General features: G+C 36.2%; 4 protein-coding genes and 1 long non-coding RNA gene across 7 annotated transcripts; 3 read left to right on the plus strand and 2 right to left on the minus strand.

Annotated features, from left to right (window-relative positions):
• Window positions 1-1,341: 1,341 nt before the first annotated feature.
• lims1 (LIM and senescent cell antigen-like domains 1) lies at window positions 1,342-11,048 on the minus strand. Of its 2 annotated transcripts, none has more exons than XM_051912419.1 (10): window positions 10,857-11,048; window positions 8,200-8,359; window positions 7,595-7,661; window positions 7,389-7,509; window positions 6,938-7,087; window positions 6,707-6,857; window positions 4,469-4,561; window positions 4,287-4,335; window positions 4,051-4,126; window positions 1,342-2,691 (listed from the first exon to the last, which is right to left on the minus strand). In XM_051912419.1, the coding sequence occupies exons 1-10, from the start codon at window positions 10,883-10,885 to the stop codon at window positions 2,577-2,579; spliced, it is 1,011 nt and encodes a 336-aa protein (XP_051768379.1). In that variant the 5' UTR covers window positions 10,886-11,048; the 3' UTR covers window positions 1,342-2,576. The 2 variants fall into 2 exon arrangements, with proteins under 2 accessions (XP_051768379.1, XP_051768380.1); XM_051912420.1 differs by lacking the exon at window positions 1,342-2,691 and adding an exon at window positions 3,564-3,705.
• A 6,962-nt stretch (window positions 11,049-18,010) lies between these two features.
• Window positions 18,011-74,162, plus strand: LOC127522439 (thrombospondin type-1 domain-containing protein 7B-like). Its single transcript, XM_051912417.1, has 16 exons — window positions 18,011-18,285; window positions 36,617-36,769; window positions 52,828-53,668; window positions 58,502-58,750; window positions 59,122-59,282; window positions 59,968-60,123; window positions 60,541-60,741; window positions 65,686-65,877; window positions 67,704-67,944; window positions 68,024-68,139; window positions 68,255-68,387; window positions 69,012-69,115; window positions 71,127-71,318; window positions 71,408-71,716; window positions 71,893-72,071; window positions 73,606-74,162. Exons 2-16 carry the CDS (start codon window positions 36,643-36,645, stop codon window positions 73,639-73,641), a joined length of 3,237 nt encoding a protein of 1,078 aa, XP_051768377.1. The 5' UTR covers window positions 18,011-18,285; window positions 36,617-36,642; the 3' UTR covers window positions 73,642-74,162.
• Window positions 74,163-74,339: 177 nt separating this feature from the next.
• Window positions 74,340-87,423, plus strand: LOC127522440 (thrombospondin type-1 domain-containing protein 7B-like). The gene is made up of 14 exons (XM_051912418.1): window positions 74,340-74,587; window positions 74,784-74,938; window positions 75,462-75,615; window positions 76,471-76,609; window positions 76,717-76,832; window positions 76,920-77,034; window positions 78,685-78,830; window positions 81,172-81,346; window positions 82,085-82,258; window positions 82,610-82,705; window positions 82,863-82,945; window positions 84,535-84,727; window positions 85,881-85,968; window positions 86,311-87,423. The coding sequence occupies exons 2-14, from the start codon at window positions 74,850-74,852 to the stop codon at window positions 86,387-86,389; spliced, it is 1,647 nt and encodes a 548-aa protein (XP_051768378.1). The 5' UTR covers window positions 74,340-74,587; window positions 74,784-74,849; the 3' UTR covers window positions 86,390-87,423.
• On the minus strand, window positions 82,151-101,659 carry LOC127522442 (uncharacterized). Of its 2 annotated transcripts, XR_007932594.1 has the most exons (6): window positions 101,070-101,659; window positions 100,650-100,784; window positions 99,969-100,091; window positions 99,068-99,234; window positions 98,868-98,955; window positions 82,151-82,270 (listed from the first exon to the last, which is right to left on the minus strand). It is a non-coding gene; the product is annotated as an uncharacterized LOC127522442 (long non-coding RNA). The 2 variants fall into 2 exon arrangements; XR_007932595.1 differs by lacking the exon at window positions 99,969-100,091.
• A 7,575-nt stretch (window positions 101,660-109,234) lies between these two features.
• spoplb (speckle type BTB/POZ protein like b) lies at window positions 109,235-119,083 on the plus strand. Its single transcript, XM_051913015.1, has 13 exons — window positions 109,235-109,428; window positions 110,943-111,058; window positions 111,834-111,963; window positions 113,096-113,220; window positions 113,311-113,432; window positions 114,376-114,527; window positions 114,627-114,754; window positions 114,840-115,017; window positions 115,210-115,265; window positions 115,947-116,069; window positions 116,177-116,319; window positions 116,863-116,916; window positions 118,064-119,083. The coding sequence occupies exons 4-13, from the start codon at window positions 113,143-113,145 to the stop codon at window positions 118,206-118,208; spliced, it is 1,179 nt and encodes a 392-aa protein (XP_051768975.1). The 5' UTR covers window positions 109,235-109,428; window positions 110,943-111,058; window positions 111,834-111,963; window positions 113,096-113,142; the 3' UTR covers window positions 118,209-119,083.
• The last annotated feature ends 1,581 nt before the right edge of the window (window positions 119,084-120,664 follow it).

Below are 120,664 nucleotides of genomic sequence, written 5' to 3' on the forward strand. Positions count from 1 at the left end.
AAGTCAAAATTTACTGGTATCCAATATTACATTTTGTCCCCATAACGTAGGGAACACCAGGCACACATACACACACACACACACACACACACACACAAAATCAACTATTATAAACTCCAATAATCTGAATACTGCAGATGACAATGTCCACGGAGGTTACAGCCGTGCCCGTGACGTCACCCATTGTTGAAGATTATCTCTGAGGAAACTAACTAGTCAAATCCACCCTCTTCAATTGCTCTCTTTGAGAACTTTCTGAATGTCTCTTATTGTTCTTTGTCATTTCCTTCTCTCGTTTCATTTGAAAAGATTCCACAGAGGAGGAGATGCTCGCAGGGAAATGACGAATTACTGCAGCCCTCGAGAGCACAGAAATTAGCGCCTCTGAATGTAAATTACTGCCATTGTAAATGATGACAGAGCCGAGGCGACACCCAGATAATATTTTTCTACTGTTCTCATTTCTGCTATTGAGCCACAGTAATAGAATCAGAGGTATTGTTTCATTTGTGCTTAGAAGCAGAGCTTTAGAGGGTAAGACGGCGAGTCTGTTCAACGGTTCAGTGATACTGAAAAGTTGTTTATTCAATCCACCCAATCCACCCAGCTGCAGGACGCTTATGTGTTGATTCTCTTTTCGACAAATCTTTTTAACAATTGATCCACTGTACCTCAACTTTAATTCTAAAGGGAAACTAGAAAAGGAATAGACAGTATTTAAGATATTTCATTAGGATTAAAGGTTCTTTTTCAAACGAAATGTAACTTTTATTAAAGACTTTCATCTATAAGTTTCAGGTCTTGTGTAACAGCGCCACCTGGTGACAGATTCCTAAAGAACGCTGTATATTACAAGCATCACCTTGTAGGAATAATTCTCCTAAATTGGACAAATCAGTCATTATCAGTGTTTGGTAAGTTACTCTAAAAAGTAATGAATTACTAGCTACTAAGTAATTACATCTTCAACAGTGTATTTAGATTACTGTACTTATTACTTACTTAATTACAGTAATTTATTACATAGTAATGGATTACAATCCCATATGACTTTCTCTGTAATTCTGTATTGAATAATGTTGGTCCCTCTTTCCATTCAGTTCAGATAACTCAGATTGCATGCGAGTCGTATATGGACTATTATTATGGTACTTTTATGGTGGTTTTGCCCCCTTACAACTTTACTATTGTTTTTGCATCTTATTGGACAGCGTTGACTGTAAGATACCAATATTTTATAAATCGTTGATTGTAAATGCATCTAAGCTGATTAAAAGCATATATCTGTTTTGCAAACTTTTATAACAGACACACATTAAAAACTCCATCACAAAGACAATATGATGATATCAGAAATAGTGCATACTTTATTAATATATTTTTAAATTTCATACAGAACATAGTGAGATTTATTTAAATGCTGCCAACAAGCATATTAATACATATTTTGCCAAAATGCATCATTCTGTGAATGCAGGCCGTGATGAATTCATAAAGTAGTTTTCCTCTTGATCTAAATACTGCTGTAAATTAAAATGAAATGTCTGACTGTAATAAAAGGGAATTCCTTTAAAAAAAAAAAAAAAGAAAAAAAAAAGGGGGAAAATGCATAATCAAACACAAAATATAATAATGTATATTGAGTAGAAATGTAGTGAGGTTAAAATTTTCATACTTAAAAATAGATGATGAAATCAACCGTTACAAGCACAGTCAAATCATGTTTAGGTTCAGTCAATTGTTACATAAATCACAAGTAATTGCGGTCAATGTAAATAACAAAACACAAGGCACGAGTTCATTACATTTGGAGAGTATAAAAGGCGTTTTTCCTCCAGAAAAATAAGGCAGGCATGTCATAAAACTAAACTCATAAGAGGAAATGAAAAAGACAAGAATGTTATGATGCAAGACAGTCAACAGTTCATAAACCTCTCCGAAGAAATATAAGTGGTGTAATTTATTGCATATTTCGAGAACACAGCAAAGGCTTTAATAAAGCAAGATAATTTAAGCTGAGAAGGAGATTACACAGCCTGAGCGCTTTGTTCAGTCGAGCGAAGAGTTTGGTTTAGAGGTTGTCGTGTTCCTCCAGGCTCATTACATCATGCATTAACTTTTGATCCCCTGTCTGACAGAAATATGTGAGGCTTGAGCATACATTAAATATCAAATACAACTCTTATATCAATACATCAAAGCCAGACACAGGGTCAGACACAGGAAGGGTTACAGCCTTGAGAAAAACCTCTGTGGCATTGCATATGAAGCAACAAATGTCAAAAACGTGCTCTGAACACTGTGACTACAACTAGCATTATCTTCACAAACATGCAAGTACATATATATATATCAATAAACAATATAAAAGTATTTGGTTTTGGTTGCAATGTGTTAAGACACAAGAACACCTGTTGGAACGAGACCAAAGAAAATCTGCCGGCTATTTTCTCTCATGGAAAAACAAATTGAAAGTTTAAGAACAATAAAGTAAGACAACTAATCCAAAATGAAATACAGCCCAGATTTTGTTTGGTCTCCATTCATTCTTCAAGCACCAAAGATGGCGAGATCATCTACTTGCGGCCCAAGGTCTCTGCAAGCTTCTTGAGTCTCTTCTTCAGCTCCAGAGGAAACTTCTCGTAACATTTCTTACACACTGGCTTCATGTCAAACTCCACAAACTTGTTCCTAAAAACACAAATCTTCCTTTTAGGAATGTGCTTTCTAACACGTTTAGGCAAGAAACATATGCTATGCAAGTCTACAACCCATTCTGTTTACTTAAAGTGTGATTTTTATGTGTTTATTGTTAACTAACTCTATTAAAAATCATAATTCAAACTATTAAACCATATAATAGAATATAAACAATAATACAATAACACTGTTATATATATATATATATATATATACACATGCTATACTGTTTCAGCAGTTAAATACATTCATTTGTATTATATGTGCTTATTTTTTAGGGCAGTGTAATGCATTGGGTTTATGAATGACCAAAAACCAAAAAATAAAAAAAATAAATTAAAAAAATGGTGAAAAAACATCAATATGACATCGAGAATATGATAATAATGAACCGACAAATGAACAGTGGAAAACAGGGATGCACCAATATTAAAATTCTGGCTGACAATGACAATTATTCTGATGTTATAGCTGATATTAATAATTATAATAATATAATAAAAATAATAATACTATAATATATAATATAATAAAAATAAATTAAAACGCTAAAAACAAAAACCATTGCTACAATTGAAGTTAAGCATCATATTATAATGTACAGTATGAAAAATGCATATTAATTTTGAAGTTTGCTAAAGATTACATTCCAGTGTTATTAAATTATTAGTATTTTTAAAGTTTAAGTGAGCATTATATGACAGTAAAGGTACATTTTCTGTCTAAATTAGGGTGAAAACAGGAAAACATTTTCGAAAAGAATACATAAAAGACAAAAATAAATGGTGAGGTTGAAAACACTAACCAATGATAAAGAACGAGTGAAGCAGATGAGCATGAAGAAGGAAGAAGAGAGAAAAGGGTTACAGACAGACAGCGATGGCTTTCTTTCGGCGTTCACGCGAGTCGCGTTCACGTTTCGCCAAGCGCCGTTTCAGCTCTTCCGGCAGACGTTCGTAACAGTGTTTACACACTGGCTTCAGGTCCACCTCCACAAATCTGTCCCTGCAGGACCACCGTCAGGGACAATGAGGGAGGAAAGAGTAGCGAAAAGGAGGGGAAATTGGATGGAAAATTAGGTTTGAAGTGGGAGAGAGGAAGAGAAATGGGATGTGGGAGCATTTTGAGAGCAAAGGAGAGAATTGAAGGGGACAGAAGTAGAGAATACAAGAGTTAGCTGGACAGAAAGGTTAGTTATGATCCAAAGAAGAACATCGCAGCAGCCGGGAGAGCCAATTTAAAGACACTTCTACTCAAATTTAAACACAGCTAGCGAAAAGTCACTAACAGAAAAAGGAAAGGGGAGTAGATTGTGATATAGGATGAGTATGTGTGTGTAACATCACTTACTTGAGAGTGAGCTTGGTGTTACAGGTTGAGCACGAGAAGCAATTCACACACCAAGCCTTATTCAGAGCAGACACCACTGAGAGAAAACACAAAAACATCTTAACTCACAACAGTAGTACCGGCAGACATAACAACTGCACTTCAGAGCATTATTATTTTTTGTTATTATATACATACTAAAGCTTTAAAGGTTGAGAATTAAATGTCAATATCATGTTCAAGTAAACAGCAATTACCGTCTCCTTCGATCACACGGTTGCAATGGTAACAAACATCACCAAAGAGCTGCACAACAGACATAACAGACACTCGCATTAAAAGCTAAAAGTTTCATCATCCACAATGTTTATAAATAACAGATTTTTTGGAGGGATCAAAAGAGAAAGAGAAGTGAGAAGAGAATTGAGGCCTGTGTTACCTGGTTGTAGTGAGTCTCGCAGTAAGCAAGACCTTTTCTCTCGTAATGACGGTGTCCCAGGAAAGGCTTCTCACACTTGGCACAGACAAAATGCTGAAAACACACACAAACGCACAAGCTGTCAGTGTGTAGTTCAAATATACACTACCATTCAAGAGTTTGGGGTAATATTTCTTTTAAATGTTTTTGAAAGAAGTCTTATGCTCTCCAAGGCTGCATTTATTTGATAAAAAAAAATACAGTAAAAACAGTAATATTGTAAAATATTTTTGCAATTTAAAATAACTTTTTTTAAATATATGTGACCCGTGCTGTCAAAATGAGTCGGATGCGCATGGGCTAATTTTGAGCTACAGGCAAAACAAGTGATCGAATTTGAGGTTTTCACAAAAATTCGTTCATTAAGCCCTCGTCTAGTGATCCCAATGCTCCAAATAGCAATTAAACATCTAAAAGTATCTTTATTTGTTCGTTTTCTGAGAGGAGTACCTTTCTTTGTATATGAAAAATGCAGTTTTTCTCTGCTTGCTTCTGGGCGACTGGCGCTTCCTCTAAGCTCAAGTTTGGTATCGTTTTAAAGCGCAGCATTCCAACTTCATGAATATTCATAGCGAATTCTCAATGGCATGAGTCTGATCCAGTGAAATATGATTTTCAAACTCATGCTGATGTAAACAAAACAATCTTACTCGTGCTGACTGTCAGATCCAAAGCGCGCACAGAGACGCGGCGATTGCGATATACACATTTTCACAGAATTACAGTATTTTAAAAAATTCTGTCTTGGCGAGTATTCGTGCAAACATTATCGTTATATGTATTAAGTGAAAGTTTGGTTAACTGTTGGGGAAAAAACATCTGATTTGTAACATATTAGATCCGTGTGATACAGTAGGTCTTAATATATAGGATGTCGGTTTCATTAATGTTAATCAAACAATTGTGGAATAATGGAAAAAAAAAGTTGAATCTATATTTCTTACAATAGATATTGATTTTTACTTGGTTTGTGCCAAATTTGGTGGTATTTACCAGGGTTTTTAAGTTATGGTTACTAGGTGATTTTGTTTCAGAAAACTTTAGATTTTTCTCAAAATTGACTTTGCTGACTCTATCGACTTCAAACACGTGTAGCTTAGTCATTTTTTTTGTCGGATTCCAACAAATCATACATTATTTTGAAGGTTTTTTTTAATAGTGAATGTGAAAATAACAATAACTTATTTATGATAATTTGCTCATTGCGACTCATTTTGCCAGCACGGGTCACATATTTTAAAATGTAATTTATTCCTGTGATGTTACTGACCCCAAACTGTTGAACAGTAGTGTGTGATAAAAGGAAGAGATCTAAAGTGAAAAGATCATAGCAAGATCATCCAATCAAATCACACAGTGGACATCTCATGTACACAAACACGCAAAAAAAAAGAAAAAGAAAAAGATTGGTATAATATTGTCTTAATTGGTAAAAATTCAGTATAGGGCTGTCACGATATCATCATTTCAGGAGCCAAAACCATTTCAGTAGCACAGCAAAAAATAATCTGCTATTCGTTTTTAAACACACTCCTTTGAATAAACAATTAAAAATTAATGAAAATATTAAATTAAATATGACAACAGCACGAAGCCTACATTTTTCTCTATTTTTTTCAAGCAATTATTCAAGTAAACAGTCAGTAATAAAACAAAGAACAAAGTACACGCAACAAATAAAAACAGAACAAACAAAAAGAAATAGAACAAATTAAAAAATAGGTGCTTGAAGTATTCATGTAAACATCTAGAAACTGATATCACTAAAAAATGACTTATTTTTTTTACTGCATGATTATTATATAAAAAACTTTAATGTTGATCTGATTGCAGTTTGACTGCAGAGAGCAGTGAGTGGTTCTCCTTTTCTACTATATCACTGTTTGATTTATATTACAAATAAAATAAGTGTCAGGTCTATTAGACTGCATATAGACAGCAAGGCCTCATGGACAGAACCGATATCCCATGCCCAGATCCACTTATGTACACTTAAGGCATAACTTCTGGTGTTTACATTGATACCTTGCCAAGGATGGCATTTTGACCAGAAATATAGTTTTTTTTTGTTTCAATTTGTTTATTAACTAACATCACTTATTAAATATATATTCAGCTATATTATGTTGCACACTACATAAATTGCACTAAAAATGTGTCACTATGTTGAACAAAACAAAACAGAGAAAACACACAAACCTCGACGTGCCACTGTTTGCCCATGGCATTGACCACACGGCCCTCAATTGGACGCCTGCACGCTCCGCAAATCGGCACGCCCATCTTATCATGGCAGGGGAGGCAGTAGAGTTCACCTTTCAGCTCGCGAGCATCGGCAGTCAGCTCCTTACTGTAAAACACACAACCTATAATTCACATCACTTTCAGCAAATGGACACAGCAGATGAAATCACTTGGTGCCGTACTGACCTGCAGTTGCTGCAGTTGAAGTGGTCAGGATGGTAGGGGTCATTTTTGAAAATGAGGGGCTGTTCCTCAATGATGGCGTGACACTTCTGACAGATGTACTTCCCGAGGCCCCGAGCTTTCTCGCGGTTATGACATGGACGGCAGAGATGGCTGGAAAACACAGATGTGCAAATCAGCCAATCAGAATGCACGGATGACAACTTTATTTGTATTTACATGTATTAATTTGGCCCCATACACAATCAGATGAGCTAAAGAACATCTCAAAGTGAGGATTATGGTGGTAGGACTAAAAAAAACATGTATTTAAAAATCAGAACTGCTCATGAGAATAACGATAATTCATTAATGAAATCAGTGGGCTGATCCTAGACCAGTTTCACATCAAAATGAATGTATGCAGCCTGTCAATCACATGCTCACGGTCACCCCTCACTGGCTATAAACTTACCGGCCAGCGTTCTTGACGAATCCAACATCGGCGAGCACGGCTTGGCAGATATCACAGCAGAAACAGTCAGGGTGCCAGCTGTTATTCATGGCCTTAATCACACGCCCAATTATAAACTCTCCTGTGGGAATATGAGGGACACAATTCACAATTAACACAGTCAATAACATCACCTGTTCGCATGTTTATGCATGTGTGTCTCTTACCACATTGGTGACAACAGGGAGCAAACAACATCTGGAAATCATGCTCACAGTATTTCCTTCCCTCAAACTATGGACAGAAGAGAGAAAAAATTAATTATAACATGAACTCCGATGGGAATACGTCTCAAAGTCAATCAGTTGAAGATTTTTTACACAATTTGTAGACAAAACATATTGTAACTTCAAGATCTCAACACTTCAGCCAGTCCAAAAAGACTGATAATCGAAATGAAGCTGCAAAATATATATATAATTCATATTAAATATAAAATATAGGATAAATATATATATACAAATTATCCTATAACTATATAATATTTAATATAAATTATATATTTAAAACATTTTTTGGTTTTATATATATATATATATATATATATATATATATATATATATATATATATAAAATATTTCAAAAAATTATTTATAACAAATATTTATATTTAATACTATATTTTATATTTAATATGTTTGTTCCACAAAAACACACAACAAATCTAACATTACAATTGGACCTCAATTTAATAAAAAAAACAAATGTAGGATATTACCCCTTTAACAACGTATCAAGATTAAATGCTACATGACTGGTTTAATGCAAGTACCTCATAAAAGAGCCCTTCAGGAAACTGCTGGAAACACTGGGCGCAGACGAAGCACTGTTCGTGATACAGCTCACCATTGCTGTTGACTATTTTTTCTGCCGGGGCAAAGCCGCTTTTACACCGTTCGCACGAGGCGTTTGCCAGGGCATTGGCCATGTTGCTGTTAGAAACAGATCAATGTTAGGAGAAACAAACAGCAATGACTATGAACAGTTTTTATCTGTGGTACAAAACAAATGTATATGCAAGGATCACACTACTACCAAAAGTTTGGGGTCAGTTAGATCCTTTTTTTAAGAAATGTATACTTTTATTCAGCAAGAACGCATTGAATTGATCAAAGTGACAGTATAGACGTTTATAATGTTACAAAATACTTTAATTCCAAATCCTGAAAATAAAAATCAGTATCAAGTTTCAAAAAAAAAAAACAAAAAAAAAAAAAACAACAACTTTTTTTTGACATAATAAATGTTTCATGAGCACCGAATCAGCATATTATAATGATTTCTGAAGGTTCATGTGACACTGAAGACTGCAAAGATGCTGAAAATTCAGTTTTGCCATCACAGGAATAAATTACATTTTAAGATATATTCAAATAGAATAGTGTTATTTTAAATTGTAAAAATATTTCACAATATTACTGTTTTTGATCAAATAAATGCAGCCTTGGTGAGCACAAGACACTTCTTCCAAAAACATTTTTAAAAATCTTACAGACCCCAAATGTTTAAATGGAATCATATATTACTTCATTCACTGATATACTGGCCAGGTCAATTAGCTGATAAACGCTGGCATTTAATTTCCTCAATTTTGCATGCGTCTTTAATATTATTAAATTGTGTCGATATCAGTATCATATCGTCATCCTGCTCTTGAGAGTGATTCAAGATGATGTTTCTCTACACAAAATCCCATGTAGCCTATCTGGCACTTTGCAAGATATTAAGTTACACCATTTAGGAGCGACCAGGCAAGACTGCAACCAATGTTTATATAACACAAACAGAATTAGCCTGTCGTGGCCTGTGGTAACACTGCCAGACGAGATCCCAAATGACTCAGAGATTCCTTGCACAGACATTTCTCCTCTGACATCACAGGTGATGTGGCTATTAGAGGATGGATCGTCTTTACAACTTCCCCTCACTCCCTTCACAGCGTTAAAGCAGACTGACTACTCTAAGGCAGCGTTCCCTAATATGGTGATTTGAAAATAAAACATCTGCTTGTGGACCAACACACTGTAGATCTATAAATAGATCATTTGTGTGTTTAAGAGATGGAGACTGTTGTATGTCAGAGGTCTTATCATGTGCAAGAGCTCAAAGAACAACAGTGGAGGTCTCACACTACTGTGTGAAGCTGGAGTTGTGCCATCTGTGTGTGTGTGTGTGTGTGTGTGTGTGTGTGTGTGTGTGCTCTGGAAGTATGATGACACATTCCCAGCTTATCCAACATGTATATAGAAAGAAAATACAGTGTGGCATAAAGGTTTCAAAAAGAGAATTGCTGATGCTTTTTTAAAATAAAAAAAGTTGTATTTGTATTTATTTATTGTATTAAAATGCTTAAAAATATATATTCTTCATTGTTAGTTAATGTTAGACAATTCATTTACTCTTGTTTACAAATGAAACCTTATTGTAAAGTGTTCCCATTTTTATTCCAATTTCTCACTCCAACTGTAATTGCAATTTTTTGTTAGTTAAAAGTTATTATAAAAATGCTGTGTTCTTAGACTTTTGGGCCCCATTATACTACAAGTAAATACTTATCAAAATACTTTTACACAGAATCTGAAATATATACTAAAATTTAAAAAAGTAACAGTAATATTGTGAAATATTACAATTTATAATAACTTGATCTAGTCTTCAGTGTCACATGATCCTTAAAATACATTCTAATATGCTGATTTGTTGCTCAAGAAACATTTCTTATTATTATCCATGTTGAAATATTTTGTAACATTATAAATGTCTTTTTAGAGTAAACCAAAAATAGTTTCATCCCTTAACAGTTTAGACATGGTAACGTTAATTGTCAGTTTCAAAGAGCTTAACATCTCAGGAAGCAGATTATATCCATGTTTTCCCAGAAGATCTGACAGTTTGTGGGAGCATCCAGTTCATGAATGCTTGGGAATTTGGTCTCCGGAAAAGCGAAAAGTTTCATCACTACACAAAACATCTGAGAAGGCATTTGAAGGATAAGGAGCACATAGCAGCTTTCCAGAAATACTGTTAAATTAAATATTATATTATATAATTAAATAATAAATAAAATTCATGTTATTTGTTTACTTACAGTTAACTGCAATATGACAGGTCTTATCTAAACATTTGTGGTGTGTTGAATGTCTTTCCTTTCCAACTGTGTGTGTGTGTGTGTGCACTCAACTAGGGAGGCTAATTAGCTTAGCATCCGCCCTTATCTAGCAACCAATGACTTTTTATTTTTTCCCTCTATATAAAACGCAGATTCAACACTTACAGTTTAATAGTAATCAAAGAGATAGGGTGGAAGAAAAAAGAAAGAAGAAAACTAATAAAGTAAACAATAAAACTGTAGATATCTGCTGCATCTCTGGCTAGAGAGGAACATTTATTCATAACACATTTAATAAAAATCTATTTCAAACATCGTACCTGCCCGTCATCTCTGACACCCCCAGCATCCCCTACAGCACGGCTTATCCTGAGAGACGATTCAGATTTTATTCGACAACGTAAAACGCCCCTCGGATCTGTTGCTTTTCCACTTTTTTCCCTTCACTCTAAGATAAAGACGTTTTCCTGAAAAACAGACGATCCACCCCGCTCTATTTTCCGGGTTAGATCACGTGCTGCTAAGCTAAACTTCTGATTGGTTACATGAATCAGCTCCACTACTATGCAGAATATGTAATACAATATAATAATATAATATAATAAAATTCATTAGTCATTCTTCAAATAATCAATATCAGAAATATTCAGTATTCAATAATCAACTGTGCTAAGTATGATAAATACGTTATATTTTACATAATGGACATTCAGAAATAGTTCTTTTGTAAAGTTGCTACACAAAAATAAATTTAAATCCTATATAAAATGCACATATATTTAATATATATTAATTTAAAATTATATTTTATTTATATTTATTTATAAATTTAGTATATATTTATACTGACCCTAACCCTAAAAAATCGAATAAATATTTGACAATGCTAAGGTTAGAGCTAAGGTGAGAGCTAAGCATTGAGGGTTTTCAGTTTTTCGCCCTCTTGTGGTGGTTATGCGCTATTACACTAAAAAAGTAGTGAAGGCGCTGGAAAAGAGTGGACAGGCTAGAGTACAGCATAGAAATGAGCTACAGACTTCTCTGACGTCAACACTGTTTAGCGCTTTCTATCAAACAGAGACTTATATGGCAATTGATGCGGGAATCCATGAAATCCACTAATTTAAAGTAAGAATCCTCAGCCTACGGGTCAGTAAACTACTCCAGTCTAACTTGAATAGGAAAGACAGTTCTATTTGTGCAAATACACAGAGATTTACATCCTCAACATCAATTGAAAAAGTTACATTTTGAATATATTATGTTGCATATCCACCGCGCGAGGGCGCTGCTGCAAAATTGAAGGACAAAAATAACTTGGACACAGTTAATGTGAGGAAATTACTCTGCAAGGACACCTGTGTGAACTATAGGTGAGCTGAAACAGTCATCTAAATCATTAAGATGTCATAAAGGATTTATCTTGTTTGAAAGTAATCAGAAATTATGATATTTATTGACGTCCAAATATCTATCTATCTATCTATGTATATATATGTGTATATATGTATGTATAATATATATTAGGGCCTAATAATAATGTTTTGGTATTTTTTAATACTTTTGCTTATTTGGTACCCTAAAATTTTCACACAGTATTTTGAACAAAGCCTTAATCGTGATTTTTGAAGGTGAGATGTTCATTATAAGCAGTCCACAACAAGATCGCCATCATTTGCATCTTCAGCAACAGTCAGTCAAGGTGATAAACTGAAACAGTAGTTGATTAGCTGCTTCAGAGAGAGAGAGAGAGAGCATCAGTGTTTATTAATGTGCTGGATAAAGAGCAGGCGTATCAAATCTTCCTGTGATGCTTTCTAAGCTATAATCTTGTAGACAGAAAAGCTCATTTATACATTATAATTTGTTTGGCCTCTGGGTTCTGCCCTTTAGTCTGAATTCATCACCTCCCAGGTGTTGTTGTCATGGATACCCGTGGATGCACAAAGGTCCATCTGAAGTTCTGGGTAAGAGAAATGCACGATTCCCTGATTATCATTCAGAGTTATATAAAGACGGGATAATAACCAGCGGGCCTGTGGCTGATCAAACATGAAGCTATGATGTGAGATAAGCAGATTCATAACACTGTTTATCTCCAGGTCATCACTGCTTTAGAAGAGTGTTGAGAGAGACAATCATTCATCTAGTGGAATTATAGAGCAAAGTTAAGTGATAACATTTGTCTTGTCAGTGATGGGTGAGCACAAACGCATAAGTGCCAGCACACAACTCTCTTTTATGATTTCTTTGTCGAGTTTGTCTTTCGCCTTCTGAGATTTTAATGAAATAAGCAACTGTATTCTGGCATGTGAACCATAAGCTCCCGCAGATGAGTTTTACACATCACATGACACTGAAAAGAATGCCTGTGGTACAGAATATAGATAGATATATAAGGCAAGATCTCTTCATGAGTGTTTTTGAAGTTTTTTGAAGAACTCTAAGGGTGTAAAATATATTGACCTGACTGAAACTTCAATGCAATGATTACAGAATTTAAAAATCAGTTATAATTGTAAGAATACCCAATGTATTACATATTCATTTCATATTCAAAATATGAATAGTAACAATAGAAAACACAAATAAGAATAATGATTGGGCCTTTGAATGTCAAATCTGGTGTATTGTTTTTGTTAATGTTCCATTATAGTGTAATTTGTCCCTCCATTTTTTTTATTTTTTTTTATTTGTGTTTTTAACATATTTTTGGAAACAATTATGAATCATGTCAAAGTATTCAAATAAAATTGAACCAAATGAACTGAGCATGATTCATCACATAATTTCATAAAGAATCACAATCAAAGTGAGTCATCGTCAGAGCAGATATTTACATCTTGTCGCCAAGAACAGTGTATGAGTAGATAGATAGATAGACAAACTGTTTGATGGATGGATGGATGGATGGATGGATGGGCAGACGGATAGATGGATGGATGGACAGACAAACTGTTTGACTGATGGATGGATGGATGGATGGATGGATGGATGGATGGATGGATGGGGTGGGTTTTTGGATGGATGGATGGATGGATGGGGGTGGGTTTATGAATGGATAGATGGATGGATGGACAGACAAACTGTTTGACTGCTGGCTGGATGGATGGATGGATGGGGGTGGGTTTTTGGATGGATGGGGATGTGTTTATGGATGGATGGACAAACTGTTGGATGGATGGATGGATGGATGGATGGATGGACAGACAAACTGTTTGATGGATGGATGGAGGATGGATGGATGGATAGATAGACAGAAAAACTGACTGCTGGCTGGATGGATGGATGGATGGATGGATGGACAAACTGTTTGATGGATGGATGGACAGACAAACTGATTGATGGATGGATGGATGGATGGATGGATGATGGACAAACTTTGACGGATGGATGGATGGATGGATGATGGATGGATGGATGGACAGACAAACTGTTTGATGGATGGATGGATGGATGGATGGATGGATAGACAAACTGATGGATGGACAGACAAACTGTCTGATGGATGGATAGATAGATGGATGGATGGATAGACAAATTGTTTGATGGATGGATGGATGGATGGATGGATGGATAGACAAACTGTTTGACGGATGGATGGATGGATGGATGGGTGGATGGATGGGTGGATGGATGGATGGATAGACAGACAAACTGGTTGATGGATGGATGGATAGACAAACTGTTCGATGGATGGATGGATGGATGGATGGATGGATAGACAAATTGTTTGATGGATGGATGGATGAATGGATGGATGGATAGACAAACTGTTTGATGGATGGATGGATAGATGGATAGACGGACAAACTGTTTGATGGATGGATGGATGGATGGATGAATGGGTGGGTGGGTTGATAGATAGATAGATCTTGTTCTCCCCTCCCGTTGCCATGTTAACAGCACAGCTCAAACATGTGACAAGAACCATGAAAACATTGTGTGTGGTGTATCCACATGTGGCATCTGGGCATCTGTGTGTCTGTGAGTGAGTGAGTGAGTGAGTGAGTGTGTTATTGGAAGTGCAAATGAAGGACAAGCTATTCACAGAGGTTTCAACATCTCTTGTATGTATGAATGTAGAGTCATTGAGACCTGAGCCATTCACAGTACACTGATCTCCTATCCTGCTCAAACCCTCACAGCTCTTTATGAGTGGTGTATTACACACTTCTATTCACGTCTTTAGAGTTGTATTTTTACACCTCTCATGGGTAATGTGAAATGTCAAAAGTATGGAAATCTCTTTCAGATATTCACAGCATTCTGTGTGGAAACATTTGCCCTTTTTATAAAAAGATAAATGAGAGATTAAGAACTAGATTTGAAATTTTTCTGAAGAAACTTTGGAGTTTGTGTGTGCAAAACTTCCTACTACTGTATGATACTAGAGTGTTATCTTAGTTCATGGTAATCTCAACATTTATTGCTACATTTCTCAGATCGAATGTTGTATCTTTTAACATTAGTTAATGCACTGTGAGCTAACATGAACATGAACTAACATTAACAAAGGTAATCAATGAGCAATAATATATTGCTCATTGTTAACAAGTGAAAGTGTTACCAAACGATAAAACTGATCCAAGATAAGATAAAAACCAAATAGACAACCATATAGTAGAATATTACAATTATTAAAGCCAAAAATATGTTTCAGTGCAACTTTCATGAAGTAAAATCATTAAAAGGCTTCCTTCCGCTGGAAAAAATAGTCCATGACCGTGAACAGCAACAGAAGTTATATTATTACGCCATTAGATGGCGGCAAAGATTGTCTTTATGAGCGAGGCACTCAGTCACAAAGACTTTTATATTGAAACTTGTTGTGAACACGGAACAAGACGAAAATGACAAATACTTTGACTAGCGCTGTCAGTGTCAGCAGGGCACGGGAAAACCCGTTAAATGTTAAAAAGACAAGATTGCAGCGGACATTTAAACAGATTTTTTATTATGAACATAGACCTGACCTGAAGGAAAATGCTAAATCTGAAAGCAGGTAATACACTCAGTTACTTGATATCTCTCTCACAATACTCTTCTACATAATGCAGTAAGATTCAATGAACAAAATCAATAGAGAACAAACATGTTTACATTGCTAAGAGTGGTTTCTAGCAACATACACATTCAGTAGTGCAGCGATACTTATGTAATGCGGTCAGCTGTATGTTTTCAGGAATTTTACAACGGCTTCGAACGTGGCTCAACCAATCAGAATCAAGGGCCGGAACTATCAGTAACCACTCTGAACCACTGGTACAAAGCAAAAGTTGTGCAAAGATTTTGAACGCGGCCACTAGTAGTAGTAGTTGTTAAGTGATCAGAAAGTCTCTATGATATTCTGGTCACTAGAAGATCCTCCAATGCATTCCTTTCAACATTATTAAAGTGATTCAAGATCTGGTAAAAAAAAAAAAAAAAGAAAAATATCTAACGTTCGTTTGTTCGTTAGTTATATCTATTACCTTTTTTATTTTTTTATAGGGGTTATGCACAATCTAGCTTCCGTATTCTGTAAAACAGATCAGATCGCTTCCGGTTTAGGTCTTTTGTATGTGCTTCATGAAAAAACTAGCTGTTTTATTCAAGATAACTTAAAAGGAGCGAGCAAAGATGAGCATAACTGATGTCCCCCGCATATGCAGATTGATATTTAAAGCTTTTTTTCATTTTTCTTCTTCACACTAACGTTTAGATATTTAATAGAATAAAACACCTATAACAATGTGAACTAGATTACCTTAAAAGTCCATAGATATGCCGTTAGTTCATACTGCTGTTAACACTTTCTCTGAGAAGCGGATGCAATGAGACCAGTTTTCCAGTGTGGTCATGTAACATTCGACATATACCCTATAGAGTATCTCAGGGATGATGTGTTTTTGTAGGCCAACCCGGAAGTTAGCGGCGCACGGGTTCCCTCAATCGAAAGCCTATGCATTTTTCCCATAGACTTTTGGAAAATCGCAAAAAATAAGCTCTGTGTTTAACAAAGGGTTATGACACTTACACGTTTTGTCTATCAAGATAATCTTTACAAGTTAACACAACATTTATAAATTTTGAAGCCTAAATAAAGTCGTCAGATATAAAAAGCTAACAGTAGGCTATAAACAGACTACAGCACACCATGGTCGTGGATCAAAGCCACCACCACCAAGCTTCCTCAAACTTTATTTAAAAAATCAACTTTATTTAAAAACATGCTCGCTGATTATGATCTGCGCTGTGTATGAATACTTATCCACTTTTTCATGAGCAATGCTGTCCAAATGTCCTGTTTGTCATGATGACATCTAAAGTCCCCGCCAAAGGAAGTAGTCCCTTTTAGCAAATTGTTAGCAACCGCCGTTTTTAGACACAATAAAGGTTTAAAAAATCACAAGGTTATAACTGGTGTGTTTTATGTCATAGATCAAAACGTGAAAATATTTAGAGGCTTTGTTAACCACAGACCTTATTTCAGGCGATTTAGCAAAAACCCATTCAAAAAACCCGTAGACTTTAGGGCGATGGAACTGAAAGTCCTAAAACGCTAACTCGCTTCCGGGTTTTGCCTACTAAAACATGTAATCTCTGAGGTACTCTATTCAGTGCATGGTGGAAATAAGCTTCCATAGATCGCCTCTGTAGTGGTGAACCACTGAAATTTTTAAAGTTTTGAAATTAGCTACTGGTTGTTAGGTGGCAGTGTTGCCAAGTCTGCGTTTTTTCAGCGGAATTGGGCTACTTTAACACTGTTGCCATGTGTTGTTTTTCATGTCCACGGGCTGAAGTGACCCCAAATAACATGATATTTAGCCTCTGGAATGCGAATTTTTACCAGTGGAACCCCGCCAAAAATGCGGATTTTACCCCCCGGTTTTTACCGGGGGACCCCCCCTGAAATACGATTGGGCTAGTTTTGAGTAGCAATTGGGCGGGTTTTGTTGTGAAAACCTGGCAACCCTGTTAGGTGGTTAGAAAGTCTCTATGATATTCTGGTGTCTAGAAGATCCTCCAGTGCAATTCTGTGGATTTTTTTTTTTAGCTTTAGCGAAAATCATAAGTATGATAGCCACAAGATTTGAGGTATCATTCATTTTTGTGGCGTAAACATTTCAGGATGAGTGATACTTATGGTTAAACACCCTGAATCCCAAACTATGAGCAATAGTAAAGCTTGACTTATAAAGCACAAATCTCAAAATTTTGATTATTAAGGCAAAGGAGATTAGAATGTTTTCTGTACAAATTCTAACAAGAAATGTTTGTGATCTGATAAAATGTATGAGATTATCACCGGGTTAAACTCTTTAGAACCCGGTCTGATTTGCTTTGAATGGAGATTCATTATTTGACAGTGAGATAGAGAAAGGGGTGGTGGGGGAGTTGAGTGTTGGCAGAGTGACGGAGGGAGAGAGTGAGCGAGCGAGAGAGGGAGGGAGAGAGAGAGAGGGAGATAGTGCTGCCAGTGTCCGTACACCACACACAATCCCACCTCTCTGTCTCTCTCCTCTCTGCCACTTTATCTTCAGCAAGGGCTGCCCACTGGGATAATATTCTGTATCTGTCTTTCACGCACATTAATCAGTCATTCTCTCTCTCTCTCTTTTCTCTTCCTCATTATTTGACACTTTTTCTCCATCCTCCTTTCTGTCATCTTCCTTCTACACCTCTCTGTCCTCCTCCTTTATCACTTCCATTCTGCTGCTCACATCATCTCAGCGGCTGGAGAACTCACAGGACGCTGGAGGACAGGTAAGGCTCTGTGTGTGTCTGAGAAGATTTTGATGATAAATGTTGATTTTTGATTGCAGACGTTGGTATGTTGGCAAATCAGAGCCGTTTGTGAAATTGTTGAGATCTCTTCTGAAACTCTAGATGAGACATATGTGACATTAATGTGGTCTCACAGTAAACACATTAAAAGGTGATACATGTCATTTTTTCTTAATGTTAAAATTGTTTTATCTAAAATAAGATGTTAAAATATTGTTTCTTGTTCCAGATTAATGTAAAGAAGAACCTGAAGTAGGTTGCTTTCTAGTAAACTTGTAAACACTGATTCTCTGGTGCTTTTCTAAACAGTTTTTTTTAGTGTCAGAGTCGCCTGACACCGCAAAATTGAGTCAACCAATAGTGTACGTTTGGAGGTGGGGCTATCTGTTTGAATGACCTATGGCAGATGGGGGAGTGTTCATGGAACGTTGTTTGAAAACAGTCATTATTTTGGTAATATCACGTAAGGTCCCTTTAGTTAACATGAGTTAGTGCATTAACTAATATACCTAATAATAAGCAATAGATTTGTAACAGTTTTTATTAATCTTTGTTAATAAAAATACAACTGTTCATTGTTAGTTCATGTTAGCTCAGATCCATTAATATATTAAGAGGTACAACTTTTGATTTTAGTAATGGATTAGTAAAAGTTTAAATTAACATTAACTAAGATTATTAAATGTTTTTTATTGTTAGCTTGTGTTAACTAATGTAGTTAATTAATGTTAACAAATGGAAACTTGTTACCATTATTTTGATGCCTGTGGTAAAGAAATTATATACTTCAGCTCTTATGAAAGTCCTATATGCTCTCAATGATGGTTAGGAGAAATAATTGAGGATTGAAGAGATCACCTTTGTGCTTTTTACATGACTATATGAACTAGTCGCAGGTTGTTTTAGGCAGTCATGAAGTTTCTCTCAAGCTCATCTGGCAGTCAATAGACTAATTTAGTGAGCCGATAAAGCCTCCCTCCTTTGAGACCGAAGAAGAAAGTGACAAAAACAGCGGGCAGAGATAAACAGATGTTTCTATACACGTCTGAAGACATTAATGGGAATCTATGTGGGCAATGTGACCTTGATGGCAATCCGCCCACGTCTCTTTGTGTTGTTTAAATGTTAAACAAAAGTGAAAAGCAGGTGTTTTGGTTACAAGAGTTGGTGCAGGCTACCCAGGACTTCATCCTGAATTGTAAAGAGAACTCATCTGAGCATGAGACATATGGCTGCTGTCTTTTCCTGCCCCACTTTTAATTGAATTTTCCACTAAGGTTGAGGCAGGCAAAGGCTTACCTGTGGTCTTCACAGATGGGCTGCTAATGGCTCTAATTTTCAGTGTCACCTCTCTCAAACTAATTTCTTATCTGCTTTTGTCCCTCTCTCTTTCCAACTATCTGTCTATCTATCTACCTATCTATCGAACTGTTTATCCATCTGCCTAACACTTTAACATTTTATATGTCTTTCTAGTACTGATCCGTCAATCAATCAGTCAGTCAATCTATCTGTCTGTCTATCGAACTGTTTATATATCTGCCTAATAATTTAACTACTTAAAGGCAAAATATGTAAATTTTCACCGCTAGAGATCGCCTTTCAAAACAAAGGCGTAGCTTGATGATGCCTTGATTTTGTGGAATAATGGGAGGTGTTGTCTTCACTTCTATAGCTGATGGGAAAGAATCGGGCAGAAATCATCTACACGGATGAGATTACTGACATTACTGTAGTATGAAGCAGAGCAGAAACGAGGCCGCTGGAGCGATTGCTAATGAGAGACGAGCACGACACACGCCTCGAGAGCAGCGGAACTTTTATTATGCCGCAGTCGCCGCTTCCGCTTCTTCCGGTCAAGCGTATGCAGGGTAAAACAGTGCTGTTTTATGATATTAGATACATTTGTGTGTTGAAAGTTGTTATAATGCTACTCTGTGCGTTCGCTCGGCGGCTCCTGAGACACTTGTTGCACACTGCAGTAAGCTAGATCAATATTAGGCATGGTAAAACATGGTACTCGCTGTAAATCAAGAAAATTAGATTTTTAACAATAAGACTTACTGTGTTGAGCTATATAACATGATTAGTTTTCTGTTGATGAATGTATCCATCCATATAATTGCTCACCTGTCTAATAAAACATAATATACTGTCTTTGGTGTTTCCATGGTTTCTATAAAATAAAAAACCGAGGGTAACGCGGGTATGATGTCATTGATAGGCCATGCACGGAGACGGTCCGTGTCTTGGTTAAAATTGCTTATTTCTCTGGATTGAAACATTCTTGGGAACATCTGGGATAATGTAAGTTCACAAGTCAACAAAATATATAACATTGTTCTAATGGATTTTGTATATTTTAATCCAAAAATCTTACATATTGTGCCTTTAACTACTTCTCTATCTATCTATCTATCTATCTATCTATCAAGTCTGTCTGTCTGTCTGTTCTTCTATCACCCTTTCAACTCTTCAATTTTTTACATATTGTTCTCATTGTTTAATTTTTGTCCTATGTCCTTCCTTTTTTCTCCATTTCTCCCTTTGTGCTCCATTCTGCCTTTGTCACTTCCCTTTCTTTTCACACCGGCTGGAATCTTGCTGTCACTTTGACAGATCTATGTTGTGATGGATTTGCGTGTGTATCCATCTATACAGCCATAAAATATTTGTGTGCCCATTTTTATGGCTCCGAGGGTCATGAATTTGGAATGGGCCCATTGGTGCTTTGTTCAGCTCCATTGTGAGAGAAAAATGCAGTGTACATTTGTGACGTGAACATGTGATTCCTGTGTTACAAGTGCACATTAGTGACAGAAGATTGAATGAGTGTGCTGTGGACTGAACTGTGATGTGAATGTTTAAAGCCCATTACATGATTCATAATTAATGCTATTGTTTCCATAATTTATATGAATGGGTACACTTGGGGGGACTTAGTAATCAAGGTTTTGCTGGGGAAATTATGTTAATTGCATTTATAAAGGGGCAGGCACTCCACCTAACATGTGCACACTGGTCTTTTGAAAGTTTAAAAGTGCATTTGAATGTAGTTGGAGTTTATTTTTGATCTCAGAGGAAGCATTTATGCTGTTATTGTCCAGAAATGATTTCAATTGTGCTGTTGTATTAAATGTGTTGCCATGTTGTGAACACCTCTGGCTCCTCGCTTGGGTTGTTCCATTCAATAATTAAGGGATATAATTATAATTAAGGTTATATTTCAGAGACTTTTCCAAACAACAGTTCTCCACTGAGAAAAGCATTGATTTAGTCTGGCAAGGAGAGTCAGGTGAAGTTTTGTAAATTCCTATTTGAAATGGTTGTATGAAAGAGACTAAAGTGTCTGTGTATGCATGTTTCTGAGAGCGAGCACGACTGTGTGTTGTTTCCTCTCCGCGGAAATCAATCCAAACATGGAGTGCCGGAGCACTCATTGCTATTCACATGCGCGTCTGTCTGTATCATATCTTTAAATCTGCTAATTAACCTCATTACGACGCTCAGCCTGCAGGGGATCCAGTGTATACCAAAGCATACGCTCATACACACACATAGATTCGACATAAAATCTCCAAAAACTCAATGCAGACTGCTTCTCCAGTTTAATTATGAAAAACCCATGATTGAATAATTAATACTGTTGGGTCGCCCTTAGCATCTCACTAAGTAGAGGCCAAGTGGTCACTGTGGTGCAGATAGACATGCTCTAAATAATCCAAGCAGACACAGACCTCTGTAAACTGTCGCCTGCCAAAAACATGACCCATGCAACTAAGATTATACCCTTCACCACACAAAGCACACAAAGCCTTCTGTAGGTTTACTCAGACCCCGAATGTGGAACATCAGAATTCAAGCTCTAAAATCACAAAATCTGGTCTAGAAAACCTGTTTTGCAGGGCACAGTGATGGAGGTCTTCCAGCTTAGGTGGCTGTGTACGCAATTAATAACTGAAAATTGCTTTTATTCGAAAGCAGGCTTGACTGATACTATGGATCAGAACTTTTCAACAAAAGGCAGTTAGACTATCAAAGTCAGTCTGCAGATAAAATTTCACATATATGGATAAAGACTCTAAGGGTGTTCACACTTAGCAGGTTTGGTTTGATTAAAATGCACTCTGGTGCCATTGCTCTGTTAGTGCAGCTCATGTGAAATGTGAATGCTTCCAAATGAACTCTGGTGAGGTTCGACAGAAATATGAGCGCAACACGGACCAAAGACATCTAAACGAACCAAAAACAGGATGTGATGTCACCAGATGCGACCCTACAAAGGACAGAATGCTGAAGCATACCTGTTTTTTTCTCGTCATAGGAGCTACGTTGCCCATTACAGTTCCGTACAGGTGTCAGAAACACGTCTCCTTGCAGCAGATCTTTGTTTGTGTGCAACGGAGTAATTCCTGCCGCTGTTTTGACTCCTTTAACTCTTTGCGAGTTCTCAGCTGGTCAAAATTTCATCATATGTACGGACATATAATAAGCGCTTTTAGCCCAGTGCACATTATTGTTTTAGATGTTCAGTAATTTCCGTCACAAAATATGTTTTAGGTCTTTAGGTTCGGTCTTTAAAATGACAGTGTGAATGCTAAGCAAATAAGGGCTAAATTTATTATTATTATTTCCTTTTTTTAATTATTTCCTTTTATTGTTTCCTCGATTCCTTGGTCCGTACCAGAGTTCAATTGCTCCCCCCTCCTGTCTCTGTTCACATTATATTATTTCACTTTTGTTGATCTTTTTTTTTAACCTTTGGTTTTGTTTCAAGTGTGTCACACGAGTCCTGAAAAGTGAAGCCAGAGCATCTCGATCGCCCCCAGGTAGCTAGATGCGGTATAGATCATAAACCCCACCCTCTCAATATAATGTAATGGGACGTGAAATAAACGAAACAATCAAATTACACGTCAAATTTTTTTTCCCAACAATGGTTTCTGTCATTTTAGGCAGTTTTTATCACGCTGATATTAGTTGTATTCGTTCTTAAAATAAGTTTGGTTTTAGTTGGTTATTTGATGCTATAAAAACATGGGTTTTGACGTCGTAATTGATAGCTGAGATTGACAGCTTCTCTGAGCGAAGTAGTCACTAAAGCAGCAACAGACTTTTTTTCTGGATCTTTGGGAGTACATTGGAGCTTTGACTTTAATTTCTACATTTCCAAAACTTTTTTCACACAGTTGTTCTGCAGTAAACTGTATTAACCGATTCTGTGGCGGCTTCACTTACTACAATGGAAGAGAGTGAAGGTGCGTCGTCCATCTTTTTTTACAGTCTATGTTTTGTTTCCAAAGCGTCAGCATCTAACTGCCGCAAATGCACTGCAAATTCTCTGAAGAATGCAGGAGTCCATTTCTGCTGAAGGCAAGCAGAAATGAGATATACATTCTGCATCCAGTGCATCAGTCACGCCTGTCAGGAAAGTGAGTGAGAACACACACAAACTCACAGTTTTCAAATCATATGTTATCAATAGCGGTTCACTTCCATGATTTAGTACGATTGCGTTTATATCAGCAGCGAACCGAATGGGAGTTCACATGAATGAACCTCCCCAGACCACCCTTTTTAGGTGGATTTGGGTACGGTTCGCTGGTGCACACCTGAGTTCAAAAGCCAGCATCAACATCATCCACACGAACCGAACTCAGTCTACCCCAGGTGCACACCAAATGCACTAGTGTGAAAGCACCCTAAATGAGCATTTTGAAGAAAAGTGGTGATAGTTGCAAGCTTACTAGGTATAACTTTTTTCCTCATTACTGTGGTTACAAACACATTTTTGAAGAACTTAAAGTAGCAGTGAAAAAGGTAATATTCTTGTAGCGTTTTGCTAGCAGTGGTTGTGGTTTTGATTCTCAGGGAACCCAGATACTGATAAAAGAATATCTTGAATGTGCTACCACTTTCATTACAGGTACAAGGTTCAAGTGAGAAACTATGACAGATGTGTTAAAAAATAAATCCATGTTTGCTGTAAAGACAAGTTATACAAAGTGCAGTCAGGGGACTGAAGCTCATGGATGAGCATTATGGTAGTTTGTGCTTCTCCAGTCTCTTGGTTTATTTGATCACTGATTTGATTTGCTGCACACTTGAAGGTTCCTGGTATCAGGCATCGTATGAGAGTGTCTCAGCATCTGCTGTGCAAAAATAAATTGTTGGTGAGTGAGAATGATTTACAGTAGACATATCTAAAGCAGCGTAGTGTATTTGACATTTCTGGTAGCTTCAGTTGATTCCTCACTGTAAAAAAATATTGTTAAATTTGCAGTAAAAAACAAGAAGCTGTGGTTGCCATAAATTCACCGTAAAAATACAGTGACAATGCTTCAGGTATTGCAGAATAGCATAATGGTGCCTATATATTTTACAGCTTATAACAACATATTTCATTAAGTGATATAATTTTAATATACCAATCTGCTTGAACTGATAAATCAGTTCAACAGATTCCTTCTGGGAATGTCCTTTTACTGCTTTTCACTGTAAATTATTATTTCAATGTTTATACTTGCAAAAAACATGAATTTGACAGTATTTTTCAGTAAAATTACATACAATGTGATTGTAAACATCTACTGTTAATGTAACTTAACTGTTCACCTATTAACAGGTTTTTATTGTAGCATTTTTATAGTTTTTTACAGTGTAGGATGCACTGGTAGTGGACTGTGATGCACTGGTAAATCTATCCGCTTTTAAGGGAATTTTTAAGAAAAATTCTTCTTTATTGAAAGGCATAGATGCAGGGTTGTGACTATAATACAACAATTAGATAATTACTTTTTGGAAGCTGTGAAAGTAATGTGTTTCTTTTTTATTACACCATAATGTGTAGAAATTGTACTTTTCAGCTGCATATTAGCACCTTAAGGTGTTTTTTAATATTAGAAGTCTTCTTTTTTTAAACTTTTTGTTTGTTTGTTTTGCTACTTGCAATAATAGAGAGTTTACTTAATTATAATGGAAGCAATTTTGTTGCATCCATGCAGACAGGTACCATATGCACCTTTTAGGGGTAGATAAGGTACAGAGGGGTACCTTTCAGGGTAAAATTTTTGCACAATATTTTGTTCTTTTATTTGAGAAATGCTATTCAAAAGTTGTCTTTTTTATCATTCTAATTGAATGTTACAAACCAGACACCAGGATCCAGCTGTTTGATCTCAAAGCTGTGGAACTTCCAGTGGAGAGGTCCAGAACTTTGTGAAACTTGTGAAGTTTTGCTAGAGTCTGAGAACTTCAGAGATGATCCTGCAGTGATGCTACAGAGACATCAAAGGACTGACAGCAGCTGGTCATGTCTGGCCCTTCAAAGTGTCTAAAGCATCTGAAGTTTGGCAGAGATAGAGTGTCCGGCACTGAGGATTTTTAGAAGCAACCTAGTGACTTCAGACAACCCAATGTATGTCAGTGGGATTAATCGGACAACACATGAGCTATTAAAGGGTTAGTTCACCCAAAAATAAAAAAATTATATCATTTATTACTCACCCTCATTTCTTTCTGCACCCGTAAGACCTTCGTTCATCTTCAGAACACAAATTAAGATATTTTTGATGAAATCCGATGGCTCAGTGAGGCCTCTATTGCCAGCAATGTCACCGAACTTCTCAAGATCCAGAAAGGTACTCAAAATATATTTAAAACAGTTCATGTGAGTACAGTGGTTCAACCTCAATATTATAAAGTGACGAGAATACTTTTTGTGTGCCAAAAAAACGAAATAATGACTTTTCAACAATATTTAGTGATGGCCGATTTCAAAACACTGCTTCATGAAGCTTCGAAGCTTTACGAATCTTTGGTTTCGAATCAGTTGTTCGGAGCACCAAAGTCACTTGATTTCAGCAGTTTGGCAGTTTGACACGTGACCTGAATCACTGATTCGAAACAAAAGATTCGTAAAGCTTCGAGATTTTATCAAAAAAGAGTCAGATTTCATCAAAAATATCTTAATTTGTGTTCCAAAGATGAACGAATGTCTTACGGGTGTAGAACGACATGAAGGTGAGTAATAAATGACATTATTTTCATTTTTGGGTGAACTAACCCTTTAATATTCTGATTGGCCTGTAACCATATTTTATTTTATTTTATTTTATTCCACAAGCATGTAGATACATCCTTGTATTCCTGTACTTGTCACTACGATCAGAAGGACCTCTTCCAAATTTATCGGTGCTAACACAATGTCTAATCTTTCACAAACCCGCGGCATTCACAGATAAAACAAGAAAGCTTTATAAAAACAGGGTTGAAGTGTCGACATTTGTCTGAGAGTTTCTCTCTGTTGTTTCAAATGAGAGTTGAGACAGTGACTCCAGCTCTCAAAGATCCTGAGCCCAGTTTTCAGGCCTGGCGGCTAGGAATCACAATGGGACTATGAAGAACAGATGAAAGAAAAGACAATCAAAGACAACTCAAAAACATGTTGAGTTTGCTTTAAGTGAATCACTTTGAAACTCACTTCCCGGTCTGTTTTTTATGCAGAATCTCTCATTAGTGTGGCACACATGAAAACAACAGTATTTCAATCTGTGTGAAAATTAGCTCAAAGACTAATAGACTCTCTCTCTCTCTCTCTCTCTCTCTCTCTCTCGCTTTTCCTCTGTCTCTTCAGTTCTCCAGCAGTAAGTCTTTGCTGTTTGTCCAATGTTGTGTTACTGAATGACTGATGCTGTCACATGACAGTTTGCTTTCATCTCCGCTATAGGAGAAGGCATAGTTTCTGATGCATTTGAACAAGGTCCAATATTAGATTTTTGCTGCACTGGCCAATGGTGGGTAAATTTACTGCCCATAAATCTTCCTTACTGGCCACAAAATTGTCTTTTACATTGTTTTTAATATTAAAGCTATATTTTCTTCCCTTAGGCAATGCAATTTTTCTACTGTTTTCTCCAGTGAATGTTACCATGTGACTCGCAGCATCATATACGAGATCTCTGAAACTACATCTGATACATGATTGTTTTGCTCATATTTTCATGTTGGTAGTTTAATCACTTGTTTGGGCTTTAAGCAGCCAGGTACCCTATTTTATTAGGGCCCGAGCACCGATGGAGTGAGGACCCTATTGTAATTGCTCGGCCAATTATTCTTCTTCTCTGAAATGAATCGCATTTTTGAGAGCCTAAACATGCTCGAAAACTCATGAAACTTTGCACACGCGTCAGAAGTGGTGAAAATTTACGTCTGATATAAGTTTCAGAATTAGGTGTGGCAAAATGGCTCGATAGCGCCACCTACAAAATTTCAATTAAGCGCCCTTTACGCTACGTTTCACGTACAAGTGTGAAATGCGATAGACAGATGTAACATCCCAATACCTACAAAAAAAGTCCCTGGGTGCCGAATCTGAAAACCCAACAGGAAGTGAGATATTTTGAATTTTCTCTGCGAAATTTTGGCAGTTTTTGCCATTTCCAGGCGTTGTACTTTAACAAACTCCTCCTAAAGCTTTAATCAGATCAACATCATATTTGGCCAGTCTAATCTAAAGGCCTTTGCGACGCTAAATTGCGAAGATCTTGAGTTTTCGCTGAAGGGCGTGTCAGTGGCGGCCTGACAAATTCGATGTTTCGCCATGAAACAGGAAGTTGTTATGACTCGGGCATACATTGTGCGATCTGCCCCAAACATCACATGTTTTATTAGGGTCCTGGCCTGAACACATTTACATGGCAATATTCAGTTATAGTCATAGCGCCACTTGCAGGCAACAGGAAATGACATGTTTTACACTGTGATTAACTCCTCATAGACATTTAAACAGAACAACATCATATTTAATCTTGAGGCCTTAGTGATGTTAAATTAGGGCTGGGCGATAAAACGATAACGATATGTATCGCGATAGACACGTGATCGATATCAATAAAAAATGTGTTCGATAAAACGTTCGATTTTTTTTTTTATTCTTCGTCGGAAGAAAACAGAGGTTGCGAAGCAAGTTTGGTTGCATTAACAAAGGCACTCGCTCTCTGGTAACCTAGCAACGTAGGGAGTGACACGCTAACAGCCAATCATGTAACAGTATCAAGTTTGGTTGCGCCATATTGTTGTCTCGTGCTGGTCTGCTGGATTCCTCTTCAGTAACCGGCAACTGATAAGCAGAAAATGAGTGCCGCAGCGAGTGAGGAAATTGTAAATAAAAGAGGAAAAGTCAGCTCGCCAGTATGGCAGTTTTTTGGATATTATAAGTCTGACCGTAGTCAGACCAATGTCGTCTGCAAATTATGCAAGACTAATATGCATTACCATGGTAATACCACGAACTTCATGTACCACCTAAGCCGCGCTCACCTTTTGGAGCACAGCCGTATTCAACCAACAACATCTGTAGCTGCAACACCGCACAACATTTTAATTATTTGAGTTTTCCATGGTTGTTGACATTTCTGTCTTAATAACTGAGGAGATTATGATCAGAGGAAGGTTAAGTTTAAAATAAAAATGTTTAAATGTAATATATTTTTCTCCTGGTCCTTATTTTAAATGGGTCAGAAAAAATTATCAATAATTATCGATATCGACCGATATGAAACACTGATATCGTGATACAGTTTTCAGCCATATCGCCCAGCCCTATGTTAAATTGCAAAGATCTTGAGTTTTCGCTGAAGGGCGTGTCCGTGGCAGCCTGACAAAATCTGATGTTTCGCCATGAAAGAGGAAGCTGTTGTAAACTCAGGCATACAGTGTCCGATCTGCCCCAAACTTCACATGTGTGATAAGAGTCCTGGTCTAAAGACATCTATATGCCAATATTCAGTTAGTCATAGCGCCACCTGCTGGCAACAGGAAATGGCATGCTTTACACTGTAATTCACTCCCAGAAACACATTTCAATATGCCACAAAGTGCCAAACATACTAGAAACATAAATCATGCAACACTCTGCTAACTGCTAATGTGCTAATGTATGCGATTAACGCCACGAAACAGGAAGTTGTTGTAACTCGGGCATACAATGTCTGATCTGCCCCAAACTTAACATTTGATAATAGTCCTGGCTTGAAGACATCTACATGCCAATATTCAGTTACAGTCAAAGCGCCGCCTGTTGGCAGCAGGAAGTGTGGCACTTTGAAATGCCATATTTCCCTTGTATTTACTCGCTTACATGCATGTAGCCCACTGTTCACTGTTTTCCTAAGGCCAATGGGTGGTGGTGAGCCCGGGTGCGAGGGCCCTTTCATCGCTGCTTGCAGCTTTAATTTTTATTTTGTATTTTATTTTATTACTAATTATTTATTAGAATTAATAATATTGTGCAATATTACATTACTACATATAAAATTACTGTTAATAAACCAATAATAATAGTTCAAACCAATAAAATAAATTATTTGAATTTAATTTATTAATTAAATTATTTAATTTATTGTTATTATTATTATTATTGGTTCAAAATATTACATTACTAAATATTAAATTACCATTAAAATAATAATAATAATAAATTATTATAGTTAAATGTTGTTAGAAGACTCACAATTCCTGGCATGTTTTCTTTCGTATGTTTTTTATATATACATATAATATATATATATATATATATATATATATATATATATATATATATATATATATATATATATATATTTGTTTCAAATGATAGTCTGACACTGATAAAGGACAAAAAATTGTTTGTCCTTTATCAGTGTCAGACTATCATTTGAAACAATTTTAATTAAACCATGTATTATTTGCAGATTCTATTAAAGTGACCAGTTGATTGAAGAACAACTTATAGTTATAGAAATAGTCGCCAAAGCTAATTTAACTTGCATTTGGTGCTTGACGAATGGACCATGAACTTTCTTATAGTGGACTGTATTGAAGCCCGAAAGCCAATCTCGAAGCCCTTGCATGTGTCTGTAATTGCAGTCACTCCATTTTTCATACACTTTACCAATTAAAGGTCTACACCTCATCCTATTTAAGTCCTAGCTGTCTCCAGCCACCAAGGAAATCACAAGAACAGATGTTCAGTCCAGTAGCTGCACACAGCTCTCATTTGAACCCTATATAAAGTATGTTTTATTGATTCTTTCATTTCCACTTTGCTTCATAAGTGTATTTGCAACCGTTTCCAGCTGAGCTGGAGCGGCCATATATAGCTGCCATATGCTTCCTGCTGCAGAGCTTGGTCCACAGCAGGGTCTGTGTCCTAATTGAACTGTAATTGACTCAGCAGCAGGGAAGGTCAGTTTGTCACAGAGCACTGCATACAGTGTGCCATCAAGCCTGTTACCTGATCCGTCCAGTAATGACTCATGCCACAGTATCTGAGAGACTCTTTTTACAAGATAAAACAGGAAATTGATGCACATATTTATGAACGCACACACCGAAGCACCATATTTGATGAGCTAGAGAAAACGTACACACTCTGTAACATGTGGATTAACACTGACACTAAAGCAATTACCTAATGTAGTTGACGCCATTGACTCTTGGGTGTCTGTTTTCCAATGTGAACATACTTTTCGGTGACAGCAGGGATTTACTCTCCTCACTATCCTGTTCTATTACACATATGTTATGTGTGTGTGTGTTGGAGGGGGGGGTTTGGTGCGGGTGGGGGGATGGGTGACGGTGGGGGATGATAGATTTGGAAGCAGTCATTCTGATCATAGTGACAGGTACAGGAATACCAGGATCTTAGATCTACATGCTCAGGAAAAATAAAATAAAATAAAATTTTAAAATGTACTTTTTAAATTATTTTAAAAATATGTTTATTATTATTTAATTTGTCATTTACACGACAATTCAAAAGGTCAGTTTAAAAAATGTAATAATACATATTCATAAAGGATGCATTAAACTTTTATAATGTTATAAAACATTTCTATTTCAAGTAAATTCTGTTCTTTTGAACTTGCTTTTCATCAAAGAATCCTGGGAAAAAAATGTATCAAGGCTTCTTTAAAAAAATTTAAGCAGAACAACTGTTTTCAACACTGATAATAATAAGAAATAATAAAAAAAAACTGGAGTAACTGCTGCTGAAAATTCAGCTTTTCCATGACAGGAATAAATTATATTTTAAAATATATTAAAATAGGAAACGGTTATTTTAAATAGTAATAATATTTCACAATATTTCTGTTCTTTTGAACAGTACACTGTAAAAAAAATTCATGATTTGTTATCACATCATTTTTTCTTTTGTCAAATCATCTTCAATAATTAATGTGGTTCAGATAACATAGAGTTTCTGTTAATTAAACCAATCGCCTTTGAAATTTTTAATTTCAATGAACTCAAAATTTTATAAAATATTATGAACATTTTTTGGTCCAAACTAAAACCTGTTATCATTAACCATGTACTACAAAATCTTTCTTTTAACAGTGCAATTCAATAGTCAATGTGTTTCCATTGTGTGAAAGAGCATTGTTAAATGCCAACCGATCGTCACTTGAAAGTTCTTTTTGCTCTCTTCATTAATGTAACCTATGCGTTTACACATTAATTATCCTGATAGAGAAAATAAGATCTCCAAATCATAAAGAGAAAACATCTGCGAGGGCAGCCGCTGCGATAACGCAACATTAGCTCAGTTGTCCTCCAGGTTAATTACTACAATACTCCTGAAGTAAAGGTTAAACAAAGGTGAGTCATGTTGGCATTTAACTTGGATATCTGAGTTCCTCCACACCTGAAGCGTGAAAATTTGAGTCAACTCTAAAGCTCAAGCGTGGGAGACTTTACGAAAGAAGGGTGAATTTTAACACCGGAGTTAAATGTTTTAAATGAGAAGGCATTTCAAAGCTGGCATTATGAAAATGTCATTGCACTTCTAGCGGGTGAAAATTTCAAGGGGTGAGACATCCTACAAGCCCAGCTGAAAATTGTCATGGAAATTAATGTGCTTGTTATTGCTATGATTAAAGCTGCAAAAAGACTTCTAAATGCATGCATATATATTAAAATGGCTGAAACAAACTGCCTAGAATAGACCTCTTATATTAGGAAGTGGGTGTTTGTGTGTTTCCCATGGGCTTAATGATGCCTGTATGTGGGAGATTAAGATAAATTTGTTCATTATTCTTTTCTTTACACCCTCTCGACCCTCAAAACAGAACTGAAGATTTCTAGGTTTAATGAAAAGGATGCACCCATTTAATCAGCCAAACAAACTATTTAATTAAACTTTTCAGTGAATACTTGAGCCCCGCAATTCCTCAAATCAGTTTGCCCTTCTTGAAAAATGAGTGTTTTAATCAGGCAGCCATTTGTAAATCTCTACTTCTACTTTGTGTGTGTGTATGTGCGGATGTATTGGAGTCTGCACATGTGTGAGAGTGAATGGAGCCCTGTCGAAACTGATTAGCTTTGTAATTACTCTCCGCTCTCCGGTCAGCGCTAACAGACATGTTTAATGCTATGCGTCAATCTACAGTCTCACGACGGGATGAGCAGGGAATTCTAAGATAACAGCACTTGGAGGAAAGGAGCACAGAACTGTGTCTCGAAGCTCACTTCAGTTGTGACAGGCCTTTCAAACTGTACGACAATGCCAATGCAGCTAACCAAACATTTGATGCAGATCCAGTCAGTGTTTTGCTGAATGAAATGTGATTTACATTTTTGGATGGGAATTGGAGTGATATGGGGATTATGGCAAAGGGAAGAGACAGATGTGGAGAAAGAAGAGGAATTATCTCTCAGAAACATCAGGGGAAATGCAGTGGAAGGTTATGGAGCTGAGTAGCTAATGAACATGAGGCTAGTAAAGAGGCTAGTTATTTCTGCTTCTTGGAAGCAGAAATAAAAACTGTTTGCAGACAATTGCAGCCAGTGAACCTTCAGTAAAATCACAATCAAGTGGTGTGTGTCTTTTTTTTTTTTTTTATGTGGGGTATATATATATATATATATATATATATATATATATTAGGCAGCACGTGAACATTTTGTCCTCCAAAGTTGATGTGTTAGAAGCAGGAAAAATGGGCAAGCGTAAGGATTTGAGCGAGTTTGACAAGGGCCAAATTGTGATGGCTAGATGACTGGGTCAGAGCATCTCCAAAACTGCAGCTCTTGTGGGGTGTTCCCGGTCTGCAGTGGTCAGTATCTATCAAAAGTGGTACAAGGAAGGAACAGTGGTGAACCGGCGACAGGGTCATTGGCAGCCAAGGCTCATTGATGCTCGTTGGGGAGTGAAGGCTGGCCCGTGTGGTCCGATCCAACAGACGAGTTACTGTGGCTCAAATTGCTCAAGAAGTTAATGCTGGTTCTGATAGAAAGGTGTCAGAATACACAGTGCATCACAGTTTGTTGCGTATGGAGCTGCATAGCCGCAGACCGGTCAGGGTGCCCATGCTGACCCCTGTCCACCACCGAAAGCGCCAACAATGAGCACGTGAGCATCAGAACTGGACCACGGAGCAATGGAAGAAGGTGGCCTGGTCCGCTGAATCACGTTTTCTTTTACATCATGTGGATGGCCGGGTGCGTGTGCATCGCTTACCTGTGGAACACATGGCACCAGGATGCACTCTGGGAAGCAGGCAAGCCGGTGGAGGCAGTGTGATGCTTTGGGCAATGTTCTGCTGGGAAACCTTGGGTCCTGCCATCCATTTGTATGTTACTTTGACACGTACCACCTACCTAAGCATTGTTGCAGACCATGTACACCCTTTCATGGAAACGGTATTCCCTGATGGCTGTGTCCTCTTTCAGCAGGATAATGCACCCTGCCACAAAGCAAAAATGGTTTAGGAAGGGTTTGAGGAGCATAACAACGAGTTTGAGGTGTTGACTTGGCCTCTAGATTCCCCAGATCTCAATCCAATCGAGCATCTGTGGGATGTGCTGAACAAACAAGTCCAATCCATGGATGCCCCACCTCGTAACTTACAGGACTAAAGCCCGGAACACACCAAGCCGATGCAGCGTCTGGGTGCAAAGTTGCCCTGACATACCAAACCGACACTCAACACCCGACAGCCAAGTAGCACGTCTGTTCTGTGCCTGCGTAAGAAGAAATGCCTTTCCGTACCAGCAGGTGGCAGTAGCTGAACAGCCAATCAGAATGATCAGATGGCCCGACTGATCGATGAGCTCCGACGCCGATTCATCAGCCGAAAAAATGCCAACGAGGACCAACTTCAGCCAATGGTGCGGAACACACTGAGAAAACTTAGTCGGCCGATGAACAAAAATTGCCCGACGGCCAACTGTCGGCTTGGTGTGTTTCGGGCTTTAAAGGATCTACTTCTAACATCTTGGTGCCAGATACCACAGCTCACCTTCTGGGGTCTAGTGGAGTCCATGCTTCGACGGGTCAGGGCTGTTTTGGCAGCAAAAGGAGGATCAACACAATATTAGGAAATATTATGTTATGCCTGATCGAATATTCTGCTTACATTTATATTACATTTATATTTGTTTATTTTTACCTATTTTTCTAGATCCTTTTTATTTATTTATTTTTATTTTATTTTATATATTTCGATTTTATTCCGCACTATATTGTACAGTACCATACCATATCATGGTATGACATACAATACTGTTCTATTCCAAATTATAGGGTTAATTGACTACTGTTTGCCTGAAACAGATGTTCCAGTGGAGATCCACAATTAGTAAGTGGCTCTTTGGAGTTAATTGTCTGTAATTTAGTCATTCAGCTAAAAAAAATTCTACTGATAAAAAAAATATCTCTATGCAGTAATTTGTCACTATCTCTCCTGCTCTTCATCACCTTCTGTCTGTTCTCTCTTTCCCTCCTCTTCTTTTCAACATTTCTTCTCTGTCCTAAGTAATGGATTTGACATGGTGGGAATGTGGCAGACGTAATTTAGCTGAGTGGAATCAGCCACGGCTCTTTGTGTCCAGTTCATCTCTTTAAATGTTCTCCTTGAGCAGAGCACACGCTTCATCCAGTCAGCTCTAACGAGCGCCAATGAATTCCCTTCAAGAGACTGCATGGATATTTTTCCCCCTCAGGAAGGTGTTTATATGTGCCTTAGAGACAGGAGAATAAAATGAGACAAAGAGTGAGAAAAACAGATACAGAGGAAGGATTTCACAGGTTTAGCTTTTGTGAAATATGTCCAGTGTCTCCAGGGAGGTATTCTTCTCTGGCAAATCCTAGATTTCTCACTTCCTCTGACTTATTGTGCTACAACTTGAGAAATATTTAAACCAACATATAGGTAATGAAACACATCTGGATCTGTGGCTGGAAGTTAATTAGTACTACTCAGTAAAATATAAGCTGAAGCACTTTGTTCTGTTCTGTTCTAGAAAAGGAAGGATTTTATAGAATGATTTTATATTTTAATATCTTATTGCTTAATTTTTGATTATTTAGGATTTCACCATTTTGACTAATTTCAATGGCAGGCCTTGTCTGGCCAGCTACATTATTTTCTTGATCATTTTAACCTTAAATTTCAATGTAAATTTGAATTTAAAAAAAACTTTGCAAACCATAAAAATCCTAACATAAGTCGATGGTCAGTTAATATACTCCCTGACAATAGGTTATAGTATATAAAATATTGGGGGGAAAATGCTTACAATAATGTTCAAAATGTTCACCAGATGAAAAAATAGTGATAACATAGTGTTGTGATAAACTATTTTTTAGTTGCAGCCTTGCAGGCGATTGTTCGACCAATAACATAGTTGATAGAACTTTTGCATGAGCAAAATGAGAGATGTTCTTAAAATAAATTTAAACTCAGTCTAAAAAAAACTATTTTTCTGAAGTACTTAGATGTAGAAATTCACTTTTTATATATATATATATATAATTCATTATTTTGAACTCAAGAAACACTTCAAAAACAGACAAAAAATTGTAATTTAAGAAACATCAAGGCAGCTTCACCTAACAAATATTTGTGCAAGATTATATGTTTTCCTTTAGTGGATAAAATATTATATTTCTGATGAAAATTGTTGAAAAACCTAAAATTATCATCAGTGGACATGAAATCGACCCTAAATTGTAGAATGACTCAGGTGTGGTGTTACTTTTCTATATGATCAGATGCTTGTTGGAGAAAATGGGCCAAAAGATCCCATAGACTTACATTGAAGCAGGGAGAAACCAAACTTTGTCCAGTAAGCAGCCACTTCACAACCACCCACAACACCCTAGAAATTGCATAGCAACGTGCAAAAAAATAAAAAATATGAATGTTGTGGTATTTTTGTCTACGCTGATGTGTTGTTTTTTTGTTTTTTTTTCATGAAACTGTACATAAGATGTCTTAACTTTCTAGAACTAATTAACTAGCTATTGTGTGTATTTCTGTTGCAGGTTAGATACCAACAGGCTGACAGAAGATGGCATTTCTGAGGCATGAGATTACCTTTTTCTTCTCCCTGTGGGCTTCTCTCCTTTATGTAGCACTAATGTCTCTTCCACTGGGGGCAGAAGCACCAAAAAAAAGCCAGTACATCTGGAAAACAGGTGGGTTGACAATATTTTTTTTCTTGGTACGACAGGATGAAATTCATTTACGCTGTATTTTTCTACCATGATTACTTGCCATCATTTACTGATTGTCATGTTGTTACAAAATGGTATGATTTTCTTTCTTCTGTAGAACACAAAAGGGGACTTTTTGAAAAAAAAATAAAAAAAATATGACCAAAAATCCAAATCAAAAGAACTATTCATTCAGATGAATGTGCCATAGGCTGCTAAGGTTTTCAAAGGTTTATCTAAATTTTGATCATTTTGTCAGACCAAAGCTATCATATCAAGACTTATATAGTATAAGTGCACAAGAATATAGTGCACAAGATACTTTTAAACGTGCTTTTTTTGGGTCATTTTTGGATCTTGACATCATCAGTCCTCATTTGCTTTGAGAATGACCAAGATATTCTTCAAAAAGCCTTTTCAAAAAAAAAAAAAAAAATCATACAGTATTACTAATGGCATGAGGGTGAGAAAATGTTGACATATTTTCCATTTTTGCATGAATTATTTCTTTAACAGAGCACAGGGTAAATCTTAGTCTGATATTTTCACAGACAAAAAATGCATCAATTATTTCAGGGTTTTCAGAAATGCTAAACACACAGTTTGTGTTTGTAAGATCCAATTACTGCCTGAGCCAGAGAATTCTGACACATTTTTTGTTGTTTCTCTGTGGTCAGATCCAATTGGAGAAGTCACATATTGGGATTGCATAATCAAATGTGTGAATGACAGTTTTTTGTATAGTGCAGTCAGTCGAGAAGCAAGGTAATGCACATTTCTATTCTGCATTTGATAGAGGGAAACAGAACTGGTGAATAGAAAAGAATAAGTGCTCAAGGTTGGATATTGATCTTTGTTGCCGCAGATCTTTGATCGGGAGGCATGTATGTACAGCAGTTCAGAAAACTGTGAGACCATCTGCCTGTGTTATCTGTGAAGTCTGATCAATCTTATATCCAGCTGGAGTTGCACTGAGAATTCCTCATGTCACCATGGCAACAATTGTTAAGCGTGAGATTGACAGCTCACAAAGAACAGAAGATTATTACTTGGCCTATTAATGCCGTCCGGCCCATCCAAGCTACTGTGAGCTTATTTCAAGATGCTGCAATTAAGCACTTGTCCAGAACTTGTAACAAAACATCCAACATTTGCCTATGAAGACCTCAGGCAGGGAGTTCATATCAGGCAACTGCCATTCTCAGTAAATAAACACGGAAATGAGCATCATTCAGTTTCCTTTACTGGATGCAGGGACCAAATTGTGGGTTTGTGATGTCTGACCACTCTTGTTTAAGGAATAGTCCACCCAAAAATAAAAATTCAGATTCATTTTTGCACAAGCAAAAGTGTCCAGTAATAGAGAGATTATAGGGGAAAAATTAGCAGTATTCGGATGGTCATGGGATCTGAACACGGAGGTCATCATAAAACGAACCACTCCATGTAAAATAAAACCGCTTTTAATAGGCTACTGATGCATGTTCATGTTTTTTTTTTATGTAAGTATCATCTTTTTTTGAGATTTATTTACTATTTATTTCTTTATGTGTAAAAACCTTTTAATGGGGAAAACATATTTAATATGCATTTTCACATATTGTTCGCAAGTTTGGGGTTAGTAAGATTTTGTTATTTTGTTTTGATTTTTGAAAGAAAGAAATACTTTTATTGAGCAAGGATGCATTAAATTGTCAAAAGTGACATTTTAAATTGTTACAATTGTCATCAAAAATGCTGAAAAAAAAAACTAGAAGCAGCACAACAATTTTTTTAATGGGATGGCAGACAGCAGTGTGAGTAAAATAATAAATGCCCCTGTCACGTTTAAGTCCAAAGTCTGGAAAACCTGCACTTAACATTTTCATGGCATTTTGTTTTCCTAGTTAGACAGATATCATGATGTATCATTATAGGATTGTCTAGCAATGTATTGATTATCGTAGAATTGCTTTATCATGATTTTATCGGTATCATGAGCCATGTATCGTGTATCGTATCGTGAGGTACCCTGTGATTCCTACACCTACTGAAGACGGGAGTAATTATGCTAATAATTAAGCTTTGAATCACAGGAATAAATAACATTTTAAAATATATTCAAATACAAAACAGTTATTTTAAATTGTAATTATAATTCGCAATATTTCTGATTTTTACTGTATTTTGATCAAATAAATGCAGTCTTGGTAAGTTAGGATCATTGTCGGACAAAACATTTTGCTTTAGGCTACTTTCATTTCTTTTTAAAATTTGTAATCGATTTACATATCATAAATATCACAGATTTGTTTAAAAAATTTACACTTCAATAACTAGAAGGCACCAAAAGATAGTTTTGGTTTGAAGTTTCTTTTAAAAAGTTGACTCCCCTCGAAAGCTATTGTAAAAGTCCCCCCGAACTGATTGATGGGACATATCAACAGGTCTAATGCTAATGAAGGCAACTGTGAAAATGTTTTATAGATGAAGTAAGGATGAAATGAGGACGTTGAAGTTTCTCTGTGAAGCAGTGGTCAGTTCTCAGAGGCCCCGAGCGAGTTTCTTCTCGTGCTGTGTGTGGATCGAACAGCAGCTCTGCAGGTCCACAGGGGTGATGATTCCTGGAATGTAAAATCAATACTGGTTTCATCCTGAAGGAGTGTGTCCAGTTTCGTTCTGTGTGTGAAGAAGTGCTCATTTGTGCACCTACCCACTTTCTTTTGTATTCAAGGTCTAATTTTCTTGAGCTTTTTTTGTGTCTGTCTGCGTTTAATCTTGTTCAGTTTTCCTGGAAATTAGAAAAACATTGAGACAGGAGAGCAGATTCTTGAGTTTGAATCTTAAAAGCACTCTGAAGGCTTGAAAACCTAATTTTGAACCAGTCTCCCTGGAGTTCTTCGGTCTGACGTCACGAACTGGACAGAAAATGACTCTGTCTCACAAAACAAGAAGGTGAAAATTAACCTTCAAGAGATGGATGAAGACAGGCAGTCTGACAAGAGCAGATTAGATGCTTTTAAGCAGTATTATGGAAAGAGACATTGTCATTTTATCTAACGTGGACAAAAATGTGTACATGCCACGGCAAACAAGATGAATCATAATTTTTGGTCTGTTTCTGAATGAGAACTACTACATTCTGTGCACATACTGTATGTCTGTTAATATAGTTTATTTTGTCAGCTTTTATGAGGACACTACACTGTAAACCCCAATAAGTTGGGCTAACTCAAAAAATTTGAGGTAATCAGTTACATCGAATTTTTGGAGTTATGATGTTCCCAATTTTAAGTAAGCAGAACTATCAAGTTTTTAGTTTGCAGTACTCGTGCATGTTAATTGCTCCTAACTTCAAGTACTGAGTGAGGTAACTCATACATTTTGATAGCAATTAACATAAAAGATTTAGTTAATTCACTTTTTTATTTTGAGTTCTTGCAAATCAAAGGAGTTATTTCAACCCGATCTCACGGCAATTCATACGTATTTTACAAGGTGGCTAATTCGTACAAATTCGTACGACCTCACTCGTACAAATTAGTTTGTTTTTTGCTAAATCGTACGTATTTTACGAATTGCCAAATTCGTATGAATTCATACGAATGACCTACCCCTAACCCCGCCGCTAAACCTACCCATCACTGGGGTTTAGGCAAATCGTATGAATTCGTACGAGTGAGGTCGTACGAATTAGCCACCTCGTAAAATACGTATGAATTGGTCATGAGATAGCGTCGGTTAATTACTTCACTATAAACCCTAATGCATTATATTACACTTAATTTTAGCATTTACTCTCCATTTCAAGTGCCATGGGCAAAGCATGCTGGGAAATAGAAATCCCAGCCCAGTTTCAGTTAAACTTAAGTTACTCTAAATTAAAATAAATTAGTTCATACAACTCAAAACAATGAAACAATTCAGTTTACTTAAAATATGTCAGTGCTGTGATCTCAGAAGAAAAGGAAAGTTCTAAATACTCATAACAGTTAATTTAACTGAACTAATTTGTTTATTTTAAGTTTGTCCTACTCAAACCAATTAAGTATTTTGAGCGTTAGGGTTTACAGTGTAGCATAAAGCTAAACAGACATGTTCTAAAATCCATAAAACCTCAACTTTGATTTCACCTTGATTTAGTTCTTTAACATTTCTCTTGACATTCTGAAGGTGATTTAATCCACTACATACTTTGCAGTTCAAGTTGTTGCATCAGCCACACTCAACTGTTTCAGCTACAGGAACACGTCTTCATACATAAAATGCAGCTCACATGTGCATTAAAATAAAATATACAACATGGCATAGAAGTATGCAGGTCATACAATGAAAGCCTTGGTATAGCATATCACAACGATGTTGAAAAATACACAAAACTAGGATTCAAAAGCTTTATACCTTTGCACCAATCAAATACACATTTGCTGTTTTTCTTTTCTAAAAATATATATATTCTGACCTGTGAAGTTTGAGCTGCATTTTATGTATGAAAGGTGCTTTTAAAAAATTATTTATTTATTCATACTACTACTACCACTACTACTACTATTTGTCACCAAGATGAAAAAGTGTCCGTATAGGATAGGGCCAAGTCTTCTCATGAATAATTCAGTGAAGGTACTCAGACATCACTGATGTAAATGTGCACAATGGTCTTCAGTATAATGCAATACATAGGAGATTCATTAAGGCAAAAGAGATAAATAGAACATTTTTATGATTTATTTTCCATGGAATGAACAGGACCAAGAATGAAGCTGTTTGACTGCCAATATGATAGGACAGTGATGATCTCTCACAGTACAATATGTGATGAGACATGAGTATACACATTCTTTCATTTTTCAAATACTCTTTTTTTTTTTTTTCTGTTTGTATGTATATGGAGAGCCCACAGAAAAGAAGTGAGCAATTCTTCAGCAGTGAATATTGACCATATATTATCCATTAGTCTTTTGTTTTCTGTTCAGTTCATTAGTTGTGCACTCATTTCTTTCTTTCTCTCTGTTTGATTGATTACCGTGGAGGGCACACAGAGCCTTTCACAAAATCATAGTTGGTGTTCATGAGATGATTCCTGTTAATATATCTCTATAATGTTAATATGTCTCTATATAGGAGTTCTAGTTCACAAAAGACTGTCAAAAGGTTGAAATTGACCGAGATGGATAATTGCATTATCTTTATGACCTCTACCTCCATGAAGAACTTTTAACATCCATGAAACCTTTTCATTGCACAAAAGGTTCTTTATAGTATATAAAGGTTCTTTAGATTTTTAAAACGTAAGTTCAGACTAAGGCCTCGTTTACACTAGTGCGTTTTAATTTTTTAAATGGCGAAAAAAGAAAACGATCCTTGTCTACACTGGCGTTTCCACGGAGTTTCAGAAACGATCTCCCTCTACACTACACTACCGAAAACGCATGTCACATGACTGTTCATGCACACTGGGCATGCGCGTACAAGTGTAAACAGTTGCCTCTTGCACATATAGGCAGCTGCAGTATTAAAATATGCAGAGTTTAACTGCACAACGGCTGCTAAAGATGACAACGTTTTCATAAGTCTCCATTTTGGTTTGTTTATACTGAAACACAACCCTACATTTTCAAACTAAAACGTGGTCTGCAGCGTTTTTGAAAGTCTCCGCTTTCGAGTTTCGAAAATGTCAGTGTAGTGTAAACGACAGGAGTAACCATAGCAAAACTTGTGCGTTTTAAAACGAAAACGCACTAGTGTAAACGGGGCCTAAGAAAAAATATGGTTGTTCACGGTAAGGTTCTTTGGGGAACCAAAAAAAGTTCTTGTATGACATCGCTGCAAAAGAACCCTTTTAGAACCTTTAATTTGAAGAGTTTACTTATATAGTAGCTCCAAAATATATTTGGACACATAAAAGGAAATGTATATATTTATACATGCACACATACAATTCTTTATTATGTGAAATTTTGAAAAAATTTGATTTTTTTTTTTTTTTTTTTTTAAGTCTTAAGTTTTAAAAATTAATGGGGTGTGGTACTTTGGACCTCCATTGACCTACAAAAACATCTAAAATAGTCTACAAAATATGTATGAATGTCATACAGGTCTGGAATAAGAGTGAGTACATGATTACCTTTTTAAATGGGCAAAAGAGGCTTGTTGGGATTGAAATGATAAAACTATAGCTACAGTGGGGATCGAAAGTTTGGGCACCCCAGGTAAAAATTTGTATTAATGTGCATAAAGAAGCCAAGAAAAGATGGAAAAATCTCCAAAAGTCATCAAATTACAGATTAGACATTCTTATAATATGTCAAAAAAGTTAGATTTTATTTCCATCATTTACACTTTCAAAATAACAGAAAACAAAAAAATGCCGTCTGCAAAAGTTTGGGCACCCTGCAGAGTTAATACCTTGTACTGCCCCCTTTGGCAAGTATCACAGCTTGTAAACGCTTTTTGTAGCCAGCCAATAGTCTTTCAACTCTTGTTTGAGGTATCTTCGCCCATTCTTCCTTACAAAAGTCTTCCAGTTCTTTGAGATTTCTGGGCTGTCTGTCACGCACTGCTCTTTTAAGGTCTATCCATAGATTTTCAATTATGTTGAGGTCAGGAGATTGTGAAGGCCATGGCAAAACCTTCAGTTTACGCCTCTTGATGTAATCCACTGTGGATTTTGAGGTGTGTTTAGGATCCTGTCCATTTGTAGAAGCCATCCTCTCTTTAACTTCAGCTTTTTCACAGATGGCATCAAGTTAGCGTCCAAAATTTGCTGAAATTTTTATTGAATCCATTTTTCCTTCTACTCGTGAAATGTTCCCTGTGCCACTGGCTGCAATACAACCCCAAAGCGTGATTGATCCACCCCCATGCTTAACAGTTGGACAGAGGTTCTTTTCATTAAATTCTGTGCCCTTTCTTCTCCAAATGTACCTTTGCTAAAAAAAAGTTATATTTTAACCTCATCGATCCACAGAACTTGTTTCCAAAATGCATCAGGCTTGTCTATATGTTCATTTGCAAACTTCAAACGCTGATTTTTGTGGTGAGGACATAGAAGAGGTTTTCTTCTGATGACTCTTCCATGAAGACCATATTTGTACAAGTATTTCTTTATAGTGGAATAGTGTACCACAACTCCAGTGTCTGCCAGATCTTTCTGGAGGGATCGTGCAGTCAAACGTGGGTTTTGACTTGCTTTTCTCACAATCCTGCGAGCTGTTCTGTCTGATATTTTTCTTGGTCTTCCAGATCTTGCTTTAACTTCCACTGTTCCTGATGACTGCCATTTCTTAATTACATTCCGATTAGAGGATATTGGCATCTGAAAACGCTTTGCTATCTTCTTATAGCCTTCTCCTGTTTTGTGAGCGTCAACTATTTTCAGTTACAGTTTTCTAGACAACTGCTTAGAAGAACCCATGGTGCTGATTGTTGGGGCACGGTCAGATGAGTCTGGGCATTTAAAACCTTTGAGATTGACATCACCTGGTCTTTCCAGACGATGATTGAGAACAATCCATGACACTGTCAGGTCTCAGCTTTCCAAAGGGGGCGGTGCATGCTATAAACTCTGCAGGGTGCCCAAACTTTTGCAGACGCCATTTTTTTGTTTTCTGTTATTTTGAAAGTGTAAATGATGGAAATAAAATCTAACTTTTTTTTGACATATTATAAGAATGTCTAATCTGTAATTTGATGCCTTTTGGAGATTTTTCCATCTTTTCTTGGCTTCTTTATGCACATTAATACAAATTTTTACCTGGGGTGCCCAAACTTTCGATCCCCACTGTACGTTGTTCAAAATTAAAGTATTTGGGTCTTTTGGTTGTCAAATATTAGTAAAACATGTTCATAGTTAATTTGAAGAACTACACCTGCAGTTACTCTGCCAGGACACCTATGTAAACTTGACAGAAATGCAACATCCCAAGCCTTTTGAATTTAAGATGTCAAATCCACCAATCCTCAGCCCAGACTCCAACTGAATCGTGACGGGCCAAAAACAGCTCCATTTCTTTTGTTAAAGTGTCTGTGATAGGCAGAAAAGCACTGTAATTGCATCTGTGACCATTAGCGAGTAATTAATCTGTCATGTGCCCTATTGTTTCACCCTGCTGCGTCCAAAAAGTGTGTGAGTGTCAGACAAGAACATTTCTTCACACTGTTGAGAGGGAGGATGCTGCCCGTCTCTAGAGACCTCTGGGTCAGGAAATGTTTTGTGCTTTTTAAAATGTGTAAACAACAATAATGGTCCTGACACTTTCAGACATCATAAATTCATAATTTGATTTATTTCGGCATAAACAAAAGTTGAGTTGTTGAGTCGTGCTGTGTAGCATATGTACCAGTGCACTTGTTCGTAGCATGATACTGTAGCCAATCTCCGATTATACTAACCTGAATGTGCGTACTCTTATTCATCTATTTTGAAAGTAACGTTACAAACTTTTTAGATAGTTGTGTGCTGCTTAGCATCTACATAGCATCTAAATTCCTGTACTCGCATTAGTTGTTGGTTTACACATATTACTAAGAGAATATTTTTTAATGCATAATACACTACCATTCTGAAGTTTGAATTTGAAGTTCTTTCTTCTGCTAAACACAAAAGAAGATATTTTGAAGAATATGGGTAACCAAACAGGCCCAGGGCCCCATTGACTTCACTCAAAAAAATGAATTGTTGGATTTACTTAAAAAAGCAGTGTCAAGTGGTTCCACACAACTATATTGAGTAATTTGTACAAATAACAATTTAATTGTATGAACAAAAGAAATTCAAGTAAAGCTGACAAAATTTCTTTGAGTAAATACAAATCATTTGAATTTGTCACTGTTACATAATATTTATATGTGCAGTTTACTTAATAATGTTTATTATGTAAGGTGAACACATTTATTGACTTAATTTACCTTATTAAATGAACTATTTGCTCTACAAAATGCACTCAAAAAAATAACTCATTGAACAAACTCAATTGAATTGAGAGCAGGAATTCCATCCTATAAACATATATGAGTACTCACAGCATAAACACTGGCGCCACTCTTCTGCATAATGGTAACCACAAAATTCAAAAACATTACAGAAACTACTCTAAATGTCCAACATAACTGAACATTAAACACTAACATAAACTAACAACATCCTTCCCTTTACCGAAAAACATAAAATAACACTTTAATCCCTAAATTTACTCTAATGCAGTCCCTTGCAGAGCATGCTGGGAACTATGGATCCACTGCCCAGTTAGATATGTCAACATTAATTTGTGCGTTTCACTCAGCAATGTTAAGTTGACTTAACAAACACTTAAGTAAAGCTGACAATACTCATTTTTAGTAGAAACAACTCAGTTAAATTAAGTTCATGTAGTTACATGAGTTTTTAAAGGGGACCTTTTTTCACTTTTGCACATGGTGTTTGGACATAAATGTGTGTTGGCAGTGTGTGTACACAACCACCCTATAATGTTAAAAATCCAACCACTTCTTTTTTTTTTTTTAATCCCCATAAATCATAAGCAGTGTCTCACCACAAGCCGTTTGCAGGTTCCTGGCAATGTGACATCACATTAGCCACAGGCCCTGGCCACGAATGTTGACAGACACTGCCGTTTTAACATAGAACCGCCCTGAGCGAGTTCACAGCGAGTTGTACACAGTCCGCCATTGCTGCACTGACGAGAATGTCTCCCAAGTGTTTTAGGTGTTCTGTAACTGGATGGATTAATCCACATAGCTCTCTCCATTTACTCCCGAAATCTGAGCTGCTGAAGACGAGGTGGATTAATTTTGTTTTTGAAGAAAATGCTCCCTCAACTCTACCAAAATTTGTTTATGTCTGAGCAAATCATTTCACACCGGACTGCTTTGTGAACGAATGTCAATACAAAGGGACAATACAAAACAGAGGTTGAGCTAAAAATTTGTTACTCAAGGATAGATCTGTACAAACTGTTTGTGATCCAGCTTACAGTCTCCAGAGTGATACTGGATACGGCAGTAGGTGAGAGCACTTTATTACAGTTCATCGGAGTTGATTTACAGATAAAAAGTTTACCGGTTTATTAAGCACCACCCGAACAGGCATAAGGTCTTTATATATTTGTTTAGTATTAGTTGTTTCTGTGTGCTTCGCTATGTATGTTGATGATAATGCAAGGGAGAGAGAGAGCATTTATGGATAATATTTTAATGCACACTTGCACTGTGTTTTATTAAGCTCTTACAGAGATTTTCTAGAGTGAAAAAGGACGCTTCTTATTTTGTGTGAAGTACAATAAACATTATAAAACTCATCGGTAAACTGGCTTGTACTAATATAGTGGATAAAAAAAAAGAAGACAATATAAGTTATAACCATAATTAAACTAAATTATACCTGTTCTATCTCCATGCAGCATATATTCGCAGTTTCTGACATTATAGTGCGTCCTGACTCAATCCTGACAGCAGAGAATCAGCTCTTGAAGCTCCGCCCTCTTAGGCTAAGCGCAGCAGCTCATTTGCATTTAAAGGGCACACACTGAAATGGCACGTTTTTGCTCACCCACAAAAAGCAATTTTAACATGCTATAAAAAATTATCTGGGGGGTATTTTGAGCTAAAACTTCACATACACACTCTGGGGACATCAGAGACTTATTTTACATCTTTAAGTAATGTGAACAAGGATGCTTTGAGTGAAACTAATAACAGTGAAAGTTTTTTTTTTTTTTTCTTCTTCTTCTTTCTTTTTTTTTTGAGTGTTCAATAGTATGGAAAAAAGTACTATGGAAGTCAATGGCTACCGTCAGCTGTTTGGTTACCGACATTCTTCAAAATATCTTCTTTTGTGTTGAACAGAAGAACGAAATTCATACAGGTTTGGAACAACTTGAGGGTGAGTAAATGATGACAGAATTTTCATTTTTGGGTGAACTATCCCTTTAAGATCTTGTTGATTATAATGAGGTCCAATTATATTTCTAAGAATGAGTGCGATCTAGTTTTGTTGCAGTGTATACATGGTAAAAAGTTGTACTGAAGCACTAAAAAACTTTCCACAGCTGCTAGTTTGAATTTTTTTAGGCTGGCAAAGACTTGCCAAGGTCACAGGTTTGATTGTCAGGGAATGCATGTGCTGATGAAAATTTATAACTTGCATTGTTTAAAGTTGTTTTGGACAAAAAATATCTGCCAAATGCATAAAATGTTTTAAAAATGAGCTCTGTTGTCAACGTGAGGTGATGAGGTGGTATAGCAAGCAGTATAGCACTCTTGTTTGCTTCATAATGGAAGTACAGCCACTGAGGAATCCCACCATAGAGGGAGGCTTGTGGGTTGTTGGTGATTAAAGCTTTTGAAAGTCTGAATAGCGGAAAATAACCTGTCTCAGGTGTGTTTGAACCAAAGCCTCTGATTGTTGCTAATAAAATATTTTCAGCTGTGGAGGCCGATGGGTTTTGCCTGAGGAAAAACCTGCGGGAATGAAAACCAATTTCAATTTTCACTCAAATTTGCATTTTGCAAGTAAATAGAAATTGATAATCTGGATTCTACTTGATACGATATCCTAGTTCAATCTGTACGTCTGCCTTAGTGCTGCCAAAATGGAGTAAAACCACTCACAATCTTACCGACAGTGACTTTGCTTCTAATGCCCTCGGAGTGACCTCATCCCATCTCACAGCTTTAAGTTGCTGTGACACCAAGGGACAGGGTCCTGCTCGTATCTCAGTTCTGTTTCTCGCCGCCTGCCTGCTATGTTTCAATGAAGGCCACATGAGAAATGGAGGGAGATAAAAGATCAACTCCCTGTGAGACATACAAGTCGGTTTGAAAGTTGGAAGGAACTTGTCACAGCTGTGAATGTGATTGTGAGTCTGTGTGTATGTGTGTGTGTTCTTGTATATATGGTTTATGAGGGCTCAAATGTGTATAATGTAGGGGTGTAACGGTACATGTATTCGTCCCGAACCGTCACGGTACACACGTCACAGTTCGGTTCATGCAGACGAATACAGTCAGTCACAGGCGATCCACACTCCAATCCAGAAGGGGGCATGCACAGTAATGCTTTTTAGCCTAACCACTTTTAACCTGCATCAACCACTAATAATCGCAATAAGCTCTGCGTTTTGTTACTTTCGATAAGAAACAAAGTGCCATCTTTCAGATTCTGTCCATTTTATCACGAAATTCAAACAATAAATGCCGTTTTGACGCTTTTTGATGTGGCGTGACAGATCGGCGCCTCAATTCAAACGGCAGCGCGGAGCACGAGTGAATGCGATCATCCCTTCCTCTTCACTACTACAGAATGAACATGAACACAGTAAAACCTCCAGTGTTAAATGAACATTGTTAGTGTTAAATTAACATTGCCAGTGTTTATATAATCCACACCGGATTATATAAACACCGGGTGACACTGGAAGTGTTAATTTAACACTGGATGTTTTGCTGTGAAGGTATGTTGAAAGATACAGTACAACTTACTGAAACGTATCATATCTCATTTAATTGTTTAATCGGTGTTTCAGCCGCGGAAAGATGTCAGTAAAACAGTTTGTAAATAATAGGTCACGTAGAATTACATTTACCTCAGAAAAGCCATTCAGCGTCAACAGCTTGTTAGTTCGCTAGAGAAATGAACTGTTTCGCTAAATATATGCACTATATTAACCTATATATTAATTATATTTTACTTTATTTTACTTTTAAATCCACCATGAAAACAAGTTATGATTATATTTCAACAACGAATTGGAGAAACGGAAGTTAATGCAAAAACTGCCTTATGTGTAATTTAAGTGTTGCAAATTGATATATTCATCTATTCATCAAAGAATCCTGAAAAAAAAAATATATCAGTTTCCACAAAAATATTAACTATTAAATATAAAGCAGGTTTCAAGATCGATAATAATAATAAATGTTTCATGAACACCAAATCAGCATATTAGAATGATTTCAGAAGGATTTATTTTGATCAATTTTGATAAAAAATACTGTAAAAACGTTATTATTCTGAAATATTATTGCAATATAAAATAACAGTTTTCTATTTTAATGTATTTAAAATAATAAATGCAGCCTTGGTTAGCATAAGAGACCTCTTTCAAATATTGGAATATCTTACCAACCTCAAAAACTGATGAATGCTAGTGTATGTACAAGTGACTGCAGCCAAATCGATAAATAATTTCATAAGGATATGAAGAATCAATGGTTATAGATCTGCATTTTTGGTTTCCACTAAATTCCTACAGAAAAGCTTGAGTAAATGTCCCACACTTGAGGGTTAAAAGCTTCACATTATCCTTGTCTTTCCATTTTCCTCCCCAAAAATGTCAGTTCAGACAGATAAAAGCACAACAACAGAAAATCTCTTTCCTGGTGGTTTTTCTCACATTGCTTCAGTTCAAAGTGATTATTCCCACATCTAGAGTCATTAATCAGCATGCCATCCATCAGAATCCTGATTAGCTAGGAGATCTCTGTAGGACAGGCCTCTGCGGTTAAAGTCTTACCTGAACCCCCTGCCTCTGAGTAAATTGATATTTGACTAAGGAGGATGAGCGCACGAGCAGTAATTATTAGCATGCTGTGAAGACCTAGTCTAATGATCAAATGTGTGTTCGGCTCTGACTGGAGGGTTTTGGCTGACCTCAGTGCTCATACAGTAATGATGTCACCCCATATGGCTCGCTTGCTCTGTCACATGGTTTTTGTCTGCGCCGTTGTGCATTAGATGGCATTTGCAGGATGGTAGGTCTATTTGGTGACCTCACTGGTGGGTTGATGAAGGGAACACGGCCTTTAACATCCCCTGAGGAATGATAGCAATGATGTCAGACTTCCACTGTCTGCTTGGAGCATCTGTCCCCCTCTGCCTTTTTGTCTTTCCTCTCTTTGTTCCTATCGCTTCTCTATTCATTCTGTCTCCTTATTTCTAATAGGGGATAATGGAAGCGATTTCAACAGATGGCAGCTTTTGCTGCTTTTAAATTTAAACAATTATGACTAAAAGATGTTGAATAAAGGTTAAAATGAATGATCTACATCCAGGATTTTATCATAGCTGTGAGGTCAGAAGTAACTGTATCACTTAGGAATATTGTATATTTAAAGCAAAAGTCTAAGTTGGACACACATTATAACAATGTTAGATGTATGCTTTAAATAGACAAAATTACTAACCGCTTATATAATTACTGCTAAACTAAGGTGAACAGTATTCTTTAGTGTTAAAACATTGATATTATTACTTTACAGTGCATTACAGGAATATAGTAACTCAAATTTATTTCAAAATTATATTACATTATATTATCATATTTTTTATTATTTTATTTTATGTTGGGGGCCAGACCAAGGCTTAATTGATTTGATGAAACACTAATTTTGTGGAAAATTATTAGTTTAAATAGAATTCAAAAGAAAATTTATTTGAAATAGAAATCTTTTGTAGCATTATAAATGTGTTTACTGTCACTTTTTATCAATTTAATGCATCCAAACTGAATAAAAGTATTAATTTCTTACTAACCTAAACTTTTGAATTGTTATTATTATATAATATTGATAATCTCTTACAGAAAGAACCAAATTTTATAGGAGATTTTAAGCTTAAAGTTCAGGGAAAGTTAATTGATGATGATTATGGTGTTGCTGCTACTTTTAACAGAATTAATAAAGAAACTATTAATGAATTGGGGACAAATTTGTAAAAAGGGACATAATTCTTACAATTGATGTTGTGGGTCAAGGTTTTAATCTAACTATGACTAATGAAACGCAAGTTTAAAAAGTTATTATCTCACTAAGAAATTTTAAATGTAGAGACGCTTATCAATTTGATACTATATTTAGATATTTAGCTCCTGTCATTACTTCATTACTAATTTGATTAATTTGTCATTTGAATATAGTGTTTTTCCCACTGCATGGAAACAAGCTATTGTTACTCCTATTTTTAAATCAGGAGATTATTATGAAGTTAGTAATTAAAGACCTATAAGCATACTACCAGTATTCTCAAAGGTTGCAGAGAAGAACAGCTGACATCCTATATTAATACAGTTAATGATGGTCTACGTTGTATGCAGTTTGGTTTTAGAGTAAATTATTCTACTGAAATATTCTACTAAATTATTCTATTTGAAATCAACCCAAACAAACCCACCCCTCTCTTCATTGCTCCGCCTCCAAAACTCACACTCCAATTCTAACCAACCTGCTCCAAGTCGGTCTCGAACCCCGGCCCAGCCGCTGCTGACATGCGAAGCGAATGCACTACCAATGACACTAAACATCGCATTCTTTAGTGGTCATCAGTGTGCAGTAGTTTAACGTAGTTTAGCATCCCTAGTTACTATATTTTAAGATCTGCGTAAAGTCTTTGATACAGTTAATCACAGTGTTCTTCTTTCTAAACTGTCTCTAAGTTTCCATTTACATTTAGAGCTTTAGCATGGATATCCTCAAAATGATCAAACAGAGAACAATGTGTAAAAATGAAAGGTGTTCAGTCCTGTAACCTACATTATACAATGGGTATACCGCAAGGATCAGTGTTAGGTCCCTTACTATGTAGCCTGTATATTAATGATCTCCCGCAACAGTGTGAAGGGATACAAGTGCAAATGTATGCTGATGATACTGTTATTTTTAAACATGTGAAAACAAACAGCAGAGTTAGCAGCTGTATATACATACTGTACTGTATGTTACTTATACCAAGAGATGGCGGGTGGATTTGCAATACCCTGTGAGAAAATGTAAAAAATGTTACAATTGCTCCCTACTTTCAGAATTTTGTCAGGTATGATCCAGAATTTGTCAGTGTTCCTTCTCTTTCTCTCCAGCTCATTTTTCTGACAGTGCTGTTCTAAAATGATTAAAGATTATTATCCATCTTGGCTGGCTGAATCCACATGTACCTGTACAGTATTTCTGAGTTAAAGTGAGATGAATAGAGGCTCAGCGCTGTGCCTGTTTTGGGCTTAAATAGACAGTGGTTACAATAGTAATACAATTCATTTCATATCCTGTGTGTGTGTCTCTCTTATTTCCTGTAGGTGTATGGGGTGTATGTGTGGCCAATGATTGCGGTTCTGTCGGGCTCCAGAGTCGCTTGGTGTGGTGTGTCCATTCAGAAGGCTGGAGCACACATCAGTCCAATTGCTTTCAATCTGATCGGCCACCGCACCAGCGTGTGTGTGTGAAGATGTGCGAATGGCAAAAGGATCTGTTTGAGTGGCGCTTGTCTCCTTGGGGTCCCTGCATCCCGAGTCCTCTCCTCCCAGCCAGTCGATGTGTGACCGCTCAGCGTGGAGTACAAAAGCGAGATGTGTTGTGTGTGAAGCGTACTAACAGCACCAAGGTGAGCCTGCATGTATGTGAAGCGTTTTCTTCACCTCCAGAACGAGAGCAGGCGTGTTTGTTACCCTGCCCAATCGACTGCGTCGTCTCCGCCTTCACCCACTGGTCTACCTGCAGCCGCACCTGCGGGTCGGCCCTCCAACAGCGCACCAGGCATGTGCTGGCAACACCCCTGTATGGAGGAGCAGACTGTCCCAGCCTCACCCAGACACGTCCCTGTAACCATGACAATGCCCACCCTGCCCTCTGTCCCTCTGACCAACAGGAATACAGCTACAGTTTGTGGGTGGGGCCCTGGAGCCCTTGCAGACTTAAAGGGACAGCGCCTCTTGGAAAGACAAAAGTTGACTTCAATTTTGACCTTGATGGGAAAAAAACAGTCAAGGCTTCATACATGATCAAACGCCACACTGAGAGCATTCACCATCAAAATCATTATGATGAAACTGGCCACAAAGTATCCTGGGAAATCATAATTGGCTATCAGACTCGGCAACTGCGCTGTACTAGGAGTGATGGGAAGAATGCCATGTTAAGGTGGGCATCCATTTTATGAAATAATGAGTGAATAAGTTTATAAATCCATCCATCTATTCACCCACCCATCTACCAATCAATCAAATCAGTCTGTTCATCCATTCTCACATCCCTCAATCCACAGATTGATCAGTCAGTGCACACATCCGTTTACAGCACCAACCATTTTATTTTTTAGTTTTGTTTTTAGTTTTGTTATTGTTTTATTGTACTGTATTGTATTTTGTTTTGTTTTGTTTATTTTGTTTTGTATTGCTTTGTTTTATTGTGTTATTTTGTTTTGTTTTGTTTTTTGTATTTTGTTTTGGTTTTTGGTTTTTTATTTTATGTTTTGTATTGTTTTGTTTTATTGTATGTTATTTTGTTTTGTTTTGTTTTTTTTGTTTTATTTTGTATTTTGTTTTGTTTTATTGTATTTTATGTTTTGTATTGTTTGTTTTTTTTGTATGTTGTTTTGTTTTGTTTTGTTTTGTGAAACTCAACCCCCACAGTGTAATCCAGAACCCACAGCTACTTACCGAAAAATGGCCCTAAAATATTGATTTCAGTTTAAATTATTTTATGTGAGAAAAAGAGATGGATGTTGGATGTAGGAAACTGACCAATTATAAAGTTTAGTTTTTTACAAAAATACTTAGATACCAGAATAAAGAGAGAGTTGTGTAATAAAAGCTTTTAAAGAACTATTGTAGATGTAGTCAGAATTGACTGCGGTCTAATAGAGGTGCAATGAATACTCATTACTGATCCGACCATGAATAAATGATACATGTCTATTAGCACACAGTTATGCAACAATGTTATGCAATAAATTTGCCTTTTTTTATTAAATGCTTCTCCACAGTGAGGATATTAGCGTCTGCTGTATTAAGCTCTGCTTTCCTCCTAGTGCAGATGGATTACCATTGTACCATATGATACTGTTTTCATCAGAGAACAGGCTTTTATTTATGCATTGCTGGTTACACTGTCAAATAACAGAATCTAAATTTTACTTTCTGTTGTGGGTGATGCAATAAAGTGAAGCCTTTTCACCTTTTCTTTTTACAAGAAGATCCCAAGCCTGCTGTTTTTTATTAATTTTTCATTCGATTTTAATGGAAATAGTACTTGTTGCTCCAGTAAACTAAAATAATAAGCTCCAGAGAGAGAGAGAGAGCGCAGGACTGCAGTGTGTTGCAGTGAATATGAAAAAGGAAAAAACAGTTCTGAAAATATCCACGTTATCAAACATGCTATAGAACAGCAGAAATCTAGTGAGACAAGTACGTTATGCTTTTTGATTTGCTCCAAATGTTCCAGTTCTATGTAGTTCTCATACCATCCATCCGAGAGCGCTCTGAATCCGAATCAATTGACAAAATGTGTATAGCTCAAGAGGAAAAAAAGAAAAGGTGGTCTGACTGAACCAATATTTTATGGGAAACGTTTTTTTAACACATCCAACACTTAAGATGAGCATATGAAGTTGTGCATATAAAAATGTGCATATAAATCTGAATTTAAATATCCCACCTGAGTTTGATGATTTCTGTTTTAATTCTCATTACCAAGTGAAATTTTAACAGTGTTTCACATTTGTGCATCAAACTCATCCCAGTGAAACATGGAAATATAATTGAATCTAATTCTTTTGTTGGCCCTTTATAACTAATACTTTTTTAATAGTTTACTGAAGATTAGCACATTTTTGTTGTATTTCATTGTGCATTTGTGGTCCCCTAATTCAATAATCTGCTAATATTTATTCAATGCCAATTCTATGGTCAAACATGCACGCTTTGCAATCAATACTTTGCAAGCAATGTTTTGTTGTCTATGCTATGCAGCAAGCATCAATATTGTTACAAACAATAAGATGCTAATGCCAGTCTTTATTTGAACCACTCGTTTACGCACTGCATAATAAATTAACATCATTTTATGTCTGCAGATTACAAGATTTCCCTTGCGGTTTGCAAACTTTTTTGCATTTGTATTAAGCCAGACTAAACTTTTGAATAAATTGAACACCCACGGACCACCCCATCTCTCTCTCTCTCCCAGGATTTCATAGTGTGCTTTAGCTTGTTTTGTATGCCAATATATTCAGTGAGAATCAGCAGCAACACTAAAGCCTTGGAGAGTTCGAGAGACAGCTTGAAAAATGTTCTGTTTATGTTACTACCTTTTTTTGCCATGGTAGCCAGAGGCTAAATGCATGCCAACAGCTTCAAAACAGGCAATGAAACAAACATGAAACACTTTGAAACTAACTAAACAGTGTAATGTTTGAAATTGTAATCTGTTGATTTATTTTATTATTTTTAATATTTTATACTTATTTTTAATCATATACAGTGTGTGTGTGTGTGTGTGTGTGTATATATATATATATATATATATAAGACGGTTAGTTCCTGTCCTTGATTCTGATTGGTCAATAGCTGTGTTTTATTCACGATAAAACACGGCTATGACCGCTTCACCCAACGGTTCTGTGTATCACTACACAACACCCTTAGCAACGTAAACTACATGTTCTCAATTGATATTGTTCATTGAAGCTTACTGCATTATGTAGAAGAGCATTGTGAGAAAAAGATCAAGTGAGCGAGTTTATTACCTGCATTCAGATTTAGCATTTTCCTTCAGGTCAGTCCTGTATTATCTTGTCCTTTTAACAGTTAAGGGGTTTTCCCGTGACTGACAGCGTTAGTCAAAGCATTTGTCAGTTGCATCTTGTTCCGTGTTCACAACAATTCAGTCTTTTCAATGTAAAAGTCTTCGCCACTGACTGACACACTCATAAAGATAGTCTTTGCTGCCATCTAATGGCGTAATAATGTAACTTCTGTTGCTGTTCACGGTCAAGGACTATTTTTTCTGGCAGAAGGAAAGCTTTTGGTCAAAGTTTAATTCATGAAAGTTGCATTGATACATATTTTTGGCTTTAATATTTGTATTGTATGGTAACTGTTTTATAAAAGCAATAAGGTACGAGAGGCTGTGCTGTATCGTGAATAAGTCTCGGCTTATCCACGATACAGCCGTGACTTATTCACAATACAGCACTAGTCTCGAGTACCTAATTGCTTACATATAACCTTATTGCTTACCATATTGCTTACACATAATATATGTTAGGGGTGTAACGGTACACAAACATGATTGTTCGGTTCGGAACGTACCTCTAAAGTCACAGTTCAGTATGGATATGGTAGATATATGAGATATTAGATATAATAATAAACACTCAAATAAAAAAAAATGTAAATTACAAATAAGGCAGGTTTTGCATTAACTTCTAAATCTAATTATAAAATCATTTTTCAATTATTTTTTGAAATATGATCATCTACACAGTTATTATCATAACTTGTTTTCATGTCAAATTTATTTAAACATATATTAAATAATTATGACATTATTAACAGGTAAAGTAGCTTAAATATAATGAATATATAAGTTAATATAGTGCATATATTTAGTGAAATGCTCCCCTCTAGAGTTCATTTCTCTAGTTAACTAACATGCTGTGGACACTAAATGACTTGCCTGAGGTAAATGTAATGCTATGTGAGATATTATTCTCAAGCTGTTTTATTGAAGTCTTTCTGCAGAGGAAAGTCTGGTTGAGAGATTACACGTAAACATTTTTTATGCCTAGATCGTCTGTTCTTCTTCTGCACTTTTTCCTGTTGTGGCGGTTAGCAAACAGCATTGCATTACCACACGCGCACCCTTCTGGATTGGAGTGAAGGGGGCGCGTGGAGTGGCAAGTGACTGACTGTATTTGTCGTCTGACTGCATGTATCGAACCGTGACGTCCGTACCGTGGCGGTTCGGGATGAATACATGTACTGTTACACACCTAATATATATATATAATTAAAAATAAATAAAATGATATTATATTCTATACAGAGCTGGTTAGATTACTTATGAATTGTAAACAGTTACTGATTACAAATTACATGACAAAATTTGTAATCAGTAATATAATCTCTTAGATTACACATTTTTGGTAATGTAATCTGACTACTTTTGGATTACATTTAGATTACTTTTGTGCTAACTCTTATTTGATGTCACATATATTGTAGGATAATCTACTATTTTGACAGATACAAAGAAAAAATATATTCCAAAAAGTATATTCTATTCACCAGCAAGAGCCTCAACAGATTCTTTTTAAAGTGCAATGTATGGACAGTCAATACTTTAAAATACTAACACTAATGTACCTTTTAGTGTTTGCTGATAGTAACACTGAATAAAACAAAATCACATCTTATGATTTTAAAACATATTTACTTAAAATTAAGTAAATTTAGAAAACAGCAACATTACAAAAACAAATATTGAAAAACATGAAATTCACAGCAATATCACTGCTACATCAAATATTTCATCTATATTTCATGTACTATTATTATTATATTATTATTATTATTATTCATATATATATATATATATATATATATATTTCGTATATATTCATCTATATTTTAGCTGTATTTCCCCCTCACTGCTGGAAAAACTCGAAGAATCACGGACGTATATAAGCGGCAGGTTTATTAGGGGAAAAAAATATAAATGTTAAAAAAATGAAAAATTAGGAGAATTAATGAATTGTGAACAACTTACTGCCATCGTGTAAATAATATGTAATCATGTAATCCATAAAAAAGTAACTGTAGTCTGATTATGAGTATTTTAAAAAGTAGTTTACTCTAATTACAAGTACTTGATTTTTGGAATCTGATTACGTAATCCAGATTACATGTAATCCAGCTCTGATTATATAATAATAGCAAATTATGACACTGTAAATTTCCTTCTCACTTCCAGCCTTTGCGACCATGACAACAGCCCGGTAAACTTTCGTTCATGTGTGATGCCCAGAGACTGTAAAGTGTCTGATTGGTCACATTGGAGTCCATGTTCAAAGACGTGTCGGACATCTGACCAATCACCTGGCTTCAGAAGCAGGAGCCGCAGCCTGAAGAGAGCAGCCATTGGTGGAGGAGAGCCATGCCCCGCCCTGGAAGAAAAAGCAAGCTGTAATATTCTGGAAGACACACTGCCACTGTGCCCAAGGTGAAGAAACTGCATTGCCAGAATTGCGCATCCAAATCTTTTCAAATGTCTTGATTTCCTCTAAATACATTAGTTCTTAAAGTCTGCAAGAAATGAAAATTCACCCCATCTATTTCTCATCAGTTTCATCCGCATAAACTCACCCCTTTCTTACAATCGACTGCAAGCTCGCATTCAGATGTGCCTCCATCTAATCAACAACTAATGGATTTTTTTTTCTTTTTCAATAATCTGTTTCACGTGGATGTACGTCACAATATGGAAGAAAAGATATTTTGATACTTCCGTTTCATTGCAGAAGACTGAAAAGACATGACTCTTTAATTTGACTTGAATTGTCTTATGTGTATTTTAATTGGCTGCAAATATAGGTATGAGTGGAGGGTGACCAATTGGAATCCATGCCAGGTGACCCCCCTTTTGAGTCAGCAGGACCATCGCCATAGCAATACCAGTGTCCTGTGCGGAGGTGGGATCCGGACCCGAGAGGCATATTGTGTCAGGATCCATGACAGCACAGTACTATCCCATAGTAAGAACACCGTTGTAGATAAAGTAAACTATGGATTATTATCATAGAATTATGATTGAATTATTTATTTCGGTTTTTTTTGTACCATGGTACTATCACTGAATTATTTGAATTATTATTTTATGTGAGTATGGTAATCATTCAGTAGTTTGGTATATCAAAAGACCATATTATTACCCAGGGGGTGGGTGTGGCAGCTCCTATTAACTAATTAATATTCATGAGCCAAGCTGACACTACAGTTCACAAGTTCACAATGAATGAAGAGCGATCCAAGTCATTTATGAGATTCCATTTCAGTAAAGATGTAGCCTTAAAAGACCTTTTGATTTGGGATCAGATTGCTGATAAAATGTCCATCTTAATGTACAATAAGCAAATGTGATTAACATGAATAAGAGCCTTTTTTAAGGCTCTAGATTGCTTTCATTTTATTTAATCCTTCATAGGCTGTTGAGACTCAGGGCAGAACACTAAGGGGGAGATTTAGTTTCCTCCGTGTTTCTATTTTTTGATTTAAATGGTAATCTGTGGCCACACAGTGAGAAGGACAGATTTGAATTACATTTATTTTTGTTCAAGCTTCTGTAAGATCTGCAAAAATGCATTTTAAACAGTTTGGAAAATATCTCCAATGGACTTTTATGGTAAATCTGAAACTGTCTCTCTGTTTTTTCATTGTTAGTCAATCGGCCTGTTGGCAGGAACTTGTGCGCTGGGCCTTTACCACCATTGGCTGAATCTTGCTTCATTCCCTGTCAGAAACATTGTCCCCTCACGCCTTGGTCACCCTGGGGACCCTGTCTCCATGACAACTGTTTCGAACCCCAGGGGAGAAGAGGTGAGAGACAAAAACATCCCATAAAACCAGATTGCACACATTAAATTCACACCCTCTGTCCTTGGTTTCTCCTCTCAGTAATGTAAAAAGTGTATGAATCTCAGAGTTGAGCATATTTCTGACCCTAAGCTGTGGTGCCGCCCACTCATCGAGGCGACAGTGACAGCTGTATTCCTTTATTTTTTTACACTTTCTTTAAAGCCTTATATATATATATATATATATATATATATATATTCCATTTTCTATTTCTTCTCTCCTCTTCCTTAATGCGCATATATTTGGCCAAGATATTTGGCTGTTAAGCTGCTTATTTTGCCAGAATGTGGGAACAGTAACTGCTAAAACGTTGGCATCGAGCGTGTTTCGGTTTGAGTCATTGCCTTGTTATTTTGCATGCCTACACCTCATTTTTAGGTTTCAGGATGAGAACTCGTTCTGTAATTACCGAGTCTTGGGTGGAGTCTGACAGTTGCCCTCACGTCAGTGAAGCGATGATCTGTGATGACCCCATCTGCTTCCAGTGGCACGTTACATCACAGGGACCCTGTGTTCCACGAAATGGATCGTGTGGCCCAGGATCCCAAGAACAGACTCTGGAGTGTTTCTCCACCACAGGTATGAAGTTCACTTACCTGATAGTTCACCTAAAATTGAAAAATGTTGTTCCAAACCGGTATGAATCACTTTCTTTTCTTTTCCATATAATTAAACTGAAAAAAATTACCATAAAAGTAGTATAAGCAGTCCATGTGACTTATTAAAATATTTCATTATATGTTGGCAGAACTTTTTGTAATCTATTGTAATGTTTAGTTTTAGTAATTTTTATACGAATAAGTAAAAAATGACATCACTGATGACATCTATTCTAGTGCAGTGCATCTTAAGATGCCATATTTGAATGTATGCAAATGCAAATGAGAGAATTTTCAGAAATTTTCAGATTTTGGAGCCTGACATCTCCTATACCTACTTTACACTACTGTTCAAAAGTATGAGGTCAGTAGGATTTTTTTTTTTTTTTTTTTTTTGAAAAATATTGTTACTTTGGCTTAGTAAGGGTGCATTAAATTGATCAAAAGTGACAATAAAGACATTTATAATATAGACATTTTCTGTTTCAAATAAATGCTGTTCTATTGAACTTTCTATTAATTAAAGAATCCGGAAAAAATGTATCATGGTTTTCACAAAAATATTTTCAACATTTATAATAATAAGAAATGATTCTTTAGCAGCATATTAGAATGATTTCTGAAGAATCATGTGACTGAAGACTGGAATAATGATGCTGAAATAAATTAATGCAGGAATAAATTAAACCTTAAAATATATTAAAATAGAAAACGCTTATTTTAAATTGTGATAATATTTCACAATACTACAAATAAATGCAGCCTTGGTGAGCATAAGAGACTTTTTCCCAAAAAAAAATTTACTGACCCCAAACTTTTGAACAGTAGTGTATTCATTTTCATTGTATGGAAAATAGCAGCCAAGACATTCCTCAAAATACCTCCTTCCATGGCATAAAATCATACTGAGAAATTTCATGAAGGTGATTAAATGAGTTTACATAACTATCCCTTTAATTATCTTTCTCAATCCCATCATTCTTCACCTTCATCCCTTTAATTACTTTCAACCTTCTGTTATCGCCATCCTCAAACTCTTCAGCGATTAGTTATTTTTACTCGCATAAGCAAATGATCAGCTATCTTTTAATCTCCTCTCATCTCTCCTCTCCTCCCAGTGGCTATGTGGCATATTTCTTATCTGTCTTCTGTGCTTCTCTTTGAAATGATCAGAACAGACAGACAGATCCACGTCACAGTGTTGCACTGCAGTTTTGACACACAAATGCACAGAGACACAAGTTTCTAAAAGCCTTAGGAGTCCTCTAAGGTCTTTCATTTTAATGTCACTCATCCATGTCAAGTGCCAGTGCATATGTTGTCCATCAGAAATATATGGGCGGTCTTAAGGGGTTTACCACTGTATGTGAAACATGTCCGTTTATGGCTCGGCAAATGTCAGGCATGAGTGGACATAGTGGAGCTGGAATTTTACATCTGACACACACATATGCATTAAAACAGACAGCACCGTCTTCCCAGCATGCACTTAGAATGTTCTATAAAATGCACAGTGAAGCCGAAATGCCAAAGCCATTAAAGCTGAAGTGCAGTTGACTTATAGTCATAATGTATTCTTGCTGGAGATTTGAGTTCTAATCACTTTACACTCGATTAAAGTCACCTTATCTAACTTTCTCATAACAGCATTACATTACATTCCAGCTGTTTAATGAGTTTATAAAATGTAAACTAGATTTTTCTATTTTAAGATACTTTAAAATATAATTTATTTCTGTGATGCAAAGCTGAATTTTCAGCATCATTACTCCAGTCTTCAGTGTCACATGATCCTTCAGAAATCATTCTAATATGCTGATTTATTATCAATGTTGGAAACAATTGTGCTGCTTAATATTATTTTATAACCTGCGATACTTTTTCAATATTCTTTGATGAATAAATGTTAAAAAAATATCAGCATTTATTTAAAACAGAAATCTTTTGTAACAATATACACTACCGTTCAAAAGTTTGGGGTCGGTCATTTTTTTCTTTTTTTTGAAAGAAATTAATACTTTTATTCAGCACGGATGTGTTAAATTGATAAAAAGTGATAGCAAAGATTTATATTGTTAGAAAAGATTTATATTTTGAATAAATGCTGTTCTTTTTAACCTTTTATTCATCAATGAATCCTAAAAAAAGTATCACAGGTTCCAAAAAAATATTAAGCAACACAACTGTTTTCAACATTGATAATAACTGAGTATCAAATCAGCATATTACAATGATTTCTGAAGGATCATGTGACACTGAAGACTGGAGTAATGATGCTGAAAATTCAGCTTTGCATCACAGAAATAAATTATATTTTAAAGTATATTAAAATAGAAAACCATAATTTTAAATTGTAATAATATTTCACAATATTATTGTTTTTTCTGTATTTATTATGAAATAAATGCAGCCTTAATGAGCATAAGAGACTTCGTTCAAAAACATTAAAAATAGTAATGTTTCCAAACTTTTGACTGGTGGTGTGTGTATATATATATATATATAAAATCACTCTAGTTTTAGTGATCTGACCGTAAATTTGATGTTTATAGAGTACTGATTTTAAAGCCCTAACAGTTTAAACTTCTGATATATACAAAGTTCTGTCATGAAACTCTAGATGGCGCAGGCTAATAGGTCCTTTAACTCAACCTGCTTGTAATCACATCGCTATCTATAGGGCACAGCTGATTGGTTCTAACCAATGAGCTTGCGTGCTCAACCTTCAAAATACTTTGGTAGCATTTGCCTTAGCAGTGCAGCGTGCTTCTGAAACCCTCCACTTTCCCCAGCTCCACCTGTATCCATCTGCTACAGGTTATTCATGTACACTATATTGTATAGCAGCAGCATGTCTTACTTGCTCACAGCAGCGTGTCGTGTATGTATTGGCAGTAAGTCCTATCTATTTGATTGCATGGGGGAATCCTGAAATCTCAAAAACTGCTTGGCGAACTCACAATTAAATAACATATTTCAAATCAGCAACAAAATCCGACATGCACTGTCCCATGTTTTTTTTTATGCTCAAATGGTGTTAAAAAAGCTTATTTTTCAGGCTAGATGAGCCAATGCACATGTGCAGTCCTAAGCTCGAGTCTCATGTTTCTATGGGAACCGGAGCTTCTAACGGCAGCTGCAGTGACGCAAAGACTTTGTCAATCAGCGATTGTCTCTTTTACTTAGAAGGCGGGATGTATTCCGCCATATTGCGTGTGGCACTCTCATTCATTACTAATAGGAATGAACCATCTTTCTACATCTATAGTCTTTGGTACAGCTCACTCAGGGGAGGAGCTAAGCTAATAGGTCAGATTCCATCAGGCAGTCATGGGCCTGTTCCAATGTGATGTCACATTTGAGTTCTTTCCTGAATGGCTCATTTCGAGATTTATGGGGAAAATAACAAACAGAGTGGATGGATTTTTACCTCAATAGGGTGGTTGTGTACACACGCTGCAGACACATAATTATGTTAAAAAACAATATAAAAGTGTATTTTGCATAATAGGTCCACTTTAATGCTCTAGGTAGATAATCACTCTGGGAAATTGCTTCTTCCAACACTTCAAGGTAAAAAAAAAAAAAAACTTGTCTGCCACCGTGAGAAGAAAATGAAACAAACCCTTATAACACAACAGAAAAGATGGTGATTACAGGGGTCATAAAAATACATTTTAAGAGCTGTGCATCTTCAAATGAGACAGGCTCTTTTAAAAAATGCTCTGTTTGTGCATTTTTATCTTAGGCAACGAATATGATTAAGAGAGATTGATTTTTAGGGCCTAACATCAATTGGAGAAATGTTGCCCTTCCTGCATCTGAGATGTAATGAAGAAATGAACTATTGTGCCACAATATCTGATTCTCAGAGGAGAGTCTGTCTAGGTTTATTACTCGCCTTTTATCTTTGTTCCTTTATCTCACAAACAACCTGAAAAGCATCTTCTACTAGTTGATTATGTGCTTGTGTATATGTGTCTATTGTTCATTCCAATCTCACAAATAAAAAGATCTTCTGCGAGATTGTTTTTGTATATGTGAGCTGATCTTTCCTCACTGAGGTGGAGCTTATAGAAGTATTGAGATTAGAAGTTTAAGTACGTTAAGCTTATTTTTCTTTCTGCCCCCCTTGTTTTAAGCATTAACTACACTAAATATTGTTAAAATTCTGATTAAAACAAGGAAACTTTGTACTGAAAATTTACTGAAACTTATTAAAACTTATTTATGAGACTCTATCTTATTAAGTTTATATTAATAACCCTTGCGCTTGAATTTTTTTTTTTGTTTTCAGCAGAAAACTAACAACATTTAGTGAGGTTAATGTTTAAAAAAAAGTGCCAATGAATCTTGTTTTAATGTTTTTTTCTGAAGCATTTAGGACACTCTTCAGAGTATTTTCCAAACTGAACTGAGTGAAGTTTAGCGTTGATATTTTACTTCAGCATTCATTAGCAGATAATTATTTTCAAGCTGTCTGTTAATTAAAAAAGTGCCTTAATGTTGCCCAATCATGGTCTTTGAGGAAAGAATAGAGCAATCAGCATGCTATTAAACATCTTATTTGCATATTATTCTACTTTAATTAAAGAAAAGTGGTTGTTAGGTGCAAGATAAGAGGAAACTGAGAGATTCCTGCGCTTAGAACAAACCATGATAATTATTTCAATGTTCTAATTTTGTTTCTTAGCAATGAATTTAATTGCATATTTTCTTTTGTTGTATTAGAGTAAGATGTTAATTAAATATGCTTGTTATTGAGAACGAATGTGTGTGATTCAAGAAGGAAAATGAGAAAAGATAAACATTATATGTTGATATAAATAAAGAAAATAAGAAAGAGAGAGAACAGGGACATGTTTTTTTTTTTTCTGATTAGATGCATTTAATTAAACTTCCTGCCTTTATCTGTGCATTATAGGTGAACCAGTTGCTAGTGATCAGTGCCCAGGAGATCCTCCTCCAGTCCTGCAGCCATGTGAGATGCCCTGTCCTGGAGACTGTGTGCTGGGACACTGGGGTTCCTGGACATCCTGCTCCCAATCCTGCTCCAGTAAACACCAAGAGGGGAAACAAAGTCGCTCACGTCTAGTTCTGGCTCTTCCTGGGGAGCGTGAGTTCAGTCAGATTAAACATTTGGAGTGTCTATTTATTACACACAGTGCAAGTTGCCATGCAATTTACAATAAATCCGTCCACCATTGTCCGATTGAGCAAGACAAAATTACAAAAGAAACCTCACTCCTATTGGTTGTCGCTCTCTAAAGTCGCTTTTCATTTGCATAAAGTTAAACATATCTCAAATTTGCCACGTAGCTGGACACGCTTACATCCTGCCGCCAACGCTCACTGTTGCTTGTGTTGCCTGAAATTGGCAGCTCTCTATTGAAATTAATGGGATCGTGTTGCTTTGTTGCTGTGTGTTGCTGGTAGTGTGAACTCAGCTTAAGTCGGATGCAGTTGCCTTTTAACAGGATCATGGACCGACTCGAGTTCGAATTTGCCTCCTTCTCCCTTTTCCCATTGCATATGATCTCGGAGAGGCATTTATTTTAAATAAAAATGAAGAAAATGGAAATAAAGTGCCTAACAGGTATTTAAAACTGAGAATAAATTGTTTTTGGGGTAGGGTTAGAAGTAGGTGTAGGGGAGCTTTAGGGACAGGGACAAGTAATGTCCCAATAAGTGAATGATTTTAATAAAAATGATCACATACACTGAATATATTATTATTATTGCATACTGTTTATAATGCACTAAGTATAAATCGCATCTTGCAATTATTTACGCTTTCTGCAAAGAAAATTTTTACTTAGTGTAATAGTGGCTATTGCTATTTGTGGGCTAATATACTTCATAAGAAGACACAAGTTCAAGTGATTAGCGCATGTTTTCATTATGATAAAGATGATGTTATGGTTATGTGTCTAGCAAAATAATATTGTGAGCACTCGACACACAATGCAAGAAATATATGAAAACATAACGTTTTGTAGGAATTGTTGCACAAAAACTTAGTACAGCAGCTCTTGTATACTTTGCTTTATTAAAGTCGTTTTTGAGATTCTTACAGTTTAATTATTCAAAATCCCTTTTCTTATAAAAAACTCTAGACTCTGATTTACTCTGAGTCTAAATCTCTTATCCCCATTTCAAAACGTTCTATTAGTCTTTGTCCTGTCATCCCCAGGCATGTTTCTTTTATGCTAGTCCCCATAAATCAGCTCTTTCCCATGAATTATACATTCTTACTTTATGAGACACCCATCAAGGACATACCCTCCATTTGACCCCTCAAACACATGGTCCTTTGTCCTTAAATATGTACATGCGTGCATATGTGTGTGTGTGTGGTTCAGGTATACCCTACGTTATGAAGACAAAATGCCTCCACAAAGTTGACAATATCCGAAATCCTTGTCCTTGTGGGGACAGTTTTTGGTCCCCATGAGAAAAACAGTTAATATATCATACAATTAATTTTTTTTTAATGTAAAGGTTTTGTGATTGATAGTGTTAGGGGATAGAATATACAGTTTGTATAAAACTTTAATTATAAAACTATAAGTTATTTTAATCTGTAATAATATTTTACAATATAACTGTTTTTACTGTAGGTTTGATTAAATAAATGCAGCCTTGGTGAGACTTCCAAAAACATAAAAAAAAATCTTACTGACCCCAAACTTATACCCCTATATATATTTATACCCCTCACACACCCACATATGTATATAATTTATGTCATATTTATATATCATATATGTCATTTATATATGATGTAAAATGTGTATTTATATGCTGAACAATATATGAATATTGTGAATATGCACAACTAATGACTGAGTTACATGCCATAATGCCATATTACAGTTGCATTTATAAATAAATAGGTTTAAGATATAAAAAAGAATCCTAAACTATTTTGTTTGGTTGTAGATGGAAAGCCATATCCTCCAGCTCCAGAGCTCCAGCAGTGGAGACCCTGCGGCACGCACCCATGCACAGTGTACTACTGGGATACTTCACCTTGGGATCCCTGTATGCCAAACACCATCACAGTCGAGAGTGACGGTAACAGCACAGCCCAGATGGAGAATGATGCCACCTGCGGTACAGGGGTACAGATGCGCCAAGTCACGTGCAGGAGAGCTGGGAATGGACACGTACTGCCAAAACGGTAAAGAAACACAAAATCTTTCATCCCAAATTCTGTGTTGAATTCTATGACGATTTCTTGTGTTTTGATTCAACCTCAGGTGTCCTGAATCCTCTCGTCCTGACTCAATACGGTCTTGTCCTTTACCTTGCAAAACTGACTGCATCATCACACCTTTCAGTGAATGGAGTGCCTGTCCCTCTTCCTGTTTATCAGGTAAGCACATATTCTGCTAAACCTAACTACATGTCCTAACCAGGCACAACTTGACAAGCTAAATGTTTTACCTTTATGTATTTTTCCTATACTGTGATCATTTTTGCTTCTTTAGTGAATGCTACAGCACCGAACCAGTCCCGTCACAGGATCATTATCCAGAAACCTGCAAATGGAGGTCAAGAGTGCCCAGACACTCTTTATGAGGAGAGAGAATGTGATCCACCTCCTCTGTGCCCAACTTACAGGTAAAGAGAGAAATGGTTTTATAATTTAAAGTTGGATAAGCCTTGGACTTACTAACCCAACAAGTTAGCTAGTGTACAGTAAATGTCTTTACTGTCACTTTTGATCAATTTAATGTGTCCTTTCAGAATAAAAGTATCAATTTCTTTCCAAAAAAAAAATCTTACTGACCCAAAACATTTGATCATTTCTGGTCTATAAAGCTACTTCATCATGATGTACAAATCTCTCACTTCTCAAGAACATCATAATTAACTTGATATCAACTTGAATACATAAATATCAACTGAACTCGAAATATATGTTTTTTTTTAGTTAGGAAAACTGTAAACTAGAATTTTCCTGATTTAAAAATTTCAGCATTCATAAAAATTAGAAAAAAAAAACAATTAATATAAAACTGAATAAATGTAAAGCTTTATAATGTACCCTTACAGATTAGTTTAAAGCATTTTTTAAAATGATCCTATAAGACAAATACCCAAATATAATAAAACCATGTGGTGTTACTCCATTAAAAAGTGGTCATGTGTATCCCTACTAAATGTGCCAACAAAATACAAAATATAATTGGATATAAGCCAGACACTGCAACATGTTTTCTGTGCATGGATGTTTCCTGGCAGATGGCAGACCCACCGCTGGCATCAGTGCGTTCTAGTACCTGATTCGGTGAGGCAGGCTGTGGGTGGGCCCGCAGAGGCATGCGGTATTGGCCTAGAGACAAGAGGTAAGTGACAGATTAGGATCTCTGTATGATTTAAAATTTTATTAGGAAAGTTCTGCAAAACCAGGGGTTACTGTAGGACGGTAACTTATCTTAGCAATTCAGAGGGACTTCAGCGCTGCCTAAAGGTTACTTTTCTGGCAATTTTCCCCATATTCCCATCTTATATAGTTGTCAAAATGTCAACGAGGACACACAGCGTGGTGTGACATCTGACATCTCTGTCTCCCAGCCGTTTTAAAATCCCCTTGCTGGTGCTTCATGTAAATTTAATGGCAAGTGCTAGCCTATCAAGACTCAGCTGGGTTCCTTTCAAAGAGCGGTTTGCAGTGTGCGGGACCAGATTCTGCCTGTCAGTTTTGGATAGTGAGACAGGGTATTTCTAAGAAAATCAATTACTCCCTCAAGATGCACACACTGGGCTTCAGGAAACACGAGCAGAACGATTATCTATGTAAATCATTTGTAAAACCATTCTTTCTAAATTTGTTGCATTTGATTCAGTGGGACAATTTACATAAGAATGTGTTTAGAATGTGCCCAATGTGTTACAGCGGGCCCCAAAACATAGTTGTACACTTTTAAGGGATTGGAAGTTTTGTCATTATTTACTCACCTTTATGTAATTCAAAACCTCTTCTTTCTTATATGGAGCACAAAAATGAGAGTTTGAAGAATATTTTTGACCGTACAATGTCTGTACAAAACAACACTGGACCCCTTTGACTTTCATTTCATGGACGAAAACCCTAAGAATTTTTTTAAAATACGAAGAAAGAAAAGGTGAGTAAATGATGACAAAATTTTCATTTCATCACATTAAATGGATATTTCATTATGTTTGACACAGGGTTATTATAGTTAACTGAAACTAAAACCATAATAAATAAAATAAAAGTTTAGAAATAAATATAAAAAACTTTAATAGTAATTGGAATGATAACGCTGGTTTGTATGAAAGCTTGTTTCCCCCATGAAATAAAAAATAAAAAAGGTTTTCATGTCACAATTCTGACTTTTTTCGCACAATTGCAAGTTCATATCTTTTTTTTTCTCTGAATTGCGAGATATAAACTCACAATTGCGAGTTATAAAGTCAGAATTGGGTGATATAAAGTCAGAATTGCGTGATATAAAGTCAGAATTGCGAGTTATAAAGTCACAATTGCGTGATATAAAGTCAGAATTGTGATATAAACTCGCAATTGCGTGATATAAAGTCAGAATTGTGATATAAACTCGCAATTACGTGTTATAATGTCCAATTGAGGGAAAAAAGACTGACGTTTTTTTTCAGAATTGTGAGTTTATATCTCAAAATTCTGACTTTATAACTCGCAATTACGAAGCGCAATATAAAGTCAGAATTGTGTGATATAAAGTCAGAGTTGCGAGTTATAAAGTCAGAATTGTGTGATATAAAGTCAGAATTGTGATATAAAGTCAGAATTGCATTATAAAGTCAGAATGGCGAGTTGTAAAGTCAGAATTGCGTTATAAAGTCAGAATCAAGTGATATAAAGTCAGAATTGTGATATAAAGTCAGAATTGTGTGATATAAAGTCAGAATTGTGATATAAAGTCAGAATGGCGAGTTGTAAAGTCAGAATTGCGTTATAAAGTCAGAATCAAGTGATATAAAGTCAGAATTGTGATATAAAGTCAGAATTGTGTAATATAAAGTCAGAATTGTGAGATATAAGCTCACACTTCTGACTTTATAACTCGCAATTTTATGTTATAAAGTCAGAATTGTGAGATATAAACTCACAATTCTGAAAAAAAAAGTCAAAACTTTATAAGACACAATTGCTAGTTTATATCATGCAATTCTGATTTTATATCTCGCAATTCTGACTTTATAACTCACAATTGCGAGTTTAAATCTCACAATTCTGAGAAAAAAAGTCAGAATTGTGAGAGAAAAAGTCACAATTACCTTTTTTATTTTTTATTTAGTGGCAGAAACTAGCTTCCACAGGTTTGACAGAGTCCCCCTTTGTCATGTTTGCAGAGGTGTCGTGTGTTGGTGCAGATGATTCTCCAGCAGATATGACAGACTGCGTGAGGTGGGCAGGAGTGATGCCCGTCTCGGTGAGGGAGTGCCGTGTGCCATGTAGAGATGAATGTAGCTTTACCTCCTGGAGCAGATTCAGCCAGTGTCAAGGCTGTGGAAGTTGGCGCACTCGTACCCGATCTCTGATAGGTAACATGTTCAACCATGAATTATTCTGATTATAAAAATGTTTTCTGAAAGCACACATACCATCCAAGCACTTCCATCCAAACTCTCAGGTCGAAGTAAAAAACGCTGGCGATGCCAACAGGAGGAGCTGTTTCCTCTCCTGGAGAAAGAAGCCTGTCCTTGTTCTGAATTTCACACCCAGCCTCAGGGTCCCTGGTCTCCTTGTTTGCTCTCACCAGCAAAGAACATTGCTGGCCATCCTTTCATCCAAGGAGTTTCCCACCAAGGCCAAAAGACAGTCCAGGACTGGCGAGCTCAGAGGAGGAACAGCGAGTGTGGGCACGGGAAGCGCTACAGAGCTCTTGCCTGTCTGGATCACCTGGGAAAGCTGGTGGAGCCAGATCTCTGTAGCAGCCCTGGTGATGTGCTCTTCAAAAAAAAAAAAAATAATATATATATATATATATATAAATTATTCCAATAATTATTCCAATTATTTCCAGTTTATCTAATTTTAATATTATCTTTTTTTTACTATTATTATTTATACTATATTAAATTTATCTCCAAGTAAGTGCCATGTATGCTGTTACAGGTTATGAAGAGGAAGTGTGTCATGTGCCCTGTTCTACGGACTGTAAGTTGAGTGAGTGGTCGAATTGGTCCGCCTGCAGCGCCTCCTGTGGTGGGGGTGTAAAAGTTCGCTCTCAGTGGCTACGAGAGAAGCCTTTCAATGGAGGTCGACCCTGCCCAAAACTCAATTACAAAAATCAGGTGAGAATTATTTTTCACTTAATTTTTTTTTTGTTATTGAGGGAGGCTAATTTTCTTTTACTTTATTGATCTTGTAAGAAATGAACAAACTAATTAGCCCAAATAAGACAACAGTTGTTCTGATAACTTAAAATATCCAGAGACATTTAGCATTAGATTTACAATTGAGATTGACAGTAGAGCTGTTCAGTCCATTTAAAGGGGACCTATTATGCAAAATTCACTTTTTTAAGGTGTGTGAACACAGATGTGTGTCCACAGTGTGTGTAAACAACCAGCCTATAATGTTAAAAATCCACTCATTCCTTTTTTATTATTCCCATAAATCAGAAGCAGTCTCAAACGAGCTGATTCAGATTCTCCCCTACAATGACGTCATTAAAAATGTTGTGTTTTGGGATGTACCAATGAACATAAGAGTCTCCATAGACTCCCGCCATCTGAGTCACTGAGGACATCGTGGTTAACATACCGAAGAAAGTAGGTAAAGTCGTGTATGTTTGCGCCAATCATTTTACGCCAATGAGGGTCTGTTCAACAGTGGATTTTCACAAAGGTTGATTCTGAAAGATGGGTCAATCGTGCTCAGACTTCATATCCAGAACTGATGCTGTCCTCATGTGCTATTGGAATTATAGTAAACAAGAGTTTCCTAGTTAAAAATTGCACATGAACGCTCTTTCTGACATTTTTGGTGCGTGAGATTGTCCTGTTTTGTTGTAACAGGTGTTCCGACAAATAATGCTACCTATCAGATTGTGCTACCAACATTATATTTGCATTGTTTTAATGGTAGGTTTTGGGTAGGGGTAGGTATGGTCATTAATAAAGCCTCGATCCACATGAATATGATGCTGGTAGCACAATCTGATAGATAGATGCATTTTTTTGCTATCGAATTGTGCTACCTACTGTTTTAATGGGAGGTAGCACAATCTGAGTGGGTAGCACAAATCAGTATGCCAAAACAGTTCTTGAGACCCCGCCCTCTTCTGGAAAGGGGGCCGGGAGCATTTGCATTTAAAGGGACACACTCAAAAACGAAGCGTTTTTGTTCACACCCAACAAGTGGCAATTTTAACATGCTATAATAAATAATCTGTGGGGTATTTTAAGCTAAAACTTAACATACACACTCTGGGGACACCAGATACTTATTTTACATCTTGTAAAAAGGGGCATAATAGGTCCCCTTTAAAGTAGCCTCAAATCACACACTACACACGCACACACCCATATTCTTAAATTATAAGTGGTCATATATTCATCAATATTGTATCTTCATCTGTGAGTGGGAGTCACAGAGAACAAGACAGTGTGTGTGTAAATCTACTGTATAATTTATTATTCATCTGGCCTGGCTTTGGGGGTCTTCCCCAGGCTGCCCACGTTCAGCTGTTTCCGCAATGTTTCTCAACCGCATTCTGTTCTAGTAAGACAAGCCTGGAGAGCCTCCAGGGACTGAACCTCTTATCCCCCTAGCTTTTTGCTCTTTTTCCTTTTATTTCACTCTCTTTATTTTATATTCCATCAGGGCAGGTCAAGCAACATTAAAGTTTCATGGATCTGAACTGGAGTCAGCAAGCATTTCCTTCAGCTCAGTTTCCCTCATATAAATGAACCACTAAATAACGAATCTACATGGGGGCAAACATGTTCCAATAGAAACTAACAGAAAATCTTTCCTTTCCCTTTCTTTCCCTTTTTCATTTTCCCTTTCCTTTCCCATTTTCCTATTCCTCCTTCCTTTCCCCGTTACTTTGCTCTTCCTCTTACTATCATTTATTTTTCTTTCTGCATTAATTCTATTTCCTCTCCCTTTCCCTAATATTTTAATTTTCTTTCTTTTTCCTTTCCTTTTTTCCTTTGCTTTATGTTCACTTTCCACTTTTTTCTGTTCCCCTTTCCTGTTCCTATTTCGTTTCTTTTCCAATTTCCTCTTACTTTCTTTTTCCTTTCCTTTCCTCTCCCCATGAATTACCTCTTCCTCTTTCTTTATATCCTTTTCTTTATGCATTTGTTCTATTTACTTTCCCCTTTCTTTCCATTTACTTTCCTTTTTGGTTTCTTTCCCCATTCATTTCATTAATGTTTTCCATTTCATTTTCATTTCCCTTTTCCTTTCCTTTTCCTCATTTTTTTTAATTTCCTTTGTTTTACTTTCCTTTTACCTACTTTCTTTCCTTTTTCATTTTCTTTTGCTTTGATTTACTTTACTATTTTGGTACTTTCACTTTATCTTTCCTCTTCCTTTCTCTTTTTTTTCCTCTTTCTTTTCCTTTCCTCTCTCCATTAATTTCCTCTTCCTTCCATATCCTTTGTTTCTTTTCATTTTCCAATTCCTTTTCCTTTCCTTCCCATTCCTCTTTCCTATTGCTATTTCCTTTGCCCTTTTATATCCTCTTCCTTTCTTTCCCCCCTCTTTTCCTCTTCCTTTTCCCAATTCATTCCTCTTTCTTTCTTGTGGTTTTGCCGCTGGTTATGTTCTGCTGATATGAATATCTACAAAGGCTCAGGTGAGTACCCTAGAGAATTGTGTGTGTATATAATAACAAAATATTTAAAAGTGTGTGTGTGTGTGTGTCCCTGCCTGTATAAATATTAGCATGTTATTTATTTCTGTTTATACTTTGAATACACAGAGATGCTCAAAACACACACTTGTGTGCATGCTGCCATAACTAAAATCATAGCTATCTTGTCTGTGATCAGGTGTCTGAGGTACTGCCCTGTTACTCAGACTGCAGTCAGTATGTGTGGGAAGTGAAGTCCCGCTCCATGTGCATCATAAAACCATCAAACAATCTCACGAACACTTGGCCGACCCAACCAACATGCGGAGAGGGTTTCCGGACCTGCAAAATCCAGTGAGCTTATCACAGTTAGTCTTTTCATGAGCAAATTATCTCTTTAGAAGTTTCATTAAAAATAAGTTGTGTCTCGTACTGAGAATGTCTTTTTAAAATGTCCCCATTCTGCCACAATACAGCAGCACAATATATTGTTTTACCTCTGTGGTATAATGATAAAATAGATCCTGTGTGCGTCACACAGCAAAATTGTCTCATAAGTCAGCGTTCAAAACCGAGGAGAGGTCACAACAGTGCCAAACAGATTCATGGGGTCATAACTCTGCTTCTTAAAGATAAGTGAGATCGTAACTCTGCCCTTCAGAATATAGTAAGGTCAGGGGGGATGATGGGATACTATGGGTGATGTTATAACTGAACAACAATGTTTTCTGGTTGTATTTATGCTCTCACCCTGACTAGGTAAAAAATTTCTTTGCATAAGCCGTGCCACAACCATCCTCAACATTGTCTGAATTTTGTCCTCTTTATAGTGTCATTTAAACTATAAAAATAACTTTTGTTTGTCTCTGACTGAAAGCTGCTTGAAAAAGGGAGGAGAAAACCAGGAAGAGGTTGTGGATGACTCACTGTGTGCCCAGGAGGAACAGCCAATCACAGCTGAGACCTGCCTACTGCCGTGCCCCGCCCACTGTGTGACATCAGAGTGGAGCCAGTGGACCAAATGTACCGTGGTCAGTTTGACTGATGGATGAATAGATGGAGGGGCTGATGAATGGATAATAAAATGTCAGGATGAAGGGAAGCTTGTCATGATGGGATGACTAAAATGAAGTGTTTATTACTTTAGTGAATATATTGCAGAGTGGATTTAACAAAATGATTGACAGTAGTGCTGAAACACAGTTTTATTATACTTGTGGAGTTGAACCTTTTAAAATTGTCTCCGGAAAATTAGCAAAACCTAACTGTTGGATGATGGACGGTTGAAAGCTCCCACAAGAAAAATGGGTTCATTAATGAGTAAATAACTCATATCAAAAAATGTCAAAAGGTGTATTGATTGGAATGTTCAAGTTTAGCACTAAATTTGTGAAATTATGTTGATTACCACTAAAAAGCAAACATTTTAATGGATGTCTCTAGGGTGCAAGTTACTGCACCTGAATAAACAATAAAATCCACACTGTTTTGAAGGTTTAGCCACATGACTTTAACATTACGCTTGTTGACATTACACACGTGGGGTAGAATCGCTTGCTAACCTGTGCAGTTATATTGAAAATATCCTAAAGCCTGTAATGTCAGCTTGATACTCAACTGTTACATAGAGAAAAATCCATTTAAATCAGATACAACCTTTTTGACTCCAAGGCCACTGTCCACAACAATATTAAAAGATTAAAATAAGTAACTACAATAATTGTAATTAAGATTAAAATACTTAAATTGTGGAGTTCCAGAAGTTTGGGGTTGAGTTTATATAGAGTTCTGTTGTACATGCGTTACTGTAAACACAATGAATGAGAAGTCCCCATTAGGATATGCAAGATTGTGTACTGGTGTGAGTGATGTCTGCATTCCTCCAGGATTGTAATGATGGTGATTTGAGATGGAGGAGTAGAACTGTTTTGAGGTGGCCAGAAGGAGACCATACCTGCCCTGATCTAAACCAGACTCAACCCTGTGTCAATATGACCTGTCTCAAATACTCCTACGTTTACTCAGGTACTGTAACAAATGTTCACACTTCACAATTTACAGATTGTCAAAAAAGTGTTCTGTCCACATTATGGAGTGCAGGGAGTGAATTTGTGTGTGTGTGTGTGTTGAAGACTGGAGTAGCTGTCAACTCAGTGAAAACGCAGTATGCGGCCGGGGGATTAAGACTCGACTCCTGAACTGTGTCCGCAGCGATGGAAAGCTTGTGGAACTGAGCATGTGCAAAGAGGTGACTGTTCTTTTCTTACTGGAATTCTTTCACAATAAAAGCTCTAATAGGAATCTGGCGATTTTATTGTTTTCTTCTCTTTTCTAGTTGGGTCCTTCACGTGGAAAGCTCTCTGCCCCCTGTGAGGTGGGCTGCCCTGTTAATTGCCTGATTACAGAGTGGTCCACCTGGTCAGAATGTTCACACACCTGTGGAAGCAAAAGTAAGATCTACAACTGATATGTAAGCAATAAGGTACGAGAGGCAGTGCTATATCATGATTAATGCTGCCTTTACGTGCTATTGGAAATCTGATAATTCCCCTTCTGAAGTCGTGATTACAAGCTCATCGCATTCAAGTTTTGAAATGGGAGGGCGTTCATGTGCAATTTTTACCTAGGTAACTCATATTTACGATAATTCCGAGGGCACGTGAAGGCAGCATTAGTCATGGCTGAAGGGCGTTGTTAGGCACGATGGAAAGATGTGCATCAATAAAAAATATGTATCAATGCAACTTTCATGAAGTTATGCTGCCTTCACCTGCTCTTGGTTACCTAGGTAAAAATTGCACATGAACGCCCTCCCATTTCTTGAATGCGATGAGCTTGTAATCATGACTTCAGAAGTGGGAATTATCAAATCTCCGATAGCACGTGAAGGCAGCATAAAATCACTAAAAGCCTTCCTTCCGCCGGAAAAAATAGTCCCTGACCGTGAACAGCAACAGAAGTTACATTATTATGCCATAAGATGGCAGCAAAGACTGTCTTTATGAGTGTGTCAGTCAGTAGCGAAGACTTTTACATTGAAAAGACTGAATTGTTTTGAACACGGAACAAAACGCAGCTGACAAATGCTTTGACTAACTGTTAAAAGGACAAGATAATACATCGGAAATTTAAACAGATTTTTTATTATGAACATAGGACTGACCTGAAGGAAAATGCTAAATCTGAATGCAGGTAATAAACTCGCTCACTTGATCTCTTTCTCACAATTCTCTTCTACATAATGCAATAAGCTTCAATGAACAATATCAATTGAGAACATATAGTTTACGTTGCTAAGAGTGGTTGCTAAGGGTGTTGTGTAGTGATACACAGAACCATTGGGTGAAGTGGTCATAGCCGTGTTTTATCGTGAATAAAACACAGCTGTTTACCAATCAGAATCAAGGACAGGAACTAACCGCTTTATAAATTATTATTATTATTATTATTATTTGAATAATAATTATTATAAAGGTTTAGATTTTTATAATGCTATAAACATTTTTATTATAACACCTTTTTTTCCTTTTTTGTGTGTGCTTTCCTTCTCAACACTGAACAATAAAAATAATAATAATTATTATTATATAATTAAATGATAATAATAATAATAATAATTCTTATTTATAATAGTAATTAATTATTTAATATTAATAAATACATATTTAGTATTGTTTAATTTTTTTATGAAAACATGAGGTACTTTCCTTTTCCAAACTAGCCAATAAAATCAACAACAATAATAATTATTGTTATTATTAAAATATATATATTTGATGAAAACATAAGTGCTGCTTTTAGTTTTAGCCTTGGCCAGTAAATATGAATCGAGAATCTTTGGAAAGATAGCACACACCTGTATGTTTACACCCTTGAGAGTTCAGTCATGCTTCCTTGAACTCGGCTATTGTTAGGGGCTTAATTAAAATCTATTATCAGTCTCATTTATCTCCATTCAAGGCTCTGCCAGTCCCGTGAGTAAACTCTTCCCAGAGCGCTTATTAAATTTCAGCACGCAAACTGTGCTCACACTGGACTTCAGGTCCTGATCCCACGTGTTTGTGTCTCACTTGTTGTGTGTATGTGTATGAATTTTCCAGGTCAAATGACACGGACCAGGGTCGTTCTGCAGCCTGCCAATGAGGGAGGTCGTCCCTGTCCATCTCAACTCTCCCAGACTCGCCCCTGTCCCATTAGGCCTTGCTACAGCTGGAGACTGGGGGACTGGAGACCATGCAGGGTTGAGGTAGTATTGATGCAGTGCACCTGATTGAGTTAAACCAAACAACAACTGCTGCTGCCTGCTGAGACATTGTCCTTTGCAAGCAAAAATGAACAGACCAAAGACATTCACATAGCTAAAGGCTACTGTTTCCATTAAACTGTCAAAGTGTGCACATCATAACAGGGATTCCCCTGAGCTCATATGAGATAAAGTTCTGTCTCATTCTTAGATCTTTATGTTAAAGGTGCAATATGTAAGAATTTTGCAGTAAAATATCCAAAAACCACTAGGCCAGTGTTATATATTTTGTTCACTTGAGTACTTACAATATCCCAAATGTTTGCAACTATTTGTAAATCATGAGAAAATTGCAATTTTAACCAAGGCTCTGGGACGTGTGAGGAGTCGCCTGTCAATTGTGTCATACCCGCGTTACCCTCGGTTTCCGGTTTTATTTTGTAGAAACCATGGAAACACCAAAGACGCTTTAATATTTACATGTTTTAATAGGCAAGGGAACAACTGTTTGGTTACATTTATAGACAGAAAACTAATTGTTGTTATATAGCTCAACACGTTTAGTCTTATTGTTTAAATCTAATTTTTTTTTTTTTTTTTTTTTGCAAGTACCATGCTTTACCATGCCTCAGAGAAAAACACTATTTTGTCAAGTAGCTAACATAGCATAATCAGATGCAGCTTTATTTTTAGTAACAGTAATACAGCATTTTCTCCATCATACAATACATTTTAAAATTATTTGCATGCCATTTATCAACACAAGCCATCCAGCATTTAATATGATATTCTAAAATCGATCTAGCTTACTGCAGTGTGCAACAAGTGTCTCACAGCAGCCGCCGAGCCAACGTACGGAGTAACGTTATAACATTTTCAACACACTCAAATGTATCTAATATAATAAACAGAGCTGCGTTACCTCATACTCATGACCGGAAAAGCGGAAGCGGCGCCGGCGACTGTGGCATAATAAAAGTTCCGCTGCTCGTGGCGTGTGTTGCGCAATCGCTCCAGCGGCCTCGTTCAGCTCCCACAACACTCGGTCCTGCTCTGCTTCATACTACAGTAACGTTAATAATCGCATCCATGAACATGATTTCTTCCTGAGTCCTATCCCAATTCTTTTCCACCGGCCGTTGAGGTGAAGACCACATGTCCCAAGATTCCGCGCTCAAACTTGGCTTCATCAAGCTACGCCTTTGTTTTGAATAGGCCTCTAGCGACCTCTAGTGGACAGAAAATATTACATATTGCACCTTTAAGCAGGTCAGCATAGGTGCGGCATTATAAAAGTAAACAATGCCGCTATAAAAAGTCCTATTTGCAGATGCATTTGTCACCTAATGATTCATTCAGCAGCTAAAAGTATACTTTTTTCAACATTGATAATAATAAGAAATGAGCACCAAATCAGCATATTAGAATGATTTCTAAAGGATCATGGAGTAATGGCTGTTGAAAATTCAGTTTTTTCACAATATTACTGTTTTTACTGTATTTTTGATCAATTAAATGCAGCCTTGATGAACATAAGAGACCGACCCCAAACTCTTGAACGGTAGTGTATGTCAAAAGTAAAATAACTTTTTAGGTTTAAAAATGTAAATATGTATAAAGTATAAATATAGTCATTTTTAGCTCTAAAAAGTATATAATTTTAGGTGTAAAAAATAAAATAAGTAAAAATAAACAGTAAAATGCATTTTTATCTGTAAATTATGTAGAAAGTATGTAAATATGTTAAAAAAAAAAAAAAAAAAGATGTAAATATGGGGAAAAAATAAATTAAAATTAATTTTAGGCGTAAAATATAGAACTCTAAAATATATAATTACAAATAAAAAATATCAAATTCATTTTAGGTGTAAATAAATACAAAAAAAAAATCCCTTGTCCCAAGTTTCTCTCTAGTAGAACAATTAAAGGTGGATTTTTATACCATGTCTCTACAAAATCACTGAAATAGGTGTCCTGAGCAATCAAACGTGTTTCTATGACAGACATAGGTTCTGTAAGCAGCAAAAAAAGAGTCAACATTCTTTTTCTGTTAATCAGAACACCGTCTGATCAGAAACACTCTCTGGCTGTGAATCATTTCGCGTGTTGGACACGAGCCCATGCGGAGGCCCCATCATGGTGTTATAATGAGCCAATTATATTATGGCTAAATCTAGAGTGGTTTCTTTCTACCCACACTTTCTAAATAACAGAACGATGGAAAAAATGGCCTGATCTATTTCAGCAGCACATAATACTTCTAAACAGCCCAATATAACATCATGAACATGACAGATGCAGTCAGCTCAGATCCTAATTCTTCTCTCTCTCTCTCTCTTTGCAGGGGGCCGACTGTGGCGAGGGAGTAAGTCGGAGGGAAATATCCTGTGTGGTGCACTGGGGTTCTCTCTCAGGTCCTCCTCAGCCCGTTCTGGTGGATGATAAGATGTGTGTAGGAAATTCACAGAGCAAAGTCAGTGAGATTGAGTTATTGCAGCCCTGCACAATCCCTTGTCCAGGTTTGCATCTCTTACACAAATACTAGCACAAGTACCACACTCAAAAGATTGGAATAAAGATTTTTTAATGTTTTTGAGAACAAGACTCTTATGCTCACCCAGGCTGAATTTATTTGATGAAAAATACAGTAAAAACAGTAATATTGCGAAATATTATTACAATTTAAAATAAGTTGTCTATTTGAATATATATATATATTTTTTAAAATATTCTATTGTAACATTATAAATGTCTTTACTGTCATTTTGATTGGTTTAATGCATCCTTGCTAAATAAAAGTATTAATTTTCTTTTCAAAAACTGTTTTCAACATTGATAATAATAAGAACTGTTTCTTGAGCACCAAATCAGCATATAAGAATGATTTCTGAAGGATCATGTGACACTGAAGACTTGAGTAATGATGCTGAAAATTCACAGGAATAAATTACATTTTAAAATATATTAAAATATTATATATATATATATATATATCACAATATTACTGTTTTTACTGTAGTTTTGATCAAATAAATGCAGCCTTGGTGACCATGAGAGACTTCTTTCAGAAACATTCAAAAAATCGTAATTATTCCAAACTGACCGGTAGTGTAGCTAAATAATTACCCTTCTTGATAATGATATTTATCTAAATGAAGGGTTAATTAGTAATGATTCAGCAGCTCTAATGAATCACATCTGTCTTGAAGGGCTCTTTGCAACCACTCACTGGCTGCAATTTCTCTCTCGTACATCAGGAGAATGTCACCTAACCAAGTGGTCCCCATGGAGTTCATGTCAGCTGCTGTGTTTGGATGGGCGGAGTTTTGAGACATGGGGACGACAGGCTCGTTCTAGAGCCGTTGTCGCGCAAGTCCCGGAGAACCAGGACTCCTGTCCCAGCCAGATGTATGAGACACGGCCATGCCAAGGTTTGTGGGAAGCTGTAGTGGAGTAAAACACCAAATTTTAGTTGAGTTTAACGCTTTTTTTTTTCATGAACATGCGCTACTTATTTTTAACATTTTGATTGACAGATATTGGTAAAGAAGCAATCTGCCACATTTAAAAGAACTCAATACTTGGACTTTTTTTGTTTTGAACAAATAAACTCCTTCCTTTGATTTGGCTTGGACAGTTCCAAGCTGTTGTTTTTCAGAGCTGTTATTTCCTCTCTGGCTCTTTGAGAAAACAGCTCAGAGGCTGAGAAGTGATAAACAGGAAGTGTTGTTCAGCCACTACACCAGAAAAGCACTCCAGTGTGTTTTCATCTGTTCTTCCAGGAGGAACGTGTCTTAGCTATGAATGGATGACCGGTGAGTGGAGGCATAACCGTAGGCTGGTGTGGTGTCAGCGCTCTGATGGAGTCAACGTCACAGGTGTGCGCTATTAATGTATTAAGTCTAAATGAGACTTATAAGAGAGCAAATGCATAGTCTTATTTCATAGCTTTTTTTAGTATTGGAAATGATGTGGAAAAAACACAACCATTAATTTTAATTTTAGCTTAATTTAATCAGTGTTCCTCTACATTAGGAGGCTGCGTCGCTCAGATTCAGCCATCTGCGGTACGACAGTGCCACCCTCCCTGCACCAAACCCTTCTCCTTCTGCACACAGGTAACACAGAACACACATGATCTGATTCACTACCTTCTGAATCTCACAAAGAACATGTCCTGGTCCTATTTCATCCCAAAACTAAAAGGAACAAAATAGCAACAGTAAAAAAAATTGTTCCTCTCCAGCCTCACACATGTTCCTCTCCGGCCTCCTCATTGTTATTGTCAACTAAAACTAAAACTATTAAAAATGTTTTTTTTTGTTTTGTTTTTTTGGTTAATTAAAGCTAAAAATAAAATAGTAACACTGTACAATAAGGTTCATTAGTTAAACATTAATGTATTAACTAACATGAACTAACCATGAGCAATGCATTTGTTACTCTATTTACTAATCTTCGTTAACATTAGTTAATGAAAATACAGTTGTTCATTGTTTGTTCATGTTAGTTCACAGTGCATTAACTAATGTTAACAAGATTTTAATACTGTATTAATAAATGTTGAAATTAACATTAACAAAGATGAATAAATGCTGTATAAGTGCAGTTAATTATTAGTTCATGTTAACTAATGTAGTAACTAATGTTAACTAATGAACCTTAGTTACCACCTAAGTGTTACCAATAAAATATTAAAAACTTAAATATTGAAAATGTTGTCTTAGCAACTAACTGAAGTAAAGTTTGAATTGAAATAATAAAATTACTAAAACTGAGGTCAAAAATATAGTTTATATAGGCCGATAGTTTAAAAACAGCCGATAGTCAGGGACGATAAATCAAAAGAGGGCAGGAAAATGCACTGCATTTGGGCTTTGTGTAAAGAAAATGCTGAGAAACCAGTTTGATGTTTAATATTAATATTAATTATATGAATAATATTCAGAAAGTTAAGAAATATTAATTTAATCTTCAGAATTTAGTTAATGTGTGTTAAATATTAATTTGAATAATGTGTTTGTTTATAACTGATACCTAGTTACTCTGAAACAAGTTGATGAAATGGAGAGAATAAAGTTTTTATTTGCATTTCTTTCAAAATATAGTAATTAAAAATATAATTATTAATTAGAATGAAATTATGATTAATTTAAAAGACGGTATAAAAGACAGAACCCCCAAACTATCGGTATCTTTATCGGTATCGGCAGATATCACTCTGAATATTCGGCTATCGGTATCGGTGGAGAACATATGGTTAACAATTTAATAGAAAAAATGTTATGGTGAAATATGATAGGGACATTGAGATTCACCCTATTGGTAATACAGCTGTTGTTACACAGTAGCTCTGGATCTTTGTTACAGCCTCAGTGCATGTATTACAATAATGTAACATGAATCGATATTCTATATAATTGATAATTTAGCAGTGATCGATATTCTTTTTTTTTTTTTTTTTATAAGGTAAGGAGCTTTGACAGTTGCTGAGTTTACTAAATGTGGTATCATTTGACTTACGACAGTGTCTCACTCTGTTATGATGAGATGTAAAACCCTTCATTATCACATATCACAACCTTATCTCACCCTCTAATGCCATGCAATTAACAGCTGTACGTCTCCATATGTAGAGCATAGCACATTTCAATATCCATCACGATGCCCCATCACTGATGTTTCTGTCTCTCTGTCTTTCTGTCAGAATGGAGTCTGTGGTTGTGAGAAGGGCTTCACAGAGGTCATGACCTCTCATGGGTTCCTTGACTACTGTACTAGAACCCCAGGGCTGGACCATAAGAAGGCAGATGTGAAAACCACTGCAGGCCGTCTTAGACCAGAGCACACTCGAAATAAGAACCACGTCAAGGACTGGGCGCTGCAGCCTCTTGGACCAGGTACTAACAACAACCATATGCTTTCCTATAGGGTACTGCAGTGATGATGTATTTCTGTAGACCAACCCAGAAGTTAGCATCACCCCGGTTCCCTTGACAAAAACCCAATAGGATTTTTCCATTGCTGCATAAAATAAGCTCTGTGACCAACAAAAAGTTTTTTTTTATTCTTACTCTTTTTGTTCTTAATGATCATCTCTTTATAATTTAACACACCTTTATGAATTTTGAAGCTTAAATACAATTGCCAGAAGTAAAAAGCTAAACGTAGGCTATAAACAAACTACACCACGGCACGGTCGCATGACTTCAACTCTTTAAGAAACATTTTCCCTGAAAGTTTGAAGTTGACTAGTGAGTAGATGTGTTCGGTGTGATGGCGTTTAATGTCTCAACTTCCTCAGTAGTCCCATTTAGACGCTTGTTAGCAACCCCCTTTTTTAAGACAAGTTAAACCTTTAAAAAACAAATGACTTGTGTATTTTACATATTATGATAAAACATGAAAATATCTTAAACTTGTGTTAACCACAGACCTTATTTCAGGCATTTAACCAATAACTCGTTCAAAAAACAATTGAACCGGAAGTGATAAAATGCTAAATGGTTTCTGGGTTTTAGCCTACAAATGTACGTCATCCCTGCAGCACTCTATTGGATGGATTGTTTGATTGACAGCTAAGGCTAGGACAAATAAATCGATGCATCGCAAATCGAGAAATGATTCTGGATCGAATGTAATGTGATTTGCTTGATTCTGAGCTTAGATTTTAACAGAAGATGGCACTGCATGCTTTAGAAACAGCCGTACTCTGCTTGCTTCCAAATCCTTACACACACCACTTTAACCTTCTATAAAATAATCATTCATAAAGTTCAAAAAGGTTGAAGCCATTTACAAAGGTGTTTGCAGTGGGCTGTTTACATTAACCTTGCGTCATAAAAGCATTCTGAGGTGCAAATACATTCTCGGACTTAGCCGAACGCACGAGCACTCTTCAGCGCTCTTCTTTGTGAGCATTTGAGTGTGCGGTTAAAAACTAGCCTAGAGCGCCATCTGCTGTTTAAAACTAGGCTCAGAATCAATTTTCTCAACCAGAATGCTTTGGTTACACCATGCTTTGTAAATGTTAATGTTTATTTTGTCTGACAGATGGCCGTGTCAAGTTGTGGGTATATGGGCTGATGGCGGCTGGGTTTGTTGTGATCCTTCTCCTAATCATGATGTCCTTCCTACTGTGGTGAGGCTGATTTTTACATGGCTGTGCTAGATTAATGTGCTTCATATCACTCTATGGTCTCTATCTTCTCACATAATAAAACAGCTGGGCTCCTAATCACCCTCCCGTCAGTTTAGTTTGCGATAATGACTGCCTGAATGAACATTACCCCATAAATAAACCACTGGCATATGTTTTTATCACAAATCATTTATGACTCCCTCGTTGGTAAATATCATAGATAAAACATGTATGTTCTGCACTCTAGTGGTGATAGTTTAAACTACAATAAATCATGATGCTAATTTTTTCTTAGGTGGTGGTTGTGAGTTTATAAATATTTAAACATGTTTTGCGTTTCAGTAAGAACCCAGAGGACAGTCCCAGCAGCAGTCCGCAGAAAGCACTGGCTCTGGCATATGATGGGGACATGGATATGTGAGTCCACCATGTGTATGCAATGCTAAAACATGCTCAAAACAGACATCTGGCATCCTTCAGGCCACATCATGAACTTTTACAGCAGCACACAAGCTGAGTATGACAAAGAGCCAGACCAGAGATGGTGTTGACTGGAGAACTGATCTTTAAACAGCACAAAAACTAAACAGGAGGCTATTGGGAGAACATGGAACTGCACTGAGGAAAATGTCATACAGCCGAAACAGGATGTGACATCATGTCTACAGTACCATAGCGTGATTGTCTGTTAGTTCATGAGGGTGCGAGGATCTGTGCGTGCAGGTGTGTATCTGTTAATCATAGAGTTTGTTTAATGCCCATTATGAGGAAATTGTTCTGTACATGTTAAAGGAATCGTTCACTCATAAAGGATTTTTTTTTTCACTCGCTCTCATGTCGTCCCAAACCCGTATTAATGTCTATCTTTTGTGAAACACAAAAAGAGGATTTCTAAAGAATATCTTGGTCACTCTTTAACATTATCAGTCGTTTGAAATTCTTTTATGATGCTTTTGCGTCTACTTTTTTCGATGCTTGGAGGTTTGTTCCCATTCAGTGCATGAAAAAGAGCTACCAGAACATTCTTAAAAACATTTAATTAAAATTCCTTTACGTTCCGCAGAAGAAAGTCAGTCAAGTGAGTTTGAAACTACATGAGACTGAGAAAATGATGACAGAAATTTCATTTTTGGGTGAACTATCCCATTAATGATCCCTAAAAAGGGATGTTTTCTGATGCACTACATTAGTGCCATCTTAAGTGCCATATTTATTCATTTATTTATGTTTTAAAACCTATATAGCCTTTAAAAATTGCCTCCCTATTTGAATCCTTTAGGTGTTAAACAACAGTCTTTTGATTTCACCCTGATCAGCTTTGAAGCATTTAAAATTCTTTGTTACCCCTGAAAAGGTTGTGACATGGTCTTTTGTAATGTGTTTACTGTGAATATTTTCTATCTGTGTCTTCTAGTGGTTTATAAATAAATCTGAATCTCAGAGAGGAGTCTTATATTTAAATAAGCACTGTTTCATGCTCTAGGACTTCATATTTCTGCTGCGTTTAACTATCTGGTTGCGCTCTTTTAGATTCCTCTCCATCTTTGCGGTTCTGGAACAGTGCTGCTGTCATTTCTGATCAGTATCAATACACTGAGCCAACTTCTATGGGTCAAGCCCAGATTGTCATATTCCTCTCATGAATTATAATTAGAATGTGAATTAGTTACAACAGATGAGATCAAATGAGGAAAACGCAGGTGCTGCACAGCTGCATGTATTTGCAAGGGCCTGTAGGTGGCAGTATGATACTATGATAGAAATCACAATTATTTGAGGTTTTTGGTTCTTGTATGCTGATATAAAGCTCTATAAGCATACAATACAATATCAAGGACATCACAAGACAGCATCTGAGTTTTAAGCATTAGTAGCCATATATATATATATATATATATATATATATATAAAGTTTGAAAAACTGTATGTTCTTCAATAAAAACGTACTGAGGGGGTAAAATTAAGAAGTCATTCATTGCAGCTTACAGTTTACAGATCAGCTTATAAACTCTTTCTGAAGTTTTACAGAATTACAGTATACCAATAAAGGTATAATTATTTCAAACCTATGTGATTTCCGTGGAACAAAAGAATGAGAAGTTTAACAGAAGTTTGAGTTGCTTCCATACAATGATTTCTCAACATTTTGTTCGTTGCTTGTTCATATTCACACTAATGAGACATGCCGTGACAGGTTTGACGTCAGTGACAAAAAATCTAAATGGATATTTAAAGTTTAAATAGTGCACAAACATGCTTTCATTTTTGAGCAAACTGTTCCTTTAAGGGCGCTTTTACTCATAACACGTATCTTGGTCTGTAGAGGCTGAACATAAAGAAAAAAAGGGAAAAAAAGAAAAAAACTTGCAGTCTTTTTAGCATCTGCATGCTGTTAAATACTCGAATGTTGGCATAAATTCATGCCAAAAATTTAATCAACAAATGTGATTGATTTGGAGAGTTTTTGATCGAGCGCAAGGCATTTGAGTGAGTTTTCTTCATGCCTCGCTTTGCATCAGGTCACTGATAAGGTTTTCCAACAGCCCAGATTTCGAAATTGGATTCATTGATTTACAAGAGGAGGTAAATGACTTTTTACTACTCTCAAAGGAAAATATTGTAGGTTATTTGGACCTTGAATTATTTTCTGTCTAGCTAAATTCAGCCCAAGATGATCAAATTACCCATTATAGGCAAATGGGCGGCCCACAGCAGCAGTCTTTTTGCATCAAAATGTATTTTGTCTCTCACAATCTGGTTACCTTTGAAGGACGACATTAATTTTACATGTCCGTTTTTGCAACACTGGATCAGCCTTTTTTGTAGATATGTGGTTGTTTTAGACAGAGTTTACTAATTTAATTTAGTCTTCGGTCAAACAGACCTCTCATCTCCTCATTCCTCCACTCTCGTACCTTCTTCTCCCCTCCCCTCCTTTTCGCTCCTCTATCAGTGAAGAAGTGCATTAGAGAGCTCTCGTTCTCGCTCGTGTCTCTGTGTGCCTTATCAGATGAGATAAGCTTGAGTGCTGAGGTTCTAATAGGGTTCCAGCCCAGTGGGATTCTCCTCACGTGCCCAGAGAACAACAAACACATACATCACTGCACCCCGAGATCAGCACCACGACAACACAGACGCTGCCCAAATCAACCACATTCTTAACCATCAAGATCCCAGTTTACTGAAAGCACCTTGAGATTGCCAAGAGGTTGCACTTAAACTGATTTTTCTGATAAAAACTGCAATTTCGATTTAAAAAGCAATTTAAAATCAAGGTTTGTTGTTTGTAGGGCTGCACAAATAAATATAAATATTAAATCAAGAAATATTGCTATTTCACAAGAAATATTGTAATATTTCAATGTAAATTTAAAACTATAATTATTACTTTAGATACTAGAAAGTACAACTGTAAAATTACAAAACTAATATTTTTTGATTGTAAAAAAGTAGTAGGAATATTCTTCAAATTATCTCATTTTGAATTCCACAGAAGAAAGAAAAGCCATACAGGCATGAGGGTGAGTAAATGGCAGAATTTTAATTTGTGGATGAATTCTTCCTTTAAAAACCTGGCATATTGTTTTAACCTTTGTTAAAAACAATAGACCTTCGTTCATCTTCGGAACACAAATTAAGATATCTTTGACAAAATCCGATGGCTCAGTGAGGCCTGTATTGCCAGCAAGATAATTAACACTTTCAAATGCCCAGAAAAGGTACTAAAGACATATTTAAAACAGTTCATGTGACTACAGTGGTTCAACCTTTAATGTTATGAAGCGACGAGAATACTTTTTGTGTGCCAAAAAAACAAAATAACAACTTTATTCAACAATATAGTGATGGGCATTTTCAAAACACTGCTTCTTGAAGCTTCGAAGCTTTACGAATCTTTTGTTTCGAATCAGTGGTTCGGAACATGTATCAAACTGCCAAAGTCACATGATTTCAGTAAACAAAGCTTCGTTACGTCATAAGTGTTTCGAAATGTTTCGAAATTTCAATGGTTCACGTGACTTTGGCAGTTTGATACACGCTCTGAACGCGTCTGAGTCGTTTTTTTTTTTTTTTTTTTGGCGCACAAAAAGTATTCTCGTTGCTTCATAACATTAAGGTTGAACCACTGTAGTCACATGAACTGTTTTAAATATGTCTTTAGTACCTTTCTGGGCATCTGAAAGTGTTAATTATCTTGCTGTAAATGAAGGCCTCACTAAGCCATCGGAGTTTATCAAAAATATCTTAATTTGTGTTCCGAAGATGAATGAAGGTCTTACGGGTGTGGAACGACATGAGGGTGAGTAATTAATGACAGAATTTTCATTTTTGGGTGAACTAACCCTTTAAGCTAATCACTTGCCAATGAAACCGATAGTCCCGTCCCTAAACTCACGCTACTGGTTCACTCAGTATTGCTGTGTTGGACTGGACAGAATGAACACACAAACAATGTTTTGAAGAAGCTACACTGGGGACAAGTGTTTTACATCCAAAACATCGACCAGGATTACAAAGTCTCATCATGCTTTCCATAATAAAACAAAAAAAAAGTCTGACTCGGCAACAACAAGCTTTGCCAGACACTTACTAGAGGGCAGCTCACCTTTCAAATATTAGTAAACGATTATAAAACACAAACACTAAGCGGAAGGCCAGTAATGAGAAAGATAAAAGAAAGTGGCAGTGAAGAAAAAGAAGAGTGTTGGAGAAGATAACTCCCGTCTCTTCATTACTCCCTTTTCCCTTCCATTAAAAGCTTTTTCCAGCTCCTCTGCCCCCGGCTGAAGACTCTGAAGAGAAAGTGTAATTGTGCATGGGAAATTAAGTCTGCGACTTGCGACACTATTTAAAATACTGAGTCCCCAAGGGTAAGGAAGTCTGCTATAAAATGACAACCAGTGTTGAGGAAGCTACTTTAAAACTCTAGCTTGTCAAGCTTCAAGCTCCTCTTGACTTATTAAAGCAGTAGTTCACTCAAATGAAAATTCTGTCATTATTTACTTACCCTTATTTTGTTGCATTACTGGCTTTCTTCAATGGATGGATAATATGGCAACTGTTTTGTATATAATGAAACTGAATTGAGGACTCTAAATGACAAGAAAACACCCTAATAGTATTGTAAAAGAGGTCCATATGACTCATGAACTATATATACTGTACTATGAAAGTCTTCTTAAGTCATATAATAATCTTGATATCTGCTCATACAGATCTCTGAGAAGTAGAGCTTGTGAGAGAAATAGCGATGCCCATTCGCAAATGATTCATTCTTTTGAGTTGGACCGTTTCAATGAATCCGTTGATCCATTTCACAAAACCGGTCTATATGATTAACTTGTGAAACGGACTAATCCCATTCCCAGGTTCAACTCACACTGCCACTTCTCTCATGAGTTAGCTCAAGAACCGGATCAGTGAACGAAACTCTCTTTTGATGTAGATCTGTTCAATGATTCGGTTGATTAACTGCACAAAACCGGTCTAAATGATTTGTTTATGAATTCAACTCATCTGATTCTCAAGTTCAACTCACATTGCTACTCTTCTCATGACTCGAGAACCGGATCAGTGAACGAATTGCTCTTTTGAAGTGAGAATCGTTCCTTTGATTCAGAACTTTTTACTGAATCAGTTGATCCGTGGCTGCATCAGAAATCACATACTTCCCTAATTTATAGTAGGCGTGAAACAGTATGCGACAAGAGTAGTATGACAAAATTCACAGCGCTCATAAAAGAGTAGGCAAAAAGTACCCGGATGACCTGCTTCTTCCATTGAGATTCTGAAGTGTGCATACAATGGACACTTTATTATTCCATGAGGCCACAGGAGAGGATTTCTGAATGGCAGTGAAGTGACGCAACTGATACTGGTAGGTCACATGACGGTGACAAAATGGCAAATATAGAGCATCCAGATTACATTCATACTACACACATTCATAGTATATAGAACATACTTTTTAGCGGTCGCAAAGTAATACTTATTCAAAATATGTATCTATTCAGAGAGTATGCGATTTTGAACGTAGCCCATTTCATAATATCGGTCTAAATGATTCATTCATAAATCAGAACGATCTGGTTTCCGAGTTCAAATCACATCATCACTTCTCTTATGAGTTGACTCGAGAAAAGGATAAGCGAACAAATCGTTCTTTTGATTCAGATCTTTCTAATGAATCCATGTCGTATAATGACTCATTCATGAATCGGTCTGACCCGGTTCCTTGAGTTCAACTCACATCGCCACTTCTCATGAGTTGACTTGAGAAACGGATCAGCGAACAAATCATTCTTTTGATCTTTTCAATGACATGGGTAATTATTGCTCAAAGCTTGTCTGAATGATTTATTTACAAATTAAACTCATCCGTTGCTTGAGTTAAACTTATTCTCTCATGAATTGTTCTTTTGTGTCAAATCTTTTCGATGAATTAGTCAATCCACAGGTCTGAATGATTAATTCACAAATTGTACTGACCGGTTCTCTGGTTTAACTCGCTGACTTGAATCTGCAACAGCAGTTAAAATGCCTACTGGAGGGGAAGATTGTCGTATGACTTGGAATATACTTTTGTGACACTTTATAGAGTAACTATTACTTATACTATCCTTACTCACAGTCACGTTTTTTTTTTTTTTTTTTTTTTTTTTAGTAAGTAAACTACCGTTTGACTGAAGTCTGATTGCTTGGACCTTTGTCAAAGCCATTGGTGGGCTTATTTAAACACAAAGCCAGCTTTTTTTTTTTTTTCCATAGCTGAAAAAGAGGATGTACATCATCACATTTTTTTCTGTAGAAGTGTGACTCATGAAGCATGAATAAGAAACCTCTTATCTTGATGACAGATTGTTTTAAAACTGCTGTTTTCTCCTCCAATCAAATCTCGCATTTGTTCACTGCGGTAATTTTAATCAGTTAGTCTGGCGGAGGCCAACATTTTCCCCTTGGGATCAATAATTGTATTGATGACAGTCCCGATAGAGGCAGTTCAAGCAACTTGTCTCTGCAGAGCCACATCGATTTCATTTTCTGCAATCCATTCGAATCAGGTGGCTGCCAAACACCATTGTGTTTCACCTCGCACCGGACAGGCATTATCAATCACACACAGAGAATGGCCTGTCCGATCAGTCCAGAGTTATGTGCAGTCGCTCTTTCTCAGGGACATTGTCCCTGGCCTCCGCTCTTGAGAGATGAGGTTCACTTGGGTGCTTTACACAAATGCCGACAGGTTGCAGTGCAGCTGTTGTGTGTTGGCCATAGGCAGAAGTGTTCAATCTCTTGATGTCAGACTTATGCAACATGTGATGGTTGCAGAAGCTTTTGTTGTTGTTCTTGTTTTGAGGAAGCTTAACCTGTACTAATTAGATTAAACTGGAGATTAGGGTATTTGTTGACTTGTAATAATATAATCCTTCTTTATCAGTTGCCCACTTGTATTGAAATTGTGATATAACACATCCTTTACCAAAAGCACTGTTTCGGTACCATGGTGCAGTGATGGTATCCAGTGATGATACAGCGGTACTTTATATACCATGGTACATACTGAATATTTTCATTCCAGTGCTATTTTATTATTATTTATATACTATTATAGTATTTTTAATTTTTGATTTAGCTTTTATTTTTTAGATTTTCAGTTTCTGTCAGGGCCACTATCGTCAAATATGATTGATAATTGCATAGAGTTTGTATTGGCGGTATGATTCTGTTCTGGGCAAGAACGCCTAGCATGGATGAGAGCAGGGAGAGCAGCAATAAGCCCCCTTAGGGTAAACAGAACAGAACCAACATATGCAGATATAATTAATGTCAATAATTTAACATGTACACATTTTTCAAGAATTAGTCTGATTCAGGGGAATCATAAGGCCTAATCCTGACTGACAAGAGGAGGAGCTGGGGATGGAGGAGGGTAATTAACTCCTGAGAAATGCGATAGCTACTGATAATACTGAGGAGCTTATATGCTGTGATAGACGTCGTATTCCTATAGGTAGACGTGAGTCACCTGGGAGTCAGCTGATGCGAGCTTGACTGACGTGACCTGCCAGAACTGACGTTAACACTGGATTTTCATTAGTAATTTTGTAATGTGCCTTTGTCATTTTTATTTTTTTAAATATTTCTATTTAGCTTTATTTTTTTTTATTTCAGTTTTAGTAATTTTAGTAGTTTTAATCAGTTATTTTAGTATAATTGATATATTATTATAGTTTTTGTTAAAATTTTGAACTTTTATATTTTCTGTTTTCATTTCAATTTTAAAGTTTTAGTAATTTTGTTGTTTTTTGTCCTTTTTATTTTTATAGTTATACTTTTATTTTTATTTTTTTAAATATGTCTATATAGTTCTTAAGTTTTAGCTTATTTAGTTTTAGTTATTTTAGTACTTTAACTTAAACTAAATGAAAATGAGAACTGTTGCTTTGGCACATAGCTGAAATGAAACAAGTTTAAGTTTTCCATCTAATATTTATGTTTTGTTTTTTTGTTTTTGCAACATCAGTTATATGTTATGAATCCATTTTTGTCTGTTTCTGTACCACTAAATCTGGACATCACTGTGGTTATGTACCATACAAACACTTAACAGCTTTCCTAAACTGTTTGCAACATATTTTCAACAAAACAAATTATTTACTCGTACTAAGTATCCACTTTCCTAAGTATGATTTTTCATATTTCTCTTATCGTTTTTGGTTTAACTTCAGACATGATGAAACTGTCTACTGATCCTTATTAATGGACTTTCTGCGGTATCACAGCCCCTAGGCAATAGAGGGAACTCATATGCAGCACTCAATGCCACATGAAGTGTTTCACGTATAAAATTTATCGCCGGACTGCCTCTTTGTCAATAATACCTGCCAATGTGAATGTCAGGGCAACGCATGAGAATCCATTAGACACGGCAGCAGTAGACTGACCTGTGGCATCGCATTCAGTCACTGTAGCCTACTGTCATTTCTTTTGGGTCTCCAAAGAGATATTCGGGATGGAGTGTTAACCCTGGATCATAAAACACAAGAGACTGCCACGGGCCATTTTGACATCAGCCTCTGATAAAGCTCCTCAAACACGTGTAGCTATTGTGAAAAACCACAATCTGCTGTGAAAAGGTTTTGGTGGTTTTGGTAATTCTAAAAAAACTTTTTGAGAACATGTTCAGGTCATATGTCACCCTAAAATTACAAAACATAATTAAAAAAATGATCTTGCATAAACGAAAGCGCTGATATATAGCATGCTAATTTTAATTTTTGTATTATAGTAATAAGAATCTAATGAGATTGAGAATAAAAGGTGTAATAAAATGTCCAGACACACAACAGTCAGTAAATGTCACTGAAAATAATGATAATAATGTTTACTTAATTTACTTTATCCTTTGATTTTGGGGTGAAATGTGGCCTGGACAGGTTGTTGTGTGATTCACCTTAAAATGTTTCAGTTCTGCTGCTGGGAGTTTGAAGTGAGAGCTGTATCCTAATCTTAATTAAAGGGCTTGATGGCAAAAGGCAGGGCTGAAAAATCCTGCAAAAACAGATTCATTCACAAGGAGAGAGAGGGAGGGAGAGAGAGAGAGAGAAGAGAGAGAGACAATAGGTTTCTAAATCCCATGCCGGATTGATCTTCCAGCTTGTGGTGTTGGGAGTTCTGTAATTATGGCTGAACTGAGTCCTTGACCCACTTTTGCAGTCTTATCTCTCTCGCTCTTTCTCGTTTTCTTTCTTTCTATCTGTCTTTCTCTCATTTCGTCTCTCACTCCGCATTTTTCCTCTCTCTCATGCCATCTTTCTCCTGCTCGCTAAACTGCTGAAGAAGTGCATGCGAGTAGAAACGGCCGTGTAGATGCTGTTATGTGAGACGGAGATGGCCGAGTGCCCGGGGTGTTTAAACTGTGAGAGCTTGCTCCAGCGGGGAGAATTACTCTCCTTCTCTCTCTCAACACCACATTTGGCACCTGAGGCCTGCCCTGGCAAAGCACCTCATCATCCCCCCCAACCCACACACAATTCAGCATGGCACTGCAATCCGCTCAGTAATGCGGGACCTCAACCACAGCTGGCTGCAGGGAACTGTTGGCCATCTAATATTTCATTTGATCCATTTCTTGCTGAGATGAGAGTCGATAGTCTCGCTAAGGGCGATGTTTGGTGGTAAAGATGTTCTCTTTTAATACTACACGGCAAATGTGCCGAGACTGAAGACTCAGCTCATCCTTATTCCGGCCAAAGCAGGCCGTGCTAAAGGGGTGAAACGGTTGAGTTTAACTGTCAACTTCATTTCACGTGTTATATTGGATAATTTTTATGGCATTGCAGAGTTCATGATTCAGAACAGTGTTGGAAAAAGCTTTATAAAAGACCAAGGTGTCCCACTGTCTTCTTCGTGTTTAGTTTTTGGTGAATGCATAGCATCAGTTTGAACTGCAAAGGTGAATCTCATGAAAACATGTCCAGGTCACGTTTCTTCAGTTCAAATGAAAAAAATATATACTCTACATATGATAAATAGCATTAAAATTAGCATATTAAATATTATATATAAATATACTTTTAAACTAGTGTGTGTGTGTGTGTGTGTGTGTGTAAGTGTGTATATATACAGTTACAAGAAAAAGTATGTGAACCACTTGCAGAATCTGTGAAAATGTTAATAATTTTAACAAAATAAGGGAGATAATAAAAAATGTGTTATTTTTTTAGTACTGTCCTGAGTAAGATATTTTACATAAAAGATGTTAACATATAATCCACAAGACAAAAAAAATAGCTGAATTTATTAAAATAACCCCATTCATAAGTATGTGAACCTTTGATTCTTAATACTGTGTGTGGTTACCTGGATGATCTACGACTGTTTTTTTGTTGTGTGATGGTTGTTCATGAGTCCCTTGTTTGTCCTGAGCAGTTAAACTGAGCTCTGTTCTTCAGAAAAAAATCTCCAGGTCCTGCAGATTCTTCAGTTTTCCAGCATTTTTTGCATATTTGAACCCTTTACAGCAGTGACTGAATGATTTTGAGATCCGTCTTTTCACACTGAGGACAAGTGAGGGACTCAAACACAACTTTTAAAAAAGATTCAAACATTCACTGATGCTCCAGAAAAAAACTGAAGAATTTTTGGGACCTGGAGATTTTTTCTGAAGAACAGAGCTCAGTTTAACTGCTCAGAATAAACAAGGGACTCATGAACAACCATCACACAACAAAAAAACAGTCGTAGATCATCCAGGTAACCACACATTCCCAGGTAACACACATAACCACAAGAATCAATGGTTCACAAACTTTTGAACTGGGTCATTTTAATAAATTCAACTATTTTTTGTCTTATGGATTATATGTAAACATCTTTTATGTAAAATATCTTACTCAGGACAGTACTAAATATAAAATAACATGCATTTTGTATGATCTCTTTTTTTGTTAAAATTTTGCACATTTCCATAGATTCTGCAAGTGGTTCACATACTTTTTCTTGCAACTGTATATATATATATATGAATTTATATGATGAAAATAATATTTTTAGTTGTTATAGCAATGAGAACTATGGAGGCTTGTTTCCTCCACTGAATAAAAAATAAAAAAGGTACAATTGCGACTTTTTTCTTGTAATTCTGACTTTTTTCCTCAAAATTGCATGGTAAAAACTCACAATTACGAGTTATAAAGTCAGAAATGCAAGACATAAACTCACAATTATGAGTTATAAAGTCAGAAATGTGAGATATAAACTCACAATTGCGTGTTATAAAGTCAGAATTGCGAGATATAAACAAAATTAGGAGTTATAAAGTCAGAATTGCGAGATATAAATTTTGAATTACGAGTTATAAAGTCAGAATTGCGAGATATAAACTTTGAATTACGAGTTATAAAGTCAGAATTGCGAGATATAAAATCACAATTGCAAGTTATAAAGTCAGAATTGTGAGATATAAAGTCGCAATTGTGTTATAAAGTCAGAACTGTGAGATGTAAACTCGCAATTCTGACTTTTATTCTTAGAATTGCGAGTTTATATGTCGCAATTCTGACTTTTTTCTCAGAATTGTTTATATCTCGCAATCACGCAATTGCGAGTTATAAATTCAGAATTGTGAGTCATAAAGTCAGAACTGTGAGATAAAACTCGCAATTCTGAGAAAAAAAAGTCATTCTTTTTTTCGACTTTAAGTCGCCATTGCAAGTTTTTTCGCAATTGTGAAGGAAAAAAGTCTGAATTGTGAGATAAAAAGTCACAATTACCTTTTTTAATTTGTTTATTTAGTGGTGTAAACAAACTTCTATAGAGAACAGTCTTATTGGTCTTTTTTTAAGCAAAATATAATTTCTTATTTCTTTCTTTTCTTTTTGGGATGAAATCACCCTGGACATGTTCTTGACAGGTTTCACCAGTAAACAATATTCAGTTATGTATAAAACATGTATGTATTTTTCACTCTAGAGCATTCTAACTAACAGATTCAGCAGAGTTTCTGCATTCAAGTTGCCAAGGTAATCAACAGGCGAAGACTGCTCAGCTCCAGGACCCATACATCACTGTCACCCCACCACTCCTTTTCATGACAGCCATTCTAAAGCACTACCACGGCTCCTCAACCAGGATGCTAATCACATATACACCCTCCCTCTACACATCCTGAAAAAAAATGGTGATGAATGCAGTTAACACATCTGCGGTATCTCATAGATATGGGACTCCAGTTGAGGGCTGGTATCAAAATTTTTTGTTTAGTCCCTCTATCAAGCTTGTTTGCATACAATGATTTTATCTCACAAAGAAAGTCATATGTTTCTATAGGACACTGAACCAGCTGCAAAATGAGAGCCAGTTGTAATAAATGGTTGGAGTATTTCCCATCGTCTTACCTAAGATAATGTTGGCTGGGTCCATTTTGACTTTAATGATAAATTTCTCGCGATGTTCCTCAGTTGTAAGTTGCTTGTATGAAATCATCTGCAAAATGAATAAATATAAATGTAAATGACAATACTGGCCCTTCTCTCTTCATCCACTGGGTCTCATGACAGCATAAATGTTGTTTAAACAGCATTGGAAGGAAAAACACCTTGCGGTTTCCTCTGTGTGGACACTGACAGCACCATTTATTCTCTTCTGATCGTGCTGATACGACGGCTGATGTTACTGCTGTTTTCAAGGCATCATGCAAAATTCCTTTGCTAGGAAAAAGCACCTTGGAGTGCAAGTCCATCCGGAGAGATAAAGACGCCTGGGCTGTGGGAGAGATATTTCCAAAGTCAGTTACATAGAATATTGGTTTAATTATATTTTTCAGTGACTACCACAAATTAACAAAGACGTACTAACCATTGTGATCACTTTATAGAACCTTTTTTCTTTACTGACATATTTCTCTTTATTGATCTATTTAAAATGTAGATCTATAGGGATGAAAACATATTTACGCTGTATTGTCATGCTCGTAAGAAATTGCTACAAGAATACTCTAATTGTTAAGATAAGTGTTTACTTTTACAAATTAATAATTACAACTTAAGAGTACTTTTGAAGATGATTTAATTATTTCTATTTCACAGTGACAGGCTTGTATTGACTAGGAATGAGTCTCGTGCATCGGACCGGCAATGTTCAAGTTTATTTAAATAATTTATTAATTATTATTGAGCTTCTTGTGGAAATACAATGTAATTCTAAATCAATCAGAGCATCAAGGAAATGCCACTTAATTAATCTTTCCGCTTCATTAGATTTTCCGATCATAATTAAATGATTAGTAGATATGAACTTTGTATTCAAGCATTCCACTCATGCATTTCTCCTCGCTGCCATGATCTCATGTGATTGGAGGGCGATTGAGAACAAGAGCTCGAGTGTTTCCTGAAATAATATTAGATAAAATTTGAGTGCGTGTTTTGTGTGAATGCGAACGAATAGAGCAAGTGTCATATTCTCTTGAAATTTCAGGGAATATTGCAGGGTAATCTCACCAGCCTGGTGCTTTTGTAGCCCCCTTCGAGCTGTTCTGCTCTCTCCACAGAGACACTCTTAGCTTTTCCCGTTCCTCTTGCAGGGTTTCATGTGCACCGGAGTATGCCCTGCAGCCGCGGTGTCTTAATGTCACAGGAAAATTAAAAAACTTCTACCTTCGCCAAGGGCCTGAATCTTAATATAGACCCTTGCTAAATCCAATACACTGGAGATTATGACCGGGTGACAGGGTCAGTAAGTACTGATTAAAATTGAGGTCAGTAAAAGGTAGCCTTTGAAAAAGAGTGAAGAAGGAGAACAAAATACTCTTCTGAGGTGCTCCTTCAACACACGCTTAAGGCTGCTCTTATGTGAAGCGCTGTGGTGGAGCTTGCGTTTCATTTCTATTTCATGCAAACCAGACCTGTAATAATTGCTCAGACATATTTTGATGTCCTCTCTGGTTATGTTGTTACAAAAACATTTTGATCTTTCTAAAATATTGTAGGGAATTAATCATTGAGTGATAGTAAAGCTAGGGTCTTAGCTTTTCCTGCCTGGACAAATATTGGATGATGTTTGGCTCAATAAGGAAAACACACAATTTAAATATTTTCACAGCAGTCAAATTAGGCATTGCTTGTGACATCGTCAATAAGTATTGGTGTTAGCATAGTTAAACTTTTTAGTGTAATGATTACCTGTGAAAAGTCACTGATGGCTAATGACCTTCCATAAATAGACAATCTGCAAACACACAAGGGTGCAATTTCCTCCCAGATATACAATCCTACTGCTTTTGTTGAGGCAATAAGTCTAAATGAGGTTACAGCGGCCTGAAAATAAAAGAATAAGGTAAAGAAAACAGATGACAGATTATTTAACAAACAGCAATGTTTAATAGACACTATAATGAGGAGATAACCATGAATGTACCTTTGTTTACTCATTCAATCACGGTTAAACTACTATTCATAGCCTACTTTTTAACAAATATTGTGTTAGAGACTAACTAACAAATTGGAGAAAATAGCACTGAAGATAAAATATGTGACTATTGTTTGATGACTAACTGTTTAGACCCTCAAATTAGCCTTGTGTGTTACCGAAGTAGTTTTCACCTCAGATCACAGGGAGGCTTGTGCAGTAAAACAGCTTTTCATCCGCTCCCTCCCTCACGCGCCCATGAAACATGCGTTTCCGCTCAGTGGTTTCTCATTCCAAAAACACAAATTTAGATATAAGTACAAAAAGAGCTTTAAACCGCGCTGTCAACGGCGGAGATGAAAGGGAGTAAAGCGTCGAAAGCCTGTCAAACCGTTGACATTCCCACGTTATCTGCACAGCGCGAGCTGCTGGAAGCGCGGGAATCGCGTGTCTGCTGACCGATTCGCCGCCTCGCGCTCCCCTCCTTTTTGTCCTTTCTTCTGACAAGCAGTGGGAGAGAACGGAGAAACAGACAGACGATGATGTGTTTTTCTTCTTCTTTTTCTATTTCTGAGGCGAAATAAGGATAATTTCTTGGAAACCCAACACAAACAATGTAGTTTTGTGCGGCGCTGTGTGTCTGTACATTTTCTCTGAGGCCTTATCATTAAGGCTAATGTTGATTAACTTCTAACAGCTCTCTTTCTCTCTCTTAAGCTGTGTGTGTTTGGAGTTTGGCAATACATTCCTCCTAATTAAACCAATGTTTTCGCAAGCTTTTGTGCTTTTGTTGATAATTATGTGTTTTTGAAATAGCCAGCCTGACAGAAGTCTATGAAATATCTCTGTGCAGACAGGCTTCAGAATAGGCCATATCTGCTCTCTCTCTCTCTCTCTCTCTCTCTCTCTCTCTCTCTTAGAATGGGATATGTACACAGCTGGCATATGCTGAAGACTGGTGAAGCATTAAACCAACCTTTATAAAATGTTATATCACTGCACACATTCCTGGTACTTTTCACCTCAATAAATTTTCAATGGTCACATAAAGGTGCCGGCAGCACAGGTCATCTCCTGAGTGGGTCCGACATAAAATGAAACGGTGTACATGCAGACCTTCCTTTTAATAACCCTTGGGGAACGTTTTGCTGACATGCAAACATGCACATGCACTCAAATCAAACAGTGCTGTCAAATCGATTAATCGCGATTAATCGCATCTAACATAAAAGTTGTGTGTGTATACACATTTATATTTATCAACCCGATCACATGAGAATGTGTATCAATAGTACGTACGTGTAATATCGTGGAATATATATGGCAAAATGAGTTTTGGCGTGCATATGATACACAGTTTTTCATGTGCATATGATACGCACTTTATGGCGTGCATATAATACGCTTGGAAGTCTTAGGTAGGATTAGTGGTGTGGGGTTCGTGCATATTATACGCCATAAAGTGCGTATTATATGCATGTCAAAACTCATTTTGGCGTTTATATTCCACAAGATTACACGCGCGTATAATTGATACGCATTTTCATGTGAATAGGTTCATATACATATATTTATACATATTTACATACATATTTACAGTATACATATATGTGTGTGTGTATGTATATGTATATGTAAACAAACTGTTAGATGTGATTAATTGCAATTAATCGATTTGACAGCACTATCACTAACACATGCAAACTGTACAAATACAAATACATACACAAATCCTCATGCAAATTGATATCAAAAACATGCGCAATCTTCTATCAAGCATATGTACATGTCTATTATCGATCAAAAGTTTGAATAATTATTATTTTTTAAATGTTTTTAAAAAGCCAGGAATACTGTCTTGGTGAGCGATTTAAGTTGTTAGTGTAATTTAGTGTGGATTTGAGATTTTTTGAAAGGGTCATTTAAGAGAGGATTCTGTTTTTGTCATATAATAATTTTAGAGTTCTATTTCTGTTTATGGCCTCATGATTGTGTTGTGGAAACTGGAAACTATAAAGTAGAGATGGCATGAATCTTTCACTACAAAAATGTGTGGTTTGACTTTGTGGAATCCCTCTTGTAGACCGGGTGTTAATCACTTTTCTCTCGCTATCCTTTCCCCCCTATCTCTCTCCATCCTTCACTCTGTTGCCAAAGGTTTTAAAACTCATTACTATTACCCGGATTAGAATTCAGAACTCAAACAATGAAGTTAATTACGACAGATGATTACTGCTGTAAGAGCTCTGGAGTTCTTAAGACATTAGTTGCCGGGGGGGGGGACTTTGTAGGAGCGTGCTGCAACTGAAACCAGCTCAGCTAAACCTATGCTGAACTATTTTGTTTTTGGTCAAAACAGGAAAAAAAAAATGTAGTAGTAGTGCATAATTAAAAATGACATTTTATTCACCATAAAAAAGGTAGTCTGGAGGAATATGCTCAGCGGTACTCTGTATTTGATCCAGAAATCTAAATTACATTTTTTTATATATATATATATATATATTTTATATTCCACCAATTTGTTCAAATCAATATTTGGAATAGCAGTGGAAATGCTTGCTTCCGCATGCACCACTGATAATAACAAAAACAGGTCAGAAATCTGTGTCTGCATACTAAAGTCAGAATGTTCTGTTTGATGCAGCATTTCAGCTTTTCATTCTGATGAAAATGGCCAACAGCAGTTGTGTGAACATCAGTGCTTTTATCATCAAAGAAAAGTGTCAATTATGATAGAATCTTTTAAACTCTAATATTAACAACACTGATGCTGAAAAGTGTGATCAAGCATCTTTCCTTTATGTGTCCCACTACCTTGACAGGGAATTTCTGTCTTATAATTGGGAAAGCTAGAGGGGTAAACTCAACACACACTGTGCAGAAACATCATCTTTTTTTCTTTTTTGGCTCTCTTTTTTCTGTCCCTTTAATGTTTCTTCCTTCATTTCGTTTCTTTCTCTTTTTTAATCTATGAGAAGAAAACTGGCAGATGTGTTTGACAAAAAAAAAATCAAAGTAAAATATAATGGCATTTCGGGTATTTTGGAAAACATTTTGCTGCAGTTCATAACCATATATTATTAACTGATAGCGATAATAAAACCAACCTACTTGAACTATTCTGCTTTATAATAACATAAAACAGAATTTTAACAATAATTTACTTTTACGGTACATTTTATTATTGTCTTTTTGTATTGTCTCTTAAATATATAGCCTAAAGTCGCAATGAAATGGAATTAGCAACAAATCTTTTCTTCCACATTGTGACATACATTCAAGTGTAACGGATTATCATAAAAGAAAAAATATAGGGCGGGGACTCAAAAATGGAGGCAGATGAATGTGAGCATGCAGGTTTACACAACAACAATGTACTAAAAACAGAAAAGTTTTTCCTTTGCGTTTTTTGAAAAGTTTTGCGTACAGATAACAATGTTGTCAAAACGCTCCCTGTTCACACGGATCCGTGAACACTAAAAACACTAAAAACATTGTATTATGCATGCCAGGCCACTAGTTGGCAATGTCACTTTGTAAAGAAACACTACTCATCTATAGACTGAACACGTAATACGCATGCATATTCACAAATTTGGATACGATAACGTTTTCAAAAACTTGCACTTTGAAACTAGTTTTAAAAGGTTTGCATTTTCCCCCATAACATCATTGTCGTGTAAATGAACGGGCAAAACTAAAAAAAAAACGTGTTCCATCGCAAACAGTGTCATTTAAAGGATTAGTTGACTTTCAAATGAAAATTACCCCAAGCTTTAGTCACGCTCAAATCATCCTAGGTGTATATGACTTTCTTGTTTCTGATGAACACAATCGGATATTAATAAATATCCTGATGCATCCAAGCTTTATAATGGCAGTGATAGGGATCAACGAGTATGAGCTGAAGAAAGTGCCTCCATCCACATCCATACATCATAAACATACTCCACACGGCTCCAGGGGGGTTAATAAAGACCTTTGGAAGCAAAGCGATGTGTTTGTGTAAAAAAAATATATCCATATTTAACAAGTTATGAAGTAAAATATCTAGCTTCCGAAGTTACGAAGAAAGTGTAAAACTCTCGCAGTTCAGAAAGCTTGTGCTATGTCCTACACCTTCCCTATTCAACTAACGGAAAAAAAAAATTAACTGACGTGACAGCAGTTTACAATTTCTTCGTAACTTGAATACGGAAGGTGGTCTGGCAGAAGCTAGATATTTTACTTCATAACTTGTTAAATATGGATTTTTTTTTTTTTTTTTTACACAAACGCATCGTTTCGCTTCAGAAGGCCTTTATTAACCCCCTGGAATACGTTTATGAGGGATGGATGTGGATGAAAGTACTTTCTTCAGCTCATACTCATTGATCCTCGCTCACTGCAATTATAAAGCTCGGATGCATCAGGATATTTATTAATATTTCTCCGATTGTGTTCATCGGAAAGAAGAAAGTCATATACACCTAGGATGGCTTGAGGGTGAATAAAGCTTGGGGTAATTTTCATTTGAAAGTCAACTAATCCTTTAAACACATCCTAAATTATTGGAAAAGTCCCGCATACGTCTCCAGAGAGAAGTCTGTCATTTCAAGGGAAGATCAAGTTATATTTTGATTAAAAATTACAAGTAGAAATTAAAGCTGCAAGCAGTGATGAAAGGGCCCTCGCACCCGGGCTCACCACCACCCGGTGGCCTTAGGAAATGAGTGAACAGTGGGCTACATGCATGTAAGCGAGTAAATACAGAAGAATTATGGCAAATTCATTTCAAAGTGCCACACTTCCTGCTGCCAACAGGTGGCGCTTTGTCTGTAACTGAATATTGCCATGTAGATGTCTTCAGGCCAGGACTATTATCAAACATGTGAAGTTTGGAGCAGATCGGACATTGTATGCCTGAGTTATAACAACTTTCTTTTTTTGTGGCGTTAATCGCATACATTAGCACATTAGCACTTAGCAGAGTGTTGCATGATTTAACATGTTTCTAATATGTTTGGTACTTCGTGGCATATTGAAATGTGTTTCTGGGAGTGAATTACAGTGTAAAGCATGCCATTTCCTGTTGCCAGCAGGGTGCGCTATGACTAACTGAATATTGGCATGTCTTCAGGCCAGGACTCTTATCACACATGTGAAGTTTGGGGCAGGTTGGACATTGTATGCCCTGAGTTACAACAGGTTCCTGTTTCATGGCGAATCATCAAACTTTGTTAGGCCACCACGGACACGCCCTTCAGTGAAAACTCAAGATCTTCACAATTTAACATCGCTAAGGCCTTAAGGTTAGACTGACCAAATATGATGTTGTTCTGGTTAAATCTCAATGAGGAGTTAATCACAGTGTAAAACATGCAATTTCCTGTTGACTGCAGGTGGCACTATGACTGTAACTGAATATTTGTCATGTAGACGTCTTCAGGCCAGGACTCTAATAAAACATGTGAAGTTTAGGGCAGATCCGACATTGTATGCCCGAATTACAACAACTTCGTTTTTCGTGGCGAAACATCGAATATTGTCAGGCTGCCACGGAAACACCCTTCAGCAAAAATTCAAGATCTTCGCAATTTAACATCCCAAAGGCCTTTAGATTAAACTGACCAAATATGATGTTTATCTGATAAAATCTCTAGGAGGAGTTCATTAAAGGACTGGAAATGGCAAAAACTACAAATATTTTGCAGAGAAAAGTCAAAATATCTCACTTCCTGTTGGGTTTTCAGATTTTGCACCTAGGACTTTTTTGTAGGTATTGGGCTGTTACATGTGTCTACCGAATTTCATACCTGTAAGCGCGAAGGGCGCTTAATTTAAATTTTGTAGGTGGTGCTATTGAGCCATTTTGCCACACCTAATTCTGAAACCCATATCAGACGTAAATTTTCACCACTTCTGACGTGTGTGCAAAGTTTCGTGAGTTTTCAAGCATGTTTAGGCCCTCAAAAATGCTATTCATTTTGGAGAAGAAGAAGAATTGGCCGAGCAAATAGGGTCCTCACACCATCACCACCTACAAAAATCGGCGCCACCTACAAAATCGGTGCTCGGGCCCTAAAAAAGAAAAATGCTTGCATAAATGATTCAATAATACACATTTAGAAAATAGAAAGTATAGATATTTCACATTGACTTTAACTGTGATCTAAAATGATTTTTTACTTTACCTTAAATTATATTTTTACAGTCTACTGTGAAAAAATATTGTTGGTTTAACTTAAAAAAGTAAGTAACCTGGTTGCTTTAAAATTTTGAGTTAATTAAAACTAAAAATTTAAGTTAATACAAAGAACGATTAGTTTAATCAACAGAAACCCAAAATATTGTTATCTGAGCAACATTAGTAAATCTAAGATGATCTGACCAGAGAAAAAAAATATGTTTACAGTGTAATTAACAGATTTCTAACATTTTATAGTGTAAACAAGGATCATCATCACTCAAAGTAGAAACACTTTGTAGTTGTTTATTAAAAGCCCCTTTGTATTTTTCAGTATAATGATTTGTATGCATGGCTGTTACAATCCAGATCTACCTTTTACCACTGACACTGAATTATAAAATCCTTTTATTAAACTTTCGTCTGCGTTTGATAATAGAACAGTGTCATGTAAATTCCCCCTAAATTATTGGAGAAGGCCCGCATGTCGTCTGTCATTTCAGCGTAAGATCAAGTTATGATATTATGATTAAAAATTACAGGTTAAAAAAAGTAATAAAAAACATGCTTGCATAAATGATTGACAATAATATCAATAATTTGCATTTAGAAAATAGAAGTTTTATTTCATATTGACTTTAATTGTAATTTAAAATGATTTTTACATACAAAAAATGTATATATTTTTATAGTTAACTACTGTAAAAAAAAAAAAAAAAACTATTGTTGGTTTAACTTAAAAAAGTAAAGTAAGTAAACTGGTTGCTTTAAAATTTTAAGTTAATTGAAACTAAAAATTTGGGTTAATACAAATAGATTAGTTTAATCAACAGAAACTCAAAATTTTGTGTTATATGAGCAACATTGGTGAATCTAAGTTGATTTGACTAGAAATTGATAAGTTGATTTGACTAAAAATGTTGTAATAACAAATAAGATTTTTTTTTTTTTACAGTGTAATTAAAAGATTTAGTATTTTTAATTTTTTTTTTTTTTTAAATTACTAACATTTTATAGTGTAAACCAAGATCATCATGACTAAAAGTTGCAAGACTTTGTAGTTGTTTATTAAAAGCCCCTTTGTATTTTTCTATAAAATGATTTGTATGCATGGCTGTTACAATCCAGATCTACATTTTACCAATGACACTGAATTATAAAAGCCTTTTATTAAACTTTCATCTGCGTTTGATAATAGAATATTTTTCCACACAAATACCAGTTCATCCACTCTCATCTTTTTCATTTAGTTGATAATCCTCTTAGTTTCAAACACAGATAGTGCCATGCAGCAGGTCACAGGGCATTGAGACTCAGGTTTTGTCATGGTAATGAAGCAAGTGAGACAGCTTTTAATTCACAGACGATGAGCTCACATCAGAAATAATAGTTTTTTTTTTTTTTAAATCATTCAAATTGGCAAGTCACTTTTTCATCTGTTATTATTTCCATGTATATCTCCCCTGGCTTAAAGGAACTGCCTTTCATATTTCATTGAGTGATAGCCTGGATTTGTTGAGGATCATTACCATTACAACAGCCCCTGCAAAAATACTGTTATCTTCTCCCGTGATATCAAACGATGATATATATTGTGAGGCATCTCATTCAGTCTCACAGACGTGATACCGATCAACGTGCCAAGAGTATATAATGATGAAGTAGGAGAAAATATAATTTGACTCAGCCCTAGTGACACTTCAGTCCCGTTAGGTTATGTGGTTAAGGGGGAACTGGATAGTCATGCCTTTTCATATATATATAGGCCTATACATCCTTAAAAGAGTAACTGGATTTTGTCATACAAATCCCAATAATTTTTTAGGTAGTTTCTAGACTGTTACAAAAATGTAGGCTTAGACCACATGGTGTATATAACATAATGTCACATATTGTATGTGATAAAGTACCTATATATTATAGGTTTATTCTATTATATCTATATCTTCATTTCATACTTTTTTGCCCCACTTCATGGAAACTGCTAGTGCCTATATGGAGCTGAGATTAACTTTGCAGTGCATCATAAAATGTACTGTCTTATCTAAGTAATGGCAGCCAAACTAATTAAAAACAACAACGATAATTACTCCATCAGTAGTGGCGAATCGCATTTCTAGCCATTAGGATTTAGTGTACGCTGCAAACTAACTGTGCTTGTTATTAGAACAGATGGTTTGAGAGGAAGTTCTGTGCGCATGCGCAGTGCGCCTGCACAGAGCTGAAGCGCAGGCAGCGCTATGAGAGACAGAGAGAGAAAAACACCCCTTATCTGTAGAGAAAGGCTCAAAAGTTCACTCGTTTCGCACAAAATTCTTTCTACGACTCACTCAGGTCACATATCGTACCGTGTTTCTATGTCTGTGATGCGGAGTGTCTAAGAGGTTTGTAAAATTATTTTTTCTTGTATTTTAACCACCGCTCTGCGCACTGACACAAAGACAGATGCTTACTCGATCTACACCATTATGTGCTGCTTTGGGACAAACAAATCAGATACGTGCGGGGTTTAGTAGAATGATCTTTCTTTGTTTCGGCCTTAAAGCAACATTGTTGGCTGGGCTTTGTTATGGTTCTGTCTCTTGTTTGGGCCGTGCATGAAATTTAGGCCAAACGAGACGAGCCTTGGTCGGCTAACTTGGTTTCCTTGACTCTTTTTCTCTTCGTTTTCCGCGTCAGTTGCACAGCAAGCGGATATACCAGAAAGACGACAAGTGTTCGGCGCTTATATGTATGTACAAACTTGTTCGAACGCGGTAAGAAACACGGATATCGATTTATAACCAAAACTTGGGGCGGATGGGGCTGATATTGTAGCGCGTTACAGCGATGTCCGATTCGCGAACGAACGAATCGTTTCTTAGAGTCGAATCTTTTCAGTGAATTGATTGATTTGGTTCACAAAGCCTAATTGAACGATTTGTTCGCGATTCACAATCGTTTCGAGCGGTTCTCAACTACTTATTCGTAATGAACATGTTAACAATCGAGAATCGACTCTTTCGGACTTGCCGATTTCCAGTTATTCTGATCGACAACTCGACGACTCATTAAATCTAGAACCATCTTTCAGATATTCATTATCAATATATTATTTTATATGCTGTTTATTTTATATAACAAAAAATGAAAACAAAGCTTCTAAATCGAGACTTTTTTGCTAACAATGTCTAGAGTGGTGGCCGAAGGCTGGTACAACAACAATAATCATGAGGTTTTTTTGTTTGTTTGTTTGTTTTGTTTTTTTAATAGATAATTTGCTTCGGCCAATAATTATTCGTCCACTTGACCAGTAAACAAAAGTAGTTCCTATTTGTTTTAAGTTATTAATTTTCAAAATTTATTTGCAGCCCTATTAGTGTAAAAACGATCAATTTCTTTCATCCCATTTTTCTTAAATACTCTGTAAAATAAATGTTAGTTTAATTTCAGCTATGGTATGTGCATATCATTGTACTGCCACTATATCTGTTGTCATCGTTTCAGCCATCCATTGTTGACCATAAGGGCAGTGCAATATTTTTAAAAAGTACTTTTCAGAAAGTTCTTTCCTCAACATTTTTTTTGTGTGTATGTTTTTGATTTCATAGTCTCTTAAACTGTTTTACAATTGGCTTGTGTGTGTTCCTGTTCTCTAAATCAGTTATCAAACATCATAATGCCCTTTGCATTTATTGCTGCATTTTATGGGGGTTGTGCATTTCACTTGTCAACAGAACGTTCATAAACACAACTCGTTTTTTTATTTAGTTCTAGATTGTCTCGTTCACCCGACTCAAATCTGGCCATATCAGCGTTATGATGTCAATAGTCTATAGTCAGAAATGTGGGCTGCAAAGACTGAACTTGATGCAGTGCCAGTGTAGATGTGGTGTTAAAATCCAGTTATTCCTGCCAGGGTTCATTGAGTCTCTGCTGAGAGTGGCATCCCACTGAACCACCCTCATCTGCCAAGCTTTCCGCTCTGGAAGGCTCGCAAAACTCCCACAAGTGAGATTCAGCATTCTTACTGAGGTGAGTGTGTGTTTTCATAAGGTCAGTTATTAAGTGTAAATTAGTTAAATGAAGACTTGATTGTAGAGATTGGTGAATTCAGCTGGCACATTGATTCGTTTCATCCAATACAAGTTAAGCTCAGTTGACATAACATATTGCTGATTACTACAGTAAATAATCAATAAATAACTCTATACAATGGAAGTAAACAGGGCCAGGAAATAATATTAAAATGCATAGCCTCAAGATATTAGTGATACAGTTGCTTACTGACCTTGTCTGTGTACTAGTTCCTTCCAATTTTTTTGTTTTGTCATCATGGTGTAAGGCCGGTCATAATCTGTTCACCATGACTGGTGAAGAAAAACAGCCAGAAATCATCCAAATCATTCATCTTTATTCACACCTGTTCATTTTCTGGCAACATTCACAGATATTACTTAGCTGACTAATAACTAGCAGTTGATTTAATTTAGAAAAGCAGTCCCACCTCCATATATACAAAGAATGCATGGAAGAATTACAGAAAATAACAGCTTCACATTTTGGTTGTTTAACCCTCAGGATGCTGGCATTGCTTGCTTTCTCTATTTGCGGTTTTTGCGAACTAAGGGACAAGTTGTGTTCTGTGCTAAATCTAATCTACATTATGCAACAAATGCTGTAGATTGATTTTGTTCTGAGTATTCTGGAAGTACTGTATGTTCTTTTGTTTTTCATTCCAAGTTAATAAGTTAAAGTTTTGCTGATTTTCATGACATGGATGCAAGGTTAATTCTGTGTCTGTGTTTAGGATGGCTTGTTTAGAGGCTGAGGTCAGTATGCACTGCTAGTCATTATTTCCAGTCACTCTGACGGCTGTGTCTCTGAGCTTGAGCCCAGGGATGACATGGAAACACAGCCTGCTGATCTCTGAACACAAGGTATTATTTGACTATACATTCTCAATGACCTCCTATATTGCTCAGTTTTTGCCATTACAGTTATTTCTATTAATATTGGTTCTTTTTCGAAGCCCTTATAAGTATTACACTTTGCCATCTACACTACTGTTAAAAAGACTGTCAGAAAGATTTTTGTTTTTTAAAGAAATGAATACTTTTATTCTGCAATATGGTTGAGAACATTATTCTGCAAGGATGCATTAAATTGATCAAAAGTAACTTGTTTTACTTGTTTGACTTGACAAAAAAATCTATTTAAAAATAAATGCTGTTCTTTTGAACTTTCTGTTCATGAAAGAATCCTGAAAAATGTTTTTACCACAAAAATATTAAGCAGCACAACATTGATAATAATAAGAAATGTTTTTGAGCATCAAATCAGCATATTAGAATGATTTTTAAAGGATCATGTGACACTAAAGACTGGAGTAATGAAGCTGAAAATTCAGATATGCCATCAGAGGAATAAATTATATTTTAAAATGTATTAAAATATAAAGTAGTTATTTCAAATTGTAATAATATTTAATAATATTACTGTTTTTACTGTATTTTTGATCAAATAACTGCAGCCTTGGTGAGCATAAGAGACTTTTTAAAAAATATAAAATACATACCGCAAACTTTTGAACAGTAGCGACTTTTCTAAGTGATCATTCTTAGGAGTTTTTCTTGGCAAATGATAAAATGGTCCAAAAAAAATCCAATAGACTTACATTGTAGGAAGGACGTGAGCCACATATCCCAGAACACTCTAGAAACCACCTAGAAACACTAGAAAAATCATTGTGGTCTGTTGTGTTCATTTATAAGTCGCTTTGGATAAAAGCGTCTGCTAAATGAATAATTGTAAATTTGGTGGTGAGTTTTGCTTTTTCAGAAAATGCAAAAATCTAGTTTCTTAGTAGAATACAAACCAAATTATGATTGAATGTTTATGTTAGCAACCACTATATATAAACTTTGACCTAATAGTGTTACCTCAGTTGTGATTATTTATAGACATTTGAGAGAGCTGCCTTGTGATTGTAACCAGTTCTCATATTGGGAAATCATATTGACTCATTGACCTGTTTTGACTGCAGTTGTGTCTTGATTTTTGTGTGTGTAGGCCGAGCAGTGAGCTAAATCAGGGACGTGGAAGGGTGAAAGCAGGCCATGTCACGGGTTCCCACACCCCCTCCCCCAGGGGAAATGACATCAGGACCTGTGGCGGAGAGCTGGTGTTATACACAGGTGAGAGAGACAGAGTGAATGGAAAGAGAACCGTTCTGAGTTGCGAGTCATCAATGTCCCTGTGTTTTTTTTGTTTTTTTTTATCAACAGGTAAAAGTCGTGAAGTTTTCTTACATGTGGACGATTAACAACTTCAGCTTCTGTCGGGAGGAGATGGGAGAAGTTGTGAGGAGCTCGACCTTCTCCTCAGGCCCCAACGATAAGATGAAATGGTGAGTTTCACCGTGTTCTGAGTGTTGTCGATAGCTCTCAAGTGGCCTCTTAATTCTTCTCTCTAATGCCCCACCATCCTGCCCAACCAAACACACTCACATACGCGCACAAATACAGCTTTGACCTTTCCAAAAATCATTGTCTGTGAAAGCACTGTGGCCCATTTTGATTGAGGTTGGGTTTACACTGAGCCGTCTGGGACAAATTTCGGAGAACGCAAAAGATTTCTTTTGTCACTAACAGTTGATTAATTGCTTTTACGATGAATCCTAGTGTACGATGAAGTTTTGGCAATATCAGACGTTTTTAATCACAGTCCTGCAGTGTGACTGCTTCTACGATGGCTATTTCCAGACAAAAAATTTGCTAAAGAAACAATAAAATCACATTTTATTCATATAACTTATTTAGTTGCCAAATTACAGAATTGTGTGGTTATAGGTGGTTGTTCAGAGGCAGTGTTGTTCATGCTATTGAATTGGTTTAAAAAAAAAAAAAATCTATAAATATTTTTATATTTGCATTTGACTGCATATGGATACATGCTTTATTTTCCAAACTTTGTTTTTAAATTAAGAAATTTAATTATTTTTTTATTTTAAAGTGTATGTATATGTGTGTGTATATGATGACAACAACTTTTGATCTCCTAACTGAACTCCTTTTGACAAGTTGATCATAGAAATAAAAATTGTATTTGTTTTTTTTTGTTTGAATGCACGCTCGCGTTTCGCTTTCAGGATCACGCTTACTTTTTAAATAGGGAGCGGCAGTGCTGAGCACGCATTCTACAAGATAAGACATTAGGCTCTGTTGTGCAATTAATTCTCTGCCATGGTCTTGTCAGTCATCTCGTCACTTACTCGAGAAATCTCGTCACCCCCCCCCCTATATATATATATATCTTTTTATAACACACTTTTTCTTTTCTTTTTTCTGTAGGTGTTTGCGAGTGAACCCAAAGGGTCTGGATGATGAGAGTAAAGATTATCTCTCTCTGTACTTATTGCTTGTCAGTTGCCCAAAAAGTGAAGTGAGAGCAAAGTTCAAGTTTTCTTTACTGAACGCCAAAAGAGAAGAAACTAAAGCCATGGGTAAGAGTTTTCTGGCTGCTCAGAGGATTGAGTTTGGTTGTGTGGAGTAACTAAATGTTTTATTTGTATTTGTGCTTCTGTTTTCTCCTCACACTTCAGAAAGCCAAAGAGCCTACCGCTTCGTCCAGGGAAAGGACTGGGGCTTCAAGAAGTTCATCAGGAGAGATTTCTTGCTGGATGAAGCTAACGGACTTCTTCCTGATGACAAGCTCACTCTGTTCTGTGAGGTACGGTATCATGTACCGTTTCATGTATACTAAATGTTTTGCTGTAATAATGTCCTTGCTTCAAACCAATGACTCATTTGTTTAGGTGAGTGTGGTCCAGGACTCCGTAAACATCTCTGGCCAGTCGAACACAAACATGCTGAAGGTTCCAGAGTGTCAGCTTTCCGACGACCTGGGTAACCTGTGGGAAGGCTCTAGGTTCACAGACTGCAGCTTGTTCGTAGGAGGGCAAGAGTTCAAAGCGCACAAATCCATACTGGCAGGTGAGCTTAGTCATCCAAACACAGCATTGACAGATGCTTGGGGTAGACCCAGATTTTGCCTTGCTAAAAAGACAAGCTGCACAGACAATAGAGAATGTTCAGTGAAATGATAATGAGGCACGTGATGAATTTGGCAGTACTTAACGCGCATATGATTCACTTGAAACTGATGATTCATGTTTCCTTTGACAGCGAGGTCGCCAGTATTCAATGCCATGTTTGAACACAAAATGGAGGAGAGTAAAAAAGTAAGTGGAAAAAAAAATGAAGAAATTTGCACAGACCTACTCTTGGTTTTAGAATTACTATTTACCACATTTTGGAATAGTAGTAGTCATAATATATAATATATATATATTTTTTTTTTAGTATTTTTTTTTTTTATTTTATTAAACAATTTTTATAAAAAAAATCTTCTATCTAATATATAAATTTATATACACACATATATATATATATATATATATATATATATATATATATATAAATATATATAAATAGATTAATTTTGTCTGACAGTTTAACTCTGAGATATTGTCATATTTTATTACACACACGTACATATGTTTTTACACACACACGCACATATATATGTATATACACACAAACATATATACATATATTAGTATTTTTTTATTTTATTAAATAATTTTTATTAAAAAAAGTATTTATTTTGAAACGTTTTGTTTTATAAATTCTATAAAATCTATCTATACTTTTTTTTAATTTTTTTTTATTTAGCTTTTTTATTCTTCTGTTTCTTATATTTTTTTCTATTTTTATTTTTAATATACTGTTTTATAAATCTTGCCATGTTTACCATAAAGCTGCAGTTAATATTTTGCAATATTTCTTAATATTTTGTAATTTTAGAGAATTTTGTAATTCTAAACCAGATTAGGTTTTAAATTTTCTCAACCCTATTGCAGAACCGTGTGGACATCAGTGATGTGGAACCGGATGTATTTAGGGAAATGATGGTATTTATTTACACTGGTAAAGCTCCTAACCTGGAGAAAATGGCCGACAACCTGTTAGCTGCTGCAGACAAGGTAGGAGACTCTTGATCTTCCTGCATTGAAGGACAGGCGCTTTTGTTTTGTGTTCATGCTACTGTTGTGCTATCTGCTACCTGCTGTCTGTTTCTTTTTCTCTTTAGTATGCTCTGGAAAGATTAAAGGTACTATGTGAGGAGGCTCTCTGTAACAGTTTGTCTGTAGAAAATGTGGCCGACATCCTCATTCTGGCTGACCTGCACAGCGCAGAGCAGCTGAAAGCACAAGCCATAGACTTCATTAATAGGCAAGTACAAACACTCATAATCATTTAATCCTAAAAATTCCTTTGTACACTTTACAATTTGTGTTTACTGAACACTTAAAACATAATTTTATTTACCTTGCAAATATTTGCACATTTAATGCCTCACGAGTTTAACTGGGCTGTCTTAAAAGGATTCATGATGGGAGAATTTAGAGTGAAAATGCAATACATATATTATAAAAATAATCATCAATAATGAAGGGTTTAAAAAAAAAAAACAGTGTGAGAGGTGGATTATCTAAAATGGACCAACATATTTTAACATTTAAAAAAAAAAAAAAAAAAAACATTTTATATATATATATATGATAAATAACAATAATAAAATTATCATCTTTGTTTAAAGAATCTTTTTTGGCTTTAAATGGCTGATTAAAAGCAGAGCTGACAACTATATTAATTGCATTTATTTGTTTGACAGTAAATCACCTGTTAAATCTTAGTTTGTCCTAATAGTGACAGCCATAGCTCCAGTGCATTCTGGGAGCTCTGTGTGAATTCTGCTCTGTGCTCTTTCCTCAGATGCAGTGTTCTTAGACAGCTGGGCTGTAAAGATGGGAAGAACTGGAATAGCAAGTATGTGTGCTAACATGTTACAATCTCCCAAAGTCTTTTGCAAATAAAAAGCACCCTACACATCTGTAATTATGTGACTAAGATACCTGTAAAATGAAATGATTCACAGCCTGTGAGGATTTTACCTTGCACAAAAACGCATGACAACTCTTATTGTATTGCACTTTAGAAAGGAATAATCTGGGTTCAACGATATCTAAACACTATCAACAGCATCTGTAGCATACTTTTATTTATTATCATGCAAAATACCCACAAGAACAACTTTGTTACAGGCAGTTGAACCTCTGGTTATGGGTTCCCAGTAATCTCACCACTCAGACAACATTACAGCTTAAATAATAAAAACTAAAGCAGTAAGAAGTAAGCAGTAAGCAGAGCTAGTGTATTACAGTGAATTAAAAAAAATAAAAACAAATTTTATATATATATATATATATTTTTATATATATATATTTTTAATGTTTTTGAAAGAAGTCTCTCAAGTCATTTATTTGATCAAAAATACATTAAAACTGTAATATTGTGAAATATTATTAGAATTTAAAATAACTTGTTTTCTGTTTTAATATATATTTTAAAATGTAATTTATTCCTGTGATCCTGATCCTTCAGTGCATTCAAAAAACCCTCAAAAATTATCCATGATCCTTCAAAAAAGTCTAATATGCTGATTTTTAAAACATTTCTAATCAATGTTGAAAACAGTTGTGCTGATTAATTTCAGGACAAAAAAATTAGGGTTCTTTGGTGAAGTTAAAAGAACAACATTAATTTGACAGAAGTCTTCTGAAACACTATAAATCTCTGCTGTTACTTTTGATTAGTTTAATGCATGCTTGCTGAATAAAAGTATTAATTTGTTTTAAAAAATGACTTCAAACTTTTATATAAAATATTTATATTCACCGGATCATTTTGCACCATTACTGTACTCTAGATGTGATATTTATTTTTCCAAACCACATGCCACAGATGCTGTGAGTAGAGCTTAACTTGTTTTGAACCCAGAACATTCCTTTTAATTAGCATGATTTCACTGAATTAATAAAAATCCCAGATTATTTTTACTCATTTCATCAGTGTATAATGAATGTTATGTCATTTATAGATAAGAACCTTGAGGCTTGTTTTTGCTCTTTTGCAGTCATGCTGCAGACATAATGGAGACTGCGGGTTGGAAAGCGATGATTCAGTCCCATCCTCACTTAGTAGCCGAGGCATTCCGCGCTCTCGCATCAGCCCAGTGCACCCCTTTTGGTCTGCCTAGGAAACGGCTAAAACAGTCCTGACCTTTGCCCTCAGACTTCTTAGAACAAAACGCATGAGGAGGCAACTACCCCACCGAGCCCTACTTCCCCCTCCTTTTTGCCCCCTCTTCACTCACTCTTACCAGAGACACGATGGAGGAGCTAGTTCAAACCGCAGTGCTAAAGAAGAAAATGGACTTCGCTGTGCTGTTTACTTTGGGCGTCATTTGAGAAATGGCCTTAAAGGATCTGCCCCTCCGCTCCTTTGTGTCTCTATGTGTAGCTACGTGCCTGCTGCGACTGATCCCAGACCTGTCTGAATTGCACTAGCTCCTACATAATGCAGTAGTTTTAACATGGTGGTGTTTAGGACCTTGTATGTTACTTGTTCTTAAAGGGGGGGAGGGTTGCTTTAGCCCCTCTTATGAACTTGTGGTCTGACGTTTCAAAAAACCAAGTATACACTCACTAAACGCATACCCACGCACACGCATCGAGTGCAAAGATCGTCTCCACTGACACTTTTAAAGTGATGGTGTTGCCTATATTGCTGGCAGTATGTCGCATTGTATGTTTATCATCAAAATTGGCAAAGTATTAACTGAGGTCGTGCTGTAGAGTACTTGGTGAAATGTGATGCAATTCACATTATGAGTATTACACGAAAACGGCTAAAGATGACGATATTTTGCACCCTAAACTATTGGTAAATATGAAGATTTGTTTACCGTGCTGTTTACAGAAATTGTTTTCCCTTTTTCGCACAGAGTTATTTCTGAATTTAGTTGAAGTTATTTTCCATGGTTTAACGTACTCTATGGATCAGGAGATTTCTTTGTGTTGGAAAAAATGTATTGTGGTTCAGATTAACTTTGATTTATTGCTTTGGAAATAAAATCAAGAGAAAACAAATCAAATGTTTTTGTATTTTTTTTTTTTTTACAAAGCACAGTGTTTTTAAAGTCAACATTAACTCTGAATTGAGCTAATTTCTCAAATCATGTTCTTGGTCTTATTTTGAGTTAATTTTTATTTCCTTTTCCTTGTTCATGTTCTTTCATTAAATGGAAGAGACCTGTTTTCATTATCCATAATAAAAAAAAAAGCCAAACAAAAAACATGTTGACTTTAAAATGTGCTTTTTTATATATATAATGAATTTTTAATAAATTGTTCAGCAAATTTGAGAGGTTTTTGTAATTTAATACTTCCCCCTGCATGAAAACATTAAACATCTGAAAGTTTAGCCAATGTGAAAGACATTTCAAATATCTCTCAGGTAACTTTAGCCATTTTTCCCTCTTTAATTTTTTTTAAACTTTTTTTTATTTGCATGATTTTTTCTCTTTTTTTTTAATTGGTACATTTTGCCAGTCAATCACATGGTACTATTGAAATTAATTTAACTCCATTTAAAACCTCAGGCTGGGTTGAGATCAGTCAAATGAGATGTATTACAGCTTTGTTCTCCATTAGCATTATGTCACCAGTTTAATGGACACTATATATAGCTTGTTGTAAACAGTCCATATTCTCTTTGGTCTGTGGATTCAAAAGTCATTTGAATGAACTTTTAAAAAGTCTTCCCTTCTTTTAGTCTTTAAACATCTGGAGACGACTTAAGCTGAGATCAAAGCCAGCGTGCTGCAAATCCTCAAACGCCCAGTTCATCAGGCCATGCCATTAGAAAAATCACACTGACGTTATGGTATATTTTTCAGATCAGAGTCTGCATATACGATCAGACAGCAAAAGAAATGTTTTTCTGCTGATGTGAAACAATGTCTTTTTTTTCCTAATGGCAGAATTTACAGACATCAAATGAGAGTCTCCTCTGGTAGCATGGGGGGGATGCTAAGGCTTTTAAGAAGATTTTGAAGAAAATGTAGTACAGATTTGACTTCCAACACTTTGTTTGGCAACCACAATTTTTGTTTGTTCACAGCATCTGTGCAAGGATTTCTATCCAACTTGCAAAGTTGTACAACTGGAAATCTGCTGACAGTCTTGGGTCCTCACTTATAAAATGTTGCGTAGAAACCGTCCTACATTTGATCTTACGATCATATGCCAGTGCATACGCTTTCTTCCAGGTGTGAAATTTATAAATCATAAATTATCTTGAAATTGGGCGTAGCTAAATGGTTTCAAATCTCTGCCTTGTAAACGTTATCTAATTAATGTCGTGAACATAAAAGAGCACCAGTCAACGTCCAAATCCTTTACTTGAGAATGGCAAACGGCAAGAATTGCTTAGATTTCCCTAAATACCTGGGGCCTCATTTATAAAGCGTGCGTACGCACGCACAGATTTGATCTTACATTGCGCGTAGCTTAAATCCACGCCAACGCTCATAATTATAAAAACGGTCTTTGACGTGGAAAAGTTCTTAGCGTCACGTCAGGGTCTGAACAGACGTACACACTTTTCCTGGTCAGATTACTGCAGGTTTTTGGAAATCTAAGCTATACTTGCTGCTTGCCAAGGATTTGGACGA

This window comes from Ctenopharyngodon idella, chromosome 11 (genome assembly GCF_019924925.1).
Source record: "Ctenopharyngodon idella isolate HZGC_01 chromosome 11, HZGC01, whole genome shotgun sequence".
NCBI lineage: Eukaryota > Metazoa > Chordata > Actinopteri > Cypriniformes > Xenocyprididae > Ctenopharyngodon > Ctenopharyngodon idella.

Excerpts from the sequence above, each read along its gene's own strand:
- lims1 (XM_051912420.1), bottom strand. The coding sequence starts at position 10,885 with ATGCTGGGGGTGTCAGAGATGACGGGCAG. Across the intron at positions 8,360-10,856 it reads GTGTCAGAGATGACGGGCAG|CAACATGGCCAATGCCCTGG; the intron begins GTACGATGTTTG and ends TGTTTCTAACAG. Across the intron at positions 7,510-7,594 it reads TCCCTGTTGTCACCAATGTG|GAGAGTTTATAATTGGGCGT; the intron begins GTAAGAGACACA and ends ATATTCCCACAG.
- LOC127522439 (XM_051912417.1), top strand. The coding sequence starts at position 36,643 with ATGGCATTTCTGAGGCATGAGATTACCTTTTTCTTCTCCCTGTGGGCT. Across the intron at positions 67,945-68,023 it reads GGACACGTACTGCCAAAACG|GTGTCCTGAATCCTCTCGTC; the intron begins GTAAAGAAACAC and ends ATTCAACCTCAG. Across the intron at positions 71,717-71,892 it reads AGATCTCTGTAGCAGCCCTG|GTTATGAAGAGGAAGTGTGT; the intron begins GTGATGTGCTCT and ends ATGCTGTTACAG.
- LOC127522440 (XM_051912418.1), top strand. The coding sequence starts at position 74,850 with ATGTGCATCATAAAACCATCAAACAATCTCACGAACACTTGGCCGACC. Across the intron at positions 82,259-82,609 it reads TGAGACACGGCCATGCCAAG|GAGGAACGTGTCTTAGCTAT; the intron begins GTTTGTGGGAAG and ends CTGTTCTTCCAG. Across the intron at positions 82,706-82,862 it reads TGATGGAGTCAACGTCACAG|GAGGCTGCGTCGCTCAGATT; the intron begins GTGTGCGCTATT and ends CCTCTACATTAG.
- spoplb (XM_051913015.1), top strand. The coding sequence starts at position 113,143 with ATGTCACGGGTTCCCACACCCCCTCCCCCAGGGGAAATGACATCAGGA. Across the intron at positions 114,528-114,626 it reads AGAAGAAACTAAAGCCATGG|AAAGCCAAAGAGCCTACCGC; the intron begins GTAAGAGTTTTC and ends CTCACACTTCAG. Across the intron at positions 114,755-114,839 it reads AGCTCACTCTGTTCTGTGAG|GTGAGTGTGGTCCAGGACTC; the intron begins GTACGGTATCAT and ends TCATTTGTTTAG.